Source organism: Myotis myotis, unplaced genomic scaffold (assembly GCF_014108235.1).
Source record: "Myotis myotis isolate mMyoMyo1 unplaced genomic scaffold, mMyoMyo1.p scaffold_m19_p_7, whole genome shotgun sequence".
NCBI classification, from domain to species: domain Eukaryota; kingdom Metazoa; phylum Chordata; class Mammalia; order Chiroptera; family Vespertilionidae; genus Myotis; species Myotis myotis.
In genome coordinates, this window is record NW_023416379.1 from 80,520,274 (window position 1) to 80,639,421 (window position 119,148).

General features: G+C 40.7%; 2 protein-coding genes across 41 annotated transcripts; both read left to right on the forward strand.

Annotated features, from left to right (window-relative positions):
• The first annotated feature begins 6,039 nt into the window (after positions 1-6,039).
• Positions 6,040-46,747, forward strand: ADGRF2 (adhesion G protein-coupled receptor F2). 15 transcript variants are annotated; one of them, XR_004968824.1, is made up of 10 exons: positions 6,426-6,610; positions 21,501-21,601; positions 25,971-26,013; positions 26,949-27,190; positions 28,929-29,162; positions 30,697-32,058; positions 35,771-35,812; positions 37,908-37,996; positions 39,785-39,844; positions 42,807-42,885. XR_004968824.1 is itself a non-coding variant. In XM_036317191.1 (10 exons), exons 1-9 carry the CDS (start codon positions 6,478-6,480, stop codon positions 42,852-42,854), a joined length of 2,265 nt encoding a protein of 754 aa, XP_036173084.1. In that variant the 5' UTR covers positions 6,428-6,477; the 3' UTR covers positions 42,855-42,883; positions 44,013-46,747. The 15 variants fall into 15 exon arrangements, 13 of the variants coding, with proteins under 13 accessions (XP_036173088.1, XP_036173091.1, XP_036173092.1 ...); XR_004968825.1 differs by having other exon boundaries at positions 37,908-37,986; XM_036317191.1 differs by lacking the exon at positions 37,908-37,996 and adding an exon at positions 44,013-46,747 and having other exon boundaries at positions 6,428-6,610; positions 42,807-42,883.
• Positions 46,748-47,452: 705 nt separating this feature from the next.
• Positions 47,453-78,526, forward strand: ADGRF4 (adhesion G protein-coupled receptor F4). 26 transcript variants are annotated; one of them, XR_004968801.1, is made up of 12 exons: positions 47,453-47,694; positions 56,170-56,278; positions 57,394-57,448; positions 61,040-61,191; positions 62,590-62,841; positions 65,017-66,396; positions 66,746-66,938; positions 68,728-68,769; positions 68,942-68,970; positions 69,195-69,254; positions 70,248-70,627; positions 77,407-78,521. XR_004968801.1 is itself a non-coding variant. In XM_036317036.1 (12 exons), exons 2-11 carry the CDS (start codon positions 56,192-56,194, stop codon positions 70,293-70,295), a joined length of 2,298 nt encoding a protein of 765 aa, XP_036172929.1. In that variant the 5' UTR covers positions 47,453-47,694; positions 56,170-56,191; the 3' UTR covers positions 70,296-70,304; positions 77,407-78,526. The 26 variants fall into 26 exon arrangements, 17 of the variants coding, with proteins under 17 accessions (XP_036172929.1, XP_036172927.1, XP_036172928.1 ...); XR_004968799.1 differs by lacking the exon at positions 77,407-78,521 and adding an exon at positions 76,448-76,798; XR_004968800.1 differs by lacking the exon at positions 77,407-78,521 and adding an exon at positions 73,319-74,114.
• The last annotated feature ends 40,622 nt before the right edge of the window (positions 78,527-119,148 follow it).

Genomic DNA, 119,148 nt, shown 5'->3' on the forward strand with positions numbered 1-119,148 from the left:
ACGACTCGGCAGTTGATGTGTCAAAAGTGAAGTGTTGCTCTTATGTATGAAACAAAAATGTTACTTTATTTTGTCAGAAATGATTCCATTGTATCCTATCAAAATGCCCTTACATTTTGAATATTGGATTAAATGTCAAGATTTCCTAGATAGAAGAAAGAGGGTAAATCAAGGCCCAGCGGTGGGAAAGAGCTTAGTATGTTTCTGGAGCTGAAAGGAGGCACTTACATCTGCATCTAAGTGGACAGAGGATGAGAGGCCCAAGGCGAGGCTGGAGAGGCAGGCAGGTCCCCAGCCAGCTGGGCCTTCTAGGCCAGATGAGGCACACAGACCTTATTCTAAGTGCAAAGACAATAGGTTTTATTCTGGGGAATTATATGATTAAATATATATTTGAGCTTTCTGAAAAACAGATTGGAAAAGGGGACAAGCGGAAATACAGGGAAACGATAAGAAAGTGTTTGTGTTAGTGCAGGCAAGAGAAGATGACGACCCAGATAGGATGGGAGTAGAAATAAATGGGCTGGTTTGAGATACATTTGGGGAAGAAATCCTAGGACTTGCTGACATGTGAATGTGGAGCTGAAAAGAAAAATGCGGCCTGGAGATCTAAGCCTTGGACGTAGGTGAGCTGCTCTAGGGAAAGACAGAGGAGGAAACCGAGGAGAGGAGTGTGAAGTGGAGAGATGAGGAGGGGGCTTGGGAAACTCCACACTCCAAGGTCTAGTGAAGGAGCTACCATAGAGGAAATCTGAATGTGAGAAACACATGCGTTCACAAAGACACCCTATTGTCCACTGACAAATGAATGGGCATATGTGATACATACACCCAGTGGAATATTATTCAGCCTTGAAAAGGAAGAACATTTCACCACATGCCACAACATGGGTAAAGCATAAGGAAATTTTGCCGAGTGAAATAAGTCAGTCACAAAAAGACATATGAATCCAATTATATGAGTTTTCTAAAGAAATTTAACTCATGGAAACAGAAAGTGAAATGGTTGTTAGAAGGAGTTAGGGGGAGGTTTAATGGAGGATCATTGTTGAATGAAGAAGAAAAATTGTAAAGTTCTTATGTGCCAACGTGTGAATATATTTAACACTGCTGAATGCTAAAAACGGTTAAGACAGTGAAAGTGACTTACCACAACTTTAAGAAAATAAAAATAATCAAAAAGAGAAAGCTGTTTCAAAAAAGGGAGAAGTGGCCAACTAAGTTGAGTGCTGCCAAGAGACCAAGCAAGAAGAGAACAGAGTTAACATACAGACTTTTAAAAATGGCGATCATTGGTGACCTCTACACACCTGGTTGCAACGGTATGACAGGGAAAACCAGACTGAGACAGAGCTACAAGGTTAGAAAGTGGAGACAGCCCAAGTGGACATTTCTCAGGAGAAGGTTAGCAAGGAGTAAGACTTGGGGCAGAGTCAGTAGGAACTAAGGTATTCGTTTTGTTTTGTTTGAAGAGGAAGCTATTTGAACATATTTGAATGCATGATGCCCGTACAGGGAAAGATTGATGAGGCAGGGAATAAGAAGTCTTAGGGAATGCTGCCCATGGGAAGTGTGAGGAGAAGGGAACAGCTACTGAGAAGGAACAAGTTTTGACAGGAAGACAGACAGTTCCTCTAAGACAGGGGTGGGCAAACTTTTTGACTCGAGGGCCACAATGGGTTCTTAAACTGGACCAGAGGGCCAGAACAAAAACATGGATGGAGTGTTTGTGTGAACTAATATAAATTCAAAGTAAACATCATTACATAAATGGGTACGGTCTTTTTTTTTTTTTTTTTTTTTTTTAGTTTTATTCATTTCAAATGGGCCGGATCCTGCCCACGGGCCGTAGTTTGCCCACGGCTGGTCTAAGAGGACAGGAGGAATGCATGCAGGTGGGTATGTGGGTTTGAAGGTGAGAGTGGATAGAGTTTACATCAGATGGTTTCTATTTTCTCTTCAAAATGTCAGGTGACCTTGATAATGTGAGGGGTGGGGAGAAGTTCTATCAGCACTTTGAAGAGATCAAATATATGTCATTAGTCATCCAGGATCGTGGAAAAACGAGCCTGACAGTGAATCAGAATCACAGGAGGATTGCCCAACTGCATGGCCGCTTTGGAATTCTGTATTCATTATTTTAAAGACAAACGACCATGTTTCATGTTGGTCCAATCTAAGAGGCACCTCTGAAACTGGGACACATTGTACTGTTGTCCCATAGTTTTCTGGCATTGTTTCAGTTTAATTGTCAGCATTGTTTTTTCTTAGTGGTCCATAAAACAATGGGCATTTTATACTCTGTGGCATCTTAGAGTCAGTGAAATATGGTCATTTTATCTTTGCCAAGTTCAGCCACTCATGTCAAGACATGGAGAAGGCATTTTTTTCAGGGTAAGCTTTAAAAAACAAGATGACTAGATAGCAGCTCCACAATAGCTGTCTATCACAAAAGCCTATTTGAGCCCACTCACATTTAATGTAATTCCAACCTCATTATAAGCACTGTCTCCGGAGGCGATCAGCTCTATGTTACTGGAAGTGTTTCATCTGGAAGTTTGGTCTACAACTTCTATCTTTTGCCAGTTTAAGACTCTATCATAAAATTGTCTTAGAAGCTCAACTCTCATGAAACAACAGTTCAGAATTCCTTGGCCTAGATGTCCAGTATTAGATGCTCAGAAGTTGTATTTTAAGTAGAAAGGTGGTTATAAAGAAGGGATCCAGAGAGCATGTGTATCCATTTACCTACTACATGCCCACCCATACGTTAGGTTTGGGGGAAATAAAATAATAAAAGCTGGGTCTCTGACATAAGAGCTCACAGTCTATTGTGAGATGGACAAGAGACAGAGAGTTGTCACCAGAGGCATTCATTCTTCTAAGCCCTTGTGTAGCACATGTTTATTGAGCTCCTGCAAAGTGTCAGCCACTGTTCTAGGTCCTGGGAATACAGCAGTATTAAGGTTCCTGCCCCCATAATCCTTAGGGAATAAAATTAATAACGTTGCCAAGCACGATTATTTTGACCATTTACATAGATAAAAAGCAAGAGAGAACTACTGGGGTGCTGCTATTGACAAGGTGGTGTTAGGAGTATCAATTAAGGTACTTTGGTCACAAGTAATAGAAGACCTCACAATGGCCAAAGTCTTAAGAGCATTATTTTTTTTAAAGCCTAGAGGTTCTTGATCCCAGAGTGGGTTTACCAATGTAGTGCTGTCATTAAGGACCAAGGCTTTTGCATCCTCTATTCCCCTACCCTCAACATTTTGTCATTTTCCTTAGGCTTGTTGCTTCATGGTTGCAAGATGGTTGCCATAGCTGCAGACACTACATTCTCATAGGTTTGAAAGCCAGAAGGGAGAAAGAAGTAGGGCAAGAGAGGCAAGATCATTTTTTTTCTAGTGTCACTCTCTCATTTCATCAGGAAAAAGTCCTTCCTAGAAGTTCAGTCCTCTCCCAGCTTATTAAACACAGATGGTCGCCTGTCTACATCTAATTCAGAAAAGTGGCCAGTATTGGTGCAAAATCATAATGAGTCATCAAATATAGATATTTGGCAACAAAGACAGACTGACCTTGAGTAGGTAAATGGTGGCTGCTAAATCAGGAAATGCTTCTCTGAGGAGGTGACATTTGAACTCAAACTTAAACAATGAGGTAGTGCCAGTCTTGTGTGCCATGTTCCATGATGGTACAATGGAGTAACTGGGTCAGGGTGGTTGGTCATGGAAGGTGAGGCAGTGGAGGAGACACTTGAAGACAAGGATGAGTCAGCCAGGTGAAGCTCTGGGTAGAGCTGGGTGGAGTCCATTCAGGCTGTAGTTGAGGCCAATGGAAAAGAAAAGGAACGTGAACCAATTTGACATCAGGCTAGAGCAAGGTGGACAAGACAGGGAAGATTTTTGAAAATGACTTCAGAAGGGAAGATTCAGCTTCCAACATTACAACATGAGCACAAGGGGAATGTGCGCAAAAGGAGGGGTCCTCAGTTTCAACCTCAGGCTTTGGAGGACACTTTCCCAAGAGACAGTGGGTTGAATCATGACTGAGGACAAGGAGTTTGCCAGCAAATGAGATGGAAGGTTATCCTAGGACAGTGATGGCGAACCTATGACATGCGTGTCAGAGGTGACACGCGAACTCATTCTTTTGGTTGATTTTTCTTTGTTAAATGGCATTTAAATATATAAAATAAATATCAAAAATATAAGTCTTTGTTTTACTATGGTTGCAAATATCAAAAATTTCTATATGTGACACGGCACCAGAGTTAAGTTAGGGTTTTCCAAAATGCTGACATGCCGAGCTCAAAAGGTTCGCCATCACTGTTCTAGGAAGAGGGCACAGCATGCTCAGAGGCCTGGAGACTTGGAACAACATGATGAAAACAGATGTTATCAATGTATATATCACGTGTGAGACTGGGAGTGACTGCTGACCAGACTGGAGCTATGCTCGGGAACTCTGCTTTATTTAGATGACGCCAGCACTCTCCTTTCAAAAAGCTGAGAGTCCCAGTTAATAAAAGCCACGCTGGTTCTCTGGTTTATGCAGTGTGAGGTTGGGCTTGGGTGAGCTCCAAAAACACTTCCATCTTTTATATTTCCCGTCTCTAGTAGATGCTCAATACAAGTTTATTGAGCAAATAAAGTATGAAGGAGCCTCAGCCTTTCCTGTTGCCAAACTTTGCTCATCAGTAGGAATTGGGTGTGTCCTTCCAAGCCTGGGCCACAGGCCTCCAGCAGCCTTTCCCTGCTTCAGACTTTCTGCTTCAGCTTTCAGTGGGAAAGGCCTTGCAGATTTTTCACATTTATGTTTCTTCTCTTCCCAGTAAGATTGTGACCTCCTAGTGGATCACATTTTATGTAAAATAATATTCCCACAAATATACGGCCCCTTAGGTACCTGACATTTAATGAAAATACTGAAATGTCCCACCTGATAGACACCCTCGACTGGACCTAGGCCAATAGGTGCTTCTCAAATCTCTGGTCACTCCCTAGAAGACCCAGAGCAAGGGGTCCTCAAACTACGGCCTGCGGGCCACATGCAAATACAAATATTGTATTGTTCCCGTTTTGTTTTTTTACTTCAAAATAAGATCTATTTAGTGTGCATAGGAATTTGTTCATAGTTTTTTTTTAAACTATAGTCCGGCCCTCCAACGGTCTGAGGGACAGTGAACTGGCCCCCTGTTTAAAAAGTTTGAGGACCCCTGATCCAGAGCAAGGCATTATGCAAAATGAAGACGAGGGAGCACTGCGAGTAACAACAGGGTGCCGCTCCATGTGTTGCAAGAACTTCTTAGTGAAGGCTTTGAAAAATGCCACACCCTAGATAGAGCTGAGTGCGGTTGGTTTTTGAAATATGGGCTTTGGAAAGCCAGAAAGTCTATGAATGCTGAAAAAAAGAAAAGAAAAAGAATTTGAGAGTTCAAAATTAGCAAGCTATATTACTGTCCATGTTGCCTTCCAAGAGCTTCCTCCTTGTGTCAATAGAGGGTAGGTTATGCTGAGTTAAAAAATCGCTCCCAAATTTCAGCAACTAAGAACAGTAGTCATTTTTGCTCAGGCCCAACACAGGTCCGCAGGGCCTTCGGTTTATCACAGTGACTGAGGGACCCAGGCTGATGGAGTAGCTACCATATTGAGTTGCCGGTTACATGGCAGCACAACCCACATGACCCCATCTAATCACAAGGAAATTAGGAAACGCAATGCTGCCTTGTGCCTGGAACCGGGGACAGCCAGAAGCAATTAGAGAACCATACTCCCAGATCCTAAGGGCCAGGACACCAGACAAAGGCAGAGCTCCAAGCACAGGCTCAGGTGTTTTCTGTGTTTCATTTTCAGGTCCAGGCAGATTCCTAGGGATGTTAACAGCCACTGCCAAGTGCCGCCACCATAGGCCTGGATCCCTTGCCAAAAAGGGAAGCCTTTGCTGCTTGTGAGAGCCGGTGTGTCACCCAGTGCGTGACTCATTCGTTTTTGGGCCCTGTGCCCCTCCCAGGGCAGAGCTTCTCCCAGGCAGGACTGGTCTGTCAGGCTGCACGGTCCCTGCATACAGGGCTGGCTGCCTATGCCAGGGCAGTGCCCAGCCTGACTGCCTCAGCCTGGGGATCTGCCATTTGGCGCGGGATTGACTGCTTGGAGATATAGGAACCCAGCCTGCTGATTTGTGGCAAGATATGACAAAGGAAAGGCACTGACCCCCCCAGTCTTCAGCTGCCAGGGATCAGGGCAAATTGGTTGGTGACTTGTTGGCTGGCCACAGTGAGTAGTCCCATGCCTTTCTTTTCCTTCTGATGACGTTCTTCGGAGAAGAATTTCAGAAATGAGAAGCCAATTACGATTCTACAGTGGCAAGGCTTTGTAGTTTGGGGTTTAATAACATACTAAGTGAGTAAATGTTAAAAAAGAATTTGGTAACTTGGAGGCACTTTATAGAATGCAGTCAGTGCACTAGTCTGGTATGAAAATATTTTTGTTTTCATTGATTACTCTCTGCTCCTCTGACCCTCGCCAAATATGGGAGTCCAGGAGATTGGAATCCTTGAAGGAATTTTCTTTTTCTGATCATCTAAAAATGATGTGCCAATACACAGGTGAATTGACTCTTTATACAATAATTTTTCTCTTATCAGACTTTGTAATGTTTTGTCTACAATTTTGAGTTATTATCAAAGACAGAACCAGACTTACAGTCTCCTTGAATACAGAGGAATATTTTTATACCTTCACACACACACACACACACACACACACACACACACACACACACACTCTCACACACACACACAAAATACCTTGCATTTTTCTGTGACTAGCCTATGGCATTAGAATTCCTGATCCTATACATTATTTTTCTCAGATTGGTCTTTCTTTAAAGAAATGTAAAGTTTGGGTAAATTATTCTTGGTTCTTGTCTATATTGTGTCTATATTGTGTCATTCTTTGTACGGGAGAAGAGAATGCCCAAATAATGATATTTTCATATTATTCCTTAAAATATTGTTGTAATTGATATTTAACTCTATTCCTTCCTTTCCTGAAGGATTCTTTGTCATTATTTGTTGTGTGTGAATTTCAAAAGTCTGGCTTTGCTTTAAAAACTTTCATCCTTTGAATTTTGACACAATATGTTTTCCTCCCTGAAGTAAACTTACAGATAAAAGAGTGAGACTTTGATTAATCTCACATTATTTTTGGCTTACTGAATTTCCCCTTGCCAAGTTCATTCTTATAGTTTGGGAAAACTGACTTATTTGTAGCTCAGAGGAAGATTTCAAGTATATTCCTGGGCAAATGATTAGCCTTAAAAGACTGTAAAACTTGTATTTTATATCTTAGGGGATTGTATTCTAAGATCACACAGCCCCAAATCCCTTTTTGACAATATTTGCATAATATAGAGTTACTGCATCATTGTGTTTTTGCAAAATGAATGAAAATTTGTAAACAGAAACCAAGACTCTTCTGCAAAGATAATGAGAACAGTGAACAGCAGCAAGCCTGGTCTCCCCAAAACTGGACTTGAGAGTGGGGGTACAGGAGCTGAGGGTAGAATTATTTTGCCCTGGGCCCAGGCGATAATGGGGTGCAGGGTCTACAGAGAATATGTCTAAGTATAGCTAAATAAATAGGACCAACTAAAACTCGATATGCCTTTTATTATCAGCATGCTAACTCTCAACCATATCATTTGTAACAAAACACTTCTTGCCACTGGGACAGAGCACGACCATGGCCCTACTCCCTCCCTTTTTGGTACAGCGCCTGTGTTGTGTGGGATTTGTAGCTTAGCATGTTGTCTCATTATCTTTAATCCCATTATCTTGGGACCTCATGTATTTGTTTCTTTGTGTGTGTTTGTTTTAATGTATTTCTCTTAACATCATCTCTATCTTTCTAGCCAATAAACACTCTCTGGTTTTCTTTTTGTTTAAGGTTTAGGCTATAGAATCTTCTTGCTTCTGTATATCATTCCTGAATCTTCTGATTTCCATGAACAAGCTCGTAAGTCACACTACTTTAAGCCCCAAAGGTGATTTTATTATCATGATTTCAGGGTATGCAATACATGATCCTGCTTGTCACCAGGATCTCTTTTTATGTTTGTCCTGGGTGTATCTGCTTCATTTTGCACTGTCTGTCCTGTCTGTATTTGGGCTGTTCCCCATTACATATTGGGGCTGTTTTCAATTCTGTATGTTAATATCACCTGGGGAGTTTTTTAAAAAGCCCATTCATCCGTAGATATTTACAATTAGTGCAATGTAGGTGAAGGGGTATACAGGCGTTCATGGCACTGTTCTTTCAACTTCTCAGTAGTAATGAAATTATTCAAAATACAAAGATTTAGGGAAAAATCTTAGTGTCTGGGCCTTACCGCCAGAGAATCAGATTCAGTGGGCCTGGAGTAAAGTCCAGACTGGTCATTTTTTTAAAAAGCTCTTCTGGGAATCCTCAAGTGCAAGGTTGGAAATTGCTGCTATGGGATGCTGTCTTTGTCAGCTTCTCTAGAAGAGAGTGGGTCCTTTTTCTTCTTCTTGTCAAAATTTAAAAATTCCTGGAGTGAGGACTGGGGGCCCAGCTTGGGTCAGCTTCCATCTCCTGACCCAGTCAGCAATGGCTGTGTGCACACAACACAAGGTAGATTAGCATTTTCCAGATAAGTGTGGGTGGGGTACGGGGACAGCTAGGCAATAATAATGATAATAACAATAGGTGTTCAGTGAATTCCTCCAACAGAAATGTGAATTGAGTCCTGAACTGCTAAATCTGAGGACATCTGACCAAATAAGCCAAAGCCATTATTTCTTACTATAGCAATGTTTCAAATTATGTCATTGTTTGAAAAGAATGGAATGGTGGAGAATTATTCTTTGTCAGTTTGAAAGTTGTGTATAGCAAAATACGAATTAAATATATTTGATAAGAAAAATGAAAACTTTGTCCACATCCACGTGGGCCTTACAAATTGTTATGCATTAAATAATATATTTTAATAAATATGATTAAGGATGGTCACTCCTAGGCCTAATGTTCCAATTGTAGCAGGTATACATTTAATTCCATAACACATCTGATCTTTAAAATCTCTCATATCCATAAAGAAATGCTCTGGATCAGTTAGGCTCTGAGTTACTCTACTCCCCACCCCCACAGTCTTGCAGGACATTCTATTGTAGTCTTGTCCTTGAAGGGGCTGCCTCATGCCAAGGGTTTGGCCACAATTCTGAGAGTCCTACACAGTCTATAATTGTCTTGTAGCTGGAAGAGAGTGGCACTCTTCCTTCTGTACAAGCTTGGGCATAGAGCCTTTTGTGATGGTCCCTAATTCTAGGGACCTCAAATTTCCAGTCCTCCTTGCACCCTGAGTCACCCACAGGAGGCCCTGTCAGCTCTAGGGGCATTGGGTTGCCGATGACCAGCACGTTTCTGTGCTTTAGTGGGATGGTTTTGGTGGGGAAAAGAGGAGATGCATAACACTGATGCACAAGGGCTGAATGGTGACAAGTTTCCAGCTGGCTCTGAGAAGACAACTAAGCTTCCTGGAGCAAAAACTGGACTTTGGGAGAGAGAAAGGCTCTGTGATTTCTGAAGGAATCAGAGTAGGAAAAGAGGGGGAAAAGAATGCATGAAGATGGAAGAGGAGTTTTCCAGGCCCCTGGGAAGTGGTAGAGACTGGGCCTGGCCCAGACAGTCTCTGCTTATTGAGATGTTAAAGAATTGGGGTGATCTCTGTGGACCTGGTTAGTAGAGAGGAGAGTGGGGCACAATGGTTTCAGTGTGGGCCAAGTGGAGCCAAGCTCTGAGGCCCAAAGGCTAGCACTGATTGTCCATCTCAGCAGAAACTAGTGTAAAGGGAGGCGTATCTTTGCATGCCTCTCTCCCGGTGTTGATGTCAGAATATCATCATTCCCGAGGAGAATGGAAGAGGAGAAGAAAGAGGAAATGCTGAATTGATCAAAAGAGACCTAGTTTAAACTGACGGTCAATGAGTTACCTTGCATGGGAAAAATTACTATCGTTGGATCAAATAAGGGCTCCAGTGCCAATTTAATTTAGTTAGAGTGCTAAAAACAGTTACATCTGTTTCATGATTGTTAAATGTGTACTGCTACACATAGGGTCTTTGTGTACTTGTCCCAAGTATAGACTAAGTACCGATTCTTCCTGCACAGATTGATCCAGAGGCTAGCTTCATCCAGCCAGCGTGGCTCAATGGTTGAGCACCGACCTATGAACCAGGAGGTCATGGTTGATTCCTGGTCAGGGCACATGCCCGGGTTGTGGGCACAATCTCCAGTGGGGGATGTGTAAGAGACAGACAATCAATGGTTCTCTCTCATCATTGGTGTTTCTACCTCTTTCCCTCTCCCTTCCTCTCTGAAATAAATAAAAAAAATATATTTTTTTTTTTTAAAAAAGAAGGCCAGTTTGCATCCAAAATGCTGGCTGTGCCTGAGAAACTCCATCCCTCTCACCCCAGCCCTGTGTGTCTTCGTCTTCATGACTGCAGTCCTCCTCCTGGAATCTCATGTGGTGAAAACCATTTCAAAACTTACGTGGTGCAAAAGTCTCTTCCTGCCCAAGAACCAAATTGCAAACGAAGTGCCCTTTGCATAGACACATTGACACCTTGGCCATTCACTTATCCATTTAATATTGAGAATGAGAGTAAATTAACAATGTTTCACACATTCAAAGACTAAGAAAATTTTCCACCAAGAAGTCTTCACTAAAAGAAGTTTGAAAGGATACAGTCCAGCAAGAAGTAAAGTGCATATAGAGAAAAGGTATGAACTACAAGAAAGAATGTGAAATGTAAGGAACCAAAGGACAAATGGTGTCCTTTTCCAATTGATCTGGATGAAACATTTCTTTCGCGTTTAAGAATTAGATAGTTCCTTGTGTTCATATTGTTTTTATTATTTTGTTTTTTGAATATCAACTTGGGGGGCATTTTTTCTTTTTCTATTTACATCGGAAAATAATTATTAATGGCTCTTCCATATATATGCGTGATGAATAGTTATTTCCACATATATAACATAAATGAGAGAATACCAAATGTCAAATGAGATAAAGTTCACAAAAATATCATAAAACTATTTCAAAAGTAATCTGAAACTCCAATGCGGTCTAATAAAAAGTATGTCTGGTTGAATGCATAGGCATACTTTAGTTTGGTTATTAAGGCGTTGAGTCAAGAGGTCCACATTATTAATCCCTTTCCTGCCATCTCATCAGAGGGAGGCCATTTAAGCTTTCTCACTTTAATATTCTCATTTTGTGAAATGGAATAGAGTTATTACTCATCAATGAACATAATGATGAGGACTTATGCTACATAAATATTCAAATGTAATGATTTCATGGACATACACAGGTCAGAAATTATTCTTATGCGAAGAGCTGTCATATATTTTCATCTTATAACAGTTACCTTATAACCATTATATATATATATATATATATATATATATATATATATATATATATATATATATTTATGCTGGGTTCTTTCACTCCTGAGTCTTCTCTCATGGGAATGATGTAGTTCTGGGATGCTTTTGCAGAGTATTAAGCAGTGCAGCCCGATGTGCTCCGCGGTTATCAGTTATGGAAAATGAGAAGGTTTTAATAGTAAAAAAAAAAAAAAAAGCTGGAGTCCATTGAAATGTGAACAATGATAGAAGTGCTCTGGGAGAAAATTTGCATTAATGGGAATACATAAATCTTGAAATAAATTTTTTCAGCTAAACGCAACCTAAATATCAGCTTGACTGTCTCATTTACTTTTCTTCATTTTGAGACTTACTTCTCCGGTATTTCCTTTCTCCAAAATCACCCAGATACTTGGTCTAGAGACATCAACATCATCCTTTTCTCTGCTTCCTTTTCACATATGCTTCATTCCCTAAACTTCTGCTTATTCTTATAAACCCAGCTTTAATATATATGTACATATTGATTTCAGAGAGGAAGGGAGACGGAGAGATAGACACATCAATGATGAGAGAGATCACTGATTGGCTGCCTTCTGCATGCCCCACACTGGGGATCGAGCCCAAAGCCTGGGCATGTGCCCTGACCCATAATTAAACCCTGACCTCCTGGATCATAGGTCGATGCTCAATCACAGAGCCACACTGGCCAGGCTAAACCCAACTTTTAATAGTATCCTGCTCTTCACTCCTTTTTCTTACTCGTTTGGTCATGAGATCTTCTGAATCCATTCCTACCATTGCCGTGGTTCCAGACCTCATTGTTGTTCACCTGGACTAAGGAATTGCATCTCCCCTGGCTTTCTGGCTCTTGTTTCTGCCTTCTGACCTCTGTTGGCACTGTTGGCAGAATAATCTTTCTAAAATTAAATGCTGTCATTTGATGGGTCCTTATTTTCCATGGAAGAATCCCATTGCTTTACCGTGACACAGAACCTGCCTCACTTTGGCATCAGTGTACTTTAGCTGATGTGCTCTCTATGTCACTCTCCTATCACACACTTGATGCTCCAACTTAGTGACCTCAAGGCATCCCTGAACACACCTGGCTATTTCACATTCCCTGCTTTGGACCTATTGATTCTCTACCTGGAATACTGTTTTTCCTTCTGCCTTGGCAATGTCCTCCCCAAATGCCACCTTATTTGTGACATTTCCCAAAACCCCTTTAGAGAGTTTGTCACTTTTTGCCATACATTTCTAAAGTATCTTTTGTATACCTCAAGGAAGATACTTAAGACATTATACCATTTATGTTATCTGTTTTCCTCTATTAGATTGTATATTTCTAAAGGGCCAGACCATGTTTTATTTGTCTTCATAACCATTTCTAGAGCCTAAATTTTAATTGCATGAAATAGGCCCAAGGTATGTCAATGATTTTTTGAGTGAATGAATGAATAAAGAAATAAATCCCAGAGAAGTTACGTATCTTGCCAAAGGTCATAAAAAGGATCGTGACAGAATTGGGGAAAGAGCACAGAACTTATTACATGCAAGAGGAGGGAATCACTGGATCCTGGTTCACACTAGAGCCTGAAAGAGAGAATGCCCAACAGGAATCATTCCCAGAAGAGAGCAATCACTGTGGATGGTGACCACAGATGGAGGGAAAAGAGGGGATACATACCCCCATGTCCCTATTCTCCCCACCTTCCCTAATCTGCTGATGACTCCCATTGGAAAAACGCAGCTGAAAACCAGAGGCATGTGTAGAAGTTGGCTGCCGAGGTGGCCGCAGCTCTGTTCCTGAGATTTGGTTAAGTGTCTTGTACTAGAATTGACTCCATTTTTCTGGTTGGTCTACTAATAGCAGATGTCCTTGGGCTCTGGTTTGTTTCTCTGACTCAGGATCATTCTGGAGTTTTTATTTCCATCAGAGAGAGAAAGTCTTCATTCCTTTCCCCATTTATGATGTGTGTCCAACACCTAGTTGAAAAATTCTCTAGTTAGAAGAGGAAAAAAACCAAAGGATTCTCACATTTTGCTTCTCTTTGGATTTCCTGGCATAAATGAGATTTCTGAAAAAAAAAAAATTCTACTCTTATCATTTTACTAAAAGGAGAAAGAGGGAAGGAGAATGAAATTCAGGAGGACATGTGTTCTGCTTCTACAGCTACTCCACTTCAACATTTTCAGTTTCTTTTCTTCAACGGTTTTGAAGTTATTCCCTTGAGTCCTGCCCACTTTCTCAAGCTGTTACAATTAGTGACATTTTTGCTGGTTTTCAATATTTTTTTAGTGTTGAGCAAAATATTCTATGATTCATTTCCAACCAAGCAGCTTACCTGAGAAATCCCAATAATGTTTTTCTATGGATGTGTATATTTTACAGAATATTTTAATGACTGTTTTTCCCACTAATATTATAAAGTTATAATACAATATACTGCTACCTCATACAGATATGTTATCAAATCTCTTCATAAATGTTGTTTTAATGTTTGTGCAATTTTTTAAATGTTCACTCAAGGATATGTTTTTATTGATTTTAGAGAGAGGAAGAGCAAGGGAGAGAGAAAGAAACATCAATGTGAGAGAGAAATATCAATTGGTTGCCTGCTGTACACAAGCCAACTGGGGATCGAACCCATAACCTGCATATGGGCCCTGACCAAGAATCGAACTCACAACCATTTGGTGCACTGGACAAATGCTCCAACCAACTGAGCCAGGGCTGTGCACTTTTTAATATAGATTTATCATTCTTTTCTATCCATTTTAATTGTTTGGCACCTGTTTTGTTTTCATATTCATATCTTTCTATTTTATATGCAACTGCCATCAGCAAGCTTACATGCCATGCTTTTCTGTACTTTAAGATTTTCTAGTAGATAGAGTCCCCAAAGTGCTGCAGTGCTGCAATAGTTTGGACTTACCTGCTTCCTTCAAGTTCATTTGCAAATATTGTAAGCTATTACAGTCTTTTACATTTATCCTGGCTGCCGCTGACTATCAGATTAGATTGATTCTCTCTTGGTTTTGTCGTGGCTCATGAGGTGGGTGATTCTCAGGGGCAACTTTGCCAAGTGCCTGACATAGGTGCCATCAGCACTGCCTGAAACCTGCATGCAAAGAAGGAAAGTATCCAATTCAAAAGAGGTTTTAGAGGAACTGGCCAAGGCTCAGGGGAACGAATGAAAATGCTTTAAAGTTTTAAAAAACCTGGGCTTTCAGAGAAAAGTGAGGGCTTACTTAAACACATGGGAAGGTAGCTCTGTGGGTGTGGTGTGGAACATGGAGAATCATCTTTGCTCTCAAGAATTTGGCCTGTTGACATAAGTCAGTGTCTAACTTTCTACTATTGGAGAGGTTACCTCTAGAAAATCTCTTCTTAAACTGTACACTCACCTGGGATTACTAAAATTAAATATATATATATTAACAGCTCATAGCTCAATTGAAAATGAAATCTATTTTAATACATACTGCCTTTATAATTATATAATTATTCAAAGTGTGTGTATACATTTTTGGGACACCATATAATGCTCCCAAAAATACACTATGTATTTTTTTTCCTAGACGTGGTGATCTGCAATTTTGCTTTTCCAGTGAGTACAGAAATGAAGACTGAAGACAGGGATAAAAGGATGTAGTGAAAAGAGTTCTAGATAGAGTCAAAAGAGAGTCAGGTTTTCCAATAACTGGGGGTGTGACCTTGGGGAAGTCACTTACTAGTTGGATAATTTCCTCTGTGATAAAAAATGGAAAATGATAACTTCCTTGTCTACCTCATAAAATTTTGTGATGTCAAGGTAAAAGTTATATGTGAAAGTGTTCTGAAAATATGAACCTCATATAAAAATCAGCTCTTTCTTATTTTAGAAAAGCCATATGACTCAATGAAAAAGTCACAAACCTGGGTTCAAATCACAAATATGCCACTTAGTACCTGTGAGGTTGGGCAGGGTCAACTTTTATTTTAGAAAATTATAGAAGTGACTTCAGTTGTAGAGAATTACTTGATGGCATTCGAAGAGCGAATGTAGACATAGTGCCAGACACACAGTAAACAAACAATAGCTGTTTGTTTCATTCTCTTCCCTTCCATAATGTCTGCATTCAGGCAGGAGGAACGGACTGGTCATTGACTAGAGGTGAAGCAGTGGGACTGTTAAATGGTAGACGTTATGGAATCTTTCACCCCTGAGATCATCTGATGTGTATTCCCACAGTCTGGCTGGGAGCCTTGATAGCATTTTGTGGAACTCGCTGGGAGCCTCAGGAATTCATTACAAAACCTAATTATGCAAATGGTAGCCTCAGATGGTCAGCTGACAAGGCTGGCAATTGAAATGCTCCTGGGTGGCTGATAAAGTTCTGTCTGGAGTTTTGTTGACCTTTGTTTGTGAATGCTGTGATTGCTATTCCAATAATTTCTTTCTAATCAAGATTGAAGAGATCAAGTTGTAGAGTTCTTGTTTTTCTCTTTCTTTTTCCAAAACCACCCTATACAATTGCTCTGGTCTCTACCACTTGTGTGGGTTAATGTGTGTTTAAAAAAAAGCAAATGTTTGCTCTGATGGGGCCATCCACAGAACACATTCCAGCATGCTGCTCACATTTACCATTGTGATTAACTAGTTGTTAGTCATAGGAAAGGAGCAAAGGGGGAAGCCATACATTATTAGCAAATTATTTGGTCAGCTTCACCAAGAAGCTGCAGCTTTGCACTCCCCAGGGAACTACCAGCCTATTTCCTGCTGGGGGAAGGGACTGGACAAAGGAAAGATAGACACATGCCCAGTTAAGTTGGGGTGACATCAAACCTGGAGACAGAGAAGGTTGGCCAGAATAAGCATAGCCACTGCAAGCCCACGAAAAATTGGAAATATATAATCTCCTAGACAAAGGAATTCTCTTTCTTGTTGCTCATGAATTCTTTCTTTCTTCCTTCCTTCCTTCCTTCCTTCCTTCCTTTCTTTCTTTCTTTCTTTCTTTCTTTCTTTCTTTCTTTCTTTCTTTCTTTCTTTCTTTCTTTTTTAAATATATTTTATTGATTTTTTACAGAGAGGAAGGGAGAGAGATAGAGAGTTAGAAACATCGATGAGAGAGAAACATCGATCAGCTGCCTCCTGCACATCTCCTACTGGGGATATGCCCGCAACCCAGGTACATGCCCTTGACCGGAATCGAACCTGGGACCTTTCAGTCTGCAGGCTGAGGCTCTATCCACTGAGCCAAACCAGTTTCGGTCTTTCTTTCTTTCTTTCTTTCTTTCTTTCTTTCTTTCTTTCTTTCTTTCTTTCTTTCTTCTTCTTTCCTTCCTTCCTTCCTTCCTTCCTTCCTTCCTTCCTTCCTTCTTTCTTTCTTTCTTTCTTTCTTTCTTTCTTTCTTTCTTTCTTTCTTTTTTCTTTAAAATATATTTTATTGATTTTTTACAGAGAGGTAGGGAGAGGGATAGAGAGTTTGAAACATCGATGAGAGAGAAACATCAATCAGCTGCCTCCTGCACACCTCCCACTGGGGATGTGCCCACAACCAAGGTACATGCCCTTGACCAGAATCAAACCTGGGACCCTTCAGTCCACAGGCCGATGCTCTATCCACTGAGCCAAACCAGTCAGGGCTTTCTTTTTTTAAAAATAATGATTATATATATATATATATATATATATATATATATATATATATATATCTTTATTGATTTCAGAGAGGAATGGAGAAAGAGAGATAGAAACATCAATGATGAGAATCATTGATCGGCTGCCTCCTGCACACCCCCTACTGGAGATTGAGCCCACAATCCAGGCATGTACCCTTAGCTGGAATCGAACCTGGAACCCTTCAGTCCACAGGCCAATGCTCTATCCATTGAGCCAAACTGGCTAGGGCGAATTCTCTTTTGTGTTGCTTTGGTTGCTCTATACTCCTGGCTCATGGGTTTCTTTTGCTCCTGCTTCCTTGCATTTGCCTGTGCTTCCTCCATAGCAGGTGGTCCTGTGGACCCCACATGCAATGGGCTGATGAACTGTACAGCTGGAAACACAAGCTAAACTAGCCTGATGCTGGAATGGACCTCTGTTCCTACATGGAAAAGAAACTCCGGACACTGGCTCTGATTTTAGCTTTACTGAAACCACAGCGACACTTCCTCTATGATTGGGCAAACGGAAATGGGACTTTGGAAACTCAGGGATTTAATTCCACGCAAATAAAAAATCACTCGTTCTCCAGTGCAAGTCTTAGAAAATTCCTTTTCTCAGATATTGTAAGAATTCTAGTCCTAGCAGCAACCAGGGGAGATGAGGCCCACCCCGTCCATTAACAACGTACAGTATTATCTTTCTCTCCATTTCTTCTTTCGCTAATGAGCTGTGCCAGTTGCCAGTCAACCATATGGCTTTGGGGTGAAGGAATTCGATAAAGAGTAGGAAGAAATACTTCCAATTAAATTGCGTGTGAAGATGAGAATTATTTGTTTTTAATCTGAAACTTGGGGATACTTCTTGTCATGTCTATTCCACTAGCTTTGACTCCTAGGGTCTTCAGGTCACTAGGGAGCAAGCCCCATCCAAGTCTCCCTATCCCCTGGGGGTGCTTCAGAAGCTCCATCACATTGTGACTTCCCAAGGGGGTAAGGAAACCGAGAAGTCATCCTTATTTAATTCCTAGCTGTTAGGACATTGCTTGGAAATGAGGGGCTCCTGTTCTCTTTGCTGAATAAACTTCTAAATGAACACCTTGAGCACCTTTTTCAGATTTGGAAAGCAGACAACAGAGTGGAAGAATGTGTTCTAGGTTGGGTGGTTGGAGAGAGCTGTTTGCAATCTGGCCATTGTATGCTTTGCTGTTCCTTTGTACTTTTATAAGGGAGGAGGGGAGTGTAACTCAATTAAAAAAAAAACCCCAACACTTTGTATTTGGCACATTTTATTTGTCAAACTTTCAGTGCTGATATAATTACCTCTTCTTCTTCTTCTTCTTTTTTTTTTCTGTGAATCATCTGAGGTGACCATTTTTTCAAGTTGTATGTTTTTTAGAAATTAGCCTTTTCTAAAGTGAATATCTGTAATGAATGTTTTAGTTTGGGCTACGTGAAACCAACATATTCAAACATTTATTTGAGAGGGAAGTTACACTCCAGCTAGCCCTGCATTTTGGAAAGGCGTGGGCTGACTGGGGAAGAGGGTCTGAACCATTAAAGGCCTATGGCTTTTCACATCAAAATGGGGATGAAGGCATTGGGGACCTGTGGAGGGAGGGAGTGATCACAATATTTGATTTGTGCTACTATTTTGCCACCATAGGCTTTTGTTTCATATAAACTTTCTGCTTTCACAGAATTGGCTTTTGTTTCATATAAACTTTCTGCTTTCACAGAATTGGAAAAAGAGTGAATGTGAGAAAGGCTTAATGTGAACAAATCTGGAAGAAAAATGGTTCTATTTAAGTTCAGATTAAACTATGCCATTTTATTTAAAGAGCAATCAGTTTTATAAGCAAGGTACAAAGAGTCAGCTTTAGAAAAGGTTCTTTCTAGTTAAAAGAATTGAAAAAAAAGGTTAAAATTTCTCTAATAATTAGAGTCACACTATTGCTGAACCTTGGAGAGCTATAACATTCTAAGTTGTGGTCCCAGTTCTTCTACGAGAAGGTAGACCTGGATTGTAAAAAACGATGTTAGAAAATTCTGGGCCCTAGGTAGCAGCATAACTATCAAAACAGGTCATTCTGTACAGCCTAGTGAAGGTCATTACCACATCAAACACCAAGTGCTTATTTTGTCATACACAGACACATAATTTTAGTAATAATCGACAGCGATCAGACTACCACTCCCCAGAGGGAAAGTAGGGGAGGGAGGGGGCAAGGGGAAGAGATCAACCAAAGGGCATGTATGGATGCATATAAGCCAAACCAATGGACATGGACAACAGGGGGATAAGAGCATGAGTCTGGGGGGCGGGGAGGATGGGGGTTTAATGGAGGGGATGAGGACACATTTGTAATACCTTAACTAATAAAGAATTTTTTAAAAAAAGCATTTTACTAAAAATTAAAACTTCAACTATAGTTACAATTTAAAACAAAATGACAATGAAATAAGCACATCATTTTTTTTCAATACAACATTTTAAGCAAACAGAATGGTTTTCATCTTGATTTGTCAACCTTAAAAATAATTCAATGCCTCCTCCTTAAAAAAATCTATTGAGTTTGGGCTGAGCAGTGCTAACTCTGAGTTTGTTGTCTTGAATCATTCCTTAAATCATTTTTGAACATTTGTTTTAGCTAAGAGGAAGGACATTCTGTATGATGAGAATTTTAATATAAAGTTCATGCAATTCAGAAAAACATGGACTCATGCTCAGATTTTATGTGAAATGTGTCAATAAATTCATCATCAGGCTTTGTTTATTTTTGTTGTTGTTTTTTTCATCTTTGATGATTTTACCCAAATCAGTAACTGCTTTGGTGATGATCCTGCTAAGTCACATTTGATGATTGATTTGTATCCTGGAAAGTCCATCCATTGAATGACAGGTTGGAATAAAGGATGCAAACATGGCTGCAATTTACTTAAAATTGTATAGCCATTTTGGTTGCTACTAAATTCTTTAAAAGTGATGATCAACAAAGTAATCCTTTTGCTTAAAGAGCTATAGGCCTTCAGAAACCCGAACTGACAATTCTCTGAAACAGATAATACAAAATATTTCAAATAATCATTAGATTTCTGTGAAATTTCAGCTAGGCAAGTATTTCAATGTAAGAAACATGATTTAAAAATACATTTTGCCTACATCTTTAAAATAATGGTATTGTTTGCTATAGTATTATGCATGGTTGGGATAAAGACTACTTTCTTTTGGCTAAAAATGGTCAAATAGCAAGTATGAACCATTGCTAAGCCATTGACCTTTATTGACATCCAAGTCTTCTGAATCCTTCCATCTAAAAGCAAAGAAACAGAGCCCTGGCCAGCATTGCTCAGTGGTTGAGGCCTCGGCCTGCACACTGGAGGGTCTTGGGTTTGATTCCACTCAAAGGTGCATATCTGGGTTTGCAGGTTTAACCCACCTCACCCTCAGCCTGGGGGGAGTGTGAGGCAAACAATCCATGTGTCTCTCTGGCATTGATGTTTCTCTCTCCTCTGTCTCTCCACCTCCCCCTTCCACTCTCTCTAAAAATCAATGGAAAAAAAATATCCTCACTCCTCTGGTGAAGGTTAAAAAATAATAATAATAAAAGCAAAGAAGCAGCAAATGCTTTTCAAAGAGGATCTCACTCAGGATGAAAAATATTAAAATAATTAAAGTGTAGAATTGAAATTTTTAGCTTATATGAGTCCTCTAGACCTAATGCAAATTGCCAGTTCTTCCCAACCACCTTCCCCCTTGCTCTCCTTTCCTCTTCCTTTATTGAATATGTTGTGTGCCCACCATGTGTACACAACTCTTCTAGGTGCCAAGGAATCATTTTGACATTAGTTTTGGCAGAAGGAAGTTGTGACCTACCTATGAAACCCAGCTCCAGAGTTAGGTGGGAATGAGGATAATAGGCCAAGGCTGGTGCTTACTCTCCTTCAAAATATATTGCTAGGCTGAGTCCACACATAGGAATTCCAAATCACGTTCCACCGTAGCCACCCACATGTTTCTCAGCCCTGCCTAACCCAGAGAGTGAGCCATCTCTCCCGTTCCCCGAACCTGGGCTATTATTCATTACACCTCGGCAGGTAGCTTCCTTTGGAGAAATTCCCACATGTGGCATCACATGCAAGCCTGCAGCAGAGGCTGGGAGTTATCTCAGCAATTGCTTGCACCTCCCAGTGCCAGCTGGCACTCGCACACGCAGCCTCCTGGTGAAGTCAATGGATGGGAAACCACGGGGAGGCCACCTCTGGGACAGGGGCTTCTGAGTGGACAGCTCTAAGTACAGAGCCCCATCTGATTGGCTGACTGGATCTGCAGCAGCATGGAATTTCGAAAGCTTCAGATTGGAAACCTTTTTGCCTTTGTATTTATTTTTATAGAAATGGGAAAGGCAGCTGCGTTGAAGACAATGACTCACACGTTTTTGCTGTACTGCTTAGTGTTTCTTTTGCCCACAGAGTCCTGCAGGACATTATGCCAGGTAAGAGAATGGAGGTGGGGGGATGGAATGGTGGGGAGAAGCAAATGGGAATCTAAAACCCGGCTCTAGGTTATCTGAGCTGAAGTGTAGGGAGAAGATGGTGGTAGAATGGTTCAGCCAGATGAAATTGCAGTTGCAACTATATGTGTGCAACACCCATTTTAGTCAAGAGCTGCAAATTATTATTTTTCCATCAACTTTTCCTATAAGTTCCTAAGATACAATGAGGCTCAAATGATTTAAGGGTGATAATCTCTCCTTTCTATATCCTTTGATGATGAAGTTTTCAGTTGCTTGTAACTAGGGCCACTTCCTCAGGGACACTTGAGAATGTAGGTGTGGTGAGGGTCACACTGACTGAGAGAGATAATTAATGGCATTTAGTGTGGGCAGAACCTAGGAATGGTCTGGCACAAAGAAGCATTGTCCCACCCCAAATGGCATCTCCTTTGAGAAACCTGATAGTGACCACCATGGATGGGCTGGAAGGAGTAAAGAGCAACTCAGGTAGTCAATGGCTAATCAAAATCTAACTGGGATGGAGTTTGTAGCAATGTACGATCTTCACATTTTGTGAGGCAGTGAGCCTGATGGCTCTCTCTGGAATATTTTTCCTCATACTAAAAGTCATTTTAATTTTCCTATTAGTTACTTGTTTAAAATAAATTATGGAGAATGAGAGAGAGAAAGAGAGAGAGAGAGAGAGAGAGAGAGAGAGAGAGAGAGAGAGAGAGAGAGAGAGACAACATAACAATATTTTGAGCTTCTTGAGAAGAGGATATTATTATTGGACCACAAGATCTGAAAGAGAGCTTTGAGATCAACTGGTGAAGCTCCACTCCCTTATTTTATCAATGGGGAAACTGAGGCCCATGGTGTGGAATGTGACTTGCTTGAGGGTACATACCTACTAAGCCAAAGAGCCAAGCCCAGGACCCTTGTCTTCAGATTCTTAGTTTCTTGATCTTTCCATTTTAATATGTAATTTCTCTTTTTTAAAAAAGCAAAAGTGTGGACATTTATTATATGTTATTACAAACTCCACACATGGGGAGGGGACCCAAGAATGGGTTGACCTTCATATGTACTTTCTTGAGAAGAGCCTCCTTAGGAGAGAATAACTAAAAATTCTTTCTAAGAGTTTCCAAATGATATTCACTTTCCTCCCTAAGTAGTTTGTCCTTGGATGGGAATTTTCTCCATGACTCCTCTTCCCCCAACCCTGAGCTGGTGCCTAGTTTCTGGGAGAGATTAGAGACCCCTTCAGAAAGACCTTTCCCAAGGGGCATCCCAACCCCCACAGTGAGGTACTATTTCCTCCATTTTCTCTTCCACGTTTTCCTACAGGACAGACTTAAAGAATAGTCAGAGTTGCAGAGGTTAGCTTTGTTTCTTTATTATTGGGGATCACCTTATCAGGACTTATCCTGTCCTTTTATTCTTACTAAACAAGTTGCTGGATGCTACTCCTCTCCTGACCTGACTACTAACTCAGGCAGCTCCACAGGTTTAGCAGGTGGCAGGTTTTGAAGTGTGGTTTGTTTTTTTCCAATATCAGGTTGACAATGGTTGGTATCTGAAGCTAACATAGCTCCTAGTCAATGCTACCCAATAAATGAAATGACCAAAAGCAGTGCATGGCTGTGCTTTGATAAATTAACTAGGAGGAAGTGAATCAGGTCTTTCTCTTGAGAAGGCAGAGTTTCTAGAATTCCTTGAAAATAGCACAGTACAGCCTTGTGCCCACACATCTGATTACTATAATGTGACTTCACTGTAGTCTGTTCAATGGGTCACGTATTATCCAGAGTTGTCCACTTTTATGTGCTTTTTTATGGCGTATTGGAGGTCATGACCATCTCAAGATGGGCTTATGGCATCTTGAGATGCTTGTACTTCCATATGCCCTCCTCTGCCTTCTCCATTGGACATGGGTTGACTTGATGGGAAGAACAGTATTGTAGGAGTAGGAGAACAGAGTTCTAGTCCCAGTTCTAGGAGGATTGCCCTAGATAGCCTTGTGCAAGTAACCCCATCTATCAAAGACTCACTTTCCTTATCTCTACAATAAGGGGGTTGGACTGGTTGATCGATAAGATCTTTCAAAACTCCAAAAATATTATTTTAGTGTTCTTGTTTAGTGAAAGGCCTTTAGCTTCTCCATGTATATACTAAAACTTTCTCTTGATTGTGAAATGAGAATTCATCTTACATCAGTATTATGAAGGATTGTATTCCATGAATCAGAGATACCTTCTCACTTTGGACAGACCTGAAATGCTCAATTCAGATTCTCCATAAATTCTCATTTGGTAGAGAAAACATAAGATTCAGCTTTGTTTTTTGATATCATAGAGAGAAATAATGTGAAGAAGAAAGGAATATGAACTCCAAGTGTTAGTCACACAGCTAAGTCATTTTACTTTCAGTTCCTTCCCAATGGTTGAGATCTAGGAATGCAGGTTGGAGTAATTGTACCAGGGCTCTTTCCAGGCCCTAGAGGGAAAACTTCTGGTCAAGAAACAGGAATATTTAGACTTAGTCTCCAAACACAGAGACATACATGTACATATATGCCAGTATATTCAGACATACTAATATGTATGTATATTTATATGTACTGATCTAGCTAGTTAGGGGGATATGAAGCACAATTAACAACCCATGCTATGTTCTTAAGGAACTTATAATTTAATTTAGAAAGTAATAAGCATATATAAAGATGATTAGATAGTATTACAACAGGTCAGGTGAGTAGGTGCCAAGTATTGAATGAGTGGTATGCTAGTATGAATAATAAATTTTATAGGAGCAAGAGAGGAAGAGATGTACTATCTAGAACTAGATCGAGAAAGACTTCTTAGAGGAGGCAAACTTGAACTTCATGTAATAGCCATTCCCTAAGTCCATTTTCAGAGAATAATAATGATAGCTAAATCTTAAATACTACTTACAACATTGAAGGCCTGATTCTAGGTGCCTTTCTTACATGATCTCATTTATTCTTCATAAAAATCATCTGAGGCAAGGGTATGAAATTGTCATACTATAATTCCTACCCTGCTTTATGGGTGAGGAAAGTGAGGCTCAGAGAAATGAACTTTCTCAGGACCTCACATGGAAGTGTTGGGATGTGAACCCAATGTTCTCTTCCCAGAGTCACCCATTGACCACAAAATGACACTGCTGCTCAGTGAAGAGTACAGTATCTACAGATGGATGAGAAAGGAAGGGCTTCTAATCAGGAGAGATGGGAATGCTCATGGTAGGAGGAAGCCAGGTTTTGTGGGAACCACTCCTTAGAACATAAAATGACAAATACAAAATTTAGGGGAAAGTGAATATTTAATTAGAATGAGAAAAAGAATCATAACGTCAAATTTAGAATAATTACTCAGCATTATTCAGGAATAAATTCAATAAAATAATAATATTTTTTATTAAGGTACCACCCATATTTTTGTTCCAAATTTTTGGCTGCATACTTGCATATCAATAATTTTATATATTTCTTTCTATAGAGAGGATAGATTATTCAGTCTAGCATTGATGATTAACTTTGTTATTCTAGTTTAGAAAAAATAGCTTTTAGTTTCTGGATTCATTATTAGTAATGCCATGTAAATAGGCAGAACTATTGTGAACTTTGGGGAAACCTCTAGCAAGTGTCTTTCATATATGACCTACAGGGTTTCAGGGCTCTTAGAACTTGCTTATTCTGTGATTAATTGTAAGTACTTCTACCTAGAATTAAAGCCACTTATGTGTTGACGTTCTCATTGTAATGCACAAATGGCTGCAAACTATAGAAGTACTATTAAGTCCAGGCTAAATGTATCCCCAACTCACTTCTCCTTGTCCAGATTCCATAAATAGGTGCGACCTCTCTAGTCTGTCCAAAATGGGGGAATATAAATGGGGAATTTGGAGTGGCAAAAAGTAATGGCCTGAGCAGATGCTGGTTAAACAGTGTTGCTTTTGCCAATGTAATAAAAACATAGGAGCACGTGAGCCCATGGCTAGATCCTCTCTCAGTGCTTCAAAGGGACCCATACAGGCAATGAATTCTGAAGCTCAACCTTCATTAACTTCCCAGTAAACCCATCTCTGCTCATGATGCTCCTGGGTAGAATGTAGCTCATCCTTACAGGAGCGGAACAAGGGATCCTACCGAAGAGCCATGGGAGGGATAGCGACCCAGGCTAAAGGGCAGATGGGGTCATGGGCCACGTGTCACGGTCTCAGCTTTTGGTGGCGTCCTGGTGTCACAGCTGATGAAGATGTGGTCGTTGGCCTGTGACTGAAGTGAATCATTGGGTTGGCTTCTCACCAATTGATTTTGATGTGAATTTTGATTTTCCCTCCCTAGGCTGCCAGCAAAAGCAAGGGGAAAGTGTCTGCCAAGCCACACGGTATGTTGGTAGCAATTACTAATGAAATGAAAGTTTTACTGTCCATCTGTTATAATAGAGGGCCATCCTTGGCCCTGTCTTATGGCCTAGCAGATGGGACTCCCTGATGGTTTGCACTGGGATTTCCTTTTTATATTTCTCACATTAAAATGTACCATTGACCTCTACTTCCTTCTCTTGCCAGTACCCTCTGCTCCATCCTGATCTTGGAGTTATTTACTATAAATCCTTTGGATTGAGCCAACTCAGACTGGGGCAGTGGCTAGCAGAGGTCTGTGAGAACCCATTGATGATGTAACTGATTATAAAGTTCCAGAGTTGGGAGTTTTCTTAGAGAACATCAGCTACAGGGACTTCCAAACTGTCTCCCCCTGGAGGGGACTGAGGAGGTGCTCAGCGTTTTCCTTTGAGGTGTGAGGGACCTAGGGACTGACCCAGGGGCTCGTCCCTCTCACTGGGCCAGTCACACTTTTAACTATTTGTTTTTAAACATGTTTTTATTGATTTCAGAGAGAGGAAAGGAGAGGGAGAGGAGAAACATCGGTGAGAGAGAAACATTGATCAGCTGCCTTCTGCACACCCCTACAGGGTACCGTGCCTGCAACCTGGGTATGTGCTCTGACAGAGAATGGAACCAGGACCTCCTGGTGCATGGGATGACGCTCAACCAACCGAGCCACACCAGCCAGGCTACTTTCTACATTTGAGTTCAGGATAAGATTTTATTGGAAATAATAGTAGTTTGTCACTGAAATATAGTGTGTCCCAAAGGAAGTATACACATACTTTGAATAATTATAAAGGCAGTGTATTTATTAAAATACATTTCATTTTCAAAATTGAGGTAACAGCTATGATAGTGTGTATACATTTTAGGGAAACACCCTGTATATGATGGTCACTGATATACTTCAATCTTCCTCCACTTTACCAAGTCCACAGGATTTATGCACCTTCATGTGGTGACACCTCGAGCCCTGAGTCCATAGCTCTCCATCTGATGCTGATGCCTTTTATCTTCCCAGGTGCATGTGATGGGGTCTGTGTGGACAATTCTCATTGCAGTCAACCTTGCCCTCCAGATACTCCGGGAAATATGGGGTTTTTATGTAAACAAAATAAATGGCACAAGATCACTGATACCTGCCAGACTCTTACCGCCTTCAACATCTTTGAGGTAATATCTTTTTTCTCACATGCAAAGTGAAGCCTCAAATTAGCAATGCATGTTGCACTCAGCAAGAGAGAATGACAGGGTGGTAAGTAGAGGTGCTTGCGGCAGAATACAAAAACATCTACCTGTTCTCTCTATATGTATACTGGAATGGCATTCCTAACTTTGGGCACCTAAAAGCCTGTTCTCATGTCTCCCACACTTTCCATGACACAAAGGCACCAGATCGCTAAGGCCAGAGCTAGAAGAGCTGTCTAGAATCATCACAGTTTACTTCTCCACTTTCACTCAGCTCTTTAATAGCCCAAACCCCAGCTACTCAATGTGTCCGTCACTGACAGGCAGCACAGGGCATCTCTGAGAACTTTCAGACACGGGGCAATTGGGCCCCATCCAGACCTGCTGAATCTGAACCTGCATTTTGCCAAGATCTCCATGTGACTCCAGTGCTCAGTAATGCACAAGAAGAGAGCCAGGCCTGGAGGAAAGGACTTTGTTGTCAAAGGAACATATTTCCACATATACTTAAGTTGTTACATATTTTAAAAAGTCAAATTCTAGTAAATAAAATCAGGTCAAATGGCATTTCTTCTTCCTTTGTTTCCTTTTCTCCTCTTCTATCAGGAGCGTTACCTTTCTGAAGGTCAGCTCCTGATTCACTCAGGGGAGTCAATGCTTTGGCCTCTCTTGTGTCCTGGCAACATTCCCACCCCCTGTTTTGGGGCATGGCTGGGGAGGCAGTGGATGCTATACCTGAAGTTCCCCTACCAGACTTCAAAACGGAGGTGACACACGAACTCATTTTTTTGGTTGATTTTTTTTTTTTTGGTTAAATGGCATTTAAATATATAAAATAAACATCAAAATATAAGTCTTTGTTTTACTATGGTTGCAAATATCAAAAAATTTCTATATGTGACACGGCACCAGAGTTAAGTTAGGGTTTTTCAAAATGCTGACACGCCGAGCTCAAAAGGTTCTCCATCACTGCTCTAGGCCATGGATTCCTTGTCCTTCTGAAGGGGAAGGCTGGAGAAAGGGTTCTGATAAAGCAAGGTTTGGCAATTTGGCAATTTTGTTCCGTAAAGAGCCAGATAGTAAATATTTTTGGCATTGTGGGTATTATGGTCTCTGTTGCAACTACTCAACTCCACTATGGTAGCCAGAAAGCAGCCCAGTGAATGAGCAAGCTGAATCCCAACAAAACTTCATTGACAAAAAAACAGACGGCAAACCTGTGGCTATCGTTTGCTACCCCTGCTTTAAAGTGTGGGACCCAGAGCCCGATCTGTGGGGAAATGCTGTCTATCACTATTTTTAGTCATTCTTCTCTCTTGGTGTTCCAGTTGATTCATTCAAATCTAGTTAGAAAGTTCTATTTTTTTAAAAAAATATATGTTTATGTCTTATGCTTTGCCCTTGGGAAGAATGAAAAGTAAGTTTAAATGGCACGAGAAATGTACCCATGTGCACAGTACATGTACACAGAAGGCGTGTGGAGGGGTGTGCTAAAGACAACAATTGTTGTTTGGATATAGTGGGTTCAGGAGTAGGCACCTGTTCATACACCTTGGTGTTGGGCAGGTGGTTCCACAGCAGATGTGACCTTGACAATGTAAAATAGAAAAGCATTATGCAATATACAATTGTGTGATAAGGCTGTCCTACATTGTAGTAAAGGTACTTTTACATTGAAAACAAAAGTAACATGATAACAAACTTTCTTTTTGCCATTTCTTAGGAGGATTTAAGTGCAGGTCCATCATTTGGAAGTAGTATACACATAAATGAATATTCTGGAAAGTCCGAGACCATTGCAGACAAGTTGATGCGGAAGTGTCCGCAGGATTTGTCCTGTGTTGTTAAGAAGATTCAGCATTCTCCCCGGATACCAGGAAACATCGCTGTCATCGTGCAGCTACTACACAACATATCGACAATGCTGTCGACAGATGTGGGTGAAGCAAAGATGAAGGTGAGTGGCCTTGAACATTTGTGGGGGGTTTTGGGGGGGAATGGGAAAGGAATGCAGGTTTAGTTGGAGCTTTTGAGGGTCTGAGGAGACCATGTCTTTCACTTCAGTATTTCCATTACCTGGTAAATGTTTAAAATAAATCCTCATTGAAGAAAAAAATGAATGAAAAAAGTGAATACATTCAGTCAACAAGCATTTAAAGAGAGCATTTACCAGGTGCTGGATTGGACATTGAAGCAAGCTTTTTCCATGTATATTTTGGCTACTGTGAATCTCCAAGAGCTGTTCTAGGTCCTGCAGAGAGGAAGACATTTATTTGTGAATCAGAACAGGTTGCTAAAATGGGAAAAAACAACACAACTGGGTGTCCAAAAAACAGCCAGATAGGTCTGCTGCAGAAATGTGAAATGGAATTGGACATGCTTCCTTTGTGTCTGGCCTTCAAAGTAGAAGATAAAAAAAAGGGGGTCCACCCTCTGGGGTCAGCTTCCAGTGTGTCATGTTCCTGTACAATGCCCTGCACACAGTTGGGGTTTAATAGATATTAATTACATAGTGGGTGCTCTGGGCAGGGCAGGCAAATTGCTAGTGTCACCCAGGTGTGAAGTGGAACAGATAACGGAAATGAACACGGTGAAGGCTGCCCATTCCTGTGAGGCAGGCATCACATGAGCAGGGGGGAGGCAGCTCCCTGGTAGTTCTATCCTCCAACACAAACCTGAGCGGCATGTGAGTCACCTGGGGATCTCATTAAGGTGCTCATTCTGATTCACAGGGTTTGGAGTAGGGCCTGAGATTCTGTATCTTTAAGAGGTTCCCAGGGCATGCCTATGTTACTGATTGAAGGACCACGCTTTATAAAAGTGAAAATTAAATATGGGACTGCATTTGACCCAGTGAATATATGCACCCTTATGTTCATAACAATGCAATTTACAATAGCTAAGATCCGGAAACAGCCCAGTGCGTCAAGGAAGATACTTAAGACATTATACCATTTATGTTATCTGTGCCCATCAGTAGATGAGTGGATAAAAAAAGCTGTGGTACATTTCTACCACGGAATACCATGAAACAGTAAAAAGAAAGATTTCTTATCCTTTGAGACAGCATGGAGGAACCTGGAGAGCATTATGCTAAGTGAAATAACCCAGTCAGAGAAAGACAAATACCACATGATCTCACTCATATGTGGAATCTAATAAACTGATGAACAAAATAGATCCAGAGACATAGAAGCATAGAACAGACTATGGAATCTCAGAGGAATGGCGGGGGAGGGGGAGTGGGCAGATGGGCAGAGATAAGCCAAAGAACTTGTATGCATATAGGCATAACCCATGGACACAGACAATAGTGTGGTGAAGGCCTAAGGTGGGGGTGGAGGTGGGCTAAAAGGGGTCAATGGGGGAAGGAGGGGAACATATGTAATACTTTCAACAGTAAAGTTTTGTGGTTTTTTTTAAAGTGAAGCTTGAATGTCCTGGCAGATTCAGACAGTAGCTCAATACTAATGCCCGTTCTTCATTGACAGAGTTACAGCATCATGGCCAACCACATTCTTGATAGCAAAAGCATCTCCAACTGGACCTTCATCCCTGAGAAAAACAGCAGCTGCGTGCTGCTGCACTCAGTCAATAGCTTTGCAAGAAAGCTACTCATAAATAAATATCCCATTGACATATCGGATGTGTTTATTCATACTATGTGCACCTTCATATCTGGAGATCACAATGGAAAGAATTTAACTTTCTCCATGAGAGTTAATGACACCCGCAATAGTGTCACTGGGAGGGTGTTGATCAGCAGAGATGAAGCCCAGAAGGTGCGCTCTCCTGCTCAGGTCGTCAGCATTGCATTTCCAACCCTTGGAGCCATCTTAGAGGCCAGTCTTCTGGAAAAGGTCACCGTGAACGGACTTGTCCTGTCTGTCATTCTGCCCAAGGAACTTAAAAGGATCTCACTGGTTTTTGAAAAGATCAGGAATTCAGAGGACAGCAGGACACAGTGTGTTGGCTGGCACTCATTAGAGAGCAGATGGGACCAGCACGCCTGCCAAATGATTCAGGAAACCTCCCAGCAAGCTGTTTGCAAATGTAGGCCAAGCAAGTTGTTTACCTCCTTCTCCATTCTTATGTCACCACACACCTTGCAGAGTCCCATCCTGACTTACATCACGTACATAGGCCTGGGCGTTTCCATTTGCAGCTTGATCCTTTGCTTGTCCATCGAGGCCTTGGTCTGGAGCCGAGTGACGAAGACAGAGATCTCCTATTTACGCCACTTGTGTATTGCCAACGTCGCGGCTACCTTGCTGATGGCTGATGTGTGGTTCATCGTGGCTTCCTTTCTTAGTGGTCCAAGGACACACCACAATGGATGTGTGGCAGCGACGTTTTTTGTTCATTTCTTTTACCTTTCTGTGTTTTTCTGGATGCTCGCTAAGGCACTTCTTATCCTCTATGGAATCCTGATTGTTTTCCATACACTGCCCAAGTCAGTCCTGGTGGCATCTCTCTTTTCCGTGGGATACGGTTGCCCTTTGGTCATTGCTGTTGTTACAGTTGCTGCCACTGAGCCTGGCAAAGGCTACTTACGGCCTGAGGCCTGCTGGCTCAACTGGGACATGACCAAGGCCCTCCTGGCCTTTGTGGTCCCAGCGCTGGCCATTGTGGTAGTAAACCTGATCACGGTGACACTGGTGATTGTCAAAACCCGGCGAGCTACCATTGGCAGTTCCATGTTCCAGGAGGTGAGAGCCATTGTGAGAATCAGTAAGAACATCGCCATCCTCACACCACTGCTGGGCCTGACCTGGGGATTCGGAATAGCCACAGTCATCGATGATAACTCCCTGTTCTTCCACATCCTCTTCTCCTTGCTTAATGCTTTCCAGGTAAGTCCAGACGCTTCTGACCAAGTCCAAAGTGAGAGAATTTGGAAAGAAGTTTTGTGATCAGGAGGGTGTGTCATCATATTTATTTATAAAAGGCAGTGGATTTGGAATAGCCTATTGAGTCAGGAAATACACTTTTGTTTCAGAAAGGCCTGGATTCAAATCTTGACTCTCTCATTTGCTAATGTGTAACATTCTCCTGGGATATTTGCTTAACTTTTCCAAGCCATATTTTCCCACTTGTTAAATGAGCACAATCTGCTCACTTTATAGTAGTTTTTGAAAAATGAAATAAAATAGTGAATGGGACAAGACCAAGTAGCCTAACAATAGGCCGAGTTTTAACTAGTTTAGAAATGAAACAATACCACTTCCTCCCAAATCTAGGTATGTAACTGGGAGTATTTACATATGCACATTCGTATTTTATTCCATTTAGAATGTTTAGTTACCACTGGAAACCATCTTAATGGTATTAAAGATAATTTCCCTTGTCCTTTCCTCTCTTACCTCACCTCTGTGAATTAAAAAAATGTTCACAGTTTCATGTACATCCTTGCCAAACTTTCTATACTCACATATAAGCATATTTTCACATAATATGAGTTAAAAAACAATGCATAGTATTTTGAAACTTACTCTACCACTTAAAAATACATCCTAGCATTTTTCCAGGTTATGTCTCTTTAATGGCTGGATATTATTCAACAGTCAATAATTCCCTTCTTGAATGAAATTTCTTTTTCATTTTTTTCTGTCACAGTGCACTAATGAGTCAGTTTATTTTATTGAATGCTAAATATGTAAATAACAACTAATTAAAAAGAAAGCTTTTATTTTTATAGACTTCTAAAATATTTATTTTCCTGAATGTTTCTTTATTTAAAAATAATAGATTTTATGTCAAATATTTTTTCATATTTCTCTTTCAAAATTTAAATATACATGATTTTATCTACAATAGACATTCTAATGTCTTAGAGAACAATGCTAACATTGTTGCTTTTGTGCATTTCTATAGGATATATTAATTCTACCCTACATTTTTTGTATAGCTCTTAGTAATTATCAATTCCCTTACCCATGTTTATGCAGCTCATCACTGATAGAACTGGGATAAAAACGTAGTGTTCCTAAATTTCTGTTCAGCATATCCAGTGGCTATTTGTCATGTACTTAATGAGTTCATGTCTTAGTCCTCACATTTTCCTTTCCTGTCTCCCTTGGGCCATCTTGACTGTGGTTTTCACTTTGTAATAGCCTGTGAGCACTTGTATTTTTCCCTGTCATAACAGGATCAACTCAGTTTGTAATTTAAACTCAGTTTCTGCCTTGATACCTGGCAAGGAGGAGGGTGGGGCCCATCTAAGTACCAATACCGATGGGCCAGTGAGAAGCTGAGAGCAGGATTTGGGTCAAGGCCAGACTCCAGGGCAGGCATGAGGCAGTGATGTTCTGGAGCTGGCTTGTACTGGCTCAGGAGAGCTAACTACTATATTTTCAACAAATTTTCAAGGTGGTGTAAACACAGACATCATTAAATTCTGTAGAATTAAAATTAAATAAATTAGATTTAAATGGAAGGCCAAACATCCTCAAAATGCATCCCTTCCTAATTGTTTTTCCTACGTTCTACTATGCTTGTGAGGTTATTTGAATCTGCTGTGTCTGGTGGAAACATGAGAGAATGGATGTGCCCATCTCTTCCTGACTCCATGGTCAGCAATGTCATGTTGCTAGATTTAAATTAACCATGGTGAGAGCCATGTGGATCAAGGTAACCTTGGGAAGAGAGAAGGAGAGCACAGGTCCAGAGAGGTGGGAGACAGAAACTACTGAGAGGAAGAAGTGGGACAAGCAGAGTGTTAGGATGACCTAAGATGAGGGGCAACTAAGGCTGATGGAGCAAGCAGAGAAGAAAGATCATAAATATCCCAGGAGATCCAGAGGTGTAGGAGAAAGGCTCTTTGAAAGCTTCCTGGTCCTAGGCTTGTGGGAGCACACCCATTAGTTTTTAAGCTCAACTACCCCCTTTGCTAAGGAAGGATGATTATACATGGTGGGGGCAAACGCCGGTTTACAGCTGAGTACTTGAAACAAAGAATTTGTCCTTATATTCTCACTTATTAATTATTGTATTGTGTTCCAAATGAACAACTGTAAACCCACTTTTGCCCCACCCTGTACAGTCAGTTGCTGCATTGAATGCTACTTGGTCAAGGTACCATTTCTAGTTGGAATCTTCTCTTGTATTTACTGAGAGTAATTGTGGGCTGGGTAAGATTTGCAGACCCATATAACACTGGGTGGCTTATGAACAACAGAAATTTATTTCTCAAAGTTCTGGAAGCTGGGGGGTCCAAGATCAAGGCATAAGCAGATTCGGTGTCTTGTGAGAACCTACTTCCTGGTTTATAGATGGACAGCTAAGAGTGTCAGACAAAAGAGCAATCTCAGAGAAGCACTCCAAGCTTGGAGCACTTGCTGGACTGGCTGAATGGAGACGTATAGTTAGTATGTTTGGAGGAATGGATTAGCTGCGTGGCCATCCAGGCTCTGGTCCCTGTGAAGTCCTCCACCTCTCAGCTAAGCTTTTGCAAATCATGGCAGCAGTGGGTTTGGTATCGTCCCTGCTGATGACCACCCGGTTATAACATCTTTATTATTTTGTATTTCACCCATGTGCCTCGACAGGCCTCTGCCTGGGTAAGGGTTCACATTTGATTATGCAATCAGAGCAACTTAATAAGGATGCCTAAATCAAAGGTCATTATCTTATTTCTCTTCTCAGATGAGCAAAGAGCTGAGTATTCACACTTTTAGGAGAAATTTTGTCTAATCAATATTGCTGTCTATCACATTTTCAAAGTTGAGTCTCTGAGCTTCCCTTTCCTTATCTGCAAAATAGGATGAATACTTTTCCTTCTTCCCAGGTGGTTTTGTACCGCTACATATGAAAAAAGATTGAAACTCAAATGGACTATAACGATGGAGGAACAGCCTCCATCATTATATATTTTATGGATGATGAGATTATGAGAGCTTATTAATTCCCTCTATATTATATTTGGATCACTTATTTATGGGCACCCATTATGTGCTTAGAAACTCAATCCGTTTGGGGTCTTGGCTTTTCTGATGATCCATGTACCTAATTTTTCTTTGCAAATTTTATAACAGTTTTTTGGTTGTGGATGGGGGAGGGAGGTTGAGGGTGTTAAATAAAGCTGAGCATGGATGCTTTTTATTTATTTATTCCTGTGGAAATCTCTTTCATTACTAATTACTCAGGGATTGTAAGGCTGCCATCCATTGCCTAACATCTCCTGGCTATTGAGTGGACCATTGTATTTTGATGAGATGCACAGCTCCTGATAAATGCAAAACACTTTATTTTGCCCAAATTAAAAATAAATTCTTATAATACGCTTATATTAATTAGGGACCTTGGTCTGTTAGACTTTCTGAGGTACCCCAAGTATCTAGAACATGGCTGGCACGTGGAAGACACTCTATTAACATTTGTTGAGTGGAAGAATCTAGGTATTGTGATCTTAAAATGAGTCACACATTAAATCATATGGTCTGCATTTTTGTTTTATTTTGTTTTTTAGTTAGTTTTATCAGTTTCAGAATAGGAATTGATAATGAATACTGGTATTATCAACATTACTTTGTAAATTGCTCTTCTTCACTCTTCTCTCTTTCTCAGGGCTTCTTCATCTTGGTGTTTGGAACAATCCTGGATCCAAAGGTACCATTAATTCTTCTTGTTTTTTGTTTTTATTTTTGTTTTTCTGCATTAACAATACTTGGCCCTGAAATGCTCATTTGTAAAGCTGACCTATTCAGGGTCTTTCATCTCAATTATTTGTACAGACACTTGAACAGGACATCACTGCTCTTTATAATGCAAGTAATATCAGCCATCTTTCAAGCTCCTACGGGGCTAAGCATATTATGTACATCAGCTCTAATCCTGAAAACAATATTAGGTATTTCTATTTGCAATTTTATGGATGAGGAAACAGACTCAATGATTAAGTAGCTTGCTTTAGAAACTAACTCGTTGGAGCAGAAAGGAATTTATTAAATCTCACAGTATCATCTTTGGGAAGATATCTCTTTGGCTTGGACACATGGGGTCTACACACCAGGAATAGTCCCCAATTCATAGCATAGAACTGTTCCACCTGCAACCTGTTCCCTAACTTTGCTGGACACAGAAGCAAAGCTCACCAAAACCAATGTCAGGCTTGGATGCTGAACTAGAGTTGATGCTACTGCTGTTTCAGGGATCACCTCCATCCTGCCTGCTGAGGGCCACTGGCACCTGCTTTTTGAGTTTTCAGGTCTGATTGGCTGAGCCCAGGTCACATGGCTGCATCTTAGCTGCAAGGGAGGCTGAGAAAGTGAGTTCATGTCTTCTACCTTGAAGAGCAATGGATTCAAGGAAGGGAATTCTCCTAGTACAAAGAATGTATATGTAGTGGTGGTGAAAACAAATAAAACCTAAACATATGAGCAAAACACCAAATATTTGCTTAGGCCTCTAACATCACCCTTTTTCCATTGTACTATACTATTTCTTGAAATGAGAAAAGAAAATAACCCTCATGTAGATGCAAACACCTTCACTGCAGGGTTTATTATTTACTGTTTAATTAATTAATTAATTAATTATATTATCAATGCTATTCTACTAACAAGTTAATATGCAAGGTTTGATAAAAAACAAAAGGCATTTCACAATGGTCCTTTCATTTTCTCATGAGGGTACCATAACCTGATATTCAGAGGTGACAGTTTGACTATTTGTCTATTAATCTTGATATTTGTTTGTATTAGTTGCTTATAATTGAGAAGTTTTTTAACTCTCATGAACCTCAGATTCCTGAAAGGGAATGCAGAAATAATTATGCTTTCCCTGCCTTTTCTGCTAAATTATGATAAAGAACAAAAGCAATTTTGCAAGAGAAAACACATAGAAAGCACTGAAGTTACATAGTTGTAGATCATATTATTGTTTTTTTTGTTTTTTTTTAATATATTTTTTTGATTTTTTACAGAGAGGAAGGGAGAGGAATAGAGAGTTAGAAACATCGATGAGAGAGAAACATTGATCAGCTGCCTCCTGCACACCCCCTCTAGGGGATATGCCCGCAACCAAGGTACATGCCCTTGACTGGAATCAAACCTGGGACCTTTCAGTCCACAGGCCAACGCTCTATCCACTGAGCCAAACCGATTAAGGCTATTATGTTTTTTAATTAATCTAAAGCCAAAACTAGTATCTGTAGCCAGAGCATCAGTAACATTATTAGCGGGCCTGTATTAGGTGTTATGAAGTGTGCTAAAACCTCTAAGACATGGACATGTCCATCAAAAGCAAAACCTAATATCTTTAAAATTATAACGTAAAAGGTAAATACTGAAAGGTGTTATATTTAATTGACAAAAAGTTATACAGTAGTCCCCCCATATTAATGGAGAATACTTTCCAAGATCCCCAGGGGATTTGTGAAACCATGGATAATATGTATTCCTATTTATAGTCTGTTTTTCTCCTACATGCACACATTTATTTTAATTTATGATAAAGTTTAATTTATAAATTAGGCACAGTAAGAGATTAATAATAACTAATAATAAAATAGAACAATTATAACAATATACTATAACAAAAATTATGTAATTTCTTTCTTTCTTTCTTTCTTTCTTTCTTTCTTTCTTTCTTTCTTTCTTTTTTTAAATATGGGTCTGTTTGACCTCAAAGTGCATAGTTTTAATCTCCATACATTCTACTTATTGAACACAAATTATTTTATTTTTCCTTATAACTATGAAAGGGAGACAGGAAACTGATTACAGACCACAGGGCACCTGTGTTAATCTTCCAGCTCTGGAGACAGGAAGTCTGAGATCAAGGTGTTGACAGGTTTGGTTTCTCTTGAGGACTCTCTCCTTGGTTTGCAGAGAGCTGCCTTCTTGCTATGTCTCCACATGGTCTTTCCTCTGGCACACATCCCTGGTGTGTCTTCTTCTTATAAGGACACTGTCCTACTGGATTTGGTCCCTGCCCTTATGACCTCATTTAATCTTTTTATGTTATTTTAACTACCTTATTATAGTATACTCACCTTTTCACTTAAAGGAAACACTTTATGGCTCTCTTTGGCATATCTGAATCACCAGCATCACTGTTCTTGCCCCTTGGGGCTATTATTAAGTAAAATACTGCTTACTTGAACACAAGCACTGTGATACTGTGACAGTCAATCTGATGATCGACATGATTAAGTGACTAACTGGTAGATAGTGTACACAGCACAGAAACACTGGACAAAGGAGTGATTCACATCCCAGGCAGATGGAGTAGAATGGCAGGAGAATTCATTACACTACTCAAAACAGCACACAATTTAAAAGGAATAAATTGTTTATTTCTGGAATTTTTCATTTAATATTTTTGGACCTTGGTTGACTGTGGGTAACTGAAACTATGGAAAGCAAAACCACAGGTAAGAGGCCACTACTGTGTATACCAGTAGTCTTTACACTTTTAGAATCAGTAAAAACCAGGAAGCACATATCCCCAGTGCTTGTTATTAATTTACAAGGTATGTATTATACACACTATGAAACATAGAATTGAAAAAAGATAAGAGAAAAGAAATACTAGAGCAGTGGTTCTCAACCTTCTGACCCTTTAAATAAAGTTCCTCATGTTGTGACCCAACCATAAAATTATTTTTGTTGCTACTTCATAACTGTAGTGTTGCTACTGTTATGAATCATAATGTAAATATCTAATAATGCAGGATGGTCTTAGGTGACCCCTGTGAAAGGGTCGTTCGACTGTCAAAGGGGTCATGACCCACAGGTGGGGAACCGCTGTACTAGAGGCTCCAGTATGTCTTTACTAGTACATACTGCAATGGACTTTGAGTACATGGACTCCCAGCCCAGGCAATGCTTTTACATCTTTGGAACCGTGTGTGACAAAAACACTACATTTTCAGGGCAGGGTGAAGTCAGTCTGAGCTAGAGGGCTATGGTATATATAAACTGTGAAGACAAAACTTCTACCAGGCCTTGGAAGGTGAGAAACACTTTATATAGCAAAAGGAGAGAGGGAGTAGAAATAACAAGAGAGTGCCTTGTGCAGTAGGAGAGAGTTAGGGAAAAGGACAGGATGATCTGAAGTCAGGGGACTCAACTCCCGCTGGCTCTGTCTCTTAATAGTTGACTGACTGCATGCTACATGATCTTGGAGTACTCATTTCCCCAGTTGTTATTTATTATTATTTTCTTTGTTCCACAGGTCTTTGTTATGTTGTGTAGAATTCCTTCCTTTTTTCCCTTTAAACCATGGTTAGGGCCTCTAATAAAGGAAGTTTAAATAATTGAAAAAATGTGGGAAATGTTCAACTCTTCAAGTACTCCCCCCAAAATACTCCCAAAGTTAAGAATCCTCAAACTGGTGACCAACTGTATTTCTTAGCCATTGAGTTCATGTTCAAGGCCCTGATTATAAACCTCCTATATTAGCTCCACTTTGCTAATGTCTCCCACCTTTTCCCAGACCACTTCACCAAGTTACTAATCCCTCCATATTCCTCCAGCAGGACCTGGTAACACACTCCCCTGATACAATATTAGCCAGGCCCCAAAACATTGACTTCTTATCATCTTTTAATTCTTAATTTTTTAATCAACTATCCAGATAAGAGAAGCCTTAAAGAATCGAGTAACTTCTGCAAAATGGATCTCCAGAATATCAGAGGTAAAGCCTTCATGTTCATTTTCTCACCTAAAGGTTTGACAAGATAACAATGCTGGAGTTTCTGGCATATGGGGTGTTGCTAAAACTATCCTTTAATGCTCTGTGGTAGGGAGTTTTCACAAGTGCCCAGTGAAGCTATTCAAATTCTTTCTGGAGTCCTGGGACCACATCCAAAGAAATAAAACTAGGCTTAAATGCATTCAGAGGAGCATGACAAAACATCAGGGCCAGGAGGGGCGAGCTGTACACCACACAGCAGGAGAGCAAGGGCTGAAACAGATAAACGAGAGAAGATTAAAGTCTCAGGTTCCCATGACAGCCCACTTGTTCTCTATGACTCTAACTGGTTGAACCACATCCAAAGTGTGAAAATTCAGGGAAACAAATTCTGATCCTACACAAAGAAGTATCTAATAGCTTGGTTATCAAGAGGGGTCACCAGCCATAGTTATTGGACTTGAAAAGGAAGGTTAGGGGCCTGTTCAGTCATTGGATGGTATATATGCCCTTTCACTTATCATCACTTCCTATAATTTAATAACCATGTAGTATTGGTATGCAAGGTGCAACCTGGGAAAAACTGAAAAAAATTTAAATGGCAGCAAAAGAGGGGCTTCAGGGTTGGCCCAGGAACAACCCCAGAAACAAGAGAAGAGGCCATCTGGAGTTTCCCATGCCAACATCTGGTGGGATCCACGTGGGCCAGCATGGGCTGGTGTTGGAGGAGAGTTTCAGGCAGAGGGGTGATGGGCCATTCGAGGGGTTGGGCACCCTGGGATCCTGGGTAACAGCATTGCCCACTCCCTATAATCCTTGCCTTTCTATTCCCTCTCCTTTGCTTTCCTTAGCCCTCTTTTTTTTTTCTTCCCTTTATTTTTCTATCCTTTTTTACCTTACTCTCACCAAAGCTTTGACCTTATTTCCAGCCCTTGGTCTTTATACCTGGGAGATTTCTGACCCCTCTACATTCCTTTCTTCTAAAAAATAAACAGCAACAACAAAAAATAAAATAATGGCACCTACCCCTCCAACCTCCCACCAACCTCACCATGTTTTTTTGAGAATAAAGCAGTGGTTCTAAAGCAACAGTCTTCTAAAATAATACATACATACATACATACATACATACATACATACATACCCAGGCCAGGTGGCTAATTTTGTTGGAGTGTCATCCCATGCATCTAAAGGTTGCAGCTTCAATTCCCAGTCAGGGCACATACCTGGTCAGAGCATGGGAGACAACTGATTAATGTTTCTTGAATCAATGTTTCTCTGTTTCTCTCTCTCTCTCTTCCTCCCCTCCTTTCTCTAAACATATCCTCTGGTGAGGATTAAAATAATAATATTAACAACAACAATAATAAAGCAAAGGTACTCAACCTCAGCCAAACATCAGAATCAATCAGGATGCTTCAAATAATGTTGCCTGGGTCCCAATCCTGAAGGTTCTCATTAACTTAGTCTGCAGTGTGGCTTGGGTTTTGGGTGATTTTCATGTAGTCGAGGTTGAGAGGCACTCATCCAAGCCTTCCTGAAGTGTCTTAGCATCGTAAAGATGTTCACACCAGTACACCCCCTATAAGCATTCCCTACTGCCTCACTCTGGTCTGCTACCATGCTCTCAGGAGAGAGGCATGGCTCTTCCAATCCCTTCCCATTTAGCACAGCTCCTATCCTTATGTGTTTTTAGTATTGATCCATTCAGGGAAATTCTGTTCTTCAATGGTTTGGAAAAATAATATTAAATAGTATTATATATATATATATATATATATATATTGCTTTCAGAGAGGAAGGGAGAAGGAGAGAGAATCATTGATCAGCTGCTTCCTGCACGCCCCACACCGGGGATCCAGCCGGCAACCCAGGCATGTTCCCTGATCGGGAATGGAACCATAACCCCCTGGTTCAGAGGTCAATGCTCAACCACTGAGCCACTCCAACTGAGCAAAATAGTTGTGTTGTTTTTTTGTTTTTTCCCCTAAATATATATCAGGATTGTCAGGATCATATCAGAACCTTATCATCAGTTTTTTTGTTTTATTGTCTGAGCCAGTGGTTTTCAATGCTGGTTGAACCTGAGAAATACCTAGAGAGTTTTTTTAAAATACCACTATCCTGACCCCACCCACAGAGAATTTAAACAGAAAGTCTCAGGGGTAGGGCCTAGTCTTTGGTTGTTTTTTTTTTTTAAGTTCTCTAGTGGTCCTAAGTGCTGCCAGGGTTAAGAACCACCGGTCTACGTACTAGGTAAATTTATCCTAACCTCTCGCAGCCCTTCCCTCTCTCTGCCCACTAATTTTCTGTTATTGGAAGTCAGTTTCATCAGCCTTGCTCAGAGCAAGTAGGCTTGCCATCTGTTTTCTCCTCCCCTGCTTTGCAGGCCTCTGACCCCTAGGTGGCAGTCCTCTACAGTCCGGGTTGAACTTCTTGTGAGACCTGCCTGGAGTGTCCGCCCAGGTTCCCAACCCAGGCTAATCAATGTGCTTGTCTGGGTTCATTTAATATTTGATGTGATGAATTAGTCTATGCTCATGTGGTAATAATTCTACCATTCAATTAATGTATTGCCTATCCTAGGCAACATATGCCTCAAACACAGGGTATTTTAGACTCAGGCCTGTAACTTAGAAGATTTCAGCAGGTCAGCTAAGAAGAAAAGATTTAGGGGATAGGAAATATGTTCGTGTTGATCTCTCCTTCTAGTCCACTCAACTGCCTTCTCTCCTTTCCCTCCCAAACTAGAGGCTCCTTCCAGAGAAGGAGCCAGGCAGGCCAAGGAGGGGGTATCTCTCCCGCCAGCCTGTCCCTGTGTTGTCAGCAGTTTGAATACAAAGAGAGGGAGAAAGTGAAATGTTAAATAAATTGCTGTAGGTTACAGTTCTCCATGTGCTTTGGATAATTGTGATCATTGAAAACAGAGCAATAATAACTGAAATTATACTTCTGTCTTCAACAGAACCTTTCTTCTGATTTCTCTTGTCGCCACACCAAAGGGCCAAGCTAACAAACCAGGCCACACTCCTAACTTGGGAGGTGAGTGCAAAGCAAGTGGGGTCCTATATACATACATGCTACACATAAGACATTTCTTTGGGGGGGAAATTGCAATTTGATTAATTCTGATTAGAAATGATTTTTGTGTTGCTTGAAAGGATTCTCCTTATGCAATCTATTCTCATCTAGCTAATGTCAGAGGTACATTCACACTTCTGGTTCTCGCACTACCGAAATTTTGGTTGTTCCTGTGAAACCACTGGGCCTGTCAGAGAATGCTCTTGAATCAGCATGGGTATATTTAAGAGGAGAGTGGGCAGAGGTGCCGGCTCTTCACAGCTGCTCTCCCCTCACTCCCCTTTTCTAGTTCCCTAGCCCCAGGACATCTTCTGTGACATCAATAATATCCCCATGTTTCTCACTGAGGGAAATCCTTTCCCTCGTGCTAAACAATCAAGGAATTATGAAATACACTGTCTATGTGAGGTCTCAAGGATAATGTAGAAGCGCATTTACATTTGAGGATAGTGTCTGAGAGATATACAGAGACACAGAGAAAAACACAGTAAGAAAGGGAACCATGGGGGGAGGAAGGGGTTGGGGAAGAGAAATAGAGATACTTACCAAGAGGCATGACAACTCACTGTTGGAAGAGAGCCATCTACATACACAGAAATGTGCAAAGGGTCTTCCAATCGCTGTGTCCACGGCCCTGTAGATCTAGAGAGAGAAGATCAAACAGGGAGACAGAGACACCCACACCGGGACACCCACATTCACAATCAGGGAGAGAGAGGCACTCAGATGTATCTAGAGAGAGCCCACCACTCCCACCCCAACACATCCGGGTTCCAGCAGCCTCTGTGGCTGAGACCTTCTTCAACAGCCCAGGGCCTTTTACAATGAAAGGGATATTTCCCAGGAAGAAAGGAAGTGGTCCAGCTTAAAGAAAGACAAGGTTTTTAACTCAGCACTTGTAGGCAGTAGAACAAGCCTGTTCCCTGGATTCCAGAGGGACTTAAAGGGAAGAGCCTCTCCATCCACCAAGGAGACTCTACCCAAAGGGGGCTTATCATTCCAGAAAGAGTGAACCCACAGTACAGTTGGTGTGGGGCTTTAGGGTCTTGCTGCTTGTACATTAAAGCTGTGATTCTCTATTCTTAACAAGGTCATACATTCCACGAATGGCAGAACCCCCAGGAGAAGTGTGTTTATTCCTGTCGTCTGGCCCCTGGGGAGTATGAAGACAGCTTGTGGTGCTGATTGAGGAGGGCGTGACTACGGAAAGGATGGAAGGCCCCTCTGTCTACTTCTGTGCTGCTAATCGCTTCTCTCTCATCAACTGTCAACACATATATGCCATTCTGGGCATCTACAGGGAACAGAAAGACAAAGTGGGCCACAACTGGGCCTTAATCTTGTTGAGGCCTCTGGAAAAGCACTCTGGCTCATTTTGACAAAGGTGTCCTGGGATGTCACCTGGCTGGATTCTGTGGGTTGCTGAGGGAGGGGCCCTCACCAACAGTTGGGCTGACTCTAAGTAGGTCATTGCTGGCTCTCTGTACCAAAGGAATCCTATTGCCAGCATATTCCACTCCTCCAAATTTAAATGGTTGCATGGTCAACCTGGCTTGGGCTTCAATGCAACTTTTTTTTGTGGCTGTGAACCAAGTGAAATAGGTAGAGATTTTGAACCAGAAAGATGCTCATTTTAAGTTAAGGAGACTGAAGCCTAGAACAATGGGTCACAGCTAATCAAGGCTTGAGCCAAAGGCAAAAACCCAAGTCTGCAGGCTTCTAGTCCTGGGCTTTCTTCAAAGGCAAGGCACTGCTGAAGGACACTGTCTACTCTGACAATATGATTAACCCTCACCAACAGCATGGTTTGTTTTAAACATGGGATGAGAAAGGGGAAATATCATGTTTCAAGTAGAGAGCTGCTCATTTTCTTATCTTTGTATGTAAACAAATTCATCATTCAAAGCTCATTTTCTTATCTTTGTATGTAAACAAATTCATCATTCAAAGCAGGTCCCGCCTAATAGGAGATCAGTATTACAGATAGAAGCCCCTTTTTAAAAAAAAAAAAAAAGGAAGAAAGAAAGAAAGAAAGAAAGAAAGAAAGAAAGAAAGAAAGAAAGAAAGAAAGAAAAAATGCTCCTTTATAAAATGAGTACACAGGTTGATGAATCAGAAGAAAAATTAGTGGATAAAGAAAAGGGGTCAATGGATAGCCCCTAATTATCTTACCAGAAGCCTGCATTAATGATGTTACATTACAAATGGAAACACAAGACTCACTTTGTGAATGAGTGGGATCTCTCTCTCTTTCTCTCTCTTACAAAAAATTTCCTCTAAGTAGGAAAGTTTGAGAAAGTTAAATTGTAATAAAGAAGTCCATCAGAAGGTAGAAAAAAAATACACCAATCTGGAGAAGGAGTCATCTTTCAAGTGGCATTGCTCATGTCGGGACGACAATTGTCCCTGTCTCCAATGAAGGCAGAAACGACATTCCCAGTATTTCTGTCGGGTCTCTTCAAGGAAAGGGTGTGGGGACAGGCACAGTGTGGGTTCTCGATGCACAGATTTCAGTGCAAAGAAATGTCCTTTACCCAGAGTGGATACATGGAAGTGAGGAGGGAACTCTCATGAAGCCAAATAGCTATAAGAATGTGAATCTGGAACTTTAGAAAGGACTGGGTCCAATTGTCCCATTTTACAGATTAGAACTCTAAGCATGAGAGGGTGGGGGAAAGGGAGAAAGAGAGAGAGAGGACATTCATCCGCATTGTGCATTGAGCAGTCACATCTAGCATGAAAGCACACTCTACTCCAATGTACTCACACCTTGCAATAGGATGGCAGGGAAAACATTCTACCTAGGGATTATTATTAACCAAGAAAGGCCCATGGATGCTAAGAGAGAAACTCTGGAATTATTTGGAAATCCTTTGAGCAAGCTGTGCACTCTCCCCTGCAGCCTACCACCCAGTCTGCTCCATCCTGAAAGATGTCAATAAACTTGCATGGACCAGCTTGGCTGTGGATGACCCTGGGTGAAAACGCATTCAATGTCCTGTTCACACCTCACCAAGGAAGTGACTGGTCAGGTGGCTCAAGGAAAAATTGGTGCTAACAGTGTCTAAGACAGAGGCATAGTGAGAACTCATTGGCAGGTATTTAAATTTCTTGGACTTTAATTTTCTTACCTATACATTGAGGAAACTAGAGCCTACCTCATAGGGTTGTTGTAAAGATTAGGTGAACATTTGGAGGTAAAGAATAGAATAGCACTTGGCAAATAGCAGTTGGCCATTAAAATGTGAGCAGTTTTCATGAGAATACCTGTGAATTCATGCACACACACAAGCACACGCAAGTGAGCACACAGCTATAACCATGAGTTTGACTGGAGACACTCCCATGGGAGTTAGTCCAGTGACTTCTAAATAAAAGTTAAGTATTTGATTCAGCCAATAAAGTCTGCTGAGCTTGCCATGACTGACCCTTTCATCCAATGTTACCACGGCCGTAAGATATAGTTCCTTGCCCAGGAACGAGTATACATAATGGTTCTACTCAGGGCACCCTGCGTCTGAGTTCTGCTTCACCCTGTGCCTTCTCTGTGAAAGCTCTCTTGATTCGTCTGACCAGAGTGCTGGCTCTCCCCTCCTGGTTTCCTGTAATATTTATAATCTGTGCCATTCACTTCATGTTTAGTATTTATTGTGTTTACTTTCAGTATTTTTTGTGTGCATATATTTTCTAGATACCCCTGTAGACCTTTGGGGACAGGATTACTGACCTTTGTGATTTACCATGTTACTCGCTTTTGTATGTCCAAATGCAGACCAAGGCACCGTGCCCATAGAATATGTTCAATAAAGTCCTTTGATTACACAACCAAAGGTTTGATGATACTGACTTTTCCAATTCCCACATGGCCTGGTACTTGACTGGCAACCTCAATGAAACTGACCTATTTCCACAAGTGTCACCTCCCTGATCTTCCTTACTATAAAAGATAGAACCACAATGCCTTTCACTTCCCCTGGCAATATTTAAATGGAGACTTGCATTGAATTTTGGAGTCAAGAAGATATGTAAGTAGAAGACACTAGAATAGAGATGTATGGGACTATTGGGTGATAGGAAGGACAATACAAACTGGCTACCTGTCTGAAGTCAGGTTATGTGATGTTTCCCGACTTTTCCTTCTGGTCTGAAGTCCCCATGGCCAGGGCCCCAGGGAGAAGCTCAGTAAGAACTACTTGTCCCAGTCACTAAAAAATAAAACAAAAATCTATTTGATGCTAAGGTAGGGATTACTACTGATCAATTGCCTAGGCTTTTTTCCCCAAGTTCAATATCAGTACAGGCAAAAAGATGATAGCCTTTAAACATGATCAACAACAGTGGCAGAACCTTGCATTGTATCCTCCAGTTCTAATTACACCCGTGCCGTGGATGCAAACAGAGTCTGATCATCTGAGATAAAGGTGAGAAATTAAAGGACAAACAAGTGACTCATTCTCATGGCTCTGCTTCAGACAAGAGAAACCTGTAATTTCTCTTAGGCGTGCTTGACGGACCCAGGTGGAGTGAATCACAGACTTACACAAGACTTGAAACCACGGCCAGTTCTACAGTTCTCATGTTGGCCTCTCACAGCAGACAGCAGGTTTGCATGGGGGCTCCTGGATTTCCCCTTCAAAACATGGAGAAGCAGGACCGCAGCCCCTGAAGGGGGACCGGGGGAGGGGCCGAGGCAGGTGCACGTGATGGTGGGGCCCGGAGGTGGGAAGCTCAGCGCCAACCTTCCTGCTGGGCCGCTGGATCTCCTGGATGCCGTGAGTACACCTGCCATGCCAGCACCTTTCTCCTGGAGACGGGATTGTCTTTGCTGGTATTCCAGAATGGGGAGGAGGTGTGATTCGGGATGGTATTTTCTGAAATGCTTGATTATGTAGGGATCTCTCCTAACATTATATAGAAATTGACTAGCTCAAGGTTAGAGTATTTTCTGTCTCCTTTGCATTTGTTTTCCTTTAAAAAGCCATTTGTAGCTCAGTTCGGGCAGCTCAATTGGTGTTAGGGCATCATCCCGATTGGATCCCCAGTCAGGGCACATACAAGAATCAGCCAACGAAAGCATAAATAAATGGAACAATAAGAAAATCTCTCTCTCTCTCTCTCTCTCTCTCTCTCTCTCTCTCTCAAGTCAATGAATACAAAAATTAAATAAATTAAAAAAATAAAAAGTAATTTGTTAGGCTCTAATTGCTCAGTCCTAGGAGTGAAAGTGCAAAACACCTTGTCAGGCAATTAAACTGTCTGTTCTCCGCTTGTCCCCTTGCCTGACAAATTGGATGATCAAACTAGCTTGCAATTCCCTTCCTTTAGGCTGAATATAAAGCTAGATTTTTAATTTTTACATTTTTATTTTTTAATAAATCTTTATTGTTGAAAGTATTACTTATATCCTAGATTTTTTTTAAATAAAGCATTCTCTAGTAGCTTGTTTTTTCAGTGGGGCGGACGAAGCTGTCTTTCTATCAACTTACAAGGAAACATTTCCTACAGTTAAAAGTTGCTAAAAGGCATCCTCCCCATTTCGAGTGGCCACTAGTGTGACACTTGATGATTTATGTCTCTTATACTCTGAGGTCAATTGTGGGAATGCAAATACGTTGCATCACAGGGTGCGATTTTTTTAGTGTCAGCACTCCAGTGAGCTTTGTTCATGGAGCAGAGCAATTGCTCAGTATATCAATTTCTTTAAAATCATCTCAGCACCAACATAGTTGCTGAAACACTGAATGCCTTCGAACTCTGAAATCATGTGATTCTTCAAACTTGTCAGAATTTAAATCCGAAGTGCAATTCTCAGGAAAGATACTGAGCTATAAAGAGATTGGCTGGAAGCCATCTAAAATCGCCCAGGATGCGAAGTTTCTGGTTCTAATAGATCAATGGTTCTCAACCTGTGGGTCGCGAACCCTTTTGGGGGTCGAGCAACCCTTTCACAGGGGTCGCCTAAGACCATCGGAAAACACATATATAATTACATATTGTTTTTGTGATTGATCACGATGCTTTAATTATGTTCAACTTGTAACAATGAAAATACATCCTGCATATCAAATATTTACATTACGATTCATAACAGTAGCAAAATTACAGTTATGAGGTAGCAACGAAAATAATTTTATGGTTGGGGATCACCACAACATGAGGAACTGTATTAAAGGGTCGCGGCATTAGGAAGGTTGAGAACCACTGTAATAGATCACTTACATCTTCCTTTCCGCCAAGGCTCTTTATGAACCAGCTCCTCTATGGCCAGGGAGGAGTGACTGCCTGCACTCTGTTATTGAGGCCAACAAATGTGCCAGCAACTTGCTTGGCCATCTGGCTATAGAATCAGAGTTCCAATTACACTAGTGGCATGGATGGGACATACAGTTATGAAATTAGGCTGCAGGGAACCAGGCACATACACCCCCCACCCCCTCACACACACACACACACCCAGATGTGGGTCACCTAACTCTTTCTCCAGTTAACCCTTTCAGAACTGGTCCTTCCCATCCATGGGACTGGCCAAGAAGTAAGAGGTGAGTTGCTGCCTGGAAGGTTAGCAAACAATGGGGAATATGCCCTCCCTGTCACCTTGGGGTGAAGTTCCATGGGGAGAGGCACTTTGGGAAAGTGTCCGCTTTGTTTACAGGAATTCCCATATAACTCCCCTCCGGGTGTTGTTCTGCATGAAGAGTTTTGAGAGATCAGACCTTGGGAGGTCCTGCTTCCTCCCTGACTGCAGTTATAGTTCCCAGGCTGTGCCCTTTTACATTTTTATTTTTTGAGAGTCCTGATGCCAGCTCTCACTCAGCGTGTTCAGACAGGTGGGGTGCCTCCGGCTGCGTGAGTCATCTCCTACAACTCCATCCGAAAGAAGCTCCAGGACCCACTCGGACTAAGCGTATTTTTGAATTCCAACTCATTCAGAAACTCAGCTCTAAGTACAAGGAAGATGGGGCCAATAAGAGCTGCTTGCACTGCATGCTCGTGGCAGACGTCACTCATCAGGCCTGGCGTTGTTGCTTGCTGCCCCTAGGTGGGACCTCACAATCCTTTTTTAATATAAGGTCTAGACAAAAGGAGATCCATAGTAGGCTGGGAGCATTTCAACTTAAATTACCACATTCCGAAATTATTTAGAGTTGCAAATATGTGTGCCTGCCCCTCTGAGATAGAACAGTTGCCCTGTGATTTTAAAACAAACACTTTAGCCTTAGCTGGTTTGGCTCAGCGGGCAGAGCGCTGGACTGTGGACTGAAGGGTCCAGGGTTCGATTCCAGTCAAGGGCACATGCCCAAGTTGTGGGCTCAATTCCCAGTAGGGAGCGTGCAGGAGGCAGCCAATTGATGATTCTCTCTCATCATTGATGTGTCTATCTCCCTTTCCCTCTCCCTTCCTCTCTGAAATCAACAAAAATATATTTTAAAAAATAAAAATAAAACCAACACTTTAGAAGCTGCCATCACTCCCTGTGAGACACTCATTCATTCTTTCGCTTGTCCACAAATGTGTCCCTCATGTACCTTATGCTCTGCAAGGTGCTGGGGACAGAAAAACTGCCCACTGTATTCACGTCTTGACAAATGGTATCATGATTTATTTTTATGTTTTATTTTTTGCCTCTTCCGCTAGATGCAGCCCAATTCCTCCTAGGCTCTTGGGCTAAAGTAGTAAAGTCTTGCGCTCTGTGGACCTCTTGTCATTATAGCTTAGGGTCACAGCAGTGGTGTGAGAGGCGCCCGTTGCTGGGAATTCCCTGGGAGGAAGATCCTGAGACACATTTCTTCTGGGGCTATTGTATGTAGTTATATTTTCCTTTAAGTCTCTGAGGCCAGTGAACGCTATTTTCTCTCTGTTAGATCAGGGAGCCTGGCTTCCATTCAGTAGCTTAGAATGCTGTTTATCATCAAGTAAGAGACAGAAGTGGGTGGTCGTGGATAATCATGCCTTAATAAGGACACGAGAGAGAGACGGGTGGTGGAAGCAGGAGGAGGAATTCGAGACATTCTTTTCATAGGTCCCGAGAAGCTGTCAGCCCAGGTTGCTTGTTGCTTTTATGGCTGAAATGTCATCGTTCAGACACTTTGGGAACAGGATGTGGAGTTGCTTTTGTCGCGTGACTAGCCTAGAAGCCGGAGGGAACTTGTTTGTGAAGGTCAGATACCTCATTATATACGAAACTACCACAGGGAGTCTCAGGCAGGAATTCTTTGGCATCTTGTTTTCTCTCCCTCATTTGTATTCTCTTTTCTGAGTCTGTCTTCCCTTCCCTGGTGATCATTCCAAACTTCTGATTGCCAAGCCACTTCGTGCCTGCCTTCCCTCACCTCTCCACTCTGAGCATCACGTTTCAGAATAATTCTGACTCGTTTCACAGATTAAAGATGATCTATCCGTCTGTCCACAGCATCCTTCTTTCAGGATTGACTAAAGCCCACACTCTTACTCACTAGTGGGCAACTGTGGGTCCAGTGTGAGTAGCTTAAGAGCTCACAGGGAACTGGCATGTGGTAGGTTCCCTGTAAATGCAAGTGGAGTCTGAGCCTGGATAGGTTAATGTGTTATACTCCAAGGTAACACTGTCCTCAAATAGCAGCCTTAAATTCCCCAAAGTACTTTTGATGATCAAGTAAATTTGGCAAAACCTGGGTCAGTCTTCTTACTGGAATTGCTCTCAGAGTCTTTGCTATGTGTAGGTGTGGGTGAAGGAGCGGCAGTGACACGCTGTTTCCCAAACTGATCTGACCTTGTAACCCCTCAGGCTTTTGTGAGACCAGTGCTCCAGAGAAACCCACTTCAGGACACAATATGTTGGCCAAATGCAATAGACACAAACTCTGTATTTTTTCCCTACTAAGAGTAAAGCAGGTAAACTTACTGAATTCATAGAATATTTAAGTCAGTGGGTACCAGTGTCCTCGTTAAGTTTTTCTTCCATTTTTTTTAAATTTAAGTTTGGTGGGTGCTACAAATTGTTGGCAAACAACTGGTGGGCCCTGGGCAGAAACATGCATATTATAGCACTGTCCTGTCAGGATTACTATTTACTGTTTTTATTTTCCCCCATTGGGTACAAGGTTCTGGATTGATTGGTTAATTGATGGATTGTTAATATCCCAAGTTTATTTTTATGACTGTACATATGGGGGGTCCATAAAAATGTGAAACCTTAAGAGCTTGATTTAAATAGCCAGTGATAGTTCGCCAAACAGTATTAAGCCCAAGGAATTTGTGGAAATAGGGATTTCACAAAGACACAGAGTTTTTGCTAAATCAGTGATGGTGAATCTTTTGAGCTCGGCGTGTCTGCATTTGAAAAACCCTAACTAAACTCTGGTGCCATGTCACATATAGACATTTTTTGATCTTTGCAACCATAGTAAAACAAAGATTTATATTTTTGATATTTATTTTATATATTTAAATGCCATTTAACAAAGAAAATCAACCAAAAAAATGAGTTCGCGTGTCACCTCTGACACGCGTGTCAGAGGTTCGCCATCACCGTGCTAAATTGAACACACTGTAGAATCAGAGGTTAATAGATGGCATAAAGGTCATCTGAGCTAAAGTACGTGGAGAACTCTGGATTCTCCATGTAGGAAAGGACATCACAGTGACTCCAGCCACTCTTTAGCAGGAACAAACAAACAAGCAGGAGAGTTTGCCTCAGTGAGGTTCACATCTGAACGCTTCTTCTGATGGCATGCCCATGTTTTGCTGATATTCTTCTGGACAATCCACACTCCTCTTGTCACAGTTAATTGAATATATTTAGATTCTGTGTCCTTGTTCTTTTCTTTCCCTCATTATTTCAAGAGATAATGTTCTACATGCAGGCACTGTTCTAGGTATTGGAGAGGTACCTTATTTGTACCTGCAGATAGTTTTCAGTTGGGACTTAGGCAAAACTCAAAGTTCACTTGAACTGCTAATTCTTTATCAGCGATAAATCTAAGAACGTGTGCTTCCTTCATTAAATATCCACCTGTGATTTTGGATTATGCTGGCTTCTTTTTAATTTTTAAAACGTTTCCATCCTCAGAGTCTTATGCTCTGCTTGCTGTCTGCTCTGAAGAGCACTCTGGCTTTTGGCCTCGGCCATTATTCAATTCTGATGGTAGGGCTCCCATTCAACTCTATCTGGTAGGAAAAGAAATAACCCAGTGGGGCCTAACTTGAAAACATCTACCCATCCGGCCCATGCTTGCCAATTAAACTGGGCAAAAATAAGAATGTTATAATGCCTCTTGGGTAACATCATAAACATTTTCCACCCCTCCCACACACATTTATAATAACTGAAGGAAATTTACCATGTAATTATCATACCAAATGGTATGTGGGTTACCTACAGTAGACTATAGCAACATGAATGAGCAAGTAGCAAGTTCATTAACTGAAACGCCCAAATAGCCAAATGTGCTCAGTTCAAAGTTTGTGTTTCTTATGGTCATGCTTATGATTTATTTTGCATATACCTGGTATATTTCTGCTAGTATACGTTGCCGCAACCTTTTGCAGCAGGAGTTCAGGATCTGAAGAAGGGGTAGATGCACAAATGAAAATACTATACAAGAAATATGAATTTAGAAGGCATAGGGGGCCAGGTAGAGACTTCTTTCTTGGAGAACCACACTGGAACCTGGCCTTATCTGCTTTTTATTTAGTTTTAGATACACATCTTGCTCTCAGTAAAGCACGAGAAACAGGTAGCAGACAGACCGTCTCTAAGGTCAATAAAGATCAATAAAGATCAGTAAGGTCCAGTAAACATTTACTTTGAGGCTATTAGGTCAGGAAATTGCTTCCAGCCACCGCTATCTCAACACAGCCCTGCTAAGTCCAAGGTCCATCGGCCTTCTGCATTCTTTGGTGCACTCTTATGATAGTACTGAGAAAGCAGTGGCTTCCCGCATACGTTTTTAGTTTATGTGAATATATAAAATGTATTATTATTTCCTAATGTTCTACAAAGAGTATAATGATCTACATAAAATGCCATGACCATTGGCCCCTTTACTTGAATCCTTTCAGGATTTGCACACCTGGAGGCCCTAGCACTCCTTGAGGAAACATTTTTGGACTCCCTAATTCACACAACATCCCATCACATCTTAAGCCAAATGCCTGACTTCTTTTTTTTTTTTTAATATATTTTATTGATTTTTTACAGAGAGAAAGGGAGAGGGATAGAGAGTTAGAAACATCGATGAGAGAGAAGCATCAATCAGCTGCCTCCTGCACACCCGCTAATGGGGATGTGCCCGCAACCAAGGTACATGCCCTTGACCGGAATCAAACGTGGGACCCTTCAGTCTCCAGGCCAACGCTCTATCCAGTGAGCCAAACCAGCTAGGGCAAATGCCTGACTTCTTTCTAGCAAGATTAGCTTATGCAAAGTTCCTACGCTGAAAACTTAGAGTAAAAGTGGCCCTCCTCTGCAGCCTTAGATAGGAAGCACTATTGCTTATAAATGCCTGCTGTTGGCTCCCCTTCCTCCATTTAACTGCATTTCAAACCATCATCTCCAGATAGAAGAGAATTGCATTTATCTTCAGCATCAGTCCTTTTATGTGGTCCTGAATATAGGTATCTTTTCTCCCTGATACATATACCCAGGCAAGGAAATTTCAACATCATTGTAAAGAATAGCAAAGAGAAAGGATCAAAATGACCACTTTAATCAGAAAAGTGAACAATTTTCAACTGGATAATGAAATAAATCTATTTTTTCAGTTATATATGGATACCCATATATACATATACACATATTTGTCTGTATACACTGAGTCACAATATAAGATCTGTTTCTTATTGTGTCATATTAAAAATTTGTGCAACCTACAGGTATACAGATGAAACACATGGATACATTTAAGCCAAACTATACTGGTTCTTCAGGTACTTCTTTTTGTGATCATCAGTTAAAAATTCATCTAAATAATATTTACATTGCAAATTGCTTAGTGTGCTCATCCACCAATGAGCACTATATAAATGAGAACTTCTTTCCACCTACACTATAAGATCAAGAATTCTGCACACATATCCCAACACCCATATAGATCTATTACCACACTTTTCCGGTCATTCTGCCATGTTCACTTTCCTCTGCCCAGACTGGATCTACAAGACATTGGTATAAATCAAAATACTTTCCCCTGTTCAATGGTTAGAAACTCAAAGATGATTTTAAACTCAAAGACAATTTGGAAACTTCCCTATAAGTGACCGTGTCTCATCATCTCACTTGAAGGCTCACTAGAGTCATGAAAGCCCATCTCAGTTTTGACTCCACCCAGGAAAAGTTTGACTGCAGATCAGTGATTTCATCTGCTGCCTGGCCACAGATGGCCTAGAGAGATCAAAGTAAGTTCATCTCTATTTGACCATAAAGGGACTTTTCTTTCCTGAAGGCTAGGTGTCTGCCAAACCTTGTTCACTAGGTACAATATATAGATAATCTCTCTTCCCACCATCGGTTTGACTTTTCTTTGTTCCCCATTGGACACCCTTTAAGAATAAAGAGATTAACAATTCTTCTCCACCCAAACCACCTGGTTGAACTCTTGGCTCCACCATCTTTCATCTGAGTGACTTTGGCTCATAGTTGCTCAAGTCATTGTGCCTTAGTTTCTCCATTGATAACATGAAACCAGTAATACTATCTTGTACCGCATGATTACATGAGTTTATTGCAGCGAAAGTGATTAGAACAGTGATTAGCAAATAAAAGTTCTTGAACATTTTATTATTAAAGAAAGTTGTGGATTGAATAAGAAATGCTGCTTTGGCCGAAACCGGTTTGGCTCAGTGGATAGAGCGTCGGCCTGCGGACTGAAAGGTCCCAGGTTCGATTCCGGTCAAGGGCATGTACCTGGGTTGCGGGCATATCCCCAGTAGGAGATGTGCAGAAGGCAGCTGATCGATTCTCTCTCATCGATGTTTCTAACTCTCTATCTCTCTCCCTTCCTCTCTGTAAAAAATCAATAAAATATATTAAAAAAAAAAAAAAAAGAAATGCTGCTTTGGCGAACATATATTTTCCCTGGTACTTCCATCATTCTTGCTACTGTTTGTAGACAAGTCAATAGTTAACAGACAGTCTGCTTTTTCCTGAGGTAGGTTGTTTGGTATAAATATCTCAAGTACCCAATGGCGTCACTCACTGGTTGGTTTTTCTGTGAAGTATTGTGCTAGTTATCACTTTCAGCCGGCTGCACCTTCTTTCTCTATTGCAGGTGAAGATCCCAATGTGTGAAAATGAAGTCCCAGTCAACCATGATCTGCTGTTTAATGTTATTTCTGACCACAGAATGTTCTCAGTATAGAGCCAAGATCCACATAAAAGTAAGTAGAATGTTCTCACTATAGGTCCAAAAGCCCCTTGAGAAAACTGGCAGTTCGTCTAGATGGCTAGTTTTATGACAAACGTGTCATGTTAAAGACATTTTCAAATGGCTGCCATTTTACTCTTGCCAATATTAGTTTTCCAGAGACAGGAAGAAAGACAACTTGAGAGGTGGCTGGGACTTGCAACAGTATCGTTGCAAGGTGCAGCAGGGTACAACAACATAGGAGAAAAATCACTTTGAAACCACAGAGAATATAGAGAGGCAGCAACTGAAAGGAGGAAGTACAGTCATGATCTTCTTAATGACGGGGATATGTTCTGAGAAATGCATCATTAGGTGATTTAGGCCATTGTGCGAACTCCATACAGTGCACTTACACAAACCTACATGGTATAGTGTATTACACACCTAGGCTACATGGTGTATCACAGTCGGACACACGGTCTGTCATTGACCAAAGCATCATTAGGTAGGACATGACTGCACTATCCTGGCCGTTAGGTAGTTGACAGATTTAGATTCAGACCTTAACTTTGTTTGATTCTTGTTAGTTACACAAGTTGCTTCACTTTTCTGAGTTTAATTTACTTATCTATAACATGAAGGGTATGTGTTTTTTTTCTTTTAGATAAACTTGATAGTTCTTTATAGCTATAAAAGATTTTGTGATTCCATTAGTACAACCAAATGCTGACTTCTAGTATCAGTTCATTTCTCTTTTTCTCAATATATGCTGGAGTACATAAGCTGCATTTCACAGTTACAGTTAAGATAGGCAGAGAACAGCTTAGTGCTGGAATTGTCCTCTGTGTGGTCTCTCTGAACACTTAGACTTTCCAAAAGATGGACGCAATCCACTAACCTGACCTTCAGAGTCCAGGTGACCAGCGACAAGGTTCTAGTCCTTCTTGGAGGGCAGTGTGTTCTCTGTCCATGCTCACATCCATGTTTCCTTCAGCAAGTTCCTGCGGTATCAGCACATGAACCCACTGCATTTTTCTTCCTAGTCCTGAACACATTTTCTCTTCACATCCACATGGAGCCTCTAAGTTGAGATGAGAGAGGAGAATTCCACAGTAAAGAGGACCTTTGGGAATTTGTGTTTTACAGGATGGAGATAAACGTCAACATCCTGAAGAGAAACCCAAGACTCGAAGGATACAAGGTATGTGGCTACAGAAGAGTCTTCTTCCATTTGAAAACATGGCATGTCCCAGACCACAAGTGCTCCAAGAAAATACAAAAATCTCCAGGACTCCAATGACATGAATGATGACTATCAGATCTTTTGTGATAGTCCCATAATTCCCAGAGGTTTTGTTCATTCTTCTTTTTTTAAAGTCTGTTTTCTCTATATTGTTCAGATTAGGTAATACCTACTTTTGAATTCACAGGTTCTTTCCTCTGTCCTCTTCCCTCCTGTTCTTTTTTATTTTATTTATTTTTTTATTGTCTAAAGTTTTACATATGTCTTCTTTTTCCCCAATTGACCCCTCCCCAGCCATTCAAACCGCGGGCAAGCCCCCACTTTCCCAGTGTCTATGTCCATTGGTTATGCTAATATGCATTCATACAAGTCCTTTGGTTGCTCTCTAACCCCAACCCCCTCCCCTGCCATTTGTCTCTGGATCTATTCTTGTTCATCAAATTATGTTGATCATTATATCCCACATATGAGTGAGATCATGTGATACTTATCTTTCTCCAACTGGCTTATTTCGCTTACCATAATGCATTCCAGTTCCATCCATGCTGTGCTGTTGCAAATGGTAAAAGTGTCATTGGAGTCCTGGAAGCAGTGAGCACTAGCCACACATACTTGATGACATTTTCAAGAAACATCTCAGGAATGGACAACAGTGGTGAGGGAGGAAAGGGTGCAAAGCTGGGGTGGAAGAATATGGAACATGCTTCAATGTCACTGTAGCTTACAGCCTAGTTTATAAGGACATGTTGACCGTCCTCTGAAAACTAGATGCAAATTGAGTGAGAATGATCAGGGGTTGGTGGTGGTGCTGGGAGTGCTGCCTGAACAATAGAGACAAGAGCCTGGAAAATATGGCCTTCACCATTAGTGTGACCCAGTAGTACCATAGAGCCTGGGAAATGTGGTTGATGTTTACTTTTCTAGATTTTCCAAAGTGGCTACATAAATAATAGATGCTCATAAACATGATGGACAAATAAGTAAACAAATGATCTCATCTATACAAACAGAATATATATATATATATATATATATATATATATATATATATATATATATAAAAGTTCTCAATGTTTACCAATAGTGATAGATTTTCTTACAATTATACCATTATCCATGGCATAGTCAATGAAGAAAGTTGGCAAATATTCACAGATTCTAGAATAGTAGATAAGTGTTCATTTAAAAACCCACAAGGAAAATCCATTTGAAATAACAAGCTAACAAGAGGCAGAAGAGGGGAAAGGACATTATTCATTCATGTCTTCATCCAAAGATATTTTTGTATTGCTTCAATGTACGTAATGCTTTGGTGCTGAGAGGTATGTTGAAGTGATGTCAGATAGATATTGTATTGGTGAAACTGGTCACTCTTGAGAAGAGAAAGACAAACTATGCAAGTAGTTATTAGTCATAAAATAGTGAAATCTTGTGATTCTCACCCAAATAATAGGAATAAACTGGATTCTGCACATTCATGACAAATATTTTTGGTGGCAGATAAATCTCTACTTAGATATGGAATTGAAAAAGGAAAGAGGAGAAAATTGGAGATACTTTATTGAACATTTATAGCCTAAGTGCTGCACAAGATGCTGTCTCTCATTTAGTGTTTGTAACAACACCATGGTCTCATCTCCAAATTATATAAACTGAGAGGCACTCAGTTTAAATAACTGCCAAATTGATACACTGGGTAAACCCACTTGTTTCCTTTCTCTGTGAATGGAGTCATCCACAGAGCTATCCAAGGCATAAATGTGGGTGTATTCTTATCTCACAGCCAATCACCACGTCATATTGATGTCAACACCTTAATAGCTCTCAGCCTCATTTACTTTTCTCCATTTCCCTGCCACTCTCTTAGGAATACTTCAACAGCTTCATTCCTGGGTTCTCTGCCTCAAGTCAATTCACTCTACCCATGGGCCAAAAGAAGCCTGCCACCAGGTTTTGTAAATAAAGTTTTATTGGAACCCAGCCATGCCCATTCACTTACATATTACCTTTGACTGCTTTCACGCTACAAAGGCAGAGTTGAGTAGTTGTCACCGAAACTGTATAGCCCACAGTGTTGAAACTATTTACTCTGTGACAAGTATAGTCATATTTGGCAAATAAAAACATAGGATTCCTGGTTAAATTTAAATTTCAGAAAAACAATGAATAAGAATGCATGGACCATATATACCCTAAAACATTATTCATTGTTTATCTGATCATCTTCAGTCAGTCCTCATTATTTGTGGATTGTGTATTTGCAAATTCTCCTACTCTTTTGAAAGGTATTTGTAATCTCAAAATCAACACTCACAGTTCTTTCTCCATCATTCACAGAACAGCAAAAACATTGAGTTGGCTGGGTGCATGTTCCCAGCTGAGGTTGGACAGTGGTGCTCTGCCTTCTCGTTCCAGCTCTCTCACCACACACAGTGTTCTTTGGGTGGCCTATGTAGTGCCAGGTATTTTGCTTTTTGGTTGGCAATCTTGTTGTTTAGTATGGCCCCCAAGTATAGGGTGAAGTGCTGCCTAGTGTTCCTAACCGAGCTGTGATGTACCTTCTGGAGAAAACACCTGTGTTCGATAAGCTTTGTTTATATGCTATCAGGAGTTATAGCACTATTGTCCATGAGTTCAATGTCAATAAATCAACTATTGATTATATAAGGTGACTTTAAATGAAAACACACATAAAACAAACATAGATTGATACTGATCTGTTGAACATTTTGTGAGCAGAAGCTCCTAGAAACCTTCTATTCCCCTAGGAATGATGGCTCAGTATTTGCTGATTCAGTGTTTATGGCAGCGACTTCATAGGAAATAACTACTGCAAATAATGAGAATCGACTGTATCTGAAAATAAAATTAACATTTATGTGAGCATCCTGTGTTTTATTTGACATTTATATGATCCTTTACAGAGAAGTGTGCAGATTCCTGCTTTATGCTACTGTTAATTTTTTTTCAAAACCAAATTTAATCTTGTTTTCTGGTAATGCCCATGTTAGCACAGCATACAAGGTCCTTCAGGACCTAACCACTGCTACTCTCCCCCTCCTCATCTCTGGCCCTCTCCCCTCAGATGCTCAGAGCTAGCCTTTCTGAAAGACCTGTGATCCCTCCTTTCCACCCACTACCTAGAGACATCAGCTTTACAACCTGCCTGGCAGGTCTGTCTTGTTGCTGAGGACCCAGGTCAATATCACCTCCTTTGGAAGCAACATAAAATCCCCAGTATGAGCCCTAACCGGTTTTGCTCAGTGGATAGAGCGTCAGCCTGCAGACTCAGGGGTCCCGGGTTCGATTCCGGTCAGGGGCATGTACCTTGGTTGTGGGCACATCCCCAGTAGGAAATGTGCAGGAGGCAGCTGATCAATGTCTCTCTCTCTCATCGATGTTTCTAACTCTCTATCCCTCTCCCTTCCTCTCTGTAAAAAATCAATAAAATATATTTTTAAAATCCCCAGTATGATTTTGATGCCCCCATCGAAGTGTGGGACTGCTAATTAGATCTCTCTCTCTCTCTCTCTCTCTTTTCTTTTTCAGAGAAATGTCATGGTCCTTGCATCACTTCATCCAACTGCAGCCAGCCCTGTGCTCTGCCCTTTCGTGGGGAAATAGGATTTACATGCAATCAAAACAAGTGGCAAAAATCAACTGAAACATGTACAAGCCTTTCTGTGGAAATGCTCTTCCAGGTGATGCATTTGGATATTATTGGCAACAGGAGCCAATCCCTCAGGAGGTGGTAGAGGCATGTTTAACATGTTCTATTGAGCATAAGTCTCAGGTTTGGACTTAGGAAAGTCTATAGAACAGGTTATATTTGTCTCTTCTTCTTCCTTACCCAAACTCAAGTTCTCTCCTCATTCCCCACTCTCTCTCCCTTTCAGAATCCTTTCTTAGAAACAGATATGAAACTCATTTATGTAATAGTAAATGCTTGGAGGATAACGTTTTAGCTCTATTTTTTAAATATTTTTATTGATTTCAGAGAGGAAAGGAGAGGGAGAGAGAGATAGAAACATCAATGAAGAAAGAGAATCATTGATTGGCTGCCTCCTGCATGCCCCTCCCACTCCCCACTGGGGATGGAGTCCACAGGGGGACATGTGACCTGACCCGGAATCAAAACCTGACCTCCTAGTTTATAGGTCGATACTAAAGCACTGAGCCATGCTAGTTGGGATAAAGTTTTAGCTCTAAAGGTGGATTTGCTTGTCTCTGGGCTACCTAATTAATCAACTAAATATGTCTAGAAACAAATTCATTTTCATTTTTTTCTAATACTTTCAATCACTTGACCAAAAGAAAGGAGAAATGAGTGACCCAAAGGGAATAGCAATGCAGTGAAAACAAAAAAAAAAAATATGAGTTAGAATGAAAACATTCTGTTTTATATTCTTTCATTTAAGCACCATGTACACCTACCTTCTCTCTAATCCCAGAGAAGCACATGGATCTCTGCCTTTCGTAAAACTTCAACAGTGACTCTGTAAGGGCCATGGAGGCTCTGTCACTTAGCATAGGTAGGGTCCTTGCAACCCTAGTGGCATTCCAAAGGGAATTAAATGAAGTATATTATTGCTTTGGCTTATCCAAAGTCACATTCTGGGAGACTCTGGGGAAACATATGAGAAAATAAGCAAATAATTTATTCTAACGAGTGAACTCAGCTTTTTGAAATTGCAATTCCATTGTGTTCCGTGTTTGGCCAATCTCCAACACTATCCTCAAAATTCCTCTTAATGTGGCACCTCTTAAAAACATAATAATTACTGGACCAATGTTTTCTAGAATTTCTCCACATCTCTGGAGAAAACTGTTTCCGTCCTGAGTTAAAATCTCGGTCCTCAAAAGCAAATTCCAATAGGAAAAGAGATCTCTGCGGGGACTTTGATACAATCCCCTGCCTGTGTGAGACCCCACCTTAACCTCTCTGTAACCCTCAGCATCTGAACCACATTTTAGGACCCCTTGCTTCTCGTCTATTTTCTTCATGTTGATCCTTTGTGCCTTTATCTCATTTAGTCTGATGCGTGTTAGGTTATTCATTTTTACTAAAACATCATTTTTTTAAAAAAACAACAACACAGGACTTAAACAGTGCATCACGCCTTTCGGTGGCAGCGCCTTCCATACCTCTGCGCATTCTTGACTTCCGTGCTCCAGAGCCCAGGGAGAGCGTGGCGCAGGTAATCCGCAGGAGCTGCCCACGGGACTACGCCTGCATCATCGACGTGGTGAAATCCGCAGAAGCCACATCTGGAAATATCGCCTTTATTGTGGAGTTGCTAAAAAACATCTCTACAGACTTGTCTGATAATGTTACCAAAGAGAAAATGAAGGTGGGTATTCTTTGTTAGAAACCGACCATTATCTCCCCCCAAAGCTTGCCCTTTAATAACAGTTTCTTTTTTTATATATATATATTTTTAATTAAATCTTTATTGTTCAGATTATTACATTTGTTCCTCTTTTTCCCCCCCCATAACTCCCCTCCTCCCAGTTCCCGCCCCATTCTCCGCCCTCACTCCCCACCCACTGTCCTCATCCATAGGTGCACGATTTTTGTCCAGTCTCTTCCCGCATCTCCCACACCCCTTTAACCCCCAAGAATAGTCAGTCCATTCCCTTTCTATGTCCCTGATTCTATTATGATCACCAGATTATTTATTCACTTGATTCGTAGATTCACTTGTTGATAGATGCATATTTGTTGTTCATAATTTGTATCTTTACCTTTTTCTTCTTCTTCCTCTTCTTAAAGGATACCTTTCAGCATTTCATATAATACTGGTTTGGTGGTGATGAACTCCTTTAGCTTTTCCTTATCTGTGAAGCTCTTTATCTGACCTTCAGTTCTGAATGATAGCTTTTCTGGATAAAGTAATCTTGGTTGTAGGTTCTTGGTATTCATCACTTTGAATATTTCTTGCCACTCCCTCCTGGCCTGCAAAGTTTCTGTTGAGAAATCAGCTGACAGTCATATGGGTATTCCCTTGTAGGTAACTGGGTTTCTTTCTCTTGCTGCTTTTAGGATTCTCTCTTTGTCTTTTGCTCATGGCATTTTAATTATGATGTGTCTTGGTGTGGTCCTCTTTGGATTCCTTTTGTTTGGGGTTCTCTGTGCTTCCTGGACTTGTAAGTCTATTTCTTTCACCAGGTGGGGGAAGTTTTCTGTCATTATTTCTTCAAATAGGTTTTCAATATCTTGCTCTCTCTCATCTTCTGGCACCCCTATAATTCTGATGTTGGTACGCTTGAAGCTGTCCCAGAGGCTCCTTACACTATCTTCGTATTTTCGGATTCTTTTTTCATTTTGCTTTTCCAGTTGGGTGTTTTTTGCTTCTTCGCGTTTCGAATCTTTGACTTGATTCTTGCGCTCCTCTGGTCTGCTGTTGGGTGTTTGTATAATATTCTTTATTTCAGTCAGTGTATGCTTCATTTCTAGTTGGTTCTTTATCACAACATCGAGGGTCTCATTAGATTTCTTGAGGATCTCACTACATTTATCGGCGGTCTCACCAGTCTTTTCGAGGGCCTTACTAAGTTTATTGGCAGCTTCTAGACAGTTCTTGAGAGACCTTAAAAGTGTGGTTTTGAGCTCTATATCTTCCATTTCTGACATTTGCGTCCTGTTTCTTTGTCTCCGCATTTTTTTATCTTTTCTTGGTGCACCCCCTAGTGGTCTTTGTGCGCAGTCTTGTTGTAGGTAAGCCTTGATTGTCGGCAATACCAGGGGTGATTTGACCTCCAGGCTACTGGCTATCTAACAGTTCCAAAATATATTTTGGAGGGGAAAAACTATAACCACCACAGCAAATATAACAATAACAGAAATTTCACTTCCGTGTTTCACATTGATTCATTCGGGTTTATGGAAGTTGTCAAAACGTTAGAACATTTTTTACATATGTTTGTGGTATAGGATTAATATTTGCAGAAAAAAATATTTACATAGTGATGGCAGTGAGCAAGATCGTGTCTACTCTAGCATTTCCAACGTTTCAAATTATTTCTGGAGAACATAATTGTTCTGAGAAATGTTAACGGAGCTTCCATTTCTAACAGGGAGATGCAGCAGGTGTAAGGTCTCTGAATTCAAGTAAGCAGGTTTCCTTCTTTAGACCTTTTAATGTGTGAATGAACTTTGGCACCCTTTATAAGAGTGAGGGAGATAAGAATATGGTATTTCTCAAACTTAAATTATTATAGAATCTATCCCCAATCTCCTGCATTAAACAATCATTACTATCATATGGGAAACGGGTTATACAGACTGCAGTTTGGGAAATGCTGCCCTGGGCACATAAAAAAGCAGATAAACTTTATCTGTGATACATTTTATTTTTAGCATTCATTTACTTGTCTTCCCTGCAGGCTTGTCAGCATGAGATTCAATAAACAGGAAATTTCATGAGAAATATGCCAAATAAGATCAGAAATTTCAGATTTTAGAAACCGACTTTGTAAAATACTGTGTGAATCCTTGGTATCATATCCACTTTTCTCCATTGCAGAGCTACAGCGAAGTGGCCAACCACATCCTTGACACAGCAGCTATTTCAAACTGGGCTTTCATTCCTGACAGGAACGCCAGCTCAGATTTGCTGCAGTCAGTGAATTCCTTTGCCCGGCAACTCCACCTCCGCAATGCATCTGAGAACATTGTGGACGAGCCCTTCATTCAGACGAAAGGGTTTCACATCAGCCACAACACCGCGGAGGAAAGTTTCAGATTCTCTGGGAACACGAACAATACAGCAGAGGGGATCTTAGGAATGGTAGAAATTCCCCAGCATGAGCTGTGGAAGCTGCCAGCAAATGCCTCCCAGGCCATCACCATAGCGTTTCCCACCTTGGGGGCCGTTCTGAAAGAAGACCACTTGCCAAATGCGAGTCTTCCCAGGCCGGTAAATGGTCTGGTTCTTTCAGTGATTTTACCAGACCGATTACAGCAAATCTTCCTCACATTTGAGAAGATCAATAAATCCCAGAGTGCGAGGGCTCAGTGTGTTGGCTGGCATTCCAGGAAAAGGAGATGGGATGAGAAGGCGTGTGAGAAAACATTGGATATCAACAACAAAGTGAAATGCCGGTGTAACTACACCAATGCAGTGATGTCTTTTTCCATTCTAATGTCCCCCATATCTATAGATGACAAAATCCTGGACTACATCACCCGCATTGGCCTCAGTGTCTCCATCCTAAGCTTGGTTCTTTGCCTGCTCATTGAAGCTACAGTGTGGTCCCGGGTTGTTGTGACAGAGATATCATACATGCGCCACGTGTGCATCGTGAACATAGCCGTGTCGCTCCTGACTGCTAATGTGTGGTTCATCATATCCTCCAACTTTAGCAAAAAGGCCCAGGACCACAACTGGTGTATTGCAATGACATTTTTTAGCCACTTTTTCTACCTCTCTCTGTTTTTCTGGATGCTCTTCAAAGCACTGCTCATCATCTATGGAATATTGGTCGTTTTTCATAGGATGATGAAGTCCCGCATGATGGCCATTGGCTTTGTCATTGGCTATGGGTTCCCATTGATCATCGCGGGCACCACAGTTGCTATCACCATGCCAGAGAAAGGCTACATGAGACATGATGCCTGTTGGCTTAACTGGGACAATACCAAAGCCCTTTTAGCATTCGCCATCCCAGCCTTGGTCATTGTGGCTGTGAATCTTCTTGTGGTTTTGGTTGTTGCGGTCAACACTCAGAGGCCCTTTATTGGCAGTTCCAAGTCTCAAGATGTGGCCATAATTAGGAGGATCAGTAAAAACGTTGCCATCCTCACCCCACTGCTGGGACTGACCTGGGGTTTTGGAGTAGCCACTCTCATCAAAGGCAATTCCTTGATATTCCACATAATCTTTGCCCTGCTCAATGCTTTCCAGGTAAGTTCCAAGAGGGAGACTTACTTTATTAATTAATGTTATCAATTAATACTTCACTTATAAAATATTATTTTATAATTTGTTATTCCAACAAAAAATAGCTATGCTTTAAAAATATAGAACACAAAATATTTCTTCCATTTCCCTTCATATCTTAGAGCAGCGGTTCTCAACCTGTGGGTCACAACCCCTTTGGCAGTCAAACGACCCTTTCACAGGGGTTGCCTAAGACCATCCTGCATATCAGATAATTACATTATGGTTCATAACAGTAGCAACATTACAGTTATGAAGTAGCAACAAAAATAATTTTATGGTTGGGTCACAACATGAAGAACTGTATTTAAAGGTCCAGAAGGTTGAGAACCACTGTGAGACATTTAGTTGTGGCATCTCTCACCCTGTTGATTATCAAGTTGCATTGAACCGATCAAGCTGGTTGGATGAAAATTTACTTCCTTCTCTCCTCACTGATCCACCTGGCTCCCTCTTAAAGTTTCCGTGGCAGAAGAAGTTGACCTGCACTTATGGAGGACTAGTAGGTAAGGGATGTGTGTGAGGCTACACTCACGTGTCATGCCTCCAAACAAGCACAATTTTTATCCTTTCTCAAGTATTTTGAGAACTCGGTGAAATGAATCATTTTCCATGATTGTGCCATTCTCTTTGAGTGTTAACCAGTCAGGGGTTCCCATGCCTCTATCCCCTGTGATGTAATTGTAGGTTGCCATTCATAGAACGAAATCCTGCCACGTGTGACCTGATCCCAGGAAAGTCACTTCTCTCAACGTTCCACCTGTAAGATCAAAAGATGGATCTAATATGATCTCTACTGTCTTTTATTCCTTAACATACTTGATTGGCACGATGATCCCTCTAAGAGCTGCTTTACTTCATCTTGGCTGCTAAGCTTACACATGTGGGAAACTGTCATTAGCTAGGCTGCTTTCCATACCTATGGGTAACAGAAAATCTGGCAAGTTTATATTCTTAATTATGTTTTTAATCAGGAGTTGGCAAACTATGGCCTGTTGCCTGTTGTAAATAGTATTATTGGAAAACAGCCATACTCAATCATTTACATTTCGCCCATGGCTCTTTTGGAGCTACAATGGCAGAGCTGAGGTAGTGGTAACAGAGACTGTATACCCTCAAGGCCTAACATATTTATTATCTGTTTGTTTTAAGCAAAAAGAAAAAAATTGACTAGTATTTAAATAATAACTGCATAATAAAGCAGCAAAGTGTTCCTATTAACATGTCATCGCTACTATATTTAGAAATTTGGTATTTAAAATATAAAGCAAGCTTTAAAGACATGCCAACTCAGATGAATTATATATCTTACTCATAAGTCTTTAATAACTATAGAGACTATTTATTTCACTCGTTCCCTTGCATTACTTTAAAGAAAAACCTTTGACTTAAGTGTTGTTTTGTTGTTGTGTTGTTTGTTTGCTTGTTTTTTGAAATCAAAATTTCTTACACTCACATTATATCTCCCCAAGTCTGGAGAAGAGAGGATTTCCACCAGTTACTCTGGTGACTAATGACCTCATCTATTTTTACTTTGCAACTTAATTAAACCTCAGAATGTTCTGTGGTTTGGTTCAGATCATTTATTTGTCTCCTTTCTTGATAGAAAGAAAAATACTAAGACAAACACTTGTGACTCACATTCTACAATTTCAGTCTTCTGATCAGTATTTCTTCACCATGAAAAACCCAGATTCCCTCCACTCTCATGGCGAGATCCAGATTGTTCTTGGACATCAAGTCCCAACATTTAAAAAGATTGGCTTCCAATGATTGTGACTTTATAGGTGACCAAGTGTTTAAACTTGAGGAGACTCTGACCTTATCGGTTTCTGTAGTTTTTCTTTTATCCAGAAACTTCTTCCACCAGCCCAGAGAATTTGGTGTGAAAATAGTCTAGAATACAAGTTTCATCTCCTCAAGATACCTTCTGTTATTGTGACTTTGAGTTGCAAGATCCCATGACATGTCTCACTGTCATCATGAGTAAGAACAGCTCACTTAATATTTGGAAAGAAAGTAAACAGATTTAATAAGGTTAAAAACTCTATCCTACATCTAAAGCCATTTATTAAATGTCAGTCATCATCATGCACAGAGATAAAGGTGATCCTCTTTCTTTGAGGTGCACTCAAGAAAATACACATCAATGCATTTTTCTCTGAATCAGTGGTAAGTGAAGTTTTGAATGTCTGATAAGAGTCCTAGAAGGTATCTAAAAGAGTGGTAGTAACATAACAGCTGATATGTTGCCTGCAAAACTTTCCCTCATACTTCTGTTGAATTTTGCCACAGGGGTTCTTCATCTTGCTGTTTGGAACCATTATGGATCACAAGGTAACTTGAATTTGTTTCACTCATTGTAAATGATTTTCATGTGGCTGAGGGAAGCAGGAGGAAGAAGCAGGTTTGATTAGAGAGCATGGTTCAGGGGAGTTGAGTTAGGGGGTGGGGTTCAGGGCATCAGCTGTGAGCGGGAAAGGAAAGAACTCTATTCTCTCATTCCCAGCACATCATCAAGTCAACAGGAGGCTCTATGTGAGTACAGTTGATGAAAGCAATTAAAACCATACCTACAATTTAAATCTTAACAGTAAATCTCATTAAACCACACCTTAACAATTATCTAAGCATTATTATTTGCCAACCACTGTGCTAAGCCATCTGATGCTGCTTCTGCCAGTGTGACTGGTCTCCCAGTTGCAGGACATGAACTAGGCATTGGTGATATTGTCATTTCTTCACTGTCATTGCTTCTTCAGATAAGAGATGCTTTGAGGATGAAGATGTCGTCACTGAAGGGGCCAACAAGAGTAGCAGAGGTAAGCCTCTCCCTTTTGGTCTCAATACTGGAGGGTCGGTGTCCTCCTGCAGAGAAAAATATTATAGGTCAGTAGTCATGATTTTTCAGCAAAGAAAATCATTAGGCCTACCTTCATTCATTCATTTCTTCACTCAGCAAATATTGCAGTATCCTGCTAAAGCTTAAGTGAAGCAGAATATACTCAAGACAGTTTTCCACATTGGATGTATTTCAACCTGACATTTGGACCACTAAGTTGGGAAAACATGGACCCAGTATCATAAATTTATAAAATGCTAGTGGGTGGAAATGAGAAATAAGTCAGCTTACTCATTTCATAGGTAAGGAAACCAAGGCTCAGAGTACTTGAGACTTGCCCAAGGCCACCCAGCAAACCATGGAAATTAACATTCTGCTTGCTCAGGACTCTTTTAGTAAACCATACTCCCTTGGATTGATGTGTCTGTGTTCTTATAGATCTTGGAGATGACTTTTGTCCAAGCTATCTGTCTTTTAAGATACCAACTACAATTGCTACCATTGCTATATTAATTAGAAAGAAGTCATTCATTCAACTAACAATTTCTCAACAAGAACTGCTTCCTTAAAAACAAACAAATAAACAAGTTTCTGAACACATTAGGAACCAGCATTAATGGTTATCTAGTATTGAGTATAACTTTTAACATAGTTCACCAATTCTATGATAGACATTCTCTTCACCTTTTAACGTTTCTGAAATTGGAATGTATATTATAATTAGTGGCATGTTATAGTTTAATTGGCAATTTCTTTTTTTTTTCTTGGTGGAACATAAAAATAATGATGTAGCTTCCCAAGTTAGATTCAGTGAAAAATGGTAACTTAATACTGTGTCATGTAGGCCCTTCTCTGCGTGTCTTCATTTTTACATGTTTATGTCTAGGCAGGCACACATATACATATAAATATGTGTGCATTTGTGTCAATGCAATTACTCATTGATATCACTGTTATTATTGTTCCTATTTAGAATGCATCATTAAGCCCAACCAATGGATCTAAATTAATGAATCGTTGAAGATGAGATGTGAGTATTAAAAACTCAAGAAGAAACTTCACCTGCAAGTTGTGACAGACCACTCAGTGCCTCTTGTGAGCACACTCTTCCCTACTCAGTGATGCTGGAGTGAGGTGGGAAGAGAATAGATGGACGTACCCTTCAGAGAACAGAAACGTCTTGATCGACCAGCACATATATGAGAATATGTACATCTTCTTTAAAACCTACAGAACCAAGTCAAAGCACACTTGTTTCTGTCCTCAATGAGAGGATGCTGCCATCATACCTGCACTGATACAGGATACACCCTTGCTGTCCACAGCGCTCACACACCTAATTCCATCTTGGCAGTGAGTGGTGACCCTTACAATAGACCGATTGTCTGGAAGGAAGACTTTGTTGATTAAAATCACAAAGCAGCAAGCATGTCTCTTCATAATGAAGTTAGGGCCAGAACCATTCCTAAGGGGGCGTGGGTGGAGTTGCAGCAAACTAGCTGTCTACTCACAGCCAACCTATGAGACATTTCTACACAAGGGAAAACAAACATTAGGCATCCATGAAGGAAGCACAAGTCAGAAAATGGCAGGCTAAAGCCTGAGCAGTAATAGGGGACTGTGGGCAGGAATGATCAGTCTTGGTAAGGTTTCATCTTGGAGAGTTTATGGCCTTTCTTCATGGATGTTGATGGATCTCAGGTTTTGTTTTTAAGAACCACCTGGCAACAGGCACATCCTCTTTTTTAAAAAAATATATTTTATTGACTTTTTTACAGAGAGGAAAGGAGAGGGATAGAGAGCTAGAAACATCGATGAGAGAGAAACATCAATCAGCTGCCTCCTGCACAACCCCCACTGGGGATGTGCCCGCAACCAAGCCACATGCCCCTGACCAGAATCGAACCCGGGACCCTTCAGTCCGCAGACCGATGCTCCATCAACTGAGCCAAACCGGTCAGGGCACATCCTCTTTTACATTCCTTTCTGTTCTGAGTCATGGCCCATATATTCAGCAATGGGGCAAGGCCAAGGCAAATCTTAGGGAACTAAAGAACCCTAAAGGGACTTCCTCTGTTACAGCTTCTAAAAACATGATGTGCTGGTGTCCAGAGAGAGGGAGGGAGAGTAAGAAGGACTTTGTTACACACATTGACTGGCATGTGTGGGAGCCGGGAAACCAGAGGGAAACACTGGCATATTATTCTTAATTAAGCATCTTTACATTTGGGTTTTTATCTGAGCACTTTAAAAGGGAGGAGGGAGGATTCAGTAGAACTTCACAAAGTTTAACTCTCCCCACCTCTGCCCATTTTCTAGCCTCTAGGGTTTCTCCATGGTGGAATATTATTATCACATTTATTGATTAGCCATTCACTGAGAGTTAGTTCAGAGGATCTTTTAAAGTTGACCTTTTCATTAAGGTCCCAGTTTGAGCTGGTAGGGAGTTCATTAGACTGTCTCAGCTGGAGGCCCTTCCTCCTGGGCAGTGTATATCCAGCCATTCTAGAGAAGAGGAGCATGGTTGCAGTCTTACACCCAGCTAACGGTGGTAGTAAAAGTTGGAAAAAAAAAACAACAAAAAAAAATACAGTAGAAGCCAAGATCAGGAACTACACTACTTAGTGGAACTGGGGATGTGCACAAGACTCAGACCCATATTAGGAGGAAGTGTAGGAAAGAGGTAGGAATGCACTAACAACTCTCCCCAAAGAAATCCACATAATTTTTCAACATCTATTTTTGAACCTATGAGGTGGGGGATGAATTAAAGATTCCATTCTTTCAGCATATTCTCCTCTCATGGCCCAGGGCCTAATGAATTGTAATTGGGACTATGCTTTCATATCTGGATGCATGTGATATCAGTAGGGTTCAGGAACAACGCTGGCACCGTGGCAGACCATGCTGGGGCCCAACAAGCATTAGAGGGCAGGGACAGAAAATTCATACTAAGTGATTCTTCCAAGTCCAGAATGGAGAGCTGGCAGCATGAGGGAGGTCTTTCAGCAGAAATGAGAGATTGGGGCTTATCCACGGTGTTAAGAGTGGAGTTACAGCTCAGTGACATGGGGTGTATGGTAAGCTCAAAGCAGAATCGCAGTCCAGGACAAGGCTAAACCACAGGGAAAAGGTCACATTTCAGTCCTTAATTCAGAATAAAAAAATAAAAGATTGATGGGGTTCTCAGAAGGTGAGCAGAATTCCAGTGGCAAGAAATGGGGAGGAAGGTCAGAAGTGAACTTGCAGAGAATTGAGTCCCCTGAACATGAGTGGAAGCTCTTCAGATCCCAGTGACCTCAGGTTAGATTGTTCTTAGAAGCATGGTTGGGACAGGAGGTCTCAGGGTCAGGGATGGACTGCAGAGGTGTGAAAACCAGGGTTTGCTTCAGGTGTAGATTCTAATTGGGGGGCCCCATCCTGGGAGGTGACTGGATGGCATTTTTATGATGAGGCGACAGCCACTTGGAACCCTCTGCCATTTATATAAAGGGTAGTTCTTTAATGTGACCTGAACACAGCCAGTTTCACCCCGTGTGATTTCAGGGTCGAGGTTCTGTTCCTCTAAAATCTCTTCCACAAATTTGCTTATGCCTGAAATTCACCTAAAAGATTACAGAACTCTTCATTCCACTGTGAGAAATGAGACATTGGACAAATAATCTGGAGAGAAGCAATTCTGTTTTCTATGTAAAGTTGTAAGTTCAGAGCTGCAGAGTTATTTCAGAGACCAAGCCTAAGTAATAGAGAAGGGCGAGTAGGCACTGAGCACTGAGTTTAAGGTTGAGGGAGAAGCATGGAGAATGCCTAAGGCACAGACCAGTAAAGCTGGGAGACTAGCCTGTCTACTGTGTGAGCTCAGGGGATTGCAGAATACCCTTGTGCCTCCATCTACTCCTCTGTAAAATAAGTCTAGTGATAGTACACGCATAGCCCAGGATGGTTTCTGGAGTCAGTGAGTTAATACGTTAAAAACTGGTAGAGTCGTGCCTGGTTCAAATTAAGTCATCAATAAACACCAGCCATATTCTTTCTGTTAACTAGAGCTTCCACCGTTTTGCCTAAGCTTCCCCATTTCTCATGGATGCTCCCTGCCCTGGACTGAGAGTTGAGTTTCAGAAGAAGGGCTGGCATGAGAAGAGACAGGTCGGCTTCCTTGGGAGACTTCTCTACTTGCCTGGAGCAACACCTAAAATCTCAGCGTGTTAATGTTTGCTGAGGAAACATTGCAGCTAACATTTGGTGACTGGTCTTTAAGGAAGCTATCTACTGACCAACCTTTTGACCTACCTTTGACCTGAAAGAGTCTGGCTTCTTGGTCAACCTTGGCAAGATTAAGACTCAATATGCAAGCTGTTTTATAAACTCTGGAAAAGTCTGGGATTATCGAGGCCCTGCAGAACTTGATCAACTTTTGTTCCTGAGGCCTACTCTCTGCCTCCCTGGGCTCAGCCATCCACCACTCTGAATAGATTCTGCGCATGTTGAGGGACTGGGTTAGATCTGGTTTCAGGGATAGGGTTGAGAGGGGAGTGGAAGGTGAGGTGGCAAGAGAAACATTGAATCTACTTTGGAGAAAATGAAATCATGCAGCTTTCTTAAAGATAGGGAACAGAAGAAAAATAAGAGGGCTTTTTAACTTGTTTATTATTGTAGTCTATTTTAGACCTTGAGTAAAATTAATTCAGCTCTTAGAACATTAGTTTTCTCATTTGTGAAACAAGAAAAATATTATTTTCGGTATTATTATTATTGTGTTTGTGTGTGTCTGTTTAAACCACTGTACATAAAAGAGTCTGGTTATTATTTTAGAAATAAAAATGGAAAGATTTACCTTTCACAAGATTCTCATGTGTGAGTTCATTCAAGGTGGACATCCCCTTTGGTATCACGACATTCTTGGGTATCAACCCTGTTATCAATCCACCTGAACTCATTGACCAGACCACAGGAGGTCCAGGAATGCAGTCCTACTGTGTACTGCTAAAGTGAGAACCTGGAAATACTTGGCAAACGGCACTACTGTTTTTCAAAGATGCTCAGTGAAATTTCTATCACCAGTTTGATATTAAACAGCACGCCATTCAGCGGGGCTGAAAATGGCCGTGTGGGTGTGGGTAGAGCACTTTGATCAAAAAGAAGTCCCAAAACCATTTAGTCACCCCTTTTCACAAAACACACACAAAACAAGTATGTAACTCTTTGCAGGGCTACTTTCAAAACTGTTAGTACTGATAGTTGATAAACAAGACAGGGATTGGTTTCAAATAGTAATTATTCAAGTGATAAAATTTTCCAGTCAATTAAAAATTATGCCCCTTTTCATAAAATTAAAATAAATTGTTCATAGAGAAATCAATCTAATTTCCAGATTTATAAAGTTTCCCGAGCATTAATTTATTGACCCACATTTTCTTCCTGACTATAAAACAATTTTTATTTCTTTCAATCCAAAGATCTAGCAATTCCAAAGCATCATTCAATTCCAAGCCAAATCATTGCCTTTAGTTCAGTAGATCTATTTGGTGCTATAATAAGGTTAAATTAATTTTCCCTTAAATTGATTACATTTAGTCCCCATTCTTTTTTCACATTTTCCTATGCTCCTCATCTTTTCAGCGCATATTAAGGAGAATATGGTGCTACATTTAATCACTTCTGCAATATCAGGACATATACATTTCCAAAAATTACCATGTGATGCAAAATTGGCAAAAACAACAACATAGAATTTATGGGATCAATTGGATTAGAGATATTACATGCCAGGCATGAGCCTTAAGCAGAAATATCTTAGCCCTTAGGAACTCAGCTTAAAGATAAATTTTCTTATAGGAATCTTTCCTCTTGGTAATTCTCATATTGGATACAACTCAGTGACTCAGTGGTTGTACTCCCACTGAGAAATCCACTTTTCACCTGCATTATACGGCCAGGTGATATTTATCATCTCTTTCCACCCTCCCACAACCAATTCATTCCATTAAGAGGCATGGATGAAAGTTTGCATTACAAACAGAAGGGGTGGCTTTTATTTTGTGTTTGGTTTCCCAAACCAGCTCTCCAAGAGGTAACAATCTGCTCGGGGAGTGGAAAATTGGTTTCCAAAGAGATATGGGATCCTTGGGAAACAGTCAGTCAAGGGGTGGCACTACTAAATGAGGCAATGGAGAAAAAAAACTCATGTCCTGCCCCTTTCCCACAACTTCCTCTGGGAGGCTGTCTGGTAAGATTTAAGATCCTTCAGGGAAGTCAGAGGGAGAAACAGTCATCTGTCAACCCAGGAGAGGGGCTTCAGAAGAGACCATCCCTGTGACACCTTGATCTCAGATTTCCAGCCTCCAAAGTAGTGAGAATAAACTTCTGTTGTTAAGCCACCAAGTCTGTGATGTTTTGTTATGGCAGCCATTACAAACTAATACCTATGCCCAGAGATTTTTTTTTTTTTAAAGATGACATTTTTTAAAAAATGTATTTATTACCTAAAGTTTTACATATGTCTCCTTTTTCCCTGCTTGAACCCCGCCCCCCCCCTCCCCCAGCCCCACAAGCCATTCCCACACTGGGCAAGCCCCCACTGCCCCAGTGTCTGTGTCCATTGGTTACGCTAGTATGCATTCATATACGTCCTTTGGTTGCTCTCTAACTTCACCACCCCCATGACATTTTTAAAAGAACATTCTAAAATTCACAGCAAATCTGAGAAGGTACAGAGATTTCTCATAAACGCCCTGCCTCCACACATGCACAGCCTCCCCCATTAGCAACATCCCCACCAGAGTGGGACATTTGCTGCAATTGATGAACCTACATTGACACATTACGATCACCCAAAGTCCATAGTTTACATTAGGATTCACTCGGTGTTGTACATTCTACAGGTTTGGACAAATGTACAATGGCATGTATCATCATAGTATTGTACACAGTCTGAAATAATAATATAACATTATACCAATAATAGGGTAAATCTAAACCAAATATTCATGGAAGCTGACTCTTTGCAGAGTATCAGAGCAGCTTGTAGAGTAGATATAGGCAAATAAGATGTGATGTCATTCTACAAAGAGGTTGCTGTGAACATGGGTCACCCATTTCTATTCTCAAGTCAGCCTTCTTAAAGAAGCCATTTGTAGTGGCTGTTGTAATACACGGCTGTGACTCTCTTTTCAGGACCAGGACACGCACTCCTCCAGCTGCCAAGAATGTGCTCACTGATGGCTCACAGTCAAATCCCTCCCAAAGAGTTGCCCTCCAAGGCCTGAAGGAAGCTGCCTCTCCCCAGGTCATGCCAGAGTCCGCATGCATCTAAAGACTGCATGGTGCTCTATGTAGGCCCAGCTGCCTTGTCCACATTTGGAACATTTTTGAAGGACCACCTAAGCTCCTGAGCTTCCTGCGGGATCGACGGAGGCCTATGTTGCAAATGCATCACAGTTCAATCCTCCTCTACCCTCTCCAGTTTCTCTCTGTCCCTCACGGGTGTCCCCAGGAATATTCCCCAATAAACTTCTTGCAGGCAAACCTCCATCTCAGCCTGTTTTCTAGGGTATGTGACCAATGATACGGCTATTGTTATTGATAAACCAGTGTTGCTCTTTGTTCAGAATAAGTTAAGTGATTGACAGTCTGAATGTTCTGCATGGTGGACTGAGGGAATGTTGGTGAAAATTTTCTAACGCTTAATGATGTGTTGTGCACTGTGGAAGTAAGTCTTATATATATATGAGCCAAAGTAATCTGGTATCTAAATATTTCAAGTTACTCAACCATTACTAGAGACTTGCCAATCAATTACCTTGCAGGCTGCTAAGACTTTGTGAAGAGAAAGCATAGCCCTTGAACTTAGGTGTTGCCACACAAGCTGATTACCCTTTGAGATGTGATTTTTACTTGAGGGGTGAGCAACCAGTTTCTGAAGGAGCACATAGACCTGTGGGAAAGCAGTCTTGGTTTTTAGAGTGGTTTTATAGTAAAGAAAAAACAAATGGTTATATAGTAAAGGAAAACAAGGAAAATCTCGGGCTCTAGAAACTGCTATGAACTCTGAGAGCACCTGAGTGCTACTAGTCATGTGACCTAAGGAAAGTAATAACCATTCTGTCCATCCACTTCCTTCCTTGTCCCTGTAGATCAAGAGGAAAGAAGTTGGCTGCAATCCCGAATCTCTAACTGTTTGACCTACTGTTGGCAGAAGCTTACAAAGCAGAACTCAGAGGGCTGCTTCGGCCATTCCTCTTTCTCACGACATCTTTATGTGAAAACACTTTTGCAGAGTGTGATCTGGGCTGGACGGTATGCCTGGGATCTACAAGGACAGACACCTTTTGTCCTTCTGGCTTAAGGCTTTTGGTTTCTTTCCTCTCTAGTCTTGCCTTTTAAAGTCCAAAATGAAATAAAAGAAACATGCTTCAAATATAAGCAAATACGTCTTTTTAGATCTTGGAGCAATGGCCCAAGGTACAGGCTCCGGGTTTCCTACCTAAGCTATTACTGTGGTCAGTGCAGTCACCTTTGACCCATGCTCCGCTTTAGCCCTCGCATCCCAGTCTTTGTTGCTATGATACTTATCAGCTCAGCTCTTCCTACTTCTGAGCCAATTGCAATCATTTTGAAAAGTACACTAAGAACTTCATACGCACTCAGGATTAGGGCATGGGATTTGAGGCCATCAATCTAGTTTAGGTGTGCTAAGGGTGAGACCTGAGTCCTGGGTGTCTTTAGCTGGTTGCTATTTCCTTTATCGCCTATATTGGTAGGGTCAGGCTTACTGAACATCTGTTGTGCTGCAACTAGTACTCTGTTCTCAGGTCCACCTTACAGGACCAGAGCCCTGACTCCCCCTCTGGACAGTTTCATCCTCAGAAGCCATCCCATGTCCTGGCTAGAGCCCTGTTCCATTGGTCAGCCCCTTGGGATGGATTGTCACTGTTTATTCATATTTAGGCTGCCGACACTGTGCCATATACTAAACCCCTTAGACAGTGCTCCTGGCCCAGGTCAAGCTCCAGGTACCTAGCCCAGCCTTGCTTCTTCTCCTCCCCCATTGACTTCTGCTGAGCTCTCAGAATACTTCAGAAAGGGCTTCTTACTTTGAACCCGCATCTTTACCATCACACATCTTACTGTTGCTATCCAGCCCTACCACTGATGGGAGCACAGTAGAGGTCTCAAAAATAACAAGTTCTATACCCAGCCAGTGTAGCTCAGTGGTTGAGCACCGCCTTATGAACTAGGTCACTGTTCAATTCTCAGTCAGGGCACATGCCCAGGTTGCAGGTTCAATCCCCAGTGAGGGGTTTGCAGGGATTGGCCAATCAATGATTCTTTCTCATCATTCATATTTCTGTATCTCCCTCTTCCTTCCTCTCTGAAATCAATAAAAATATATCTATACTAATAAAAGGGTAATATGCTAATTAGACCAGATGTCTTCTAGACGACCTTCTGAACATCCTTCCTGACAAAGCTGGGCCTGGGAGAAGCCACCTGCCCATGGTCCTGGGTGCCTGCACCTGCAGCTACGGCCTGGGAGAGGGAGAAAAGCCACCCACCCTATGATCCCAAGCACCTGCAGCTGCGGCCCAGATGAAGCTGCCCACCCACGGTCCCCTGCGGCTGCAGCCGGCCCAGGCAAAGCTGGCCCAGGTCCTGGGTGCCTGTGGCTGGCTAGAGGGAGAAAATCCTGGGTCCTGGGTGCAGGACCGAGGCAGAGGTGGTTAGGGGTGATCAGGTCAGCAGGGGAGTAGTTAGGGGCGATCAGGCCGGCAGGGGAGCAGTTAGTGGTGATCAGGCAGGCAGGCAGAGGGGATAGGGGCGATCAGGCAGGCAGGCAGGCGAACGGTTAGGAGCCAGTGGTCACAGATTGCGAGAGGCATGTCTGACTGCCAGTTGACCGGCAATCGGACCTCCCATGAGGGGTCCTGGATTGGAGAGAGTGCAGGCAGGGCTAAGGTACCCCCCCCCACCCCCACACAAATTTCATGCACTGGGCCTCTAGTATATATATAAAAAATAACAAGTTCTTTCCAAAGAGTGTTGTTAAACAGAAAAAAAATATATTATCTTATCTCTTAATCAGTGTATATAGCAAAGGTCTTCAATACGTAATGGACTTTAAACTTGATCTTAAACTTCAGGATCAGCCCTGCCTGGGGCTTTAGGACCGATTTTGAACTTAGTCAAGAGGAAATATAAAAAACCTTATTTGGTGTGAGCTAGATAATTCAATAGCTAATTATCTTTTTTTTTGATCATGTGCCTCAGCTGTAGCAGCTGGCTTCCACTTTTCCCCTGGAGTCTCCACCTTTCCATATTGCACCAACCTTCTCTGATTTTAGGGCCACACAGCCTGGGTCTGCACCTTGCTCCAATCCCTCTGTTTTCTCTGGGACTGATTCCCCAGACACTCCCTGATCTTAGCCAGTATCTGCTCCCAGATGCCTTGTACCACATTCTGCCAACTTACTCAGAAAACCTTCTTATCTTCTGGGACTTCCTCTTACCCAATTCTTGCTTGAACTGCCATCTGTTTTTCTATCTCAAAATTTACAAATACATTTATTGATTTAATATTTGTTGAGCACCTACCCTGAACTTATAATTATCAAAATACACACACACACACACACACACACACACACACACACACACACACATACAACAACAACTAGTCCCTGCCTTCAAGGAGCTTACAGTTTGCCCAAAGAGAAATGATTAAATGGGAAATATTAGTAGCTGATAACTATAAACAATATTATCTAAGTAAGCCCATTTTATCCTTACAGGAAGCCTATGAGGGAGATATTATTATCTCCATTTTACAGACATAAAAGTGAGGTTAAGACATTAAGTAGCTTGGGCCAGATCACATAGACAGGAAATTTTGGTTTAGAACACAGGCTAGCCTGACTTTGCTGTACTATTAATCTTCTCCTTGTGTAATGATGGGTTGAAATACGTTTCGTCCATTGACACACACCAAAAAAAAAGCCTGCGAGTTTTGGTTGGAATGATCTTAACTTTACAGAGAATTAATAGCTTTGCCAGATTGTGTCTTCTAATTCATTAACATAGTTGATCCTCCCGTGTTAGTCTTTTGATCCATGATTCTTTAAATTCCTGACATGTTTTTTTTTAGTTTTCTGTGTAGGAGTCTTGCATCTTTTTCATTAGATTTATTCTTATGGAATTTTAAAAAATATTTGGGGTATTATTTTTTTAAATATTAATTTCTAATTGTTTATTGATGCTATCTAGAAGTAAAATATAATCTGTGTGTATTACACCTACATCCAGCAACATTGCTGTATTTATGTATATTTCTAATAGCTCATCTGTAGATTTTTTTTCTATGTATACATACTAGTTATATGCAAATGAAGACAGCCTGTTCTTTGCTAATTCTTGCATCTTTTATTTCTTTCTTGTACTACTGTTCTTTTCTAAATATATTGTAATTGATTTCAGAGAGAAAGTAAGTGGGAGAGAGAGATAGAAACATCAACGATGAAAGAGAATCATTGATTGGCTGCCTCCTGCACACCTCACACTGGGAGCGAGCCTGCAACCCAGGCATGTGCCCTGACGGGAAATTGAACTATGACCTCCTGGTTCATAGGTTGATGCTCAACCACTAAGCCACGTTGGCTGGGCTTGCTTTACTATTTTTATGTCATTTCATTATCTGAATAAATTAAGGCTAATTAAGGTGTCATAGGATACATTTTTCTCTGAGTAATCTCACAAGTTTCTGTTGTCTTTACCATACTGAGGCTTGTTCAGCAGTGGTCCTTACGTAGCCAGAGTTAGGAGTGGCTGGCACCCAGGGTTGCTATGAGTTGAATCTGTGTAGCTGTGTGAGAGCTTCTATGACTCATCTATTAGTAAGGGTTTCATCCTATTCTACATAATGCACAGAAGACTTGTTAACACTGTTTGTATTTACTTTTTGCGCACAGACAACACCTCAGAAGTGAGAGAGAAAGAGAGAGGAAGGGAGAGAGACTGCATTTGTTAAAAAGCTGTCCCAAGCTTTGTCCTGTGTTGCAGCCATAAAACATTCAGAACCTCTTTAATATGCTCTTATACTGATATGTGATCTATAAATTCCCTGTAGGGGCTGGAGAATCAAGTCATGGTTAACTTCAGTTAAATCTAATGCTTGTTTTATTACTATACTGGAGAGGCCAGTGTTACAGGGGGCTCACAAGGTAGCATCTAGCCCTCAACTCAGAGAGCACACCATCATTCATCTCAGTATATACAGTATTCCCCCTTATCCATGGCTTTGCTTTCTATAGTTTCAGTTACCCATGATTAACTATGATCTGAAATTTTAAACAAAAAATTCCAGAAATAACCAATTCATAAGTTTTAAAGTGCTGTTGTAGTGATGAAAGATCATGCTGTCTTACGTGGGTGTGAATCATCCTTTTGTCCAGCATACCCACACTATATATGATGCTTGGAAATTAGTTTCTTAGTAGCCTTATCTGTTGTTAGATTGATTGTCATGGCAGCTAAGTATTTGTGTTCAAGTAGCCCTTATTTTACTTACTAATGCCCCCAAGATGCAAGAGTAGTGATGCCAAGAGTAGTGATGCTGGTGATTCGGATATACCAAAGGAAAGCCTGGAAGTGCTTCTGTTAAGTGAAAAGATAGCCTATCTAATAAAAGAGCAATATGCAAATTTACCATCACTCCAACACACAAGATGGCCATCCCCATGTGGTCAAAGATGGCCGCCACAAGATGGCTGGCAGGAGAGGGCAGTAGAGGTGACCAGGCTAGCAGGGGAGGGTAGTTGGGAGGGACCAGGCCTGCAGGGGAGGGCAGTTGGGGGCAACCAGGCCAGCAGGGGAGGGTAGTTAGAGGTGACCAGGCCTGCAAGGTAGGGCAGTTGCGGGGGGGCAGGCCTGCAGGGGAGGGCAGTTAGGGGTTACCGAGCTGGCAGAGGAGAGCAGTTGGGAGGGACCAGGCCTGAAAGGTAAGGCAATTGGAGGGGGGGACCAGGTCAGCAGGGTAGGGCAGTTGGGGGGGACCATGCCTGGGGGGGAGGACAGTTAGGGGTGACTGGGCCAGCAGGGGAGGGCAGTTGGGGACAACCAGGCCTGCAAGGGAGGACAGTTAGGTGCAACCAAGCTGGCAGGGGAGGGTAGTTAGGGGTGACCAGGCCAGCAGGGGAGGGCAGTTAGGGGCAGTTGGGTTGGCAGGGGAGCAGTTAGGCATCAATCAGGCAGGCAGGGGAGTGGTTAGGGGGTGATCAGGCTTGCAGGCAGGAGTGGTTAGAGGCAATCAGGCAGGCAGGCAGGCAAGCGGTTGGGAGCCAGCAATCCTGGATTGTGAGAGGCCTAAACAGGCAGTCGGACATCCCTCGAGGGGTCCCAGATTGGAGAGGGTGCAGGCTGGGCTGAGGGGACCCCCCCCCCCACTGCACGAATTTTGTACACCGGGCCTCTAGTGTGTGTATAAGAAGAAAACATAGTGTATATAGGTTTCGGTATCATCTGAGGTTTCAGGAATCCACTGGCAGTATAGAAAGTATCCTCTAGAGATAAGGAGGCACTACTGTACTTTTCTTGAGCTTATCTTTGGGCATCAAATGCTGACCCCTCATCCCAAATGATAATTCTGATATTCACATTTCAACCTTTACTTCTTAATTAGTATTAGTGGAGTAATAGTGGAATACATAGGATTAAGACTCTCATGTAGTATAAGGCTGTATGCTTCAGATTTTTGAGTTTGTGGGCATTATCAGATATTCTCCAAAAAACTTTTTGACTGTGTGGCTGACATTTATTGACCAGTAGAAACATGGAAAAAATGCACATAGACATCAACATTTCTTCCCATGAAGAAGAGCGTAAACTCTATAGAAGAAAATCAGGACTAGTTAGTGACTGAAGATCAAAAAATCAGATTTTTAACTAGTAGAAAGCTTTCTCCTGTGTATCATTTTCACCTAGTATGCCAATGTCACTGCATAGTTTTGAATAACAAATTGTGACAGTGTACGGTTTGATAGTTCTTTCTATTTATATGGATGTCTGTCTATTTTATATCTATAGCTAATAGATGTATTGCTTCAAGTTACATACTCAAATATATGAGAAATAAATTCTTTAAAATATTTCAACTCAGTCTTCATTTTTAGCCTTTGCTTTGTCTTAAGCCAAAGAAATTATATACTATATATAATTTATATCTTATATAAATAATATACAATTATAGTACTTTTATGTATTATATAAATAATATATAATAAATTTATTATCCATTATATGTGTATGTATTTTATACATATTTATATGTCACATATTCTACATATATATGTATGTGTGTATATATATATATTTTTTTTCATTCAAAGTAAACTTATATCCTCTAGGTCAATTTCAATCAGTTCAGAATATATCCCCCTTATTCCATTTCCATTCCAATCTTGCTGAAATTGCATTTAAGTTCTAAGAACTTCCACAGGAGTCATACATCAACAGAAAGGAGATGTTTAAACTTGGGCATGCCTTTCACATATTGACATCTACTGTGTTCCATCAAGTCCTTGGGCACAGTTATCCCTCCCTGCTGGCATGTGCTGAGATTTCTGTGAATATATTTGGTCCTTGGCCATATGGTTTGTCCCACTTTCTTTCTCATAACTTCCAGGACCTTTTCTCATGTGTGTAGAGAGGATTCAGCTGTCATTCCATGACTTTTTTTTTATATTTTATTGATTTTTTACAGAGAGGAAGTGAGAGGGATAGAGTTAGAAACATTGATGAGAGAGAAACATCGATTAGCTGCCTCCTGCACACCTCCTGCTGGGGATGTGCCTGCAACCAAGGTACATGCCCTTGGCCAAAATTGAACCTGGGACCGTTCAGTCCACAGGCCGACACTCTATCCACTGAGCCAAACCGGTTAGGGCTCCATGACTCTTTGAAATCATGCAAAACATAGCTATTTCCACTCTATACTCCTTGTCAATATTGCATGAAGAATGTTCATAAATTTTCTACTTTCCAAAATTCCAGGCAGGGGTGTGAACAAAATCTTCCTTTTCTTGGACCCAAACTTATCATCTTTTTTTCCCCTTGCACTCTCTGCCCATCTGTCTAACCTGAGGACAAAGGACCTGTCTCAGACACCTTCAACATATGAAATGATCTTCCTGCTTCCTCCTCTCTCTCCCACAACCAGGATCTCAATCTATTCTGTGGATGGAAAAACCCATTCTGAAATTGGGAAAAAAAGACTCTTCAAATGAGTGGATTAAAAAGCTGTGGTATATCTATGCAATGGAATACTACTATAAGAAAGAAAGAACTCTTACCATTTGCAACAGCATGGATAGACATGGAGAGCATTATGCTAAGCGAACAAAGCCAGTCAGAGAAAGATAAATATCACATGATCTCACTCATTTGTGGAATATAATGAACAACATAAACTGATGAACAAAAATAGATCCAGAGACAAAAAAGCATCGAACAGACCGTCAAACTTCAGAAGGAAGGCAGGGGAGGGTTGGGGTGGGGGTTAAGAGATCAACCAAAGGACTAGTATGCATGCATATAAGCATAACCAATTAACACAGACACTAGGGTGGTAAGGGCATGTGCTGGGGGTGGGGGTGGCTGGGGAGAGGTCAATGGGGGGAAAATGAGACATATGTAATACTATATGTAATAAACTATTTTTTTAAAAAGATTCTTCAAGTACTATTTTAAGTCTTTCTATCTTATGCACAAAAAAGGTTTTTCAAAACTAAAGTGCTAGGAATGTGATATTTGATTCCCTGGCAATGATTCTAGCTCTAACTGATGTCCACTTCATGTCTGTAAGCCCAAATGGAATGAAGAAAAAAGACATGAAATTAAAAGGAGTTTGTATGTGTGAAAAACATTGATTAATGATTCACACCTATCTAAATATCCATCCATCCATCCATCCATCCATCACCTTACATATGGTAGGTAGCATTGTATAATGGCCCAGAGGATATATATGTCCTGTCCCTGAAACCTGAGTTATGTTAGGGAATTAAGGTTGTAGGTAGATCTAAATTTGCTAACCAGCTGAGCTGAGATAGGAAGATTATCTTGGATAATCCAGGAGGGGCAATGCAATCACAAGGGTTCCTATAAATGGAAGAGAAAAGCCAGAAGTAGAGATTTGAAGATGCTATGCTGCTGACTTTGAAGATGGAGGAAGGGGTTACAAGCAAAGGAATATAGGCAACCTCTAAAAGCAGAAAAAGTCTCCCTTACAGCTTCTAGGGGAAATGCAGCCCTGCTGATAACTTGATTTTAATGCAGTAAGTCCCATTTTGCACTTCTGACTTGCAGATTTATACAATAATACATCGTGTTGTTTTAAGACCATAAATTTGTAGTAATTTGTTACAGCAGTGATAGAAACAAATATAGTAGCTGTAACTATAAAGCCATAAGTAATTTACTGGCAAATTAATTTAAAACTTAGCAAACCAATAATGCAGGCACTTTATTTTAATAAATTAACTACTGAAGTGTCACCTGGTGGCTGAAATCCTATAGTGATTAATTTGCAATGACATCAGTTTATAGCTATCCAGTAAGAAGAAGTACCATACTCCAAGCATGACACTATGTTGACTGTCTGTGATCAAATGCTTTTTAAAATGTTGAAATGATTCATTTAAATTAAAAATAATACATTGTAAAAAGAAACTCAACTTGTAAACATTCAGAAATGCAGCATCTTATTGCAATGACAGGTGATAGAAAATAGGCAGCTAGTGAGACCAGGCTACGGAGTGAAAAGGACAAGAATGAATATTGTTAAGTAAAAAAAAAGAGCAAGAAGCAGTGTTCATACATATATAATACTGAATCTTTTGTGTAAGGGGAAAAAAAGCTAGAGTAAACACATGTATTTGTTTATTTAAACAAATTATACATCCACAGGAAGGAGAAAGCAGGAAGTGGAAAATATGGTTACCGATAGCAGCAGGGCAGGATGGGATGGGAAATGGTTGGACTTGGTAGGCATGTGTGTTAGTTATGGCTGCTGTAACAAATGGTCACAAATTTAGTGGTTTAAAACAACACAAGTCTATTACAAGACAGTTCTGGGGTCAGAGTTCTCAAATGGGTCTCATTGAGTTAAAATCAAAATGACAGCAGGGCTGGTATTTTTCTGGAGGCTCTAGGGCAGAATAGAACTCCTGGCCTTTTCCTAAGGCTGTCCACATTCCTAGACACTCTTCTTCCATTTTCAAAGCCAGCATGATGGGTTGTGTCCTTCGCCCACCGGTTCACTTTGACATTGTCTTCTATAGTCAACACTCCCTGTGCTTCACTCTTCTAACTCCCTTTTCTACTTTTAAGGAAATGTGTGATTGTATTGGGCCCATCCAGATAATACAAGATAATCTTTCCATATCAAAATCCTTAACTTCATCGGCAATGTCCTTTTTTGCATGTAAGGCAACATATTCACAGGTTCTGGGGGCTCTGATATGGACACCTTTTGGTGTGTATGTGGGAGGTGGGGGTGAGCACTTTTCTGCCTCTCAGAGTATACAAGTGATATTATAATGTTTTAACTTTGCAAATATGTAAATGTTTTCATATTTAAAAAAAAAACCACAAATTAAAAAACCCCCACAAAATGTAAAGAGTAAACATGAAAAGAATATGTACCAGGTACATTTTTTCATGATACAATCTGCCCTTGTATCTAATCTTCCATAAAATATAGGAGGTGGTGTTATCATGTATAGGTAATTGAATACCTTTGCTATTTATTAATTTACTAAAATTATAAAGCTAGTTGACGGCAGAACTGTGATTCAAACTCAAGTTTTCATGACTCTAGAATATTTCTCAAGGTTATTTAATTCAACTAGCATTTAAAACCCAAACTAATGATCTTTCTGTTTTCATTGCTGCCCATGGTCAGCACACAAGTCTTTCTTCTCTTCAATCTCTTGTTTATATTAAGAGAATAGTAAAATCTCCATCACTGACAAATTAGGAAGTGTCCTTTTGATATTCTTTTAGAAGTGTTAGTATGAGTTGCACATGTAAAGCTCTCATAGCTGTAATCTGCTAACTAGGGACCGATCTGGCTTTAGATAATAGCAGCTCTGGTAGCAGCTCTGGTAGCAGGTAATAGAGCTGATGGGTGGGCAGCATCAATGGTGAGAGTCTGTGAAAGTACCTTACTGGCTGCTTCGGTTTTCTCAGAGAAATAGAAAGACCAGAGTGGGGGAGTGAGAATGAGGGAGCAGGTGTGGGAATTGTGGAGGAAGGAATGTGTCATTTTGGAGAGTGGGGTATCCTTTGACTCTGGACAGCATAAAGGCGCCACTCGATTGATGGTCATAAAGTAAAGAGGATGTAAGCAGAGAAGTCCGTGAATTGGCTTTAACCTAATTATGGGTTGCCAAACATGTAGGAACAAGTGAGAGAAGGATGAGAGAGTAAAGGGTGAATGACAAGGACTACTATCGGATTTCAGCCTGTTAAGGAGGGCAGTGAAACCATCAAGAAGGTGAGGAACAGTAAAGAGGCTGAGAATGAAGAAGCAATGATTGTAGATGTCAGCGGGATAGAAAGATCTTTGGTTCAAGGCACTAGAGAGTAAAGCGTGGGATGCGCATACCTGAGGTTATGAGGGGTACAGCTCTGCAAATGATGGTAATGGTTGAGGTCTAAGGCTCTGGCCAAAGGAGTAGCTCAGGGGATGGAATGCTCAACTACAAGTGTGCTGAAATTACTGAGGATTAGGACCAAAGTGAATGAGCAGCAGTGAACCAGAGTCCCCTTGGAAAATGAGGAGGAATGGCTTGGGGTCAATAGATGACAGTTAAAATGTGGTTCAGAATTAAGGGGAGGAGAAAATGGCCTGAAATCAGTGGAGGGTGGGGGGGCGGGGGGCAAGGAGAACACTAACTCCCTTCCAGGTCCAGGGGAAATGACCACAGCTAGAGATGATGCAGGATACACAATGTCCCCCTGAGGGCCAGGTTTCTGTTGGAACAATCAGTGAGGAAATGTTTGGAAAAGAGGCTGATAATGGAAGGGTTGTCCTGTATGACTTGCTGTGAATCTGGACAGCACAGGGCAACAATTGCAGGATCTGGGAGGAGGTGGAAGGCATGAACAGAACTGAGGATATGGACAGACTCTGAAACTATAGTATGAGAGCTGAGGGATGACCTGGGGTTTGGGGCTTTTGAGGAAATTCTAATAATTGGGGATAAAGTGAATGTAACCAAGGGAGGGAGTACAGGGAAGGCTTTGAGTAGAGGGTTGGACAGGGTGGAGCCCCATCTCTATCCTCCATGGTGGGGGTAGACTTGTTCTTAGACAAAGTATGTCAGCTCTCCCTTTCTCTCCTGAGGGGGTGGCATTACCCCAAGAGTGTCTATCTGTCTGGCCCCCTTACAAATATCCTGGAAGATTTCTGTAGATGCAAGTGCAATGTCAATCACACCTCTTCACCCATAATAATAAAGGTTGAAAATTTCATCTTGTTTCTACAACAATAGAGTATGAATTTCAAAGAGCAATGGGCCAGGAAACAGAGTTAAGTTCCCTTAAAGAGACGGAAAACTTAACTGAGAGTACCTGCAAAAGTGATGAAAGTTTACATCACCATCACAGGAAGCAGGCAGAGGCACTGAGAACAATATAATCTGGAGCTCTTTCTCATCAATTGATAGTGGGTGTCCATTCCTTACCTAGCATTGTGTGGGGTGCTGCAGGGTATGCAACAAAGGAGTGAAGCACAGTCCGGCCTGGAGGTGACTGAGTTAGAAAACAATGGAAAGCATTATATATGCCAGTGCTGTTCTGAGGGACACAAGCCATACAATGAAAATTGCTGGCATTTATCTTCATTCTTTATCTAGAGTTTGACTTTCATGAAGTATCAGCAAAGCAAAAGCAAAAACACCAGAGATTGATTTCTGTTTCCTTGTATTGTTTTCCTGTAAGCATTTTGGAATTTTAAATTTATTATTACTCAAATTACATATAAACTGCAGCCAGAAATGCTGATGTACCACAAACCAAGTTTTTTTTCTGTATTCTTAAGATTAAAATATTAAGAACTGAGTATCTTTATTTTATATTTCTATCTGATCATCACAAATAGCTAAAAAGTGGTAGATCAGGAAGTTCAATTAATTGATTTCTAAGTTCATATTGCCTAGTTTGTCTCTCCTGTGATTTTTTTTTCTCTTCCATCTAGATCTTGCCCTGTACAACCATCTCTCTTGATATCCATTATATTGCTGAATCACTGTCAACTATAGGGACTCATATGAGTGGGGCATCTAGAAACCTTTGTCCTATTTTAAGAACAAATTAAAACTTGCCTCAGTTGATGGAGGCTAACTCTTTAACTTAGAAGAGAGAAAATATTAATAGGACTCAACCCTGCCTATTTAACAGGTTGAGTTGGTCTGTGATGTCCGCGGGGATGCTTGAGGGCAAGCTGATTAGCACTGAGATGTGTGGAAGCAGGATCGATAGTTTTCAGTCACTGAGGAAGATTACCAGAAGTCAGGGGAGCTGGACCAGGGGCCGTGCAGCTCCGAGCCAGGCCTGTCAAGCCCTTGGCAGGCGACAGAGAACGTCTAATTGTGGCTGATGATGAGTCATTTTACACTATTGGCACAACTTCTTTCTCCTTGTTCCATTTTAGGAACAGGATAACTGGCCCAGCCAGAAACTGCCTAATTTAAACCCCGACTCTCACCTGTGTGGATCAAAATGACTCAGAAAGTGCAAACACAATATTCTCGAGAAGGCAGTGTCTGTTTCATTTTTCTCATGGTGCCTCTTCTCAGAACTGAGCCCAGAAGAGGCACCAGGACTCAAGCACTGAATTTGGGTGGCAAGGGGAAGAAGAAAGTCCCGCAGGACAAGATATCAGATCTTACATGTTTCTCTTACTTGAGGATACAGGGTCAGCTGCTTTAAAATAGTCAAAGTTTTAATTATACAAAAAATAGAGTATTGATTCTTTTAAAAGAAGAGAGAATTGGTGCCCTTTTGGTGTAGTTAAAACATTGATAGTAAACAGAAATAGAGGGTATAGATATGTGTACAGGCATGCATCGTGCTTTGTGGGTTAGGTTTGAGATCACTGCAATAAAACAAATATCACAATAAAATGAGTCACATGGAGTTTTTTGGTTTCCCAAAGCACATTAAGGTTATGTTTACACTATACTGTAGTCTGTTAAGTATGCAATGGCGTTATGTCTAAAAACACTGTACATACCTTAATTAAAAAATACTTCATTGCTAAAAAATGCCATCATTGGAGCTTTCAGCAAATGATCATAGACTTGCTCAGCTCAGGGTTGCTACACAGCTTCAGTTTGTAAAGCTGAAGTTCAATAGCCCTGACCAGTGTGGCTCAGTTGGTTGGACGTTGTCCTGTGCATGTAAAGGTTTCCCATTCAATTCCAGGCCAGGGCTCACACCTGGGTTTTGGGTTCAATCCCTGGTAGGGGGAATGCAGGAGGTAGGCAATAGATGTTACAGTCTCACATCTATGTTTCTCTCTCTCCCTCTACCTTCCTCTCTCTATATAAATCATTAAACTATTTAAAAAAAATGGAAGTTCAATAAAGAAAAGCACAATAAAATTAGGTATGTTTATACACACACACACGCACATACTTTAATCCTCTATTTTCAGCTCCTATATGCCACCCATCCCCTACTCTCTGGGTCTCAACCATTCCCCAGTGTCCAATGGCTTTAGTAATTCTTGATGAAATGAGTAAGACTAATCTACTGTTTATGGCTAAGATTCACTTTGTTCCATTATTATTTATTTAATTACCACAGCCTAGATTCTAAAAAGAAGACTCCAGAACTCATGAAAGCATGGCATGTGAAGTGAAGAGCAGGTGACACTGAGCAATTAGACAATTCACAAGACACCATTTATTGCAGCATCCAACAAATATTGATATTTACAATAACAGCTTTGGATCACCTAGAATGCTATAGCTAACATTTCTTTTTTATAGTAAAATTCAGTTTTGAAGCTGCTTTGATATTATATATATATATATACCTTCGATATATATTATTTCATTTGACGTCCCCTAAACATCTTGTGTGATAACTACAGTATAAATTTTAGGCTCAAAATTTAGGCTTAATATCAAGTGATCCCACAAATCATGTATGTTGACTCCTAATGTAATGATGGTGTAAAAATATATAATGCACCATCCAAAAATCTTGAGCATAAAATTCTTGAAATCTTTGAAATAGTGAGGATGTAAAGTAATTTACTTTAATTATCCACAATAGTTAGCTATGTGAAACACATAATTTCCCTGGCTAATTATAGTTTAAATATAGGTTGTAATTTTTAATGTGCAGGTAATTATTTCTCAGTTCCTTTTTAAATTTTATTTTATTTGTAACATTAGGTTGTTTAAGAGCTTTCTTTTTTCTTAAGATAAGCATTTATGGCTATAAACTTTACTCTGAGAACTGCTTTTGCTGCATCCTGCTTGCAGTTTATTACTGTTTGCTATAGCCCTGTGGGACTTGTGATGCATGCCCTGTTGGCTATCAGAGTTGGTTGATTTGGGGGATGGGCCCTCAGGCGGCAGCTGAGTAAGTTGGGGCACTAGATGTGTGGGCAATCTCCTTCTGGAGAATACCAGCAAGTTAATTTTACTGTTGGAGCGAATAGGAGGGAGAAGATGGTGAGAGTGACCACTAGCTCCCCTAGACTTGGGAAGGATCACAGCCAGCCCCTAGATGTTTGCTAATTAGAAGTTAGGCCCTCAGGCAGCCCTAGTAAACTATGCAAACTTCTCTCAGGGAAACACTGGGAGGCTAGTATTTTTGCCTGCACTCTCTGTGCTCAGCCTCCAGAGGCATAGCCTCTGCAAGTGCTTGGACATGAACCCAGCAAGAACTGCTGACTTGGCCCTAACCGGTTTGGCTCAGTGGGCAGAGCATCAGCCGGTGGACTGAAAGGTCCCAGGTTTGATTCCAGTCAAGGGCATGTACCTTGGTTGCGGGCACATCCCCAGTAGGAGGTGTGCAGGAGGCAGCTGATCATCTCTCATCAATGTTTCTTACTCTCTCTCTCCCTTCCTCTCTGTAAAAAATCAATATAATAGAGTTAAAAAAAAAAAGAACTGATGATTTGTTTACTACAATCCCATTGTCTCATAAATGCAGCCCGCCCTGTTGGACATCAGAGCCAGGCAATCCACAGGCCCATCCTTCGGGCAGCAGCTGAAAACACTGGTGGGTTAGGCTTGTGTACACCTGCTTTCCAGAGGTATTTTGGTGACCTAGTCTTATTGTTGGAGTAAACGTCTTTGATTCCTTTTAATTTTCTGTTATATGTTAGAAAGTCCCTTTTTCATTAGTAATGTGTTTCCATATTGAATTGTGGTGTGGATTATTAATATAGTGTAGCATTTCTTTTTACTTATTGTAAAGGTAATGAGTGTTTATCATAAAAAATTGGGAAATAAATGAATATTTTTTTGCAAAATAAAAATTACTGAGGATACCCATTCTCTACATTTTATTGTACTTTCATTGATTTTATTTTCTTCCTATCCTGATTTTTTTAAAGAATGTATCATACATTAAATAATTGTGTATTATTTTTCTTATTATTCCATAATAATTTTTCTATCTCATTAAAATTTCTTTGAATATATTTTAAATTTCTCTATAATGTCTCATATATAATTTATATGCTACAGAATTTATTTAGCCACACCCATATCATTAGACTATTTTCAATCATTTTGTAAATATCAATAGTACCAGGATGAGTATTGTTCAAATTGAACCCAGTCATAACATTTCTAGGACCCTTTCCCAAAGAAATAGTAAAGTAAATTACTTTAATTATCCATAATAGTTACATATGTGAAACACATAATTTCCCTGGCTAATTATAGTTTAAATATATAGGTTGTAATTTCTAATGTGCAGATAATTATTTCTCGATTCATTTTTAAATTTTATTTTATTTGTAACATTAGGTTGTTTAAGAGCTTTCTACATATATATATATATATATATATATATATATATATATTTGATTTTTTTACAGAGAGGAAGGGAGAGGGACAGAGAACCAGAAACATCGATGAGAGAGAAACATCGACCAGCTGCCTCCCGCACACTCCCCACTGGGGATGTGCCCGCAACCAAGGCACATGCCCTTGACCAGAATCGAACCTGGGACCCTTCAGTCCGCAGGCTGATGCTCTATCCACTGAGCCAAACCAGTCAGGACAAGCTTTCTTTTTTCTTAAGATAAGCATTATGGCTATAAAATTTCCTCTGATAACTGCTAGAGTCCTAGAAATGGTATGACTGGGTCCAATTATGCAAACATTTTCAGGGTGTGGACATACATTGCCAATTGTTTTCCAAAGAACTTAACCCCCAGCTGTGCAGTGTGCCGTACTACCCAATATGGAATTATTTGAATGAAATTAGTGTTGAAAGATGTATTATTACTGTAGAAACAAGGTTTCACAAATTTGGTGGCCAGAGTAACACTAATGTGTTATCACATAGTTTGGATATCAGAGGTCCTAAAAAGTTAAGGTGTTAACAGGGCCACATTTCTTCTGGGTGCAATTGTGTCCTTGCCTTATTTGGCATCTACAGGCTGCCTCCATTCCTTGGCTGCTAGACACTTCCTTCATCTTCAAAGCTAGTCATGTATGGTAATAATATTTTTTAAAGATTTTTTTATTGATTGAGAGAGAGAGAGAGAGAGAGAGAGAGAGAGAGAGAGAGAGAGAAAGGAAGAGGGAGAGAGAGTGAGAAACATCAATGTGAGAGTGAGACATTGAACAGCTGCACGTCCCTTACCAGGGATGGAGCCCATAATCTGGACGTGCACCCTGACCAGGAATCAAACCAGCAACCTTTCAGTTCATGAGATGATGCCCAACAAACTGAACCACACTGGCCAGTGCAAGAGAGTACTTTATAAATACTTCTATGCCATTAGCTACTTCTGGGAAGGTTTAAGTCCAAGTAAGTCTCCAAACTTGAGAGCATCCTTTTGGAAAACCTTACAGAGTCTTATAAGAACAATCAACCCACTCATATTCCTTCAAAGTATTAAAGACAAAATGAACAGCTGCCCATCCATTACTTTAGCAAGTATGTTTTAGAGAAAATACATGAATAATTATATTTAGTGGTTTGGACCAGATGAAATTATTTTTATATCTGACTCTGTAGGTCTGTAATTTGGTATAATTATGTCTATTTGCATTAAGCTGTTCTTGCTAATATTAATTCCTACTATTTATATTAATCTTGCTATTATAAGTGATATAAGGATTTATATCATATTTTGTAAAAAAATACCCAGCTAGTATTCAGTTTATGTCTGGAGCACCAAAAGACAACCACTGCTCTCCTCCCAAGTATGACAGTTTTTAGGCAAATTACTATCAAGATGACAACCAAAGATTCAAGAGAAGGATTGGTGCCTTTCAATGAATGAGCATAGGTTGGAATATCTTATCAATTTACTTGACGTAGTTGTCAATACTTGTATCTGCTTGGCTTTCTTCAGGTAGCAGTCCAGGTTGATTGGTTTACATTCATAGCAGGGTTTATGGAAATCCAGGAAGGCAGAGAAGCGTGTGGATCACATAATGAACTGGACTAGGTATCTGCTGTTTCCGGAATGCAGGATTGTTGTTCTAATTGTGGACTCACAAATGCCTTTGAAGAAAGGTTAAAAAGTTGGCTTTTGAATCTTAGTCAATTTTGAGGCCGTGAAGAAAGGCATGACACACTGCAGAAAGATGTCCTTGCTTCTAAACTCTGCCAGGAATCACTGAGAAAAGGAGTCTACAAAGGTCTTGGTTGTGGAGCAGATAGGAGACATATTCAGCATTACCCACTTACTAGTATTATTTCTATTATGCCAGGCAGCACTGATCATGTCATTTTACAAAAAGCAACACTATTATTTATCACTTTCTTTTAAAAAATAATTTATTCTTTTGAGAGAGAGAGAGAGAGAGAGAGAGAGAGAGAGAGAGAGAGAGAAACATCGATTTGTTGTCCCACCCATCCATTAATTCATTGGTTGCTTCTTGTATGTGCCCTGACTGGGATCAAACACACAATTTTGATGTATTGGGATGATTTTCTAACTGAGCTACCCACCCAGGGCTATTAATGACTTTTTTTATGGCATTGTACAAGTCAGGAATATCCAAAAAGTGTTCAGGACACTCATGTGATATCCCCACATTCTTTACCTGAATATTAATCTCTAACAATTTAATCTTCTGATTCAAAGTCAACAGCAATGATCTTTGCCTTCATTTTGATTCTTCCCCCTGTTATTTCATTGAAAAATGTTTCAGTTTTCTTGTGATATACTGATAAGCAGCCTTCATTCCACTTTTTGCTAACTCTTCTACATAAGAGTTCCAATTTCATCAGTCTACCTGTGATGAGTGCCTATTCGATGAGCTAGAGCCTGACCCTCTCTTCTTCACCTAGTGTCCATACCCCAAGAGCAGTGAAGAGTGAGTAAGATATATATAGGGCCAGTAGGCCGTAATGCTGGTACCCTCCCATGTAGGAGACCAATGGCCAGGACAGCACTCTCCATAATTTTCAATTAGGCCTCCTACTCTAGTGAATATAAAATGAAAGAATGAATCCAAGAGGAGGCATCAACCATGGTGCTGTGGATCACTATATTTATTAACTTGTAATATAGGTTATAGGATAAGAAGACAGAAAAATAAACAATGATTTTCTGAGAAGCAGAGCTAATAGGTTATGTTACAGGATCTTGATGATAGAAAAAGTAGGCATTTTAAGATTTATTTAACCTATTTATTTCTTCACAAAGGATCTGAGGTAGCTTAAAGGAGGAAGACAATAAAATAAAAATATAAGTTAAAAAATAAGTTAGAAAAATATTGACAAATAGCAAGGCTGGATGAAGGAAATTTTAGAAAATAGAGCAATTTGTGTTCTTCACTATCCTGAAGTTACAGGGCAAGAAGAAAAACGTGCTTTGGTTCTTGCTACAAAGACTTTCAAGATGTTAATGGGAGCCTGGTGCTCTAAGGAAGTTTACTGTAATTCACTTTACTCTCCCTAGTAAACCCATTTAATATTTTATCTTTAAATAGATAGAGCTTTTTGATGGCTCCTTGTTTATTATCCTTTTTACTTATACTATTGAACTTTCTGATTACTGCAACTGATATTTTTTTTAGCATCCAATTAAAAGTTTAGACCACTAGGGACTTTGTAGAGCACAGTTCTAAATCAAACAACTGGGTGGACAGTATTCACACTTTCCCTGTCTTTGTAAAACAAGTACTGAACGTGCAAATATAAAAGAAAGTGCCAGTTTCTGTAATGGCTTGTTTCCTATCCTATTTCTGCATGCATTGAACCCAAGTAAACTGGAATGGTTCGTTATTTTTCTAAAAGTAGTATCTGTTTGATTTTCTAAAATAGAAAAATAAATGGAATAGAGAGGAAAAAAAAAGAAAATCTTTTTCAACTATCCACCAGTTCTCCCAGAAATTAGAGAAAATATATATTATCTATTTATGAATCATAATAGTTACTTCGTTAATTATATCTCACAAATCAAAGCCCATCATTATATTTTAGCAGTACAAAGTTCTGCTATTTTGTGGATAAATACAGAATTATCATTTTAAGAGTCCCACCAGTGTGAATGAAAAACTAATTTGAACCTTAAAAATGTAATTATAGTGCTACTCATTATGCAATGGTCTTTCAAGTGTTGTTGTTTTTATTACTCAGCAATACCATTAAGATCTCATTTTTTTTCAAGCTAAAAAAAGCATGTTTTAGAAAATGTTTAAACTATAGTCTTTTATAATTTTAAGGAAAATAATATCTAAATACCCTCTAAGGACCTTTTATATGATATTTATTTTTAAATGCATACTATTTACATCTGTATATATATATATATATATATATATATATATATATATATATATGTGTATATGTATATATATATATATATATATATACACACTAATAATAGACAAACATGGTAATTGACCATACCTTTGCTATGCCCGCCATTGGCTGATCAGAGCGATATGCAAATTAAATGCCAACAAAGATGGTGGCTAATTTGCATACTGTAGGCAGGGCAGGACAGCAAGAGCTGCCATCCAGGCCCCCGTGTGCGACCTCGGGGTGGGGTCTCAGGCAAAGTGATTGCCTGGGAAGGGGCCCACTCCCGTGTGCGACCCGGGGACAGGCGGGGGCTTAGGCAAAGGAAAGTGATGCCGATCGCATCGCCTGAGTCCTCACCTACCCGCCTGAGACACGGGGTCCTCTGAAAGAGAGAGAGAGAGAGAGAGAGAGGTGGAATTTGGCATCCTGCATCCCTCCCTGATCAACCACTGCGATTCCAAGCCAGCGAGGGATGCCTTTAGGCCACAGCTCCAGGTCCCTCACTCCCACCCCAGGCCCGAGAGCACAGTGCTGGACAGGGGCACCTAAGGGTTCGGGAATGCAGCACGAGGGGCCAGAATGATGTGGGGGGAGCTGTGTTTACACCACCAAGTTCCCCACTTCTGCCCTGGCCCATGCATCCCTCCTCCTTCTCCTCAGAGGCCCAGCTCCTGCCTATATGCTTGCTGGGCAAGCCCAACTGCACCGGGGAGTGAGCCATGGCGATCGGGATGGCCACTTCCTGGGATGGGACCGCTGGACCACAGAGATTCATGAAGGCGATGAGGCCCATGGGGCATGCACAGCCCTTGGGTGGTGGGGGTGGCCGGCCAAGCAGAGTCTGGCTTCAGTTGGGCCAGTGGGAGCCCGAGGCCACCCCAACCCCCACAGGTCCCAGACGGATGGTGGCTAGGTGGAGATTGGTGTCTCCATGCATGGTGCCCAGGGGCTGCTATGAGCTTCTGCAACCCTGCCCCAAGCTTCAGGGAGGGGGAGAAGGCTTGCAGCCACCAGCACCCTAGGCTGCACTGCCTATGCCTCAGCCTGCCAGGTTGGCAGGGTCCAGAGCAGGTGAGCTGCTCCCTTCCCCCAGTGGTAGAACAGGGAGGAGAGCGCTGGGTGCAGGGAGGGGACCTCAGCTGGGATCCTCCTGGTGTGGGGAAGGGGCCCAGCCTGGGCCTGGTGGGGAGCTTAGGAAGTCTGGCTAAGCAGGCGCTGGTTCAGACCAACTTTTACTCTGCCATCTTCCTCCAGCTCTTCAAGCTAGCCCCCCTGCCCCACCTGTCCGGGGTAATGGGCTCTGGGTGACCTCCCTGAGCTCAGACTGTGGACCCAGACACCTCAAGGAAGAGTGCCCAGCCGTGCCCGGGCAGGTGCCAGTGCAGAACTACCAGGGCAGAGTTGCTTCTGTGTCTCGGTGAAGTTTGCAACTGACCCAAGGAAGAAACCCGAGAGGGGAAAGGCCAGCAGGCATGAATTGCCAGCACTTTAGCCATTTGAAAACAGCTCCGCTTGGAATGTTAGGAGGTTGTATGTTCAGCTGAGAAGTGAGGGGGCTGAACTCCACCGTCGCTGGGCTCCTGTCAGTACGAGGCCCAAGTGTCCACCACGACAAGGAAAGAACAGAGTGAGGGGCCCGGAGGAAGGGAGGACAATTGAAGAAAACCGTGTCTAGACTTTCCCCAGCCCTCTCCTTCTTTCTGCTGCCTACAAGAGCCCCAGGCCCAGCCACAGTTCTGTCTCCACCTTTTAGTCCCCTATTCTCCAACCACAGAGGAAAGAAATAAGGAAGGAGTCTGTGCTGCCTTCAGAAAGTATCTATATACCTGATCGGCCAGTTGCCTTCCACAGAGGGAGGCCAGACTGCGGCTTAGGCCCGCTCCCCACAGGGACATCAGTAGGACATCCTGTGAGGGCTCCCAGACTGTTAGAGGGGGCAGGCTGGGCTGAGGGATGCCCCCCGAGTGCACAAATTTTTGTGCACAGGGCCTCTAGTATATATATAATTTTGAGTTTCATATTTTAAGAAATACTTGTTTCTCTCATGTTGTTTTGTGTTCTCCATATTTTCCATTTTAACGATTGCATGCTATGTGTCTGTTTAATAATCCCAATGTCTATATTCCTGCATTTTTATCATTAATTCTTTGTCTTTCCTTTTATTCTTTTTTTTAAATATTTTTATTGATTTCAGAGAAGAAGAGAGAGTAAGAGAGAGATAGAAATATCAATGATGAGAGAGAATCATTGATCGGCCGCCTCTGCATGCCCCCTACTGGGGATCAAGCCCAAAATCCTGGCATGTGCCCTGACTGGGAATCAAACTGTGACCTCCTGGCTCATAAGCCAATGCTCAACCACTGAGCCATGCTGACTGGGCTTTCCTTTTTTCTTGATATATATGCCTGGTAATTTTTTACTGAATATCAAAATACCGTAGAGGCTCTAGAGCAGTGGTTCTCAACCTGTGGGTCGCAACCCCTTTGCGGGTCGAACGACCCTTTCACAGGGGTCGCCTAAGACCATCAGAAAACACATATATAATTACATATTGTTTTATGATTAATCACTATGCTTTAATTATGTTCAATTTGTAACAATGAAAATACATCCTGCATATCAGATATTTACATTATGATTCATAACAGTAGCAAATTACAATTATGAAGTAGCAATGAAAATAATTTTATGGTTGGGGGTCACCTCAACATGAGGAACTGTATTAAAGGGTTGCAGCATTAGGAAAGTTGAGAACCACTGCTCTAGAGTATTACCTTCCTCCAGAGAAGAGCAATCATTTTAATTCAGTCAGGGTTTAAACTGATTCTAAGCTTTATTTCAGTCTTTCTAAACACATGATCTATTTCCACATTACCTTAATTTAGGACAAGTCCTTTTGAAGCCTTGGATTATTTATCAGCATCCTTCCCAATAAGCAGACACATAACTCCAGTTTTTATTTGCTCAGCACAGTGAGATTACCAACTATTGCTGAGATTTTAAGCCTCTTACCAGGCACTCTTTGTTGACCATAGACATTAAGTTCACTTTTCTTAGTCTTTCTTCTCTACAGGATTTTGGTTGCTCAAGTTCTGATTATACTGGTAGCTCTAAACTTTAAATATATCTTTCCAGCCACTTGAGACTGCTGAAAATTATACTTAAAAATTCTCCTATTATCCAGTTTTGCTCAACTTCTAAGCTCCTTGACCACATCACTTATGAATTAGCAAATGCTTTGAAGAGCAAAGCAAAGAAGACTGTCAAACTGCCCTGGTGGTGTGTCTCAGATGGTTGAGCATTTCCTCATGCACCGGGGGTCCCTGGTAGATTCCAGGTCAGGGCACATGCCTGGATTTCAGGGTCAATCTCCAGTAGGCGTGCAGGAGGCAATTGATAGATGTTTCTCTCTCCCGCTCCCTTCCTCTCTCTCTAAAAAAAAATCAATAAAAACATATTTTTAGAAAAGAATGTCAAGCTCACCACTCTGATCTCAGCCTCTTATGTCCCGGCTGCCTTGGTAGCATTTTGATACTTACATTTAGATTTTTTGTTTGTTTCTTTGTTTTGCATTTCACAAAATTGGCCCTCCCCCCATTTTTTTTTTTCTTAGTGGGAGAATTGGCTTTCTCCCAGTTAAACCTTTATAGCTGGAAGCAGGAATCTTTCTAATCCATAGAAACTAGAATTTACCATAGATTTTATTATCTTAATTACATAAAGTATAAGTATTTGTTTTTAGCAAATCTAGATAGAAGACCCAGAACACATTAAAAGAAGTCATTCATCTTTCTGATAATTACTTTTAACATCAATATATGCTATGGTCTAAACGTTTGTATCCATCCAACATTTATGTGCTGATGCCCTAATCCCCAGTGTGATGGTATTTGGAGATGGGGCCTTTGGGAGGTACTCAGGGCAGGGGGCTGATGGGCCGGAAGAACTGCGTCATCTGAGGAAACGTTTTGCTGCATTGAGGGCGGAAGCAGCTGAGACTGTCAGGAGGTAGATAACAAATGAGAAAATGAGACAGCCATCAGCGTTGGAGACCAAGAGATCAGATGAAGCAGAGTTGTAAAGGGTCAATAAAGCGGGGCGAATCAGCGATGAACCAGACACTGGAAAGAGCCATCAAAAAACTGGAGGTGCCCTAACCGGTTTGGCTCAGTGGATAGAGCGTCAGCCTGCGGACTGAAAGGTCCCAGGTTCGATTCCGGCCAAGGGCATGTACCTGGGTTGTGGGCACATCTCCAGTGGGAGGTGTGCAGGAAGCAGCTGATCGATGTTTCTCTCTCATCGGTGTTCCCAACTCTCTATCCCTCTCTCTTCCTCTCAATAAAATATATTTTAAAAAACAAACAAACAAAAAACTGGAGGTAAAGAGCAGCATTGATGGGAGTAGCATACCAGTGTGACAGGTGCTCATGTAATTGGAAGCCTGAGAAATTGAGAGGTGAGAGAGAAATGCAGGCTTTATCCCTCTTGGTTTATAGCCCAGGCTCTAGATCCCCGCCTTCCCCCCCCCCCAATAAATAAAGTAGCTGAGAGAATCATATGGGTTTTTGCTTCTACTCATTTTATTCCAAGTAACTTATTTTCCTCCACTTGGAATAAACATATTAACCATCAACAAAATAGGGCCTCTTGCAAATTAACCAAGAAATCAGATTGCTGAATCACGCTTCTAGACTCTAGAATCTAGAGCCTTCTCCTAGAGCAAAATGGCTGCCCCTAATCAGGAAAATGCACAAGCAAAAAGTAAAGCAAAACAGACTACAGCTCAGCAGAAAGTTACAAAGGTTAGGGAAAACATCTCTACTTGGGGAAGCTGAATATACCTCATGGCAAGTGGCTCTTGAAATGAGCCATGAGTGGCATGTATTATAAGACTAATAATGGAAACAGCTCCAGACCAAAGTGCATGCGCCAGAGGCACAGAACATGTTCGTGATTAGGGATCGATGAGATAATGGTTAACTGGCCCATAGGTTTTCCATAGGAAGTGAGAATCAGCTAGAAAGCACATTTGAGGCCATATAGCATGCCAGGCTGGAAAAACTGCAATGAAGCAAGCAGGAACTAGGGAAATTGCTAAATAATATTGAGAAAAAAATTACTTTCTTTGATTTCTCAGAATAATAGTCTAAAATCTCCATCCTCATTTTTTTTTTCTTTAAACATTTTGCTTTGGTTTAAAAATCAATAGTGGACTATAGAACATTTGTGTAGAGAATAAGAATAGAAAAAATAACACCCATAATTTTACTACCTGGAATGAACTTTTGGACTGCAAGTTTGACATGCTTGCTCTAAGTAAACTAAAGATGTGAGCTCTTTGCCAATGGAGCTATCCACCTGATTAGAGGGTTGGAACTTTCAGTCAGACCCACCCACAGCCCTAACCTCTGGGATGGGGATCAAGGATGGGGGCTGGAGAAATACCGTCTTCTTGACAAAGGTCATATTCTAGCTAGATACCAAGCTGTGCTTGAAAGTAGATAAATATACCTCAAAGGTCTTTTTAATAACCTGGTTCAAATACAGGAGGTTTTCATCCTTTAGTTAGTCATAAAATTATTAATAATTTTGCTGAACAATGTGCATTACAGGCCGAATCTCCTTTATTCTTCACTGCAACTCTGTACCAACATAGGCATTATGTTGTTATCCCATTTTGCTTCTGGTGAAATGAGATTTAGAGTTTCAGTATCTTCTTTAGCTCACCCAGTCTGACCTGGTATTTGAATCAATTTTTTCAACTGCTGTTTGTTTTCTAATCATTCACACTTACTTTTTTTGAGATGTGTGTGGGTGGATGCATATATACAATGATTGCTTATTATTACCTGACCACATATTCATTAAACCTCACTACTCTCCTATTTTAAATTTGACAGCAAAACTTTCTATGCACTATTCTAAACATTTTGCTTATATTAACTCATTTCAACTTAAGTGACTTGCCCAAAGGCACAAAACTAGTAAGTACTGGAGCTGGGATTTGAACCTAGGATGTAGGACTCATTTTGATTTTTATTTAAATATATTCATCTTGCCGGAACCGGTTTGGCTCAGTGGATAGAGCATCGGCCTGCGGACTGAAAGGTCCCAGGTTCGATTCCGGTCAAGGGCATGTACCTGGGTTGCGGACACATCCCCAGTGGGGGATGTGCAGGAGGCAGCTGATCGATGTTTCTCTCTCATCGATGTTTCTAACTCTCTATCTCTCTCTCTTCTTCTCTGTAAAAAATCAATAAAATATATTTAAATATATATATATATATACATACATATATATATATATATATATATATATATTCGTCTAACATATAATCCTAGCTAATAAAAGAGTAATATGCAAATTGACCATCACTCCAACACACATGATGGCCTCCCCCATGTGGTCAAAGATGGCCAGCAGGGGAGGGCAGTTGTGGGCAATCAGGCCAGCAGGGGAGGGCAGTTATGGTTGACTGGGCTGGCAGAGGAGGGCAGTTGGGGTCGACCAAGCCTGCAGGGGAGGGCAGTTAGGGGCAATTGGGCCAGGATGGGAGTACAGTTGGGGGGGACCAAGCCGAACGGAGAGGGCAGTTAGGAGTGACCAGGCCAGCAGGGGAGGGCAGTTGGGGGCAACCAGGTTGGCAAGGGAGGGCAGTTGGGGGTGACCAGGCCTGCAGGGGAGGGCAGTTAGGTGCAATCAGGCCTGCAGGGGAGCAGTTAGGCTTTGATCCTTCTGGCAGGGGAGTGATTAGGGGGTGATCAGACTGGCAGGCAGAAGCAGTTAGGGGCAATCAGGCAGGCAGGCTAGCGGACGGTTGGGAGCCAGCAGGCCTGGATTGTGAGAGGGATGTCCGACTGCCCGTTTAGGCCTGATCCCACGAGGCAGTCGGACATCCCTCGAGGGGTCCCAAATTAGAGAGGCTGCAGGCTAGGCTGAGGGACACCCCTGCCCCTGTGCACGAATTTTGTGCACAGGGTCTCTAGTTATGTATAACATAATATTAAGATATTTAAGTAGACTTCTATTTAAATCTTAGTAAATCCTTCAATTCCTTCTTAAAGTCGTCTTGAGAGGATTTTAGAGACAGGAGAGGCAGTTAGGGAAAGGGGGGGGGGTGCATGGAAATGAATGCATACAGACAGGTGGAGACAGCTCCAAGCTGCCAGATTGTTTTCTCTACATACACAGAGGAGAGAAGAATGTTACAAGAAAAGGGGAGTAAGAAGAGGGGGGCACCAGGTGAGCTTTGAAACTGATACCATGCAGGGAAAAGGGGGAAAGTGGCTGATTAGGAAAAGCACGGGGGATATGAAATGAGGAAGCATCCAATTAGAAAATGGCATGAACAGACAAAGAAGCTGCCAGCATTTATAAACCCTTAGCCAAAGAGACTCATGATTTTTTTTTTTTCCATTTTGGGGACTTCTCCCCAGAGAAGAGTGTGTATATGCTTATAGTAAATTTCCATGCTTTTGCTTAAAATATTGTAATCCGTGAATTTTTATCCTTCAAAGTTCATAGGACAAGAACCTGGGATAGAGTTCCAGCTTGCCACTCGGGGCATCAATCTCACCTATTGAGCTGTCTCCTACGGTCTCAGGCTGAGCTCCCCAGCCTCATGTACATATGTAACTTACAGCACTGCAACCTTGTTGTGTAGTTATTGCACTACGCATGTTCATTTCTTCGCTCTTACCAGACTAAAAGCCCCTAGAAGTAAGCATCTATCACTGACATCACCCTAAGCCACTTCTTCTCTCCCTTCAATGTTTGTCACCTGGAAAATACTTAAGAAACATTTGTGTAATGACTAAGTTTCAATCATAATTACGAATATCAATTCATTATTATATGGTGCTATAGAACACACTGATGCTCCCAGATGCTACTACCATATAGAGAGCTGCTTATCACTCTCAGTATCTCTGCATTTTAATAAATTCACTATTTTGTTTAATATATATATATATATATATATTTATTTATTTATTTATTTATTTATTTATTTATTTATTTATTTATATTTGAGTTTCCCTTGCTGGCTTGTGGACTGCAATCCCCTCTTTTTAAATTAATAAACTATTTTTTAGAGCAGTTTTAGTTTCCCAGAAAAATTGAGAAGAAAGGACAGGGAATTCTCATGTAACTCCTGTTCTCACACATGGACAACCTACTATCAACATCTGTCACCACTGGTGAACCTACCTTGATACATCATTGTGGGAGGCTGCCCATTGTCTTCACTATCAGAGAAGTGCAACAAGGATCCCGGAATGCTGGTGAACCTTGAACCCATGGCAAGGGCCTGAGTTATGCACCGATTGTCTAGTCCTGACAATGGGGACTCAAGCTATTTCTTGATCAAATAGTCTCAGAGTAAATCCTTCTAATATTTACTGACCTTTAAGATAGCCTGTCTGTTACTGCAATTACTTGACTAAGGGCTTTATGTTTAACCAAAGTTGAATAAAAGGCTGGTGAGGCCTGGGCACCGGTGGAAGTCCTTCCCCTTGAGTTGGACTTGCCCGGCTGGCCCCCCAGTACTTCCAAATTATCTCTTGTCTCTTCTCTTTCATTTGTGTGCGGCTCCTCTTCCAGATCCTGAACCCTGAACCACGCGGGACGTGGGGGAATACACAAACACACATCATGATCATCTATCTTCCCTAGCTGACGTTAGGGTTCACTCTTGGTGCTGTGCATGCTATGGGTTTTGACAAATGTATAATGTTTTGGCTGCTTCCAAGTCACGGCAATTATGAATAAAGCCGTTATAATTCTGTATACAGGTTTTTGTGGGAATGTAAGTTTTAACTCCTTTAATAAATACCAAGCAGAGTGATTACTGGATCTTATGGTAAGGGCATATTTAATTTTGAAAGAACTGCCAAACTCTCTTCCAAGGTGCCTATTGCTTTGCTTTTGAAATACATTTTCTCTGGTTATAGAATTCTAGGTAAGTGTCCACTCTACCACCCCATTTAGCGCTTTGGACACTCTGGTCCATTGCTTCTTGTTTCTGTCTGTGACATCTCCAGTTTTCCTCTGAACTTTGTTTTTTATTGAGGTAACACATAACACGAGATTACCCACTTACAATTTGAAGTGGACAGGATAGTATTGCTAACTATACACACTTTGTTGTACAGCAAATACCTAGAACTTTTCATCCTCTATGACTATTTAAAGAACATATCCTTGGGTAAGAATCTTAAAAATGTAATGAACAGTGCAATAAGAGTTATATAAAATATGTAAATTAAATCTATTGTTCCAATATCATTAGGTAGAGGTCCCTGATGCCCGCCATCATTAGCTGACAAGCTGTCATATTTATGCCCTGCTTGACATGAGAGAGGCTGGGAAAATTTTGTTTGCTGTTAAAATAAATTTTGAGGGTTGATGTATTTTTAAAATTCGGTCCTTGTGTTATTATAATATTCTCCTCATTGCAAGAAAGTGTCACCTGAGTGGTTCTCAAATTATGTCTGAATGAAAATTTCAGTTGCTACTAAAAATAACTATGTCTTAAAATATCATCTACTTTACCTCATTCACTTTTCTCTCTCTTTGAAACTTCCTGTGAATGGAATTGTATCTGCACTTTGCTCCCTGTAAATCTCCAGAGTTAATTCAATGAAAACTTACATAAATTCCATTCAAAACACACCCACATGGCTCTTTTTTGAGTTTTCTTATCTGACATGCTCTATGTTTCATTTGATCACAACATTCAACATTTGCACACTTCCCAGGGTATTAGACTAGCGTTCATGAATGTGTCCAGTCATACTGCAGCTGGTTTTGACTCCTCATCTTCCTCACTGCCTCACTGGAGCAGGAAGCATTGCAGAATGAAGAATTGGGTCTCCAACTGATCACCCAACAGTAGTTCATGGGCTTGTATGGGTTCAAGCAAAGAAAAATAACTTTTAATAACCTAAAATATGGCTGTGATGAGCATTCTTGGTTTGTTGACCTAAGATGTGTGTTTGTCAGTTACCAGGGTTTTTTTTTTTATTTATAGCATGTGAACTGACAATATTATACTTCTCTCTCTTCACTCCTAATTTTTGTAATGTTTTCATTTGCTTTGCTTTTATATATACTGTACGTCCCATATGACATTTTATTATTTTGGCTTAAACAGTTGCATTTACAGAAGATTTAAATAATGAAAAGAACATTTACATACTTACCCACATAATTATATTTCTGTTGCTCTCCATTCCTTTGTGCAGATTCATATTTCAGTCTGGCATCATTTTTCTTCTGCCTTAAAGAATTGCTTGAACGTTTGTAGTGTTGTTCTGCTGCTGCTGAATTCTTTTGGCTTTTGTATGTTTAAAATGTCTGTATTTACCTTTGCTTTTGAAATACATTTTCTCTGGTTATAGAATTCTACGTAAGTGCCCACTCTACCACCTCATTTAGCACTTTAAACACTCTGGTCCATTGCTTTTTCTCTTGCATTGTTTCTGGTGAGAAATTTCCTGCCACCCTGTATTTGTTCTGCTGTGTGTGATGTGTCTTTTATCCTCTGGCTCTTTTTAATTTTTTTCTTAATTACTGGTTTTAAGCAAATCAATTATGATGCACCTTGATGTAGTTTTGTGTGTGTGTGTCATAGTTGAAGTTTGTTTAATGTCTTGGATCTATAGGTTTAGCGGTTTATTTTATTTTTAAAAAATATATTTTTATTGATTTCAGAGAGGAAGAGAGAAGGAGAGAGAGATAGAAACATCAATGATGACAGAGAATCATTAATTGGCTGCCTCCTGCATGCCCCCCACTGGGGATTGAGCCTGCAACCAGGCATGTGCCTTTGACGGGAATCAAACCCAAGACAGCCCGCAGGCTGACACTCTATCCACTGAGCCAAACTGGCTAGGGCTAGGTTTAGAGTTTTAAACAAATCTGAAAAAAAAAAATCAGTTATTATTTGAATGTTTTTATGCTAAAGCAATTGCACATATGTTGAACTATTTAAAGTTTTCCTGCAGCCTACTGATTCACTTATCAATTTTTTAAAATTTTGTTTTCTCTGTATGCTTTATTTTTTGAGTTTTGATTTTTTTTAGGTTAACCAGTGTTTCGATCTAGTTTGTTTAATATGCTGTTACTCTCATCCAGAGTTGTTTTGTTTTAATTTTTATCTCAGACATTGTAGTTTTTGTTTTTATCAGTGTGATTAGGGACACTTTTACCAGTATATTTTATATTTTTCATGTCTCTGGTTAACTTTTGAGCATGCATATGGAATACAGTCATAATAACTGTTTATATGTACTAGCCTGCTAATTCTAACATCCCCATCAGATCTGGATCAATTTTGATTGGTTGATTCATCTCCTCACTAGAGATGGCATTTTTCCTTCCTCTCTTCTGCCCTTCCTTGCTTCCTCCCTTCCTTCCTTCCTTCCTTCCTTCCTTCCTTCCTTCCTTCCTTCCTTCCTTCCTTCCTTCCTTCCTTCTTTCCTTCATTTCTCTCTCTCTCTCTCTCTCTCTCTCTCTCTCTCTCTCTCTCTCTCTCTTTCTTCATCCCCCAACTCCATCTCTTCAACTTAGTAAATCCAGATTCTTCCTCCTTGAGTCACACCTGGAACTTTCAAGGCAGGAAGCTGGGCAATAGAGCGGCCATGGAAGCACACACTATAAGGGTGTCATTGGGGCAGAGTATGAGGGAAGTGAGCGGAAAATCTTTGAGGATGTCGAGAAAATATCTTCTTTTTCATAATACATAAAAACAAAACAAAAAACAATTGACCACATCTTATGTGATAAAGAGAATCTTACTATATTTCAAAGCATAGACATAATCCACACAGCATCCTCTTACCATGGCAATGCAACTAGAAATTAATGATACCATTAACCAGCAAAACACCTGCCCACCGAACAGGCTACTGAACAGTGCGGGTGCGAGTGGGGGGCGGGGCCGGGGCTGCAGCTGGGCTGCAAAAGCTTACCCTTGCATGAATATTGTGCATCAGGTCTCTCGTTAATTATAACAAAACTTGATGCTTTTATCAACCTCAGTGCCCTCATCAAGCACATCCTCTCATTTCCCTTGGCCTTTGAGTTGTTTGTCCATCTCTAAAGTAGGGAGTTTAGGACACAGATTTTGGAGACATTTATAATTCTTCTAAATGGTTATTGGATAAGTACTTATCTGAATTATAATGAAATAAATTTTGCTTAGTGGCCATGCACCTCCATGAAAATGGAAACTATGAAAACAGGAATACATTTTGTCTGTCCCTTTCATTGTTGTATTCCCAGGACCTAGTACATTTCCTGACTCATAATGAACAAACTTAGATTTTTTTTTCATTAAGTAGCTAATATTACCCCTATGGTCATATGGATACTATTATATTGCATAGAAAATGCCAACATCTTTCAGTCACTTTATGCCTTCCTCCTCAAAATTCCAATGTTCAGGCCTTTTTTAAAACAGGTAACTCTTACTTTTTGTGGCCATTAGTTATCTTTTCATATAGATTGTAAACACAACTAATCCTGGAACTTGGGTTTGCTAAATCTACAGTCAGAGATTTCATTTTGTGGCAAGCATGAATCCATGTACAAGGCATGATTGGACATGAGTAGAAAATCACATGCTAACTAAGGAAGTTAATATTCTTTGCATTGTCCTCCCCCCACCCTCCCTACCCCCCACCCCCCCAAACACACACACACTCCCATTTAAGCATCTTTTCATTACTTTTCTCATTCCAGTATCTTTCTTTGGGGAGACATAGGATTTTTAAGGTTTAAAAAATAAATCATACACAGACAATCCAGGCTTTTGAAAATAGGGTATCTATCTTATCTCTAGGTAGACGATAGGTGAGTGAATGGGAGATGAATTGAGGCATGATTTATGGTGAGAATCTTCAAAAATGGGATCATATAGAGAGCGAAGATATGGAAAAATCTGTGTCGATCAAGGGAGGAAGGGATAAAGGTGAGGTATTTTTGTACAATGGAATAGTATTCAACCACAAGAAAGAAGGAAATCCTTTTAGGACAACACAGATGGACCTTGAGGGCATTATGCTAACTGAAATAAGTCAGACAGAGACAAATATGCATGGTTTCACTTATCTGGATAATTTTAAAAAGCAACTTAAGCTCATAGAAACAGAGTCAAAAATTATTTCTGAGGTTCTCTTCTTCTATTTTAGTACTCTTTGTCAAGCATTTATATTAGGTAATTGAAGAGAGTACGTTTTGATAAAAACTAAGCTACGACAACAAATGATTAATAAAAGCTTTAGGATTAAATTCTTGATTATTTAAAGATTAACCTGAGACTTTGAAATCTGAAAAGAGAAAAGCAAGTATATGGTGTCTTAAAGTACATTCAGCAAACAGCACTGTTCTAGTTTCCGATCAATTTAAGAGCCCAGTGGCTGCTGCTGGGTTTTTAATCACCAATAAGTTAAGCTTCCAAAAATTGCATCTCTCCTCACAATTCAATAAGATGAGATTATATTTTCCAAGGACGTGATTGGTCCTTCCAATAGAGGGGTGGAGAGAAGAGGACAGTCTAGAAAATGAATACCTTTCACTTGATAATGTCTGGAAGCAGCTGAGTGCAGACTAACTAGAGGGAAGAACCAATAGGAAGACATTGCAAGATCTGAGCAATTCCAGCCTGAGCAGCCCAGGAAAAGAATCTTGGTGTTGGCAGGCCCTGAAACTGGTGAGTTGTAACAAGGGGATCACTAAGAAACAATAAATGCTAAGGTTTACTGTCTGGACAGCAGGAAATTAATTTGCATGGTCACTTTAAGGGAATTATGACGATAGCCAATGCATGATCCATGGGGCACAGAGACAATGGTGAATTAACTTTTAGGGGTTTCCCCTCTATTTTTTGTGGTTATAAGAACTAAGATCATGTTAGAGCCTTTCTGTTAGACTCTTTATTCTGAATACCACTGTGTAATTGATGACATTAACTGGATTTTTTTTCTCCTGTTGAGTTTAAGCCAAAATCTATCAACTAATCTTTATCAACTGAGGTTTGAAAGGTATCTCAGAAGCAGAAATTCAGATGGTGAGTAAAACCAGGAATGCACCCAGCAGTAGAATAATGAAAGACTATAAAATTACAGTTTCTGACCTGTCTGATGTTCTCCCCAAAGTAACTGTGTGTCTAACCTGTTTGTTCCTCCTGGCTTGTATTTTTCCAAACCTTGTGTGGTATGGTTCATTTCTTTTTGAGAAAGAAAGTATACATTCTATTGTTGACAATTCTGCATGTACTTTATGTTCACTGTTATGATTTCTGAGGGCAACTTTAGAAGCATAAGTCACATCTAACATGATCTGTAGAGATGTATGAACTCAAAGCAGGAGTATTAAATGTGGGGAATAAATAGAGGATTTCTGACTATGTTTTTCAAAGTTATTTTATTTTGCCTAAGTTTCCTTTCACAATAGGATTTTAGAGCTGGAGGAGGAAATACAAAGTCTGCAGACAAAAAGTGTCCCAACTTGAGAGAGATTTGCAGATCCTGTGTTCTGTAATGATGCTGAGGGTAGTCTGAGGTTCTAGTTTCATCCCTGAGGTTTAAAGTGCCCTGGATGTCCTCAAGTCAACCTCTAGGCCAGGTGTTACCTTGATTATCTTCAGAGGTTTGGGCTATTTGATTGTTTACTTAGAACAGGCTCTTGGGTGTATGGGAGATTCCCCCCAGAGAGGAATAGAAGAAGAGTCCCCTGCCAGAGCTGGGCAACATTGTCTGGTACATGAGTTGAAGAGGCCTCATGTTATGAGATAGAAAAGTATTGAGGGCTGGTGATTAAAATAGCAATTATTATATGAAATGTGCCCCTCATCCCTTTTGCCTGGGGGAAGTAGATTAGAGAGAATGTGGGATAAACTCATTTGAAATTTAGTACTCACAAGTTCAGAAAGAGGAGAGGTGGTTGAAATAAGAGTTTCATGACAATTGACACTTAAAAAATTAATATTAAAGTTTAAGACAATATTAAAGCAGACCTACCTCTCTATTGCTTACAATTCTCCCATTACCTTAGACTTGTCAATTTGCGTCAAGCTGAGCTCCTTAGGAAAAGTTGACACAAACGTTATTATTCTCTACAGACAACTCTGCCCCTTTTTTGAATTGCTTAGGTTAGGAGCTATTGAGTTGAATTGATTGCTCTCTTGCTGGCTTTATTCTATAGAGGAAACTATTATTTTTTCTCTCCTCATTCACTCCTTCCCCCCTTTCCTTTCTCCTTTTCATTTCTGTTTCCTGCCATATTTCTAGTTAAGTGGATCAAAAAATATGACTATTTCATTTCTCCTATAACATCATATTGAACCATGGCAGGAAAGCCTGAAGTGCGTGTGTGCATCTGTTTGACAGCCAACTGTGGCTGATCACTAGTTTTCTTCATGGCTGGGACAGTTCCCCCGCAGAGAAGGCAAGACTCTCATTAGCACTAACTAATAGATAAAGGTCATGGGGTGGGAGGGAGACTTCAGTCCCCAAATTATTTATTTTATTTCTTGATTGCCACTTTGGCAAAGTGCTTACAGTTTCCTTTATAATGTATATAAAATATGATATCTTTACATACACAAAATAATCCAAATCCGTGCAGGAGGGCACAGATTTGATCCATAACATATTAGCATGGGTGTTATTACTGCTTGGTGCACATTAAACACCTGTAGTTGCTGACACAGAAATAAAATCATTATGAAGTTCAGGCTTATGATTATTGAATTTCCAGAACTCTCAGTGAGTAAGAAGAAGCACAATTACTGGGGACACACTCCCCAGTGACACCTGGGGCCACAACCTGCGGCTGACACACAGCCCAGACCATGCTGGGCATGTGAGCAGGAGCACACGTGGGAGCTGCCACCTGTGTGGTGAGATTTCAGGGCCATGAAAGGAGTCCTTTGCTGAAAAATCCTCTATCTCAGCTCCTGGGAGGCACCCCATTAATGGCAAAGCCCCAAGAGAAGTAACTCATGAACTTAGGAGGGCCCTGCCACATGATCTGTGTTCATTAAATATTGACATAAATGGATGAATGAATAAAATGTCACTAATGTTATAAGTAATCTGTAGCAAATCTTTCATTAAACTATAGATAATATAGATTATAAAAGTAATATAGCATTGCATAATTAGAAAATGGGTACATCAAATAGCACCCCAACAAAGAGTAAAGAAAAATAATATTCCTACCATCACTAACATAATAACTATACTATCACTATTCATAATTTAGAATTTTAATTCCTTGGCATATTATCTTTCTATATATTTTTCACTATGCTTTCTTTATCTTAAAAAAAATGTTTTCTAACACCAATAATTGTATTTCTACCACCAAGTATATTATGAATATTCTACCATGTCAATAAAATGTACTTTTCCAGGAGAATATGACAGGAAAGGAATGGGGGTGGGAGGAATGGCATGAGACACCCTGGTGCTCAAATGGGGAAGACAGAGGTAGAAGTTGAAGAGAAGAGAGAGCAAAACAAAGAAGCCAAAGAAAACACCCCTTCCTGGTCTTTAGCAACATCCTTCCTGCACACAGAGGTGGACCTAGGCTGGCTGTCATCAAGGTTGAGATGCATGGAAATTTGGTCCTGTGTTCTTGGCCCCTCACCATAAAACACCAGCCTAAGTCAGTGGCACAAATTTCTAAAGTTGATGTCAAAATGAATTTATCCAGAAATCCTTTCTCCTGCAGGCATAATATGGGTAATTCTTAAAGACAGTGGTAAAAATGGGCACTAATTCCCTTGGCAAAGACCTATACTTTAGGCCATCCATAAGACTTCCAATTTTTTTTTTTTAAACCGTGTTTCCTTGCTTACATTTTATCAGGCTTAACACTAAGCAATTTTATCCCTAGAGGTTGAATATTTCAATTCTTGCTGTTCATCTTTTGTTGGCATCCTTTCCTAGTTCTCGGATGCTTCTTCGTTAACTTTCTGGACATTTCATGGCCTTCCATGTTCTTTCAAGGATGACCATGGATTACATTGTCCCCAGCTCCCTCTTCCATGTCATGATGGATATAGCCTATGTCACACCCATTTTCAGCTCCACTGGCTGCTGCTACGTATCAAGTACTTAATCTCATTAATTCCTTCACGTTCAAGTTTTCATGGGTGCTAATAGATTCAAATCTTATGTTCTCAGACAATATATACCTAGAAATAAATTTGGGGACAATGATGCCTTAAGACAAAAAATGGCAAAAGTTTCAGAGGCTAGAGCCGGCCAGTGGGAAAGCTCATTTTGAGCAGAACACATTCAGACACATTGCATACATAGCCATTCACAGTGTCCATGCTTTTTGCTAACTCCTCCCTTAAAACCAGTGAAAATGTAGCATGTCAAAAAAAAATGTGTTGCCTAGCATTTTTTAAGTAATTCAAAGACTTTTAAAGTTGAACTGCATTACACTGTCATCCTTGATTCTAATTTACTGTCCTTATTTCCTCTTAGGAGTGACACTTTGCCATTCTTCTTTTTCAAACTAGCTAAATAGTGATTTTTTAAAAAGACCATTCAATTTAGGCATGTGAGGACTTGGGTCTGGCCATGTCTCAAATTACCCCTTAATTTTTATTGTGGAATCATAGAGTTTTTTGGTTTTTTTTTTTCAGGTTAATCCTAGTAACTCAAAAATATTTATAACTTTTATGGGTAGTGAGGGTGGGGATGTTTTCAGATTTTTCTGTAATAAGCTGTTATGAGAATAGTCTTAAATATTTTCCATGGTCAAAAGAACCATTAATTAGCACATGTGAGGGCAGTAGAGTGTATTTTGTTGCTTAAAGGATTATGCTAATATGAGTAATGTGAATAATCACATGTAATTTACTCCAAGAGGTTTACTTTCTATGTTTGCATAGAATCGTAAAAGCAGGAGGAATCTTGAGAAGTTGTTTATTTTTTTCTCCACTTTTACACAGAATGCTTCTCTAGCAATGCCCTCAACATCTTTTCTGAAATATTAGAGCCTTCAAAGAAGTGCTTCCGGTGGTATGCAGAATTTTTCCAGCAACCAAAAGCTTCATTCAGTTTAAAGTTATTTTCTCTACATGCAATATGCTTTTCCAATTCCCAGTCACAAATAAGTTATTTAAAGTGCTGTTTCTTTAATGCAGTTTTACTAAAGCAGCGTTTCCCCACGTATGCTTTCTCTCTGAGCACTGGTACAAGGAGATACTATGAAAGAAAAGTTTCCATGGTTACAAAATTTGGCAGCTTCTGCATACTAAGGGGCCCTGTTGGAAATGATCTTTGTGTAGTTATCACAGTCTCTGAAAATTGTCTCCAAACCACATATCTAAAGAACAACAAGAACACAATCAACAACTAACATAAAAAGCGAACTACTAGTAAGTGCACAGGTATTCAGATGTACAGCTGGTTGAGAACCATTGTTGTCTGTTTAATTGTTTTGGTCATCCTCACCTGAGGATATTTTTTCCATTGCTTTTTAGAGAGTGTGGAAGGGAGGCAGAAAAAAAGAGAGAGCAAGAGAGAAAAAGAGAGAGAAACATCCACGTGAGAGAAAGACATCGATTGGTTGCCTCCTGCATGCACCCTAACCAGGGCCGGGGATCTAACATACAACCCAGGTACGTGCCCTTGACCAGGAATTGAACCCACACACCACTCTAACCACTTAGCAACACTGGCCAGGGCAAGGGAACCATTGTATTTGATTGTAGGAAGTCGTCCCAGGAACTAGGACATGCAGTGATGAGGATCCTGAGCACCTGGAGAGGTAGAATGGGACTCTATGGGCCATAGACAGTCTTCAAACCCAGGTGGTAAAACAGGGAAAAAAATAAACAACCTTCTTTTCATTTACACCAGTGGTTCTCAACCTTCCTAATGCCGCGGCCCTTTAATACAGCTCCTCATGTTGTGACCCAACCATAAAATTATTTTCGTTGCTACTTCATAACTGTAATTTTGCTACTGTTATGAATCGTCATGTAAATACCTGATATGCAGGATGTATTTTCATTGTTACAAGTTGAACATAATTAAAGCATAGTGATTAATCACAAAAACAATATGTAATTATATATGTGTTTTCCGATGGTCTTAGACGACCCCTGTGAAAGGGTCATTCGACCCCCAACGGGGTCACGACCCACAGGTCGAGAACCGCTGATTTACACAGTGAGGTAACTCAGGTCCACTCAATAGTGAAAAAGGAAAATGAACAAACACAATTATGACTGTACGTTGTATTGATTATTTGAGGTAGTAGAGTTAGCGTTGTTCTATAGATGCCCTTGTGATGGTCACATTGCTTCCTCCTGCTTTAATCCCTCTCAGAGGATGAAAGAGCCCCACCATAAAGTAATGATAATGATCGCAGAGCCAGTGCTCTTTCTCTGTGCATTGGTACCTCCTCCCTTTTTCTTTAAAAGCTATTCTGTGCCTGTGAAGGTAAACAAGAGGAAAAAGGAAGTAAATGAAGCATAAATAAGTACCCCTCAGAGTACTTTAGGGAGTGGAGAGAAGACAGGTTCTTTTCGCAAGTAACTGTTGAAAGAGCAACATTTATCTTCTGAAGGATGTGGACTTTGGACAGGGGTCTGAAGGTCAAGTAGAGTATGAATAGAGGAGGAAGAAAGGGAACAGACGCTACAGGGAAGGGGAACAACACTTGTAAAGTGTGGAGTTGAAAATGAGCCTTTAGTGTATGGGGAAAAGTGAAGAGTCCCCAAATACCCTAAATATTTAGGGATTTTTTTTTACCAATTTCTCTCATTCTGCCGAAGGAAACTAATTTTTGTTTTTGAAAAGAATCGGAAATGCCTACCCTTAAATATGTTATTGACAAGTTATTTTTATAGCACAAATTTGGATCAGTAATTCTAGTGTGTGGGGGGAGGGAACCCCATATATGATTTGTCAAAAGCAACTCACGCCAGGCATTCCAGGCCCCTTGGGACAGAATCTCATTGTAGCAAGCCAAGGTGGCTGTCCCTCCTCCCATGGGGCCGCTCTATCCCAGTGAAGCCAGCCTTCCATCCTTTACATGTTTTATGTTAATTTTTGCCTTCAAATGTTTGCTCATGTTATTTCGCCACTGAAAATCCCCCCCACCATTCTCACTTCCCCTTAAAGCCCCTCACTTCCCTTGAAAGCCCCTCAAAACCAAGCCAAAGTTTTACAACATCATTAGCAATACGAACATATTGAGTCTTACTCTGGAAGTCCTGGGGGCCCTCCAGATATAGAAAGAAAAAATTTTAATATTAACACAAACACACACACACACACACACACACACACACACACACGTAATCTACCTAATTTCTCAACCATAAATATTTATGTTATGAATATAACACACTTATTTTCTTGCTTTAAAAAAATTACTGTCTAAAGCAAAATAAGGCAGCATCTTATTGTTTTACAGTCTTGTGTTATTATTTTCTGATCATTAGCTGTTTCTGTCCAAAGTGAAAATTATATTCCTTACGTCTAGATAGCATGCTATACATATGTAAAAAAATGGACACATATGTAGATAGCATGCTACATATCTCTTATCCTATCTCATAGAGTTGGATTAAAAATAGGTGCTCAACGAATATTTTCATTGTCACACAAGCATACAGTTATTTAGCTGAGGACCCTGAGGAAATTTGTTATACAATTGCTAGTCTTCATGGATGGGCAAGTTTGGGAAAAGCAAGTGTCCCAGCGCATAATAACTAGACAGGATTCCCAATTTACAATGTGCTTTCAAATCCAATATCCTATTGTTTCTACAACAAGCATGAGTGGTGAGTAAAAATGTTAATACCCATTTTACAGATGAAATGATTGTGGTCCAGAGAATTGAACTAATCTGCTCCATGTTAGAGGGTGGGTGCTAGAGGGTGGGTGTTAGGGGTGGGTGTCACAGCTGGACTCAAACCCTCATTTTATGATTGTGAATCTAAAGTAGAGGACAGGACTGGACAGCCAGTGGGCAGGGGGAATCTGCGGTGAAGAGAGAATTTATCAGAAGGAGGGTCAATCCATGGGGAATGAGTTCTGAAGATAAACTTGGACTTGGTAACCAGATGTTTCTCCTGGAAGCTTCACTTCCTACAGCTCCTGGGAATAAGAATTTTGAATGGCCATTAATCACGTGACTGTACTCGAGCTGTGGGTGTGGAAGTAGACAGGAGTTTCAGCTAACTTGGCACCAAGAAGTTTAAGAGTGGGTTAAGAAGTCGTATTTCAGCTGTAAATTGGCCATTAGCAAGTGGTTAAGCTGTGCCTTTTGTAGAAAGTGATTGGCATCTGCTAATCAGCCTGCCACCCATTATGAGGTATACATCTCCAAGTTACACTTGTGGAGTGAGAGGTTCTACCCTACGTCTCTTCCTACAGGGCTGAACAGTGGCATCTAGTGGTTTGTTCTGAAATAAGCAAGTTCAAAACAGGTTGGAACATCCACCTTAGTATTTCTCCTCAGGACATGCTCAGCAGTATGTTTCATCAAAGGAATAACACAGCACTCCAACTTTCAGTACTGGGGTTATTGTGTGATACATGCTTGCACAGGGCCAATCAAAGACTTTTTGTAAACTTTTGAAATCAAAATGTAATAGAAACACTACAAAGGCTGGTGTTTTTTTGGGAGTTCCTCATTGCTCAAAGTTTCATCCAGGAATGAGCAAATTTAGAAAGTGAATTAGAAGGGGTTACAGTGGAAAATAAGGAAGCTGCTTTCTGCTTTAGAAAACTTTAAATCCAAATCTTCCTGTGGATGAATTGTGAGTTACAACCAAAATTGAATTCTTTTCCAAATGGCTCCTCAAAAATCCAGCTCT

What these genes read in the sequence shown, in the direction of transcription:
- ADGRF4 (XM_036317036.1), top strand. Translation starts at nt 56,192, where the DNA reads ATGAAGTCCCAGTCAACCATGATCTGCTGTTTAATGTTATTTCTGACC. An exon ending in CAAGACTCGAAGGATACAAG is followed by an intron (nt 57,449 to 61,039) that starts GTATGTGGCTAC and finishes TTTCTTTTTCAG; the next exon opens with AGAAATGTCATGGTCCTTGC. An exon ending in GAACCATTATGGATCACAAG is followed by an intron (nt 68,770 to 68,941) that starts GTAACTTGAATT and finishes TCTCATTCCCAG; the next exon opens with CACATCATCAAGTCAACAGG.
- ADGRF2 (XM_036317188.1), top strand. Translation starts at nt 6,478, where the DNA reads ATGAAAATATTTTTGTTTTCATTGATTACTCTCTGCTCCTCTGACCCT. An exon ending in CCTGCAGGACATTATGCCAG is followed by an intron (nt 21,602 to 25,970) that starts GTAAGAGAATGG and finishes TTCCCTCCCTAG; the next exon opens with GCTGCCAGCAAAAGCAAGGG. An exon ending in GGATCTCCAGAATATCAGAG is followed by an intron (nt 39,845 to 44,012) that starts GTAAAGCCTTCA and finishes ATTCTTAACAAG; the next exon opens with GTCATACATTCCACGAATGG.